This window comes from Pelobates fuscus, chromosome 6, assembly GCF_036172605.1.
Source record: "Pelobates fuscus isolate aPelFus1 chromosome 6, aPelFus1.pri, whole genome shotgun sequence".
NCBI lineage: Eukaryota > Metazoa > Chordata > Amphibia > Anura > Pelobatidae > Pelobates > Pelobates fuscus.
The window spans coordinates 153,725,300-153,869,478 of record NC_086322.1 but is presented as its reverse complement, the minus strand read 5'-3'; the positions used below and the strand labels follow the sequence as shown (position 1 = coordinate 153,869,478).

Genomic DNA, 144,179 nt, shown 5'->3' with positions numbered 1-144,179 from the left:
ATCGCAGGTCGTATCGTTCATTTAGTCTTTCAGGTTGTAAGTGTCTCTCAGTCTGTAATGTCATTCGTCAGTAATAGGTCTAGGATGGGGATAAAGGGAGGGGTGGGGGGGGAGGTCGGTAAGCGTATCGTGTCCGTTAGTGACCCTCTTCCCATCTGTACATTCAGTGGCCCCTTCTCAAGATGCCAATTGGCATGTGTTTGGGGCTGCGGGAGGGCGACCCTGTTCTTTTGTGTGTTCCAGTGTTGGGTTTGATCTCTAGGGTCAGTGCGTCTGTTAGTTCGTTCTATGGGTTCCCCTCCCAGTCTCCTTCATCGTCTATATGCATAAATGTTATAATGTTGTAGTGTCGCTGAGGTAGGTGCTGAGTGTTATCGCCTTCCAGCGTGGTTCCTCCTGCCCCTGGTTCTTGTTAAATCTGCCCCTGACAGTGCAGATTTCATTTGTTACTGATGTGATTCTGCATCTCAGGGGGTGCTAGATAGATTCCCCGGGCTCTGGTCTCATCCGCAGGGGCTCTGAGGCAAGGTAGGGATGTAGGAGGGTCGGGAGGGGGCGTTTTGCTTGAGTTTTGGGATGTCGTGCGTGTCTCGATTCCCTATGTGTCTTGTCTCCTTTCTCCCTGTGTCGGTGTATGTGCTAGGTACATGTACCAGGACCCCCACATTTCCGTATGTTTGTTGCTTCTTCCCAGTAGATCTTGAAGCACAATTTTGCAACAAGCTAGGAAAAAAATTCCTTCTTGACCCCAGAATGGCAGTCAGACTTATCCTTGGATCAAGCAGTTATTACCCTACATTGAAAGATTATATCCTTGAATATTCTGTTTTTGCAAGTATGCATCTAGTAGTTGTTTGAACATCTGTATGGACTCTGATAAAACCACTTCTTCAGGCAGAGAATTCCACATCCTGATTGTTCTTACAGTAAAAAAACCTTTCCTTTGCCTTAGACGAAATCTTCTTTCTTCCAGTCTAAACACATGGCCTCGTGTCCTATGTAAAGTCCGGTTTGTGAATAGATTTCCACACAATGGTTTGTATTGGCCCCGAATATATATTTGTATAATGTTATCATATCCCCTCTCAGGCGACGTTTTTCTAAACTAAATAGGTTTAAATTTGTTAACCTTTCTTCATAGCTGATATGTTCCATTCCTTTTATTAATTTTGTAGCCCGCCTCTGCACTTTTTCTAGTGCCATAATATCCTTCTTTAGAACAGGTGCCCAAAATTGCACAGCATATTCAATGTGTGGTCTTACCAGTGATTTATAAAGAGGCAAAAGTATATTCTCGTCCCGAGAAGGAATGCCCTTTTTCATGCATGACAATACCCTACTGGCCTTGATCACTGCTGATTGACATTGCACATTGTTGCATAGTTTGTTGTCTATAACAATTCCCAAGTCCTTTTCGTGTGTTGTTATCCCTAATTCGCTTCCATTAAGGGTATACGTTGCTTGTGTATTCTTTACGCCGAAGTGCATAACTTTGCATTTTTCAACATTAAATGTCATCTGCCATTTGAGTGCCCAGTCCTCCAGTCTATCTAAATCCCTCTGCAGCAAAGTAATATCTTGCTCACATTGTATTATTTTACAAAGTTTTGTGTCATCTGCAAACACTGAAACATGACTTTCAATGCTGTCTTCAAGATCATTTATAAACATGTTAAATAGAAGGGGTCCCAGAGCAGACTCCTGAGGGACACCACTTGCCACCTCTGTCCAGCTTGAAAATGTACCATTAACGACAACTCTTTGTACTCTGTTTTTAAGCCAATGTTCTACCCAAGAACAAGCATTTTCATCTAGACCGATTTCCTTGAGTTTGAACACTAATCTTCTGTTGAGGCTACTTAATAAACAAGGGGACCTAATTTCCACCACTCATTGTGGTAGATGGGGACTATAATTGAAAAAATAGGAGGGTGACCTAATGTCTCTTGTCATGACACGGCAGGTGCGGGCATAAAGGATGATAGCAATTTCAATGTTGTAATATGGAGTCACATTGCCGCCATAGGCCTATTTAATTGTTTTACATGTTAATGTGGTAGTTGGCTAGAAAGCATTGACCAATCTCCACATGGTTAACCCTAGCTCCCCAATGTTTGTTTTTTTACTATTTGCAAATATTTGGGATTTTTAGAATTTGCATCTGGTTTTCATGCATCCGAACTTGGATTGTAACAATCCAGATCCAGATTTTAGCTGTCCAGCAGCATTTAATCCAGCTGAAATCTAGACCATATATTCACCAGATAGTTTTGCCCATTTTGACTTTATTGAATAAAACGGATTTCAGGGATGGTTTTAATGAATGGTAATTTCCTCTGTATATTTTTTCATGATCTATCTATCATTTTTAAAAGTAAAATCAGCTCCATCTATATTACAATGTATAGAAGAATACAGCAGATTTTCTAATTATAAGATCAATATGCAAAAAACACAAATTCTACATTGTAATCGTTCAAGCTTACAAATAGGCAATTTGAATAATAACCATAAACTTAACTGGTCTAATTCTCTACGTTATCTGGGAATAAATATAAATTTTAATATTGAAGAGTGGACTACTGATAATTACAACCTACTCCTTAAAGAATTTAGAAATATGATCTTAAATTTATTCCAAACTACAAATGTCATGGCTTGGAAGAATAAATATTATTAGAGCATACTTACTTCCAAAAGTCTTCTCACTTAAACATATTTGGGGGGATTGTATTGGTTTGGACATTCTCAAATCAGGAATATCTAAACTATTTGTTGATTTAAAATGGAATATTATTTTGCCCCCAGAAAGAATTTAATTCCATTTAGACTTGACAAAAAATGATAAATCATCTCAGTACTTGACTATACATGTCTTGATAGTCGTTAAACTATGTATTGCCAGAAAGTGGAAACAGAACGTTCCCTCCAGATCAGAGATTAAAGCCCAGATCCAATATCAAGGTCTAATGAAAAAGTCGGTTTCTTTTAAAGATAACAATATTGATTTATAATAAGATATGGACAAAATGGTTTGACTATTATAAAGAATAGAATGTCCACTCTCTAGTAAAATAAACCCTTGCATAGCTACTTTTATATGGTAAACCCTAATAATATCTTCTCGAAAATGTCTCTAGACCGAATTAACAAATTCAAATATTAAAGAAGCGATATTGCTACCGACCATTCCCTCTGTTCTCGATAGTTGCCTTTTTGTTTTTATGTTGTATGTTTTATTTATGTTTTATAGAGTGTGTACTATATATTCTTTGACAATTAAAATTTTGCTAAGGAGTTCAATTTAGGATTATAGTAATTCCAGATACTAATATTTAAAGACTATTTCACCGAGAAACAAACTATATGGAAATAAGCTGTAATATTTTAATATACTATTTTGGTCTGTTGTGACCTGAAAGATGATGTTGAACTCAAATGTTTAATACTTGTTTGATGTATGCTTGAATTTGTAAAATTACAATTAACTTAGCTTGTCTCAACATATATAAGAAAAATTGTGCAACTCTCTTTCATGTCACTGTGACAAAAACAATGATCAACTCATGTGTGCTGCTGTGGCACTTGACGCTTGTTTGTAACTATCTAAGCACAGAAAATAAAGAATTTAAAATGACAATAAAAAACGAACTTAAAAAAAAAGTAAAATCAGCTTATGTGGATATATTAAAATGTAGACAGACAAATAAAGCTATGGGTGTGAACAGGTCTTCTCATACTCAGCAACTAGGACACAATTTAGTACATTGTCAGGTTTATTCACGAAAGTAGCAATAATCAAAAACTTTAAGTGAATCTCACATTTTAGGCCAGAAAACTTTCAAATAGGAAAATTATCCAAGTCAGGTATGTTTGTGTCTTATTATTTTGGCCTAAATTTGAAAATTTCGTTTAAATTCACTTTAAGATCTTGACCATCACACTTTATTGAATAACCCTTTCACTCCCTTTGTGATTCCAGTAACTGTAGACTAAATTGCCTTTATCTTTATTAGCATAATAAGAGTTCTGTTAGCTCGCTGTTACAGTGTCAAAGCATATAAATATCCTAATATAACCATTTTATTTATAAAGCTTCAGTATATTCTGACGCTCTTCATAATGGGTAAACAAACGAGATGACGAGGAGCTTTCTCATATGAGCTTATATAAATGCTGTCTGATCATTAAACAAACTAATGGGATTTCTTGACAGTAAACTCAGTGAATACCGTGACTGGGATGACATTTGTTTTACATGAAATTCTTTATTTACAGTCAAGGCTGAAAACATCTTGGCTTTGTCGTGTGTCTGTCTCTTTTTGGGTTGTGATGGCTTTTGTTTGAACAGACGAGCAGATTGCAGCTTGGAAGCTTTTGATCCTGCAGTGTTCTGCTCATCAGATTACAGTAAAAGAAAGTGCTTTTTTTTTTTTCTTACACAGTGCTATAGAGTGATCTGTCAAATGATTTAAGTTCTTGGATGCGCCACAAAACACTACTAAGCATTGTACAATTCAGCTCCCAGTTATCTGTTCACTTCTGCATCTTGTCGGTGCCTTTTATTTCCCTGTCTATGACTCCCCTCGCGATTAAACTGTCGGACTTCTCACACGTTTCCTTTATATATGAGCTACATAGCAGGACATAAAGCAGAGTAAACTTAAAGCAAGGCAGGCCATCCCACTACACTGCTTGGTGTATACAGGTTACTTCTAACAAACCTGTGTAGATCAATGGAGAGCTGCAGCATTCTGGGACTATGTTCACTCTTTGTATGTTCCCTTTTTATTTATTTTTAAAATAACTGCCATATTTTATAAATAATTACTCGAGCAGGTACTGCATTTCAGAGAGAGTGGGTTTATTTAACAAATGGTCTCCGGATCTTAAATATGAACTTCACTTCCCATGATTCTTTATATTATGTTAACTTATCCCTACATTTAACAAATATTTTTTAGAGGTTTAAATGTAGAAATGCACACCTATTTATCCTGCAATTAGACCTCTCTATCTCAGCTCCCTGTCAATCATTATTATAATCTCAGTCCTTCATACCCGGCAGTCAGCAAAGAGAAAGCAAACAGGGAAAAGGAGAGATGAAACAACGATTCTATTTCTCTTCCTCTCTTTGCAATGTTTGCCCTGGGTTTGCCTGCCTTGCCTGAACTAGATTATCATGTAATTTGCTAAATATTTAATATAACTTTTAAATCAAATGGAGAATTCTATGAAAAAAATGATTAACACAAGTTATAGTATATGTGCTTTTCAATAATTTTATTCAATGGTATAAATTTCAGAGAATTGACAATTCCCCTTTTAAGAAAATGTATTTTATAGTTACATCTGACATATTGAAATTGAAAAGACTTGCCTTAATGTATTACTTTCTTCCCAAACATATTTTGGAGGCTTTTTTGTTTTTTTCCTTCCTCCCCCCATTACCCCCCAACAATCAGGTCCTTTCCACTGTAGTATGCATTTTTGAAATTAAATTCTCCTTGTGTGCAGGATCATTTATAATAACTAACACAATTATGGTATAAAATGCATAAAGCAATGAAATTCCATGGAGAATAACCAATTATGTTCTATGATGACATCACAAGATCCATGGTTGAATAAACAGATGAGAGTAGCATTGTGCCTCAGGCATCTTGTGTTTTGAGTTATGCTATCGTAAGACAGTTCATTTTCCTGCTCCAGATATCTCTGTCCTTTATCCCAACGTATATTAGATTATATATAGAAAACTTAATTCAAACAAGAATTCATGACATTTACATCTCTCACCTCTAAAACATGCATGCAGTGAACTGGAAATGTATATTTTTAAATTGAATGAGGAAAAAAGAGATTCATTCATCTCGTAGTTGACAGCGTCAACGCCCCCCATTGCTGAGCAGTCCACACACTCTACTGATACTTAAAGCTATTATTTAAAAATTCTGCTCTAATATTCCTAGAGATACTCTGTACAGCAAATTAACATGAACAGTCACTTACCATGAAGCATGTTATGCCAAATTAGAGGCATTAGCATGTAAAGCATTCAGGCCCCTCTGAACCTTAGAAAAACTATCACAGCTAGATAGTGGGGAGGATGTACATACTTAGATCCCACTCCTACGTTCAATTCCTTCATTGACCTGAGTGCTGTAGGATGATCTGCCGTAGGGGTTTATTCACTAAGTGACAAGATGACATAAGCAATGTTTTAATTATTGATTAATAAACCAATCATTAGCAAATATGCTCCCCAGAACAAATGTGTACGAATCTCCAGGCAGGGCCGGATTAACATAGGGGCTGATGGAGCTGCAGCTCCAGGCCCAGGCCCATGGAATAGGCCCATTGATTTAAAAAAAAAAAAAAAAAAAATTTTTTTTCCATTTTTTTTTACACACTACTCTTAGGGTTGCCAGGTATTTCTCATGTATTTATTAGGGTTGCCAGGTATATCTCAGAAGTATTTCTCAGGTATTTGAGGCTGCCTAGCCGGTGCCGGTATTGCAGTAATACCGGCAATACAAATGTCTGTCTCAGTATAAACATAGATTATTCTGCAATACCAGCGCCGGCCAGTAGGGGTCGCTGTTTGTGTGGAGAGAGGCAGTGATAAGAAGTTACGGCATCTCCCTCCCTGCCTCTCTCTACTCACTGATCCGCGGGGGAGCAGCTCTGCACAGAGAGTCCAGACAGCAGCTCCGAGACATGGGGACGCCTGAGACATTGGGACACTGGGGAACATGGGGACCCTGAGCATGGACGTCCGCAGGAATTTTTCTGGGGGGGGGGGGGTGCATAATTGTAATGACATCCATGCTTGGCCCCCTTTTGACAGTGTCATGAAAGGGAAGGAGCATAGTCATTTTAACATTAAGCAAGGATGAATAGCGTTTTCACAACTATGGTGTCAGGAATATATGTTTGTATTCCTGACACTATAGTATTCCTTTCATCAAATTACAGGAACATTCTGGTCACCATAACAACTTTATCTAAATGAAAATGCTGTGATGCAAGGAGGCCCCTGGGTGCTCTTTCTTTGAAGGGGTGAAACCGCTCTCAAATGGTTTACCCCCAAAGGCTTCCTTCAGCTCCAGATCTCCAGGTCGCTCAGTGGTATTCGACTTCTGAAACAGAGTGTCAGGAAGTGCAGATTGACGTTGGGCATGGGTACCGCTGATTGGCTAGAGTGGTCAGCTGACACTCTAAGCCAATCGCTAGTTCCCGATTCATAAAAATGTTTTACGTTTTTATGAATGAGGAGCTACTGATTGGCTTAGAGGGCTAGCTGACCCATCTAGCCAATCAGCGGCACCCCTACCCAGTGGCCCTCTGTGTTTCCTGACACTCAGTAAATAAAAGTGAACACATTAGGGGGGCGTGGCTTCAACGCTGAGGAGAGTGGACGCATGTCGGCTAAGCTCCCGCGGCGCGCATAACTAACGGCAAGTACTGGGGCACCTACCTACCCTAAACCAGCACGGGACCGGGTCCAACCATACAGGTCACAATGGGGAAGAAGGCGAAAAAGCTAAAAACCCTTACCGGGAGCGGCTCCCGCGATATCGCCGACCTCCTACAGCCGCGGCCTAGGCCCAAAATGGCGCCGCAACTAGACGTATTCTATTCATCCTCTGAGGAAGAACTCCTAGACGCACCCGATGAAATACCTTGTTCAAGGAGCGTGAACAGCCCTCAAAGAGAGGAAGACCTGACAGCCCCAGCCACAAAAGGGGATATCAAAGCCCTATTAACAAATATAAGAGCCTTCTTCAATGCAGACTTGAATATTATACGTGAGGACATCACAGTAGTGACAGCAAGACTGCAGGCTAACGAGGATGCCATCACCTCCCTAACCCAAAAGCAAGTAAGCACCACCGAGCACTTGCTACAGCTCCAAGCATCACACAAAAGTATGCAAGTCAGACTGGATACCCAGGACGACGCAAGGAGACGTAATAATCTTAAAATCAGGGGCATAGCCGAATCAGTTACCGAACAGGAACTGCCCCATTTCTTACGCCGGCTATGGACTACCCTACTGCCACAGCGCTCTACGAAGGGCATTCAGGTAGACGGCTGCTACAGACTAGCCAAGTCAAATAGGGCCCCGGAGGGGGTTCCCCGAGACGTCCTGATACGTTTCCCGCTACTCCGTGACAAGCTGGCCCTGCAGGACGCTGCAAAATCCAGAACTCCTCTTAAGTTCGAAGAAATGCAACTCCAGTTCTTACAGGACTTATGCCGCTCTACTCTGGAATGGAGACGGTCTTTCCAACAAGTGACAAAGATCCTACGCTCTGCAGACATCGGCTACAAATGGGGACCTTCTCGAGCACTAATAGTCCATAAAGATGGGAACATACATCAGCTTTCCACCGCAGAGGACTCAGCGACATTCCTTCAAGGACTGGGCCTTACCATGTCTTCTGACAATACGGCACGTCCAAGTCACAGATGGGACATACGCAGGATTGTCCCTTTTACCCCACGCTCTGCAGAGGACACAGGCTGACTGATAAAGCACCAGCAGTCACAAGGAACTGGACTGATCCCCACACCAGTACCAGATACCGGTCAACCTCTGATGTTTATATGTTATAGTTTTAATGTTTCATTAGTATGCAGCACTGTTAGAGTTTCCGGGTCATAGTTAACACAGGTGATCCTAAGCGACCGCACACTCCTTACGACATGTCCCGCTAAGAGGACACAGTCACCGGAGATTCCCCTCCGCTCTTCACCCCCCCCCCCCAACACTCTGGGGTAACTGAGTGTAAATAGCTAATCAACACACCCGATAGACCACAACATCGCCTAAGTATAAGACAGGACCACTGCTTCCATACATAAGACCCAAAGGGCTGGGTCACACTCCTAGGCCCACGGTCTCGGCACCATTATCACGCCCTACATTACGTAACACAACGTGTAAATATGAGACATACATCATTTATATACTGCTTGAGCACTGTACCACTTTATCAGTACACTCCTACCTGACACAGACGCTTAGTGTTGTATAATGTCGACTAGCAAAGTGTTTACTACCTTAATTCAAAATCACATTACTGCTCTCTACTGTGCTAAGGCTACTAAAATGTGGCAGACGAGGGCTGTCGTGACGCAGTACCTGTTTTTGCTTATGTTGTCTTTATTTTGCTTTGTGTTTTTTTTTTCTTTCTTTTTGTTTGTTTATTATGCCCTTTGGGCAAATCGGAGCTATCTCCACCTAAGAAAATTACTACCGGTACCCAGTGGCACCATTACAATATTGTTCAGCATAACAACTCAGCATGTCTATATTAGCTAACAGCTCTACGCATCTCCTCAACTATACTTACCATACTACTATACAATGTTTAGTTACATGCCCAAGTTTATGCAAAGGTCAGCCACTCTCCTGTAACAATAGCTCCATCTACTAGTCAGCCTGCAATCTAAGCATACCATAAAAACTTTAAAAATGTGCGATATATACAATTGCCATAACTCGGTTTTATATGTCTTGTTGTCAATCTGTGTGCAGAGGCTGTTGTGGCTTACTGAACACTATGTTATTTCTTTGCACGCTATAAATAAAGAATTAAAAAAAAAAAAAGTGAACACATTAACACTGATATTGTTTGTTTTTACCTGGGGAGATGAGAAGGTCCAAAGTTTCCCTGCCAGGCCCAGGTACCAACGCCTTATGATGTGGTGTCCAGAATGAAGTGCTCCAATCTCATTATCTTCTCCTTCATTTGACACAGTCTTCTTTGTCTTCTGAGGCTCCTTCTGCTCCTTTACCTTTCTGCTACTTTCTGCTTATTTTGCGCCCTTCTGCTCCTTTCTCTTTCTGATCCCTTTCTGCTTCTTGATGGCTCTTCCTGCTCCTTGATGGCCCTCCCTGCTTCTTGCAGACCATTCCTGCTTCTTACTGCCCTTCCTGCTTCTTTCTGCCCCTTCCAGCTTCTTGCAGCCCCTTGCTGATCCTTTCTGTTCCTTCTGATTCTTCCTGCCCCTTCCTGCTCCTTGCTGCCCCTTCCTGCTGTTTGCTGCCCCTTCCTGCTCCTTGCAAACCCTTCCTGCTCCTTGCAGACTCTTCCTGCTTTTTGCAGACCCTTCCTACTCCTCTCTGCCCCTTCTTTCTCCTTGCTGCCCCTTCCTACTCCTAGCAGACCCTTACTACTCCTTGCTGACCCCTCCTGCCCCTTGCAGACCCTTTCTACTCCTTGCTGACCCCGCCTGCTCCTTGCTGCCTCTTCCTACTCCTTGATGCCTCTTCCTACTACTTGCTTCCCCTTCCTACTCCTTGCTGCCCCTTCCTGCTCTTTGCTGCCTCTTCCTGCTCCTTGCTGCCTCTTCCTACTCCTTGCTGCCTCTTCCTACTCCTTGCTGCCTCTTCCTACTCCTTGCTGACCCCTCTTGCTCCTTGCAGACCCTTCCTACTCCTTGGTGACCCCTCCTGCTCCTTGCAGACCGTCCCTACCCCTTCATTCTGCCCCTTCCTATTCCTTGCTGACCCCTCCTGCCTCTTGCAGACCCTTTCTACTCCTTGCTGACCCCTCCTGCTCCTTGCTGACCCCTCCTGCTCCTTCTACTTTACCCTCCTGCTCCTTGAAAACCTTTCGACCCCTTCCTGCTTCTTGCTGCCCCTTTCTATTCCTTGCTGACCCCTCCTGCCCCTTTCAGAACCTTTCTGCTCCTTCTACTTTACCTTACTCTATGCGGTCTCCCCCACCCACCATCCCTCACTTACCTGCTCTGTAGGCTGCCTCTGTGCTGCTCCCCTGCGGTTTCAGTCATGAGAGAGAGGCAGGGATAAGCTGTAGCTTCCTGCCTTTCTCCATTCACAGCGCCACCTACTGGCCAGCGCTGGTATTGCACTGTATTCTCACACCAAAACGAAAAATAGCAGCACAAGCTGAAAAATCCGGGGGGGGGGGCAAGTACCCCCCTTAACCCCCCATTCGGACGCCCATGACCCTGAGACACTAGGGACACAGTGGCCCCATGTCTCCCAGTGGCCCCTAGTCTGTGTCCCCATGTCTCCCAGCCACTGTCCCTAGTGGCTCAGTGGCCCCATGTCTCCCAGTGTCCCCATGTCTCTAAGTGTCCCCTAGTGTCCTAGTGACATCAGGCCACTGGGATACATGAGTACACAGACTCTAAGGGACACTGGGAGACATGGGGATACAAACACTAGGGGACACTGGGCGACATGGGGACACTGAGAGGCATGGAGACACAGGGAGACATGGGGACACTGGGCGACTTTGAGACATAGGAGACATGGCAGTGTCCCCATGTCTCCCAGGCAGTGTCCCTAGTATCTCAGTATTCCCGTGTGTCCCTGGTGTTTCTCAGTGTCTGTAGTGTGCCAGTGTCCCTAGTGTCTCAGTGTTCCCTAGACTCCCAAAGTCCCTGTAATGCTCAATTATTGACAAGATGGAAACAACTGCAGATTTCTGAAACTGAGATTGTTTTATTTCTTTAAATAAAAAGATATCAATTTGAACTGTCTCTTTAATTCCTGGCAGGTAAGAAGCTGCAGCAGTGAGGAGGTGTTTAAAGTATAAGGCAGAATTATTTCAACCAGAGAGAAGTTCCAATTTAAATAGCAGATGATTAATCCGAAGTGATAGTAAACAAAGTTATTATATTAGGTGGAGCAGAGTAACAGAGAAGTTGGATGGTTATTTATCCAGCTTGAGCCAATCTGGTTTACTTAGCTTTTGAAGGAGTGATAATCCACATTGGTGATAGAGATTCCACAGTGAATCGAGATTGCAGCAGGCAAGAGAATATCCAAAAACAGTCCGTGGTCGTAGGAGAGGAGAAGGAGGGTAAACGATTAAACAGTCCGGGTCCGATATACAGTAGACGTAGTAATATTCAGTTTTGAAGTTCGCGGGAGCTTTCGAGTTGATCCAGCACTGTGGTGTTGACGCGGTCTCCCTAAGTATCCTGGGAACGACCGCGTCAGAGGAGGGGGAGTGGCCGCGCTCCGAGAACCCGGAAGTCCACGGTTAGCGAGTGCCGGAAGGTCTGACAGAACCCCCCCCATAAGAAGCAGCCACCGGATGCTGTCAACGAGGTCTGGACGGGTAGCGAGCATGGTACGCGGTGACAAGTCGACGAGCATGCACCGCGGAGGACGACACCCATGAATCTTCGTCAACTCCATAGCCTTTCCATCGGACAAGATACTGCAATGAACCACGATGTATTCGTGAATCAAGAATCCTCTGGACCTCGTATTCCTCTTCTCCTTGCACCAGAATGGGGTCAGGAGTGGTAGGAACATCCCTCAGGAAAGGGTCGGATTGGTGTGGTTTAAGCAAGGACACATGGAAGACTGGATGTAGCCTCATGGTAGGTGGAAGTTTCAATCTTACCACGTTTTCGTTGATAAGCGATAATATACGAAAAGGGCCAAGGAAGAGAGAACTCAGTTTCTTTGAGGGACGGTTGGTGACAATGTTCTTTGAAGAGAGCCATACGAGATCACCAACGTTGTAAGTAGGGGAAGGTCGTCTACCAGTATCGAAAAACTTTTTCTGAGCAGATGATGCATTTTTGAGGTTATCACGTAACTTGAGGAAGAGGGCAGACATGAAAGCGTTGTGGTTGGAGACGTATGGATTAGAAGAAGGAAGTCCTTGATCAGGAAATGAAGAGGGATGGAATCCGAAATTTGAAAAGAACGGAGTCATTTTGCTACTAGCGTGTACTGAGTTATTGTATGAGAACTCTGCCATTGGTAACCATGTGATCCAATCATCCTGTAAGTGAGAGCAGTAACACCGCAAGTATTGTTCAACACATTGGTTAACTCTCTCTGTTTGTCCGTTGGTTTGAGGATGATAGGCTGAAGACAATTTACGTTGAATTTTGAGGGAGGAGCACATCTCATTCCAGAATTTGGAGGTGAACTGTGTTCCTCTGTCGGATATGATTTCTTCAGGAAGACCATGAAGTTTCACGATATTGTCGATGAATATTTTTGCAAGTTCAGAGGAAGAGGGTAACTTCCTCAAAGGAATAAAATGGGACATTTTGGTGAAACGGTCTACCACTACTAGAATGGTGTTATGATGTTGCGAAGGAGGGAGTTCTACCAAGAAGTCCATGGAGATGGACTGCCAAGGTCTTTCCGGAACAGGTAAGCTTAATAATTGACCGAATGGTGGATGATGGTCAGATTTTGATCTCAGACAAGTTGGGCAATTTTTTACATATGATTCTATGGTTCTGTCCTGGCGAGGCCACCAGTAATATCTTTTAGACAGCTCCAGCGTTTTCCTTGTACCAGGATGACCAGCCAGAGGGGAATCATGAATCAAGGAGAGGATTTGATTCCTAAGCAAGGGAGGAATGTATAATCTGTCCTTGAAGTAGTAGATTCCGTCTTTTTTTGTTAGATTGTTTTGTTTGGGAAGTTCAAGATCTTCTTCCTTAAGATGTTTAATATCATCTATTAATGATGAAATGATACCTATGATTTTAGGTGGGGGAGTTCCAGTTACAGGAAGATCTTGGTGAGGATCTTGGTGAATTCTGGACAGGGCATCTGCCTTTTTGTTTCTGGATCCAGGTCTGTAGATAATTTGGAAATTGAACCGGGCAAAGAAAAGATTCCATCTTACTTGTCTGGCAGAGAGAGTTTTGTTGGAATGAAGATATTCAAGGTTCCTGTGGTCGGTATAAACAATTACAGGAGTGTGTGTGTCTTCAAGTATGTGACGCCAGTTTTCGAATGCTGCTTTAATACTTAATAATTCTTTTTCTCCTACAGGATAATTTCGTTCAGCAGGAGACATAGATCGCGAAAAAAAAGCTACTGGATGGAGAGGATCTTGAGGCGTTTGGTGTTGAGAAAGGACAGCCCCGATAGCTGTGTCAGAAGCATCTGTTTCCATGACGTAGAGAAAAGCAGGATTAGGGAGTTGGAGAATGGGAGCACTTGTGAATCGCCGTTTTAATTCATCAAAGGCTGCTTGAGCCTTATCGTTCCAATCAAAGGAACGTTTACTGCTATTGAGCAGGTTAAGCGGATGAGCAACATTGGAGTAATTTTTAATGAACTTCCTGTAGAAGTTGGCAAATCCCAGAAAACTTTGTAAGTCTTTAGTATTAGTAGGAGTAGACCAATTGACAATGCAATCTATTTTGGAGGTATCCATACTTATTGAATGAGGGGAGATAACGTATCCCAGAAAGGTGATTTCATTGACTTCAAATATACATTTCTCTGGTTTTGCGTATAATTTGTGTGTTCTTAATCTAGATAATACCCATCTCACGTGTTTTCTGTGTTCCTCAAGGTTGTTGGAGTAGATGAGTATATCATCTAAATAAATGATGACACAAACGTCTAGGAGATCTCTGAAGATGTCGTTTATGAAATGCTGGAAGGTTGCAGGGGCATTACAGAGCCCGAAGGGCATGACAAGATATTCGTAAAGGCCATATCGGGTCCTGAACGCCGTTTTCCATTCATCATTGGCCTTGATTCTAACAAGGTTATATGCCCCACGAAGGTCAAGTTTAGTGTAGATGGTAGCTGTTCTTAATCTTTCGATCAACTCATTGATCAGGGGAAGAGGGTAACGATTTTTGATAGTTATTTTGTTTAAAGACCTGTAATCGATGATTGGCCGTATAGTCTGGTCCTTGTTTCTTACAAAAAACATGCTGGAAGCGGCTGGTGAACAGGAAGGTCTAATGAACCCCTTACGTAGGTTTTCATCCAGGTATTCCTTGAGGGTTTTTAACTCTGATTCAGAGAGAGGATAAATGTGTCCAAAAGGGATAGGAGCACCAGGAACAAGGTCAATCGGACAATCATAGGGTCGATGAGGAGGAAGTGTCTCTGCTTCCTTTTTACTGAATACATCGGCGAACTCAGAATAGACGGAAGGTATAGCGGATACTTCAGTAACTTGTAAAATGGGGATGTGTTGTAGACATGTTCCCTTACAATATGCAGAGTTAAAGGTGAGAGAGAAAGGAGCCCATGTAATATGGGGGTTGTGAGTCCGTAACCAGTCTATTCCTAATATTATTGGGTAAAGGGGAGAATTTATAACATCAAAAACAAGGAATTCAGAATGGATATAATTAGTAGTAGTTCTTAAAGGGACAGTTTCAAGGCGAATGGGCCCCGAGGAAATTAAGGAGCCATCAATAACTCTGACTGAGACGGAATTACGTTTTTGAACACAAGGAATTTTATTTTTTGTAACAAAGGATGAGTCCAGGAACACCCCATTAGCACCGGAATCAATAATGGCCTCAGTCGTAATTCTTTCTTTGTCCCACTGTAATATGAGAGAAACAGAGGAGAAATGAGAGGTTGGTTTAGAGGGAAGTGCACTCATTACAATTGTGGTGGAACCATGCTTACCGCCTCTGGAACGTTTCAATAGGGGACATTCTGGGACCACATGTTCTTGTGAAGCACAGTACATGCAAAGGTTCATTTGTCTTCTTCTGGTTCTCTCTTCTGGAGTAAGAGGACTTCTCACAACTCCTATTTCCATAGGTTCAGTGGGAGTTATAGGTTTCTCCGGTGCCTTTGAAGAGGTGAAGGGTTTTTTCCATAGGGAGCTAGTGAGTGATTTCTCAGCTTTTCTTTCCCTAAGTCTTCTGTCAATGCTGATTGACAGTTGGATAAGAGTATTCAGTGTAGTAGGTAGTTCAGTTCTGGAGAGCTCATCCTTGACAGCTTCAGATAACCCAATACGGAACTGGTTACGTAGAGTTATGTCATTCCACTGAGTTTCTGGTGCCCATCGTTTGAATTCAGCAATGTAATCTTCGACAGGCCTGTTTCTTTGCTGCAGTGTTCTAATGGTTAAATCTGCAGTCGCTTGTTTGTTTGGGTCTTCGTAAAGAAGAGACATGGCTTCAAAGAATTCATCCAGAGAATCCAATATGGGATCATCATTCTCAAGAAAGGAATGAGCCCAGGCCATGGGTTCACCTCTCAAGAATGAAGTAACAGAACAAACTTTAGATCTTTCAGTGGGATATGATCTAGGTTTTAATGCAATCAACAACTTGCAAGAATTAATAAACTCTCGGTATTGGGACCTGTCTCCAGAGAATTTTTCGGGGTTGGAGACAGCAGGGTCACTAGCCGAGTGTGTAACTGTATGAGGAGTATGTGTTTGCAAGTCCCTTACATAAGTAAGGATTCTTTCATTGGTGATCTGTAGATCTTGCATGCCTTGAGTAAGCGTATCCACTCTTTGGTTTAATCTAGTGATTTCAGAAGTGAGATCTGCTGTATCCATTAATTAGGCTGGATCAATCTGTAATGCTCAATTATTGACAAGATGGAAACAACTGCAGATTTCTGAAACTGAGATTGTTTTATTTCTTTAAATAAAAAGATATCAATTTGAACTGTCTCTTTAATTCCTGGCAGGTAAGAAGCTGCAGCAGTGAGGAGGTGTTTAAAGTATAAGGCAGAATTATTTCAACCAGAGAGAAGTTCCAATTTAAATAGCAGATGATTAATCCGAAGTGATAGTAAACAAAGTTATTATATTAGGTGGAGCAGAGTAACAGAGAAGTTGGATGGTTATTTATCCAGCTTGAGCCAATCTGGTTTACTTAGCTTTTGAAGGAGTGATAATCCACATTGGTGATAGAGATTCCACAGTGAATCGAGATTGCAGCAGGCAAGAGAATATCCAAAAACAGTCCGTGGTCGTAGGAGAGGAGAAGGAGGGTAAACGATTAAACAGTCCGGGTCCGATATACAGTAGACGTAGTAATATTCAGTTTTGAAGTTCGCGGGAGCTTTCGAGTTGATCCAGCACTGTGGTGTTGACGCGGTCTCCCTAAGTATCCTGGGAACGACCGCGTCAGAGGAGGGGGAGTGGCCGCGCTCCGAGAACCCGGAAGTCCACGGTTAGCGAGTGCCGGAAGGTCTGACAGTCCCCTAGTCTCCCAATGTCTCTGTGTCCCCATGTCTCCTAGTGTCTCAGTGTCCCCTAGTATAAGAGAAAAAATCTCAGGCACTCACTGTGATAGATTTAGGCAGGTTTATTGGACACCGCAACGTTTCAACCTGTACCCAGGTCTTTATCAAGTCTCCAATGTCCCCTATGTATCAGTGTCCCCTATGTATAAGTGTCTCTCAGTTCCCCATGTCTCTCTGTGCCCATAGTGTCTCTGTGCCCGTAGTGTCTGTGTCCCCTAGTATAAAAGAAAAAAATCTCAGGCACTCACTGTGATAGCTTTAAGCAGGTTTATTGGACACCGCAACATTTTGACCTGTACCCAGGTTTTTATCAAGTCTCCAGTGTCCCCTATATATCACAGTGTCTCAGTGCCCCATGTCTCCCTGTGTCCCCTCGTGTCTGTCACCCAGTATCCCCAAGAGTCTCAGATTTCCCAGGTCTCCCAGTGTTCCCTAGTATCTGTGTCCCCATGTCTCCCAGTGTCCCAATGTCTCTCAATGTCCCCTAGTGACATGGGGACACTGGGAGACATAGGGACACATACATTCCCCCTTTTTGTGTATGTTCACCCTTTCGGCCGTTCTGGTTATGTGATTTGTGTCAGTAGCCCACCCTTTTACCGCATCCATAGAATTCCTGCTTTACTGGACACTGCTGTTAGGGGGTATGGGTTTACTTGAAAGATGAAAGCATGAGATTAGCAAAGGGTATGTGTTTTCTCATAGTTGCATCCTATGAGTTTCCCTACAGCATCATCTCCATCAGATACATGACGCTTAGGAGGTAGGACTGTTTTAGTGGTTTGGTCAATAAGATTTTGTAATTAGGCCCATCATAATTATCAGCACCAGGCCCACTGGGCTCTTAATCCGGCCCTGTCTCCAGGTCAAGAAAGCAATGTCTCACAGTACATAGGACAATGTCTATTGTTCCCCTAAGAAACTCAATTGATAATTTCTCCTTTAAATACAGTGTAACTTTAACAAACTTAAAAGGACACTAGAGTCACCAGGACAACTACAGCTTAATGCAGTTGTTCTTGTCAGTATAATCATTCATTACAGGTACCTTTTCAGAGAAAATGCAGTGTTTACATTGCCCCATAGGGATACCTCCAGTGGCCACTCCTCAGATGGCTACTAGAGGTGCTTCCTGGGGCAGTGTTGCACAGTGTGCAGGACTGCCATGCAGTGTCTAGGACTGCCTTGCAGTGTCTCCACCTCCTGCATGAAGACACTGAACTTTTCTCATAATGATGCAATGATTTAAGCTATACATTGAGATTTAAGGGCACTGCAGGTACTGCAACTGCTTCATCTCATTGAAGTAGTTATAATGTGGTGGAATCTCAGTAAAAATAAATTTACTAGGACAAGATTGCCATGTGGCATATGTGTAAATGTTGTATCAGTTAGTTAGTTACACGTAGCTAAGATACAATCAACACCGTATTGAGCAAATGCAGGAATGCAGAAACTGAAAACACTTCCCCTCCTCCATTGTTCTGGGTGAGCCATGTGGTCTAACAAGTAAGGGAAGTTAGGCTTTGTTCAGCTGATTGTGTAAAGAATATATGTGGGTAGAGTTAACTATAGGAGGAGCTATATGTCTATATCATGCATTTACACAGTCAGTTCTGGGCTCAGATCTTGTTGTATTTTGGTGACATAAGTCCCTCTGAGCCCCGGTCGGTGAATCGAATAAAGAATCTCTTCCTTCCTGAAGAAACCTGTGTCCATCTCTCTGTGCTTGGCTTCCGTCAGTTTCTCCGGTATCATTTGGTGCATTGGGCCGGGAAGCTCATCGTTCAACGGTAGCTGAGAAGCAGAGGCGTGAGACGGTCTATCTTTGCCCACGTTCTCTACGGCTGCACCCCTGAACTTCTGCGTGGACCTCCCTTCGTCTCGGCGCCACTGGTCTTTTGTCCAGGAGATCATCGGCCTCTACGTAGTAAGTGCTGGGGTGTCCCCGTCGATGAGTGTGAACCCAGGTTCAGGAACGAGGAGGTAAGACAACTGCTGTTTTAGACGGCAGACCCACTAGGGGTATACCGATTGTGCGGTAGGCCCAAAAGGGGTTTAAATCTGTGTATGGAATCTGCCCCCTCTGTCGGAGGGAAGGAGCGAAGGCGCACCGCTCAATCGAACGCTCTTTAGTAAGACCGTTTGATTTGGTTAGTCAGGCGGGGTTCTGGTGTAAATAGCCCTAGCCGGACACCGGTGTCTTGTCTAGACTAGCGTTCTAGGGTGTATATTACGTTCGCTAGGTCGGAGGGACCGGGAGACTAAGCGGCGTCTGTGTAAATTCGGTTCGCTAGCTCTCAACCTATCTTGGCTAAGTGGGAAGGCGTGTAAATTTGGAACCCACTAGATTTTTGATAGAGTAATAGACTAAGAGGCGTCTGTGTAAATTCGGTCCTCTAGTTCGCTATATGTGGTGCTTGGGCAGTGTGGCTAACCAAAACGGGTGTATATAGTTTTAGGTAGTCCATTCAAGGTACTGGCCAATAGTTTAGTTGGGATTGTAAATGTGTTAAAGATTGTTTAGTAAAGTGTATATCTTGTTAGATAGCGCGAGCTCAGCCGTCTAGCGAGAGTGTTAATAGTGTGTTGCTGTATCATAGTGCACGGTACCATAACCCTGTATATTTACTGACACTGTATATAAGTACTAATCATTGTCGTCTAATGCATGTTTAACACCATAACCACTAATAATTGTATTGTGACCTTTAAATTGTGCTTTGACTTATGCTAACCGTACTGTAACCGCTATTTGTAAAAGACGATGTTACTGGGGTGTGTTATAGACGGGTAATTCATATATAGAGAATTATAGCGTGGGTGACTGTATAGTTTCGCCAAAGGGCATAATATTAGTTACTTAGTGACTGGTGTAACAGCTGTGTGTGTACGGGAATTCCCTGTATGTTTTGTTGTATGAGTTTGACCTAGTAACTGTGCCACATGGCGCTGTTGCCAGGGAAACGAGTGTGACTGTTGGAGGTGTGTTTGTTGTGTTTCTTTGAATTAGACGCTCCGTTGCTAAGTATGGCAGCGCCGGAATTTAAAGATTGTTGATCCCTTAGAATGTATGCTAAATAACTTTAAAAAGGGATATAATGTGTGTGATTTTGGGGACTACCTTATGTAGTAGAGAATGACCAGTTTTTGACTGTTAACACAGTTTGTGTTACTAGATGGTTATCAAAACTGGTCTGTCCATCCCCAATGGAATCTGACCCATCTGACCATCCCTCAACTAAATTCTTTAGCAAAAACTGGTGCAGCTGGTATGTCCCCCTGTGCTCTAATTGTCTCTGGCTCTCAGATGCCTGTCCCCTCCTTTTTCTGTGCCTACCTACCCCCCCAACTGGTTCTTTGTATTCAGTTTTATTATTAGCAGTCAAAATTGTGAGGAGAATTCTTAATAACAGTAACTGAATCCACTGAAATCAGATAATTCTCAGCAATTACAAAACACCATAACCACTGAAAATACCATAACCACTGATAATACCATAACCACTGAAAACACCATAACCACTGATAATACCATAACCACTGATAATACCATAATCACTGAAAACACCATAACCACTGATAATACCATAACCACTGATAATACCATAACCACTGAAAACACCATAACTACTGAAAACACCATAACCACTGAAAACACCATAACCACTGAAAATACCATAACCACTGAAAATACCATAACCACTGATAATACCATAATCACTGAAAACACCATAACCACTGATAATACCATAACCACTGATAATACCATAACCACTGATAATACCATAACCACTGAAAACACCATAACTACTGAAAACACCATAACCACTGATAATACCATAACCACTGATAATACCATAACCACTGAAAACACCATAACCACTGATAATACCATAATCACTGAAAACACCATAACCACTGACATAACACTATAATTACTGAGCCTTGTGTGCCTTTAGTAACAGTAAATTAGTTTTGAAATACAACTGGATGAAATGGTCAATGGTATAGGACGCTGGAATACACTTTTACCATTTTTGGTTACTGGTCAGGCTCCTCCTAGCCCTGTCCGAAACATTTTGTTAACCAAGTTACTGACCAGTAAAATAAATTTATCCATTTCCACCTACCTCACCACTCCCCGACCGGAACCTATGACTAAACAACCCTATCTAAGTCCCACCCTAACCTGACAAATGACCGGTGCCCTCCAACTTTGACATTTACAAATGCCACTGCAGCTTACCCCTGGTCCACCACACATTGATATTAATGGTCAATTACAGTTGGCAGACCCTGTATTTGTTTATGTCCCGTTCACCATGACTGATCTGTTTAATTGGAAGACCCATAATTCCTTTACGAAAGCAGACGAGTAACCTAATGCTTTCTATGAGAGATTGCTGGAGTCATATAGTTTATATACTCCTTTTAATCCAGAGGCCCCTGAGAACTCTCGAATGAACAACTCAGCATTTGTCAGCCAGACCCAAGGTGATATCAAAAGAAAATTGCTAAAGTTAAAGGGATTTGTAGGAATGTCCATATCACAGTTCAGGTGTATATGAACAGGGAGATTGAAACAAAGCAGGAGGAAGAACGTAAAATGAGGATGAAGGCAGATATGCTAGCTGTAGCTATCATAAGTGTAGAGAGACAGGGAAGGGAGGTGAATAGAGGAGTTGAGAATAGCCTGAGTAAGGGAGGAAGTAGGAATCACTGTGCGTATTGTAAGGGATAGAGAAGATAGAGATTTTGTCAGTCTGGCTGACACTGTCATGGAAGACTATTGATACCGACTGGGCTCCATCCCCCTTTAGCCAAGTGCAGCCTATGGTCGATGTATCAATAGAGGGAAAGAGGAGCTTTTTCATGATTGACACTGGTGCTGAGTACTCTGTGGTAACTAACCTAGTTGCTCCTCCTTCAGGAAGACTATAATTATGATAGGAGCTACTGGGAAAAGCGCTGCTAGACCAATTCTCAGGAGTCATACTTGTATTCTAGGAGGCCATTTGGTTAAGCACCAGTTCCTATATATGCTGGAGTGTCCAGTTCAGCTTCTAGGACGAGATCTATTATTAAAGCTTCAAGCCCAGATAACTTTTAAACCCAACGGATCAACGTCTCTGAAGTTTAATAGATCACCAGGCATAATATCAGTATCGGTGCAAAGGGAAGAAGAATGGCACTTCTACTCTATAATAACAAATACAGACCCTAAGAGTGATGAATCCTTATTTGACATTTCAAGAATATGGACAGAGAATAATCCTCCAGGACTTGCTCGCAATATTCCACCAATACACATTGAATCAAAGCTTGGAGCATATCCTGTTAGCCTTAGTTAGTACCATATATTATAGAGGGCTAAGGAAAATATACAAACCTATGTGGATAAGTGTGCAAAGTATGACATCCTAAAATTCTGTACCTCCCCTTGGAACACTCCATTATTACCTGTTCAGAAGCCGGGATCAGATGAGTATCATCCTGTACAAGATCTAAACGCAGTTAATAATGCAGTAGTCAATATACACCCAGTGGTACCCATCCCCTATAATCTGCTTGCTTTAATACCAGGTGGGGCAACCTACTATACCTTCCTAGACCTCAAAGATGCTTTCTTTTGTTTCTGGGGTACTGCTGAAAAATTATGTATGGGCATCCACCTTCCATACTTGGTAACTTAACGGGGGATTTGAGTCAGTTGGGAGAAGGAATTACCCGGCAGCAGGTTGTAGAGTTGGGTAAAACTATGGAGGAGGTACAGAAATGGGTACAAGATAGATTACCTGTGAATATTTATCCACCTGTTCATTCTTACCATCCAGGGGATCAAGTGTGGATAAAAAAATGGAACACTGTTCCATTAGGTTCCAAGTGGAGAGGTCCCTATGTTGTTCTTTTATCTACCCCAACAGTTGTAAAGGTTGTAGAAGTGACTCCGTGGATTCATCACTCTAGGGTAAAAAAAACAGTGGCAGATTCCTGACAAGCTACCATAGATCCAGAGAATCCTTGCAAGATCCAGTTGAAGCGTGTGACCGAGTTGGATTAAAAGTGTTTTTTTTTGCGAAGATAATATTGTTAAAAGGGAACATCAACAAAGATCTACAAGTGAGTGTTTTTGATGGCCATAATAATGCCTGTCCGCTCACCAACGTGTTATTAAAAGCCAGGAAAGTCTCGAAGGGACCCCTGTGAAGACGAGCAGAACTCCATTCCCTGCAGCCCTTACACCTGGAAGCTGAGGTGCCATCGCACGGACGAAGACTGAGGATGAAGACGTCGAAAGAAGTGCTTTTGATAATGTATATTTTTGTGTCTTTTTATATTCAGGAAGGTAGAGGTACCGACACTCCTAGCTGTGAGGTTTGCATTAAGACTACTAAGACAGGTAATCATATTTCCCAGACCCTAATTTGGCATTCACAATATGAGTGTAAAGGTGATGTGTCTAGGTGTATATATCTAGGTATAGAATATAGTGTATGCCATTTAGGAGTAGGAGAACCTAGGTGCTTCAATCCGGAGTATCAACCCCGTACAATTTGGTTGACCCTCAGGAATGGAGATCCTCAGGGGATCCTAATAAATAAAACTGAGTTAGAAACCGTACATTCTTCGGGTGTTCTGCTATTTGATGCATGTAAAGCAATATCAAGTGGTAGAAAGCCGTGGAATGTATGTGGGGATCTTAAGTGGGAGAGAACGTATGGGTCTAATGATAAATATATTTGTCCCAGTAGTAAAAACAAGTATGTAAGTCCGAGATGCCCAGATAGGGAATATAACTTTTGCCCATATTAGTCTTGTGTGGGGTGGGCAACTTGGGGACCGACAGTAGATAAGGATATGATTGTTACTAAGTTGCCTACAAAGCCATATTGTAAGTCTAGGGAATGTAACCCAGTCCATATACTCATAAATAATCCTGAACGATTCATAGATAGGTTCGGTAACTTATTTGGGTTCCAAATATATGGGACGGGTTTAGATCCTGGGACAATATTATTTATAGGGATAGAGACCGATACGGTAACCTCCCAAACTCATCAAGTATACCATTCTTTTTATGAAGAGATGAGTATAGATAATAAGATCCCCCATAATGCTAAAAACCTGTTCATAGATTTAGCCGAAAGTATTGCCGGTAGTCTTAATGTTACCAACTGCTATGTGTGTGGAGGTACTAACATGGGAGACCAATGGCCTTGGGAAGCAAAGGAGGTAATGTCCGGTTCTGAGGCAGTTGACCAATTAATATCTACACAAGCCGATTATCATATGAGTGTTAGAGGTAAATCTGAGTGGAGATTAAAGACCTCCATCATAGGTTATGTTTGCATAGCGAGGAAAGGAATGATGTATAATACTTCTGTAGGAGAATTAACTTGTCTAGGGCAAAAAGCTTATGATGATGATACGAAGAATACAACTTGGTGGTCGGCTTCAAATGTCTCAGAACCATCTAACCCGTTTGCTAGATACGCCAATTTAAAGGATGTGTGGTTTGACCTATCCATCACATCTACCTGGAGAGCCCCAGCAAATTTGTACTGGATCTGTGGTAAGAAAGTATATTCGGAGTTACCACAGGACTGGGAAGGGGCATGTGTATTAGGTATGCTCAAACCATCCTTCTTCTTGTTGCCAATTGAAACAGCAGAGACCTTGAGAGTTAAAGTTTATGATGTGAATCATAAAAAGAAGCTAGCATCCTTGAATGTAGGTATCTGGGAAGAGAATGAGTGGCACTGGCTACCTTAGCGCGCTTCATTGCCAATAGGAGGGATGTAATATGTGAGGGAACTGGTTAACAGCCAAACTGTATGCCCATGAAGTGTTATTGTATTCTAATACAGGGATTCAAGCCTCATTCTACCATTAGGCAATTATGGATTCCTCTGTAAAGCACATAGCCTTCTTACCAGGTAAACCAGTTGGGCTGTTGATAAAGTCCTCCATTCACTTCCAGTGCAAATAGAAGGAGGTGTATGTGGAAAGTTCAATCTCAGCAACTGTTGTCTGCACATAGATGATGAAGGGCAGGCAGTGGCTGATCTCACAAGCCACATGGCTAAACTGACGCATGTACCGACTTAAGCCTGGAACGGGTACAATTCTAGTAGTTGGTTTGGAAGTAGGTACGAGCAGCTTGGAGGGATCAAGACATTGGTAGGAGGAGTCATGTTGATTATAGTGTGTCTCTTTCTACCATGTTTGGTTCCATTGGTAATTAGGTCCATACAGAGTGTCATAGAGAGCACGACAGAAAGGAAACCAGCTGCGCATGTAATGGCTGTTTGCAAGTATGAACCCTTAGCCCAGAGAGAATATATTCAGAATGAGGAGTGCTGAAGGAATTTGTAAGGATGCTAAGATGCTTACGAGGTCTGTTCTGATTCATGGCAACCTGAGGTGTAAGCAAACTATGGTTAAGTGATGCATCTGGAATTGTGAAATATCAGAAGCATCAAAGGGGGGAATGTGGTGGAATCTCAGTAAAAATAAATTTACTAGGACAAGATTGCCATGTGGCATATGTGTAAATGTTGTATCAGTTAGTTAGTTACACGTAGCTAAGATACAATCAACACTGTATTGAGCAAATGCAGGAATGCAGAAACTGAAAACACTTCCCCTCCTCCATTGTTCTGGGTGAGCCATGTGGTCTAACAAGTAAGGGAAGTTAGGCTTTGTTCAGCTGATTGTGTAAAGAATATATGTGGGTAGAGTTAACTATAGGAGGAGCTATATGTCTATATCATGCATTTACACAGTCAGTTCTGGGCTCAGATCTTGTTGTATTTTGGTGACATAAGTCCCTCTGAGCCCCGGTCGGTGAATCGAATAAAGAATCTCTTCCTTCCTGAAGAAACCTGTGTCCATCTCTCTGTGCTTGGCTTCCGTCAGTTTCTCCGGTATCAATAATTTCTGGAGTCCTCTGGTCGTAACCCTTCCATTCAGCTTTAAACCATTGTTTTATGTTTGAATGTGAGAATCCACTGCTGCTCATCCTCTCTTTGCTGCTCAGGATCAGGGCCCGTGCAAGGATTTCTGCCGCCCTAGGCAAAGATCCATTTTGCTGCCCCCCTCATGTCACTCACTCACTGACAGAGACACTCTGGCAGACACACACACACACAGACACTCACTGACACACGCACACACACACACAGACACTTATTGACAGACAGACATAGACTCACTGACAGACACACACTCACTGACAGGCATTCACTCACTAACAGACAGGCAGACACACACACACACACACAGACACTGACATACATACACTCACTCACTGACAGAAACATACACACTCATTGACATACAGACACTCACTCACTCAATGACAGACACACACACTCACTGACAGTCAAACACACAAACACTCCAGTGTGGGGCAGCTCCTCACTCCTCCATCGCGCTGTTTAGTATGCCGGGGCCAGAATGACGTCATATTACAGCTCCCGGCATCACAGAGGGCGCACGAGGGAGGAATAAGAGACTGCAAGAACAGCCTCCCTCGCTGCCTTCCTTCTCCGTCCCCCTCTCCTCCCTCTCGACCCTTTCACATTTAACCCTTTATAGGGCTTCTACACATACAATAAACTTTGCTGGTACCAGACAAAGGTAAACATCTCTAATGAGACATGAAGGGGTATTTTAAAAGATGGTAAATAAGCATGTAGGGGTTTATAAAACACTTCTTCACCCCTTCATGTCTCATTAGAGACGTTTACCTTTGTCTGATACCAGCAAAGTTTATTGTTTGTGTAGAAGCCCTATAAAGGGTTAAATGTGAAAGGGTTTATAAAATACCCCTTCCTGTCTCATTGGAGATTCTTGGCTGATATCAGCAAATCTAATGGCTAGTGTAGGAACTCACCTATTGAGGCTTGCCTTGAGGTGGCAGGTGAGCTTATATTCAAATGGACATTGGAATAAAACTAAAGAGCCTCCATTTAAATGTACATAGGGATTTGGGCCAGAGCGAGGTAACGTTCACTTTGGTTCTTTGGGTGGTGTTGACGTATATAAATATATAAGAGAATGAACATGGGTATATGATCAAACCAAGAGATTCTGTTTCATAGTTAGTTCAAATACTGATGATTTTTAACTCATTTTGCATATTAGCAAGCAGAGTGATCAGCAATAACATAGCACAGAAACAGTACCATTTACATCACAGTTCTAAAACAAAACCACAAGAACTGTGTGTTAAATAAAATTTACTTTTGTCCCAGTAGTGTTTTATATAGATTTCCCTAAGCAGCAGGTAAACACAATGTATATCTGTACTCTGTGGCAGGAAACATCTCACAATGTGTAGCTTTTATAGTTTGTTCAGTACAGTAAAAACTGTTATCGCTATAGAATCCACATAACACATTACATAAGCAATCTACGTGCGGAAATAAGTAAAACAATCGGTATGTTAAACAATTACATATAGCTGAGCACTGAAAATAGATGTATCAAACTGAGCCATGGTTGAAAGCTCATTTTATTAATTTGCATAATCACATACAATTCAGTCTTGGGCAAGAATAAGAGGCTTGTTAAGTATTGAATGCCAATAAGGATAATATATTATTTTTAAAACTCCAATGATATAACAGAGGGGATGGGGAGAGAAAGAGATGGAATATTTCAAGGGTCTGATTCCCAGAGGTTGGATGACGGCTGTTCCCAATCTGCTCCCATAATCCACTGCAGGCTGAACTCTTTAAAATATTCTAAGCGATGGCTGCAATTGAATGTTAACAATATATAAACACACACACGTTTGCAGTTAAAGGCACATATGAAATATACAAGTGTACATAAAGATTTGGCAGGCTTAATTTAATTGTTTTGACAAATGAAGTTGCATTTGTAGCAATGTGGAAAGCAAATATTTCCGATAGCTAAGTTTGACAGGATTTGTAGTTTTTAAAAAACAACGACAACACATTGAATAGATGGATAAACAGATTAAACCACTGTGATGTGCAAATACAAAAGCTACATCTTAGACCATTTTTGCAGTCTACACATGTAAGCTTTGCTTTTCAGTGTATGCCATTTGTTTGTTTGTTTATTGTGAATTCATGTCACAGTTTATTTTTACAGACCTAGAGCTATAGAATGTACAAGACAGATGATGAGGAACTATAGACTTGCAATAGCACATTCTGTTTGCTTATTGTGATTATGTTTTTAAATTCCGCTGAGCAATTGACTCAGAGAAACAATATTGTGGCAGGTTTCATACAAACCACATTTACACAGCATTTGACATTTCATTTTTGCTAATTCATAAAACAAAGGAGACCATGTTAGGCAGTTGTTTGTTACTTACAAGTTGGGGCCCTGTCCTTCACCTATTTCATGTGGCGGTATTGGATACAAGGCCTCGTAGACTCTGCCGATACCAGAACCATGTATAGCATATGAATTCATCATGTCGACACCAGGTGGGAAATAGCTCCAAGGAATAAGAGCACTGCCATGCCAATTGCCCCAGTTTGTTGTGATATCTGTTTTAAATTCCAAAGGTAGCTCTTTCTAATGGATAAAATAGTGACAGTTTACTTTTATTATTTACACACAAGCCTTTGCTTTAATCTTTAAAAAGTTACTCCAACCCTTTAGAGAGGGGGTATTCTGTGTAATGTGCGCTATTGGGCACTATGACTTAGGTGACCCCTCTCTCCATTTGCAGAATAACCTACGAAGAATGATATTTTACTTACATGGAATCCAGCGCTGGGTGATTTTCACACACTCACCGACATCATAGGGGCTGTGCGCGGCCATAGAATTCTCATAGAGGAGCCCCTTGTTGGACCAATTTTATAGCATGACAGGAGGCTTCATATTTGCTTAAGTCTCTCTTTACTAGAACTCCACAGCAGCACATTAACATAGAGATAAAAACACCAAAGACAAAAAAATCAGGAATCTATAAAAGGCTTCTCCCAACTAACTATTTCCTCTTTCTTTGCTGCTCCGCAGACAGTACAGGTCAGAGTACCACTACCTCCTGTTATATATGGGTGGCTGTGGATATTTTACTGTATTTAAAGGTTTATTACTGTATTGATTTATTTGTTTAGAGGGTATTTTTACATCTACCTTCTTAGTGCTCTAGTGAATGATTTATTTAGCTATACTGTATTTTCTGCATCTACCTTCTTAGTGCTGTAGGGATTGATTTATTTATCTATACTGTATTTTCTGCATCTACCTGCTTAGTGCTGTAGTGATTTATTTATTTAGCTATACTGTATTTTCTGCATCTACCTGCTTAGTGCTGTAGTGATTTATTTATTTAGCTATACTGTATTTTTGCATCTACCTGCTTAGTGCTGTAGTGATTTATTTATTTAGCTATACTGTATTTTTGCATCTACCTGCTTAGTGCTGTAGGGATTTATTTATTTATCTATGCTGTATTTTCTGCATCTACCTTCTTAGTGCTCTAGTGATTGATTGATTTATTTAGCTATCTGTATTTTCTTCACCTACCTGCTTAGTGCTGTAGTGATTGCTTGATTGCTTGATTTATTTACTCTGTTTTGCTGCATCTACCTTCTCATGGCTGCAGGGATTTATTTGTTTAGAATGTGTTTACCTCCCTACTGCCATTTTGATTTATTTATTTAGATTGTATTTTTCTGTCCCTACTTTTTTGCTGTAGGGATGTATTTTCTCTTATTACTTTTCTGCATTTTCCTGTTTTGGGCCCCCCTGTCTGGAGATAATTTTTTTTCTTGGGTTTGGGGGGTTTCCTTTTTTCCCTCCCTCCCTCTACCTTTTCCGGGTGGCTTTGCCCCCTTCACTTTTCGTCCATTTTGCGGCCGCTGGAAAGCGGTCCTCCGACCGCCGGGACCCCGGAGTAAAACTCAGTCCTCCGAGCGAGATCCTCTGCTTCCCATGCAGTGCGGCGGCCTCGAGCATCCACTTCCCCGCGACCGCGTGGTCGGGTGGGGGCGGGGACGGCCAGATACCAGACGTACCGCATTAGTTCCATCGATGGCAGGCACATGTGCTGTAGCTTTGACTGGGACTCAGCTATGACTTGGGTGCATTGCACCCTCAGGCTGTCCTGGCTTTGTGCCCCATGTGGCTGGCAGGTTAGGCTACTGGGGACAATAGTGGATGATATAGATCACAGGCATGCTATATAGAGCTGTGCACAACCCCTCAAGGGTTACAGGCACAACTGGCAGTGTTACCTCTTATACTCACCCCCCCTTTTTTGTTTGTTCAGATGATTGCTTGCAGTGCTCTGTTTTATCATATTGACCAATGGAGCACCTCTTGTGAGGTAACTCAGTTGGTGAGATCCCTGACTACAGGTGTACTCATTATGCAAGTTCACTATTTACGGAGTGTCCGGCACTATTTAACTGAAGTGCGTTATCTACAGTTACACAATGGAATGCTAGGTACAGTCACACAGAAGAATGCTATCTACAGTTACACAGTAGAAGGCTATGTACAGTTACACAGAAGAACGCTATGTACAGTTACACAGGAGAACGCTATGTACAGTTACATAGAAGAATGCTATGTACAGTTACATAGAAGAATGCTATGTACAGTTACATAGAAGAATGCTATGTACAGTTACACAGAAGAAGGCAATGTACAGTTACATAGTAATATACTATGTACAGTTACACAGAAAAATGTTATGTACAGTTACACAGAAGAATGTTATGTACAAATACACAGAAGAGTGTTATGTACAAATACACAGAAGAATGTACGTACTGTTACACGAAAGAGTTGTACGTACAATTACACGGAAGAGTGTTATGTACAGTTACACGGAAGACTGCTATGTACAGTTACACAGAAGAATGTTATGTTCTGTTACACAGAAGAATGTTATGTGCGGTTACACAGAAGAACGTATTGTATGTTTACACAGAAGGATGTTATGTACGGCTGCACAGAAGAGTGTTATGTACAGTTCCACAGAAGAAGGTTACGTACAGTTACACAGAAGAGTGTTAATTACAGTTACACAGAAGTGTGTTATGTGCTATTAATCTGAAGAAGTGTTATGTACATCTTATCTGAAGAGCGAAAGGTAAATTTTATCGGAAAAATGGAATGCGCATTTCCTCACCTGTACATCTCTGAAGGTCCTGACTTGTCTGTGCCCCAGGACTTGGCCGGCTTTGTCCGTGCCTTACTGATTGGCCTGCTCTGCCTGTGCCCCATTGATTGGCCTGCTTTGTCTGTGCCCCATTGATTGGCCTGCTTTGTCTGTGCCCCATTGATCTGGCCTGTGCTGTCTGTGCCAGAATGTCTGCATGCCAAGCCTACTGCCACATACTCACGCTTGTGCATTGCATGCGCTGCCCAACTTGCCTCGGTCACTATATGGGGTGCTGCCCCTATCTCCCTGCCGGAGACGCTTGTCCTCTATACTCCTTGAGGTCGCTTTGCCTGGGACCGCTACACAGGAGAACCCTTATCCGGGTTAACAGCGCAGACAATGACTACAATGACCGCCTCCGTAGAATTAGGCTTCAGCCAGGGTCTTCCCTTAAGCTTATCAGAAGAATAACGCTAGAGGGCCCACCTTTAAAACGGCAGACGACTTGAATGAGTCAGACTCTCCTAGAGGAGAGCAGGCAAGGGCACATAAGCGCTAGTGGAAGGGTGAAGGCCTTAAACCAGTGCCTTGAATGAGTCAGACTCTCCTTGAGGAGAGCAGGCAAGTGCGCATGAGCGCTACTGGAAGGGTGAATGCCCTGAACCAGGCTCCCGGAAAGATAAGACTCCGAGGAGTGGCTAACCCCTCTGCAATCGGCCAGACAGCACTGCCTATATGGCGCGGGGGAGGCGATGACCACCGGACGCGGCAGTGACCACCTTCTTAAAAAGGCAGCCGACTTGGAGGAGTCAGACTCTCCGAGTGGAGAGCAGGCAAGGGCGCTTAAGCACTATGGGTAGGGTGAAAGCTCAGAACCAGACGCCCAGAAAGATTAGACTCCGGAGAAGTGTCTAGCCCTGATATGATCGACCTTGCTTGCCAGACGACACTGCCTATGTGGCGCAGGGGTAAAGGTCCCCGTATCCCCCCACTATGGCCACCCTAGCTGAATGGTGGGCGGGCCGGTTACCCTCGGAGGGAGAGGACGATGGGGTGTGGATTATGATGACGGCCCCTAGTGGCACCATGAGATGTAGAACAAAGTCCACTACAGGGGCCCTGACGACCTTGTCGTCTCGTGGATCGCCCCTGTTCAACTCTCGATCCATTGATCACCTAGCACCATCGATGCAGTTCTGGGCCCGTAGACCGCTGGCTTGAGAAGCCCGCAGGATAATTCGAGCAGTATTCCCAGCCAGGCTCCCGAACAAAGTAGCCACAAACCCAGACTTAGACCCCGATGGGGGACTGCGGTTTTGCTGGTTAAGCACCTGTCTAGTATTCAGGAGATCCTGAGTGCGGCCCACTGCAGTGCCTATACTATTAAGTCCTCACTGGCAAGCCGATTGTTCTCCAATACACGAGTGAGTTGTGCTAGCGGAACTTACGAGGAAGTGTAAGAGGTGTCCTTTTTTACATGGAAATACTTCACGGAGGCTTATCTTAGCTCCAACCCGTACCTTTTATAGGAGATTGGACCCTTGACCCGGAGTTTCACACTTGCCTCCACTTTCGGATGACATCCCAGACGTGGCCCCTAGTCTGGGGTGGCAGACGACCCTAAACTAAACGCAGTTTGGACCGCTGGAGGTGCTTGGGATAAAGGGATCTGAGCTCCTCGGAGTCCCGGCACGAGTCTACGATTGAACGTATATTCATTAGTTACTGTAAATTAGACGCGGCCCTCAAGAAACTTCTAGGGACCGCAGGGACCAGTTATGGTAAGGTGGCCTCTATTTTCTCCCTGGTGAGATAGGTATCTTGTGCATCAGTCATTTGGGCGACAATACAACCTGGTTGGCAGGTTGGGAGGAATTGAGGACATTCAGGAATACCAGAACTATCTGAAGAGATCTTTCTCGTTTTCCACGCGTTGGGACCCGGACGCGACTCTTCATCGATATAGGACATCTTGCTGTACGGTCTACCTGGACAGGCTTGCCGGACCCTCTGTGAGGTACCTCCCAGACCGAAAGGTCAGACGCTCCCTGTGTTTTCTCTTGTTAGAGTCCCTGGAATTCGTTTTTTTCAACCAGGGAAATATCGACCTCCTCTACATCTCAAGGAGTGGAGTCCTGGAGGGCGGGTTGGACGCAAGGGGGTGACCCCTACGCTCTCCTCCGCCCGAGTTCTCGTACATATGGAATCGTTTTCTCTGGGAGGACCCGGCGTCAAGACTTTAGTCCAGGGAGGAGGACCCATCAGGCCCCAACCAGTTCGGCTGGATGACGGACCCGTTTGCTCAGCGATGGACGCTTCCCTCCAGGAGTGTTCAACACGGAGACGCGGACGAGTCTCCACAGTTTGTTTGGTCTCAGGACCTTTCTACAGGTGCCTCAGTCTGCTGGTACTTTGGAATTATGATCTCTGTTTCGGCAGAGTCGAACTTAGTTCCTGGATTCCCTGGACCCTTGCTCATTTGATCTCGGGGATTGTGAGACTTTGGTCTGCATGGCGACCCTGACGTAGTTGGGTCTGGTATGGATCTCCTAATTTTGCTACCGCTTTTACAGGGTTCGAGTATTGTTCGGTCACTTTATGTCATGCCTTAACTATGGTATCCTCTTACTTCCTGGTTCCACGGAGCCTAGCCACACCCCTTTATGACACGGTCTGCCTATTTAATCTGACTGCACCAGCTGATCAGGGCTGGATTATTGAACTACGTTCCTTACTCACAACCCGGCTACAACTTCGTTGTGAAAGCCTCTGCTACCAGACCGGACTGAAAGACTCTGCAAAGTTCCCTTCACCTCTCCTCATCCACGACTAAAGATTAAACACTCTTCATACGCCTCTGAGGAGATCTCGGGAAACCAGTGTTCTATGTGCCGGAAGCTAAGTAAAACCAATGTGATAAGAGTTGCATCTAAAAGCTGTTATTACCTGTCTCCAAAAGTCCTTCGGTAAAAACAATTCCGTTACAGCTAACTTCAACTCATACTTCATATCAGTTATCTGCATCTGTCTTGCTTCAGTTAAAGTATGGAACAGCTATTGTAATTACTTATCACCTAAACCGTTAACTCTACTAAGAGACTCCTTATTGATTCAGTGTCTGCAATTTACTATCGTTTACTCCTTAAAGCTACAGTGCCTGTAATTGTGGACTTCAGTTATCGTTTACTACTTAAAGCTACAGTGCCTGTAACTGTGGACTTCAGTTATCATTTACTACTTAAAGCTACAGTGCCTGTAATTGTGGACTTCAGTTATCGTTTACTACTTAAAGCTACAGTGCCTGTAACTGTGGACTTCAGTTATCATTTACTACTTAAAGCTACAGTGCCTGTAACTGTGGACTTCAGTTATCGTTTACTACTTAAAGCTACAGTACCTGTAAATTGGAATTAAAGTCTTTACCTTTTACTTTCTTTAATAAATATTCAAACTATACGAAATCTGCAGTTGTGTTCCTTCATAACAAATGTTTAGACGTGACAGAATAATCGAGCCATTGTAATGGATCCAGCAGATTTCGATTCTACTATAACTACGCTGAATCAAAGAGTTAATGCACTAGCCCAAAGTGTTCAAGACCTGCAAGTTACTAACGAAAGACTTCTCACTTATATCAGAGATTTACAAACTCATACTCCTCATACTACTCTGCACTCGGCTAGTGATCCTGCTGTGTGTAACCCTGAAAAGTTCTATGGAGATCGTTCAAAATACAGGGAGTTCCTCAACTCTTGCAAACTTTTAATTGCTTTGAAACCTAGATCCTATCCTACAGAAAGAACTAAAGTTTGTTCGGTTATTTCCTTTCTAAGAGGTGAACCTATGTCATGGGCTCATTCCTTTCTGGAAAACGATGACCCCATTTTAAATTCACTAGATGAATTTTTTTAAGCCATGTCTCTTCTCTATGAAGATCCTAACAAACAAGCTACAGCTGATTTAACAATCAGAACACTACAGCAAAGAAATAGACCCGTTGAAGATTACATTGCTGAATTCAAAAGATGGGCTATAGAAACGCAATGGAATGACATCACATTGCGCAACCAGTTTCGAATTGGTTTATCGGAAGCTGTAAAAGATGAATTATCTAGAACAGAACTCCCTACTAATTTGAACGCTCTAATTCGCCTATCAATCAGCATTGACAGAAGATTAAGAGAAAGAAAGGCCGAAAAAGCCCTTTCACATTCAAAAGACCGCAAACCTTTCACTCCCTCAAAAGCTCCAGATAAGAATTCCATACCAAGTGAACCTATGGAAATAGGGGCTCCAAAGCCTCCTGACAACCCATCTGAACCAATCGAACCTATGGAAATAGGGATAATAAGAAGTCCCCTCACTCCTGAAGAGAAAAATCGAAGACGTATGTTAAACCTCTGCATGTATTGTGCCTCTCAAGTTCATTTAGTCTCTGATTGTCCTTCATTAAAACGGATAAAAGGCAGAAGGCAGTCTCATGCCTCTTCCATCCTAAGTGTACTTCCCTCTACAGCAAATACTCAAATGTCCCCTATCGTTCTTGTATTACAGTGGGACAATAAAAGAATCATAACCAAGGCTGTTATCGATTCCGGAGCAAATGGAGTATTCATCGACTCAGCCTTTGTAACAAAGAATAAAATTCCTTGTGTTCGTAAAAGAACTTCTGTACCTGTTAAAGTGATTGACGGGTCCCTCATCTCATCGGGACCAATACTTCATGAATCCGTCCCTCTAAAAGTAACCATCAATCATACTCATACGGAAAGTCTTATATTTGATGTTATCTCATCACCATTTTTTCCTATTATATTAGGGATCAACTGGTTAAGGAACCACAACCCTCAAATCTCATGGTTTCCTTTCTCTCTCACCTTTAACTCACATTATTGTAAAGAAACATGTTTACAGCAAATTCCAATTCTTCAGTCTACGAAAGAACCAGCTAAAACCTCATGTTGTTCTGACACCGAACTGGAGTCTCCTCCTCCTACAGTCATTGGTGAATTAAAGAGAAAGTTTACAACAGCTCCTATCCTTCAACTTCCAAATCCTTCATATCCTTATGTCCTTGAAACGGATGCTTCGGAATTTGCAATTGGAGCTGTCCTTTCTCAACACAAAACTCCTCAAGAACCTCCTTTGCCTAAAGTCATTGGAATCTTATCTTCTCTTATTGACGACATTAAAGGTCTCAGTGAAGATGCTCTTGAACTTCCTAAATCAATGAAATTATCCAAGAAAAACGGTCTCTACTATTTTAAAGACCGGATTTATGTACCTCCCTCTTTCAGAATTAAAGTACTTGAATTTATTCATGATTCTCCTCTGGCAGGTCATCCAGGTATGAAAAGGACCCTTGAATTGTCTAAAAGATACTGTTGGTGGCCTCGTCAAGACCAAACTATCGAATCTTATGTCAAATCTTGTTCTGTATGCCAAAGATCCAATCAATTGTCCTTGTTGAAGCCTCATCATCCTGACCCTTTCCAAAGAAATGTCACTACTTCTCCTGATCCCATATTGGTCCAGGGTGAAGAAGAATACGAAATTCAAAGTATACTGGATTCAAGGATCCATCGTGGCTCCTTACAATACCTCATCAGATGGAAGAGATATGGAATTGATGAAGATACATGGGAAAACTCCTCTGTCGTTCATGCTGACAAATTGGTTTCCAAATTTCACAAGCGTTACCCTTCTAAACCAAGTCAATAGCACCCAGAGGTTGCTCATTAAAGAGGGGGTACTGTCATGCCTTAACTATGGTATCCTCTTACTTCCTGGTTCCACGGAGCCTAGCCACACCCCTTTATGACACGGTCTGCCTATTTAATCTGACTGCACCAGCTGATCAGGGCTGGATTATTGAACTACGTTCCTTACTCACAACCCGGCTACAACTTCGTTGTGAAAGCCTCTGCTACCAGACCGGACTGAAAGACTCTGCAAAGTTCCCTTCACCTCTCCTCATCCACGACTAAAGATTAAACACTCTTCATACGCCTCTGAGGAGATCTCGGGAAACCAGTGTTCTATGTGCCGGAAGCTAAGTAAAACCAATGTGATAAGAGTTGCATCTAAAAGCTGTTATTACCTGTCTCCAAAAGTCCTTCGGTAAAAACAATTCCGTTACAGCTAACTTCAACTCATACTTCATATCAGTTATCTGCATCAGTCTTGCTTCAGTTAAAGTATGGAACAGCTATTGTAATTACTTATCACCTAAACCGTTAACTCTACTAAGAGACTCCTTATTGATTCAGTGTCTGCAATTTACTATCGTTTACTCCTTAAAGCTACAGTGCCTGTAATTGTGGACTTCAGTTATCGTTTACTACTTAAAGCTACAGTGCCTGTAACTGTGGACTTCAGTTATCATTTACTACTTAAAGCTACAGTGCCTGTAATTGTGGACTTCAGTTATCGTTTACTACTTAAAGCTACAGTGCCTGTAACTGTGGACTTCAGTTATCATTTACTACTTAAAGCTACAGTGCCTGTAACTGTGGACTTCAGTTATCGTTTACTACTTAAAGCTACAGTACCTGTAAATTGGAATTAAAGTCTTTACCTTTTACTTTCTTTAATAAATATTCAAACTATACGAAATCTGCAGTTGTGTTCCTTCATAACAAATGTTTAGACGTGACACTTTATTACCGGAGACTGCCATATTAATTAGATTAGGTAGCGCGTACGACTGTTGTCGGCGGGCCTCGCTCTGCTTAGAATTCCCTTTACGATTCTTGAGGACGGGTATTGATCTCCCCAGGGGGTACACGCATTTTTGTCATGCTCCTATGGTGGGTTCTGTCGGGTTTTGCCCATTCACTGATTCTGGATTTATTTCAGTTATTATACCTTGTTTTTCTTTCAGATGGGTTCGGCGGTACGGACCTTAGTTGGACCCAAGGGTCATATTCTTACTTTTGTAGCGCTCCCACCTTTAGGCGGTGTTCGACGTCACCGTTTGTTTAAATGGTTCTTCCCTTTTTCTCGCCCTTCGGCATATAGGTTTTTTCGGTTCACTTCAGTCCGTAACACGGCGACTTCAGGTACCGGGCGTTTTTCTCCGAGACATTGTTTGCTTTCCTGACGGTTACGAGGAGCTATCTTCATAGAGTTTAGGTTGGTACGGCCGGTCGTGTTTCTTTGATCTTTGCTGTCCGTGTTTTCGACTCTGCTGTCAGTGTTTTCGACTCTGTTTATCTCGTTTCAGTTTAATGGTTTGGCTACAGTTCTTAGATCCGACTACTCTACAGGATAAAGGTCAAGACTTCACCCACTGGTTCCACGGTTTCAAGTTCGCATGGCATTCATTGTTATGTTATGTTTGTTTCACCTGTTATTGTATTTGTGGTGTATTGTTCATGTACTTTCTTTGTCGCAGCGTGAAAGAGGAAATAGTTAGTTGGGAGAAGCCTTTTATAGATTCCTGATTTTTGGTGTTTTTATCTCTATGTTAATGTGCTGCTGTGGAGTTCTAGTAAAGAGAGACTTAAGCAAATATTCGCCTCCTGTCATTAATAAAATGAAGATTATAGTTGCACTAAAGCTAGTATAATCTACAATTTGATGGCTCATAGAGCATGCACATGCTCCAGGCCGGTGGGAGGTGGGAGAAGGGAAGAAGGGAGAATTACTCTTAGTTTTAGAACAAAGGAAGGTGGGAGGAAATTCCAACAGGAAGGGAGATTGGAAGGATAGGGCTCTCTGGTTTGTTTTCTAAGAAAAAAATTTTTAGGGCAAAATAATCAAGTTGGAAGAAACCACTCCTGGTGAAATGCACTAAAAGAGCAAAGAACTCTAGAAGATACCAAAACTGCTTGAACAATAATAAGATGACCGATAGCAGAACAAACTGAAGGAGTTTCTCACTAAGTTAACAAACTAGGCTGCCTTCGAGGGATTAACAAATATACTCTTTATCTTATGCTTGTATTTTGTATGTTTGTTTTATTTTGATTTTCCCATCGTATACAATTGTTTTTACTGCATGGTCGTTAACCCCAACCAGACAGCTAAGCCTCACTTTATCCTTTGTTACCACATTGCTTGTTTGAGATGCCTCTATAGCTGCTAGAAATGCACATGACTCTTACTACATTTGATCCTTCCCATGATGCTATTGTGTGCTGGTATTATTTGCTTTCTGTATCTATCTCAATGTGCAATGATTTTTCTTGTTACCATTATAATAAAAATGAGGTTTAATTATCTTATGCAATATCATTCTGTCATGCCGTAACTTGCATTTCATGAATACCTATGTATCTTATGTCTTACCAAAACCTCATTTAAAAAAGGACTGACTAAAATACCTGTTTTATTCATACCTTGCAACGAGTTCATTTAAACTGACTCATTTGTTAAATGGCCCAAACTTGTTTACTTATGCAGCAATCTCAAAACATTAAAACTACGCAAAACAAACAGGTAGGCAAATGTATCATGCCAAATCTATTATAAAAGATTATTCCGAAGTAAAATGCTATTAGTGTATAGGTTCTCATTTAAATAAACTGGAAACTTAACAAAAAAAAGTGTAGAAAATAATTCAAATTGATCAGTTGTCATTCCCCATGTGCATTTTGCTGAAATAGGTGTATGCTTTAAATTAGACTTGGAGTATAGAATTTTAGGAGAGCCTCTGACTGCAGTTCAGCTGGGAACATAACAAAAGATACAACAGTTGGACACTGTATTTCAAATGCAGATTGTTTTGTAAATGATTTCTGCATTCTGAACCTCAAAGGAATGTTCAAATCTGCTCAAGAACAAAAAAGTGATAAAGCATTTCTGCACCAGATGATAGGAGCTTAAGAAAGTGATTGGATTTCTGAGAAATTGAGGGAGCGAGCACTACTCTTGAAAGCTCATATTTAAAGTATATTCTGTTAGACCAAAAAAGTTATCCTCTATTATCAGAGTTTAGCATTTATATCCAATTGTTACTGGGCTCAAATGCTATCAGGACATGTTTTTATGACACATGATCTAGAAAGGATGCATATATTATTTTTTACTGTACTTGTCTGGAATATTGGGTGACAAGTTTTTTGTTCATTTCTAGCAGTCTTATCGTTAGACTTTTGCTTAGCCAAAGTGCAAAGCAACAGCTTTAAAAGAGTATATAATTAGAACTACACTACACAACACAGTGGGAATCTGATCTCAGAGATGTCCTAGGAGGGCATAGACATGAGGGAAATATGGGATGCAAATAGGGCTACCTCAGTATGTGTCACACAGCAGGAACAAGCATACAAAACCATACCCAGGTGGTACACTACCCCGGTGAAGTTATACTATATGCGCAAGACTCCAGATGACCTCTGTTGGAGGGGTTGTGGACACAGGGGGAGGGGGACATTTAAACACATGTGGTGGGACTGCCCTAAAGCACAGTCCTTCTGGGAAGAGGTGAGAGGCCTTTTGGAGAAGGAATTGATTTGTGAATAATTTTCCAGTGGTGTTGCCCTGTTCCTGCTCGTTTTGAGTATGTGTTCTTTAATATGGAAGTAGTACATTCGCAGTACCACATCGCGCGGAGCAGTCTCTGGTAGGAACCATGGTCTGGGCAGACGGTGCACCCAATCCAGAAGTAACATGTCTGGGACATATGCTTGGAACACACCTTTGACATATGTCTGTAAGTTCTCCGGCAGTATTTCCTCCGGAATCCCTCTAATACGCAGGTTGTTCCTGCGTGCCCGATCTTCTAGGTCTGTAATTTTATTTTCTGTTGCGGTGAGTTTTTGCTCAATTTGCTCGACATGGGAGGCTGGGACATTGTGTGCTGTAGCAAATTCTGCCATCTTGTTCTCCATGTGGGACGTGCGCTTGCCGAGTTCTTGCATGTCTTTTCTCAGCGAGTCCGCCGTGTGTTGCCATGAAGCAATTAGTTTGTTTGACAGAGTGTCTAGGGCTTGTTGTAAGTAGATCCTCGTAAGTTTATCAGAGTCCAGTTCATTTACCGCCATGGTGTGCTCAGGACCATCAGAACTGGAACCGCCAGTATCCTCCGGCTCCTGGTGCGTCTTATTGCCAAAGAAATTGAGTTTATCCGATTAGGGTGCAGCTTTTTTGCCCCTCTGTTGTGCCATCTCAAGGGTGTCAGTAGTTAAACTGCCCTGTAATGAAGTGTCCTGGAGAGGTCTGCTTGCCTGTCTCCTCCCCTGCGACTATGGCCCTGGGGAGATTGTACCCTCTTAAATCAGCATTTGGGCATATTGTATTTTATTATGCTGTGTATGGCCCTTTAAGAACCGTTGGTGGGCACATTGTGACTTTGGAGAACAATGCCCCTTTAAGACTATGGCCCCTGGAAGAGATTGCCTGTTAAAGACTGTTTTAGCAGATTGGATTTTAAAAGACTCTTGCTGCCCCTTTATATTGTATTGGAGCAGTTCTGCAGCTTTAAATTGGCACTTCAGATGCAACCGAAGTGCCGAAGTAGTCGAAGTGGCCTCCATTCGACAAACGAACACGTGGCAGCGGCCATCTTGGTTCATTCGAACGAGGTCAGCGATATGTGTAGCCAAATCCATGGAACTGAAATCGGCTACACATTTCAACGAACACCGCTGACCCTTACCTTCTCCTGCACTGAGTTTTCAGCCGCAGAGACTAAATCCCGTTCGAAGATTCGAACGCACGTTCGAATGGGACTTAGTCATTTTTTCAGTGTGAAATTGACCGACCGCACAGCCCAAATCTATGGAACTGTTTTGGGCAGGAAAAGGTGCCGGCGGTCGGTCACAAAGGACTTCCGACTAACTTTTGAACTAATGGAAGGATCTGCATGATTTTTGAGTATGTTCATATTTCAAGTATGCTGATTAATAATATGTGTTTTTTATGAAGATTGGATGTATGGTTTTAAAAGTTACATTACATTTATAAAACCTGTATTTTTCCTGCTTGTGATAATTATGTTAACCTATTGTGTACCATAATTATATCACAGGCAGAGGGGAGGATTTTGTGTATAATTGCTGGGAGTGTTTTCTGTAATGTACATGTGTCATTGGTTGTTCTGTAAAACCCTGTGGGTGGTCCTATGTAGGGAAAACCTGCATAAAAGAAGGCCCTTTGGTGCCAAGTAAATGAGATCCTGTTTGACCCTCAATACGTAGCCTTGTCTCATTATTGGAGGGAGCTGCTATAATCACACTGGGGATTGCTATGCTCTGCATACTCTGCATGCTCTGCATACCTCCCTGAGCTTGAATCCTTTTAAGAGCTTGTTCCTGATACGCTCTCCTAGAGGACAGAAACTGATCCAGGGTGGACGGAAGACGGCGAGGCTCCAGTTAAGCTACGGCCGTTGTGGAGTCTGCGGTGGTTGTGGTGTCCAGTGCGGTGCTTGTGGTCCTCGGCGCAGGCTAGGAAGCGTCCATTAATGGAAGGGTCCGTTACATGCCCTATTATGCAAGATGAAGTCGGATTGTCGACCCGTGGAGCCAGAGCAAAGGGATTACACGTCCATTCCTCACGGCGGTTAGCCACGCCCCATCGGATTGATGATGTTAAATCATTTTTAATATTTTATTGCTAAGCAAGAGTCCTACGCAAAACATCCCCTCTGTGCTGCTTGCACTAATGAGGAAGAATTAGCCTGAGCAGCAATGTGCAGTTATATTTGGCTCAGCGTGTCACATGACCACTTTTAGCCTATTACAGAACCCATTCCTGGTATACATTGGTACAGCTAAAAGGACATTTCTATATATGCCTTAGCCAGATATAGCTCCTTTTACCTGTACCAATTTGTCATAGCTGTCTTAGCCAGGACTGGATTGTGCTGTGGGTAGCCAGGGACCCTTATTTAGTGTTAAACTGCTTGAAATGGTTTAACATTGAAGGGAGGGACAGAGCGAGGGAACTCTAGGCACTATAGCAAGTTCAATGATGTGAAATAATTATAGTGTCTACAGCAAGCATGTCAAACTTGCGGCCCAAGGGCCGCATGTGGCCCACAATGTATATATTTGCGGCCCGCCTGCCCTGGGGCAACTTTGTGTTGTGGCTGCGACCAGCTGCAAGACAGGAAAGATATTTCCTGTCTGATTCTTGTCTTCCCTCCCACCGCCAATCGTGTGCTCCCACGGCTCAAGAGCGCAGAGTGGCTGACTGTTTGCAGAGCAGGACAGCCACTCCCTCTTGCCTCCTGCTTGTAGTGCCATAGGAGCATCTGACCTGTTTAAGTAGAGAAGAGCAGGGCTGGAAATGGAGGACGGGCGGCTCATCTTAAGGTAGAGGAAGGGGAGCTTGGGAAACCTTCCTGTGTAGTGTGTTCCATTGGGGAGTGGGGGCAGTGTATTAATTTGTGGGAGGGAGGGGTCCAGTGTATTAAATTGGGGGGTGGGGGGCAGTGTATTAATTTGAGGGATGGAGGGGGCCGTGTATAAAATTGAGGGAGGAAGTGGGGCAGTGTATTAGAGTGGTGGGAGGGGGGGGGCAGTTTTTAAATTGGGGAGGGAGGGGGCAGTGTATTCTATTAGAGTGGAATTAATTTTATTAGATTAAGGGGTAGTGTATTGAATTTGTGGGCAGTGTGTTAGATTGGGTCTGCATGGAAGTTTGATGATCTCAGACAAAGTGAAGAACACACTCATAGACTTCAAAATCAATAAGAAAACGTCATTTAAGCATACATTCACCATTTCAGTCCCATTACCAAACTTTTCTTCATATGTCAAGGTAGTTGGACTGAAACATTGGTTATATGCAAAGGCACGGCTACTTAAAATAAATTAGCTTTTTTATTTACTTTGAAGCCCTACCAGCGTGAGGACTTCCAGTGTCAGTCAGGCAACTTTTTTGTATACTGTACTTTTCTAAAAAAAAAAAACTGCGTTTCTATGAAACTGAAGTTTTAGTTTTTTTCAGCCCACATAAACTTAAACCTTGTTTATTTGGCACGTGTTGGACTTTAACTTTGAAATGCTTGGTCTACAGTGTCCCTGTAACATCTTTCATTCCCCTACTTTCTGTTTTGCATTGGATCTGATATTTTTTACTGGCATCAGTGCCTACTATGTATCTTTCCTGATAAAGTATTTTATAAATAAAATTAATAAATGAATAAATACTGCTATGGTGCATTCCGCTGTTCATGATAGCAATTGATCTTATAATATGCAACTAAAGGATAGTGTCCACAATGTCCCAGATGTTGCTGACACTATTGAAAACTACATCTGTCAATCACTGCTCAGAATTATGGTAACGCATAATGAGACATATGAAAATGTTGATTGACAAGTCTTGTATCCATGATGTTAAAAAGATCAGGTATTTTTTTTTATCTCTACCATACACTTCTGATTTTATGGATTAGCACATTTTCAAGTATTATTTACATACACGGTACAAGTTGTAGAGGTGCAAATATTTGAACCAGGTGAGAATACACAGTTGTCAGCTACATTCTGCCCATAATTTATCATGTTTTCCATATTCTCATCTTAACCGAAATTTAATTACAGTTTGTGTTTGATAATTTATTATTCAAACAGTGAAAGCAGGGGATTTGTAGAAAAATATTTGTAATTAACAGATTACTAATACAAGATAAATATATTTCCATGTGTAGCATTAATTCTAGTGATTGTTTACCTATCAATCTGATGGCAATAAATCATTGAGGGTCAAACTGTGGATGCCAAGATCAACTTATTGCGTTGTTTAAATCACTCTGATTGGAGGTAAAGGTTGTGTTCTGGTCCCTCCTCTTCTGCAATAAATCCTACTGGACAAAATGCTCAAATATAAAACAGCCATAAAGGTCAGGTTTCTGTAAGACCTGTGTGTGAAGAACCCACTCAGATGTACAAAAACAGCATTTACCTTGGAGGAACTTAATGCATACAATCCACTAAATTGATTTTTGTATTCCGCAATGGATGACTGAAAATGCATGAGAAATAAATGGAATATTTGGGAATACATTTTATCCAATGTTTTATAAATGTATCATTTACAATTATTTTGTTTCTAGAACACAAATCCTCAATGCTGAATGCTTGTTTCTGCCCGAATGTCAAACTAACAAATGTAAATAGAAGGAAAACATCTTTTAAAATATTCTTTGGGATATAAGGTGAGAAGCAACATGAATCCCTTACTCAGGGGTCAAGTTTTGGGGGAAAAAGTGTGGGAACTCACCCAGGGTTCACCCCCCCCCCCCCCCCCAAAAAAAAAACAATTATATGCTCATATGCATATATATTTCTCAGAAAATACAGTGCAACATTTATTGTGAAGTGGCAGTTTACAAAGACATCTCCAAAATTCACATGCAATAAACAAATGAATATAGAACAGTTTTAGCAATCACTCAGACACACACACATATTCCTTGACAAACACACTCACTCACAGACACACACTGACAGTTACACAGGCTCCCTCACAGACACACACTGACAGGCACACACAATCACTCACACACTGACAGACATACACTCATTCACAGACACACACTGACAGACATACACACATTCACTCACAGACTCACTGACACCCACACAGACTCACAGACAGACAGACACTCCCTCCCCCCCACCCCCCGAAACTCACGGATTATTATTTTTATTACATTGCTACATTAAAGCTTACAGTGGCTCTAGCAAACATTTTGTCTGCACCATGACACACTTTTGTAACTACCAACAGCATGTGTGTGTGTGTGTATATATATATATATATAAATGCAAAATTAACATGTAAGCTGGAGTTCCTAACCCTCTCCTTTGTGCAAATTAAAGGGACACTGAAGCATTATGAATACATATTTCTCTCCCTGTATTCCTAATGCTACAGTCTTACTGTCCCTAAGTCTGTTTTAGCACCTCCCTGTCTGCACCTATAAAATAAATAAAAACATTAAAAAAACAAACAAAAAAAAAAACAATTCTCTTCAGCACATCTTGATGAGAAGCCTCTGATAGATTCTTCCTAGGAACAAGGGGAGTGGTGGCCGAGGCTGCAGTTCATGAACTCAAGAACTGAAGATTTTGCAAGCTCTTTTAAAATATACCTCCAACTATTGCATGTATTAAACGGGGGTATATCAACTAAACAATGAATTTAATTGTTTTCAAGAGTTTAAGTGCAGAGTGGTCATTTAAACACGACATTTCTGTTAAGTAGAATGCTGGAAACTTAGGAGAGAATTTAGAAAAAAAAATATTTGCAAGTAGCTCAGAGGGATTAAAAATTGTGATAGTGTTTCATCAGGTGGAATTTCCCAACCTGAAGCTGCTACTGGCAATCATGTGATATCTGGGCTCCAACATGGCTAATCCGTCACTAGTCAAGTAGCTATTAATACCTATTATTGATTTACTTCCTCCTCTGCCATCCATGCACATGGTGAGATCGTGGAAAAGAGGGAAGAAAGGTAAGTAAATACTTAACTACTAAAAGCTACTGAAGAATGAAGCTAATGTCTCACTTGCAACCAAATCAAGTACAAAGAAATATAAATATTTGTCATAACAGGTTCACCCTAACGTTTCATAAAAATACCCCATTAGAGCAGACCCTGCTCAACTGTTTCAACAAAATTATGTACCCATGATCCACCCATTGATAGAAGACATGGAGAGGTGGGTGGATAAGTCGATCTCATGGATCGGCAGAATACATTCAGTAAAAATTAACATTCTCCCTAGAATTCTGTTCCTATTTCAAGCACTCCCGGTCAAGCTAAATAAACAAACAATGCAATGTCCCAGTGTGTGCCACAAAAAGATACCACCACACTCTAAAACACCTGTGTGATTACCTCTCTATTCACTCAAAGAGCAGAATATATACATACAAATTAGGTGGAGTGTAAGGTGGACCTTGGTTGGAGGTATCACAGACAACTGTAAAAATATAAAAGGACAAAACCTAGTGCAATATGTTCTGATACATATACATATATAGTAATCAGTAAGATATTGCAGAGTACAGAGTCAACAACGTTAGGCTCAATGTGCAGGCTGATGGGAATATTAGAAGGGATCCCACTCCCTAGCAAAGTAGAATGGAATTATTTGCAGAAAATCGTCCACTCAATGATGTCCCAGGACATAAAATTATGTAAGAAAAGCTGATTTATTGAAAAATGGACATAAATTAAAAAGCAGTGAATACTGCAAAGTCTTATGGTAAAATAAAATACTTGCAAATACTCCCAGTCAAGCTGACTAAGTCTAACTTGGGAGCACTTCAACAGGCTATATGAAAATTCATAGGGCAGAATAGGAAGCATAGAGTTTCACGCAATGTTCTTATTGGGGTGAAAACGAGGGGTGGCTTGGGCTTACCTAACCTCTACTTTTACTATCTAGCAGCCCAGCTAACCCAGATAGCACTATGGCACTCCCCTCCAGAGGAAAGGCAGTGAGTGGACTTGGAATCTTCTCTTATGGGCTCTGACATCCCTCAATTCTCTATGTGGGTCCCTAAGGACCACAGACCATCTATACATATCGAATGCCCAGCTATTGTAAATTCCTTGAAAATCTGGGATGCCACAGCGTCAAAATATGGCTTGTCCCCCCACTTATCTCCGTTAACCCCTTACCTGAGGAATACAACGTTTCTCCGGGGATGGAAGCAAGAGACTTTAGAAGCATAGAACACACAGGGGTACAGCGTCTATACCATCTATATGAGGGTGGCTCGCTTATATCATTTGACGAATTAAAGACCAGGGCCCCTTTACGTCCTTCTGACTTTTTTCGATACCTCCAGCTTCGGGACTATGCCCAAAACCCTGCGGTTACAAAAAACAGCATTGACCCCACTCACGTTCTTCGAAAGGATGTGCATGAAAGAACAATTCCCGAATGGCCTAATTACTAATCTGTATGATTACCTAAGTACGAACACGTCAGAATGGGGGGAGCTCACTTACATAGCCCAATGGGAGGCAGACCTGAATGAGGAATTAGAGAGCGTTGAATGGCAGGAGATCTGGGAGGCTGCTGCGACTTCATCTATATGTGTCTCCATGCAGGAACAGGCTTATAAAACTATTTTCAGGTGGTACGCTACCCCGACGAAGCTCTGTAGAATGAATACAATTTCTACAGATTTGTGTTGGAGAGGGTGTGGCCAAAAAGGAACTTATATTTACATGTGGTGGGAATGCCCAGAAGCACAAAAAAATGGAAACAGATGGCGGAACTGCTGCAGGATGTCTTTAATAGAGAGGTCCAGCCAGACCCCTGGGTATTCCTTCTGGCTAGATCTATAGACAGCAGGTCCAGGGGTAATTTACAGAAATTTGAAAAGGTCTGGGGCCCGTGGATAGATAGCGGAGTGGGTAATTAGGAGATAGGTGGGATGGGCTCATTCCCCCACATACCCCTATCTCTTTAAATGACTTATGATAACATTGAAATCCCCCAACTTAATCTCCTACAGTGGGACATTTCGGATCCCGCTGGGAGACCCACATGGTATGGCCCGCCTCATAGATGTTATGACACTTCTAAACAATATGCAGCTACACTGTAACTAGGCCGCCAAGACTTACGATCGCCACCAACGGAAATTCCCCGTAACACTCCCTCCCGCGGTCACCCTTTTTCCCCTTCACCCTCCTCTCCCTCTTCCTCCCTTCTTTTTCTCTTTCCTCTTAAAGGTTTCATCTGCTTTTTTCTTATCTATCACTATACTCTCCTTTATTCTGACTGACACTTAAACCTCGACCACAACTCTTGCTAGAGCTTTACCTCTACTGGGATGAGACACGAGATGCAATAAGTTTCAAGATTGCTAAAATGGCAATGCAACTCTGGTGATACTGAAAGCCGGGTTAGATGTCACTATTAATACGATCCTAGTAGCGCATTGTATAGGTCGACCAATCTATGCACTGGTTTTAAGAGATGTACTCATAATGGTTGGTCAGATTTCACTGTTTTAATCTTTTTGTATTATTTTTTTTTTTAAACCTGGTGGGGCACCACCACTTCGGCAGCTGACACGCAACCTTCTGCTGCACATGCTTATTGTTGTTTTTTTATGAGCTTACACATATGTCTTCCTCGTACTAATGTTGACGTATTTTTTGTAATGATGTTTATAAACGTGTTGTAATGTATGTTTTATTACGGTGTCTTACCTTGGAAAAATACCCATTAGAGATAAATATTTTTTTTTTCTTTTAGCTAAAAGCAGTAAGATGAACTGTTCGCACAGGACTCACCTAAGAGGGTTGCCTTGCCATTGACAGGTGAGCTTACACTTTAATGGTCAATGCAGTGAAAATTAAAGTCTCCTATTTAAAATGAGCATAAGGATAACAGCTCCTAAAGCAATGACTGCATATCTATATAAAGAGATATCAAATATTTCTGTTCCAAATTATTATGCAAATTATATTTTTCTCATTTACCTAAATAATTGATGTAAATAACAGTCAGCATAATTCTCATGTTATTAAATATTAAAAGTACAATTCAAATTTTATTGAACAAACCTCCTAATGATAACAGTATTTCTTTAAACATAAAAAAAACTTACAATGCACTGTTCCAAATTATTACGCACAGTAAGTTTCAAAACACTTTATAGGTTGTAAAGAACTGAAAATTTTAATTTGTTGTGTTTGCAGCATATTTACTGAAATCAAAAGCCATTTCAATCAAACTTATAACAACATTTTAACTTTTTAAAAATTTTAACAAGTCACGTTACATTTTAACATAGGACCCCTTATTTGATAGCAGCTTCACAAGTCTTGCATCCATTGAACTTATGAGTTTTTTTGACAGTTTCTGCTTGAATTTGTTTGTAATATGTCAGAATAGCCTCCCAGAGCTGCTGTTTGGATGCAAACTGCCTCCCACCCTCATAGATCTTTTGCTTGAGGATGCTCCAAAGGTTCTGAATCGGATTGAGGTCAAGGGAGGATGGATACCACACCATGACTTTCTCTCCTTTTATCCCTATAGCAGCCATTGATGCAGAGGTATTCTTTGCAGCATGAGATGGTGCATTGTCATGCATGAAGATGATTTTATTACGGAAAGCATAGTTCTTCCTTCTGTACCAGGGAAGAAAGTGGTCAGTCAGAAACTCCACATACTTTGCAGTGGTCATCTTTACACCTTCGGGGATCCTAAAGGGGCTGACCAGCTCTCTTCCCATGATTCTGGCCCAAAACATGACTCCGCCACCGCCTTGCTGACGTCGCAGCCTTGTTGGAACAGGGTGGCAGTCCACCAACCATCCACTACTCCATCCATCTGGACCACCCAGGGCTGCACGGCACTCATCAGTGAACAGGACCATTTGAAAATTAGTCTTCATATATTTTTCTGCCCAATGCAGGCGTTTCTGCTTGTGAGCATTGGTCAGTGGTGGCCGAATAGAAGGTTTATGCACAGTTGCAAGACTCTGGAGGACTCTACACCTTGATGTCCGTGGGACTCCAGAGGCACCAGCAGCTTCAAATATCTGTTTGCTGCTATGTAATGGTATTTTAGCAGCTGCCCTCTTGATCCGATGCATGGATCTGGCAGAAATCTTCCTCAATGTGCATTTATCTGCACGAACCCGTCTGTGCTCTGAATCAGCCACAAATCTCTTAATAGTGCGATGATCACGCTTAAGTTTTCCTTAAATATCTAATGTTTTCATACCTCATCCAAGGCATTGAACTATTTCACTCTTTTCGGCAGCAGAGAGATCCTTTTTCTTCCCCATATTGCATGAAAATGGTGCTCTGCTTAATAATGTGGAACACCCTCCTTTAGTAGTTTTTCCTTAAATTGGGCTCACCTGGCTAATTATCACAGGTGTCCGAGATTGTTTTCAGTGATCAAAAGGGCCCTGAGACACAATGCCATCCATGAGTTAAACTGAAAAACAAAATATTAAATCTTTGTCACACTTAAATAGAATTTGCATAATAATTTGGAACAGGGTGTAATTGCTCTAGAACCTGTCAACACCTGCCCTCCTTTCCAGAGAATTTCATGTACTAAAGTTGTGTCTACTAAGACAAGTGATTTTTTTTTTCATTTTAATTTAAATCCACCCAGCCTCCCTACCATTGGGAGAGCTGGGTGGATTTTTTACCTGGGGTCCTGTGGGGCTGCTGGCCGGGCTGTCTGAGCAGGAAGACAAGCGTGCAGGCAGTCAGGCAGCTAGTTGAGGTCCAGGTGGGCAGCGAGGGAGCTCTGATTTGTGAACTTTCCCTGCTCGGCTCTTCGTGCGCCACAGAGTAATACTGGGAGAAGGAATGTGAGGTTATATTCCAGGTCCCGGCATCACTCTGTGTCGCGCAAGGGAGCTGAGCAGAGAGAGTTCACAAATCAGCGCTTCCTCGCCGCCTGCCTGGACCTCAATTGGCCGGCTTCCCTGAGGTTTACAAGGCATTTGACTAGGCATTTGGAGGCAGCGTTTTTTTGCTGCCCCCTGGAAAGTGCCGCCCAATGCAAATGCATTGTTTGCCTCTCGGCAATAACAGGACTGGCAGGGAACTAACGGGAGCGGCGTTCCTGCTGTTGAAAAAGTGCAGGAACGCTGTTCCCACGTGTTCCTGCAGGACTCGAGCCCTGCCCTTATGGCTACATAGTGGGAATTATAGACATACTTTGACCTGGATTTCACCTGCACCAAAAGCTACCCAAAGGCTGAAAACCAAACTACAGATGCCTACACAAAACAAAATACAGTTTAAAATTTTACAAAGCTACTTAAATCACCTATCTCAGCAAACAAATACAGTTGCAAGAAAAAGTATGTGAACCCTTTGGAATGATATGGATTTCTGCACAAATTGGTCATAAAATGTGATCTGATCATCATCTAAGCCACAACAATAGACAATCACAGTCTGCTTAAACTAATAACACACAAAGAATGAAATGTTGCCATGTTTTTATTGAACACACCATGTAAACAACGGTCAAGAGTAATTCTTGACCATTCCTCTTTACAGAACTGTTTCAGTTCAGCAATATTCTTGGGATGTCTGGTGTGAATCACTTTCTTGAGGTCATGCCACAGCATCTCACTTGGGTTGAGGTCAGGACTCTGACTGGGCCACTTCAGAAGGCGTATTTTTTTCTGTTTAAGCCATTCTGTTGTTGTATGCTTTGGGTCATTGTCCTGTTGCAACACCCATCTTCTGTTGAGCTTCAGCTGGTAGACAGATGGCCTTAAGTTCTCTTAAAAATGTCTTGATAAACTTGGGAATTCATTTTTCCTTCGAAGATATCAATCCATCCAGGCCCTGACGCAGCAAAGCAGCCCCAAACCATGATGCCCCCACCACCATACTTCACAGTTGGAATGAGGTTTTGATGTTGGTGTGCTGTGCCTCTTTTTCACCACACATAGTGTTGTGTGTTTCTTCCAAACAACTCAACTTTGGTTTAATCTGTCTACAGAATATTTTGCCAGTACTGCTGTGGAACATCCAGGTGCTCTTGTGCAAACTGTAAACGTGCAGCAATGTTTTGTTTGGACAGCAGTGGCTTCCTCTGTGGTATCCTCCCATGAAATACATTCTTGTTTAGTGTTTTACGTATTGTAGATTCGCTAACAGGGATGTTAGCATTTGCCAGTGACTTTTGTAAGTCGTTAGCTGACACTCTGGGATTCTTCTTCACGTCATTGAGCAGTCTGCACTGTGCTCTTGCAGTCTTGCAGTCATCTTTACTGGACGGCCACTCCTAGGGAGAGTAGCAGCATTGCTGAACTTTCTCCATTTATAGACAATTTGTCTTACCGTGGACTGATGAACAGCAAGGCTTTTGGAGATACTTTTATAACCCTTTCCAGCTTTATGCAAGTCAACAATTCTTAATCGTAGGTCTTCTGAGAGCTCTTTTGTGCGAGGCATCATTCACATTAGGCAATGCTTCTTGTGAAAAGCAAACCCAGAACTGGTGTGTGTTTTTTATAGGGCAGGGCAGCTATAACCAACGCCTCCAATCTCATCTCATTGATTGGACTCCAGTTGGCTGACAGCTCACTCCAATTAGCTCTTGGATATGTCATTAGTCTAGGGGTTCACATACTTTTTCCACCTGCACTGTGAATGTTTACATGGTGTATTCAATAAAAACATGGCAACATTTCATTATTTGTGTGTTATTAGTTTAAGCAGACTGTGATTGTCTATTGTTGTGACTTAGATGATGATCAGATTACATTTTATGACCAATTTGTGCAGAAATCGATATAATTCCAAATGGTTCACATACTTTTTCTTGCAACTGTATGTGTAATGTATACTTGTATTGCACTGTCTTTTTAATTATTTAGTTAAGGAACTTTATTTACTTTATGTATTTTTTGCTCACATTTTGAGCAATATATATTAACAATGCACTGACAATTGATTAATTTAATGCACTTTAATTTCATTTATATTCTTTTAGAATTGTCACTATTTAGATAGTTATTTGTCTCCCATGTTAAAATTTGTGTAGGGCCCTCTGATATTGGGGTACTGTGACATAGTGGTGGGCTTAACACAATAAGGTCATATGGTGGAATTGAATCCCCATATTTGTTTGCTGAGATGATGGTGATTTTAAACAGCCTTATAAAATGCAAAACTGTACTATTGTGTATAAACTGCTCCTTAATCTGTATTTTATATAAATGTTGGTCTTTATGGCAGCACCATTGCTGAGAAATGCATGTTCCGTGTATACTCCATATCCCCCTTTTTTCTAAGAGATGATGAAAACTGGACCAAGAAGGTTAACATTTCTGTTGGCAGTGGCTGCTTACTGTTAAAAGGGAATGGGGCCTGTAAAATACCAAGTAAAGACCTGTCAACGATTCCCCTCCTGTGCCCCAAATGTGGGTATCAGGTGGGTTCTCTAATTTATTAATGGCATTGACCTGCCACCCATGATCCACCCTTGGCCAGCTCTATAGCAAAACATGGGGAGATATTCTAAAACCCCTCTCCCCGCACCCATGGGTGACGGTTGCGGGCTACAATATACACATATGGGGTACATGCCTGAATTTCCGCCCAACCCCCACCAATGGGTAGTGGGGCACTTGAATAAACAAGGGGGTATTGACATGCCATTTTACAGGTGCATAAACATAATATTAAATTTCCTGGGAAGTGACAGTTTCTTTTTAACGTGTGTGTGTGTGTCATCAAATAGATCAGGAAAAAGTTAATTGATCCCTACGTTTAATCTATCTAGCCCACTAATACATAAAGCAAATGACATATTACATTTTTAAAGCAATACAATGGGAGACCTATTCTATATTCCTTACGGTAATACGACACAAACTAAAAAACGTGCTAATGCATTTTTATGGGAGACATTCTACATCTTACACTATAAATTAATTTCCAGAAAATAGTATTTTCACATCTCATCCTGGCACAAATGTAAGATATTCAAAGGCTATGGAATATTCTTGTACCATCATACATTTGACAGAATATATCATACATAATAATACTATTTTCTAAGATATTCTATAGGGTATTCTATAAAATAGCTCTTTCAATGTAGTATTATTATGTCTAATAGGTTTTTTTGAAAACATGTTTTACAGAAGCTGGGGATTGCCATAGAACCATATAATCCTGCATTGGCTAAAAAAAAAATGACATTTGATAAAGCTTTTCACAGGGGCATTATATATGATAAAGGCTAGTTTTTATAAAATCTCATTAACACATTTCACATTTTCTGCTATGATTATGTGTGAATCCTACACATGAAATTTAGGTATACAAAGCTCTAGGCAATTACATTTTATTTTAATATCTGGAGTCTGATCGCTCACATAATTCGCAAACTGGTGCTTGGGTAGTACACAGATCATAATCAGCAGAGGCAGCAAAGGTTTAAATCATGTGAAATATACACGACCTAACAGACTTTTGCGCTGACATCATGGTGGGCAAACATAGGCCGATGTTACCCCTATAAAAAAAATCAGTTACTCAGCAGTAATTGTCTAGGATCATTGCCACTCATAAATATTGGACTAAATAAAACATCATTGTGTTCAAGCACAATGAAAGGCATGAATGTCCCAATGATAATGTAAACATTTAGGCAGTGCACCCTACCGGGATACGTGAGTGATCCTTTGAAAGTAGACGAGTCTTAGGCTCCATACAACACAATAGTTTGGGGTGTTTGCCTTTAAAAGGCTTACATGCTTGGGATAACATGAAAAGCGTCTGGCGTGTACCTATTTTTATATTTTTGCATCTTCAATAAAGTGGATTTCCCTGTTTGAGCATGCCACCATGTGGATACATTATTGCAAATTCGTTACTAAATCTCTCTCTGTCCAGCTGGTTTATTTCATAAATAAAACATCAGCCTTAAAATGACACAATATGCAGAACATTTTAATTCGTTATACATAAATTAAAATAATGCAAGGAAAGAATGTATTCATCTTCAAACCTCCTGAAATGGCAGCACTTGCACAGACAATGGCTGCAGAATCAAACCCCTACAAGACTAGAAAGCTGCTCCATCAGTCAGGAACCTGCTGTATGTTTTCCTTATTCCATAAATCCCTGTTTATCAGGAGTTTAACATGTAAGTAGTTCGGATAAAACACAAAAATACAATCCAGCTTTTAGTAAAAAAAGATTACAGTTCAATAGCAGCACAAACACCAAGTGCAGAGTCTCTCTCTTCCGATCAAAAATTGGAAAAAACAGGGAGTAGTCGTAGCGCCTGAATAGTCATTCTTAGGGTATATGTAATGACAAGAAGAAAAATAGAAAAAAACAGCAGTGCCGTATATAAAAACTGTAAAAGGTATAAATAAAAATGAAAAAAAGTGCACACACACTTTTTGGAGCTTCAATGCAGCTCCAACTTATGCCCTTGGGCGGAATGATCCCCCGCCTAAGGATAAAGTACAGAGTTGGTTCTTCGTATTGTCCTGGTTGTAGGAGGCATCCTAATAGAAATAAAAAATGTAAAAAAATGTATATGGTGTAGTATATTGAGCTAAGGAGCAGGGGTAGGTACAAATATAAAATATACAGTCACATGTGATGGAGCCGTAGATATGGCTCCAAGAACAGCACGTGAAGTGGTATGATCCCCACTCAAGGATATAGGTGTAGACAGTCTTACTCTGTGGGTATATATAAAGAGAAACAAATAAAACCACAATAGTGTACACCGTAATATGGAGCGTATAACAGAATAAAAAGACACATGCTTCAGACAAAGTACGGTTTATTCAGTCCAATACGCTTAGGTGGTATTATCCCCACCAAGGATGTAGCCCAAGGATCCAGTAGCAGGAATACAGGTCCAATAAAAAACGTACTTTAATGTTGAAAAACAAATAAAAAACTGTAGCAAGGTAAAAAAAAAAGTTCCGAGAAGGGCTACTAAACTGGTTAATGGATTGCAGGATAAAACTTACCAGGAAAGGTTAAAGGCAGTGGCGTACACACAATCCATGGGACCCCGGTGCAAAACTGATCCGTGGGTCCCCCCACCCTAACCCTCTCCCCCCTCCCAATGCCACCTCACCCGACACATACATACAAACACATACACACAGACACACCCGACAGACACATACATACATACACACTCACAGATACATACATACATAGACACATACATTGAGAGACACACACAGACAGAGACACAGACACACATACATACACACATACAGAGACACACACACACACATACAGAGACACAGACACACACATGCATACACACATGCAGAGACACAGACACACATACATACAGACACGCATACAGAGACACACACACACAGAGACACAGACACACACACAGAGACACACACATACAGAGATACAGACACACACACACACACATACAGAGGTACAGACACACACACACACAGACACACACACATACACAAAATGTTTCCTACTTTGTGTGACTTTCCCTGGGGGGTGGCTCAGCCTGATGGGAGTCAGAGTTCCCACTCTGACTCCCTCTTCCTTCCTCCCGCGCAGGCTCTAATTGCTGGGAGGAGTGACCGGGGAGTCACTTCCCCCCCAGCTTGTGATGTAATCACAGGGGCCCGGTCTGCCCTGGGCACTTTAACAGCGTGACCGGGCCCCTGTGATTACATCACAAGCTGGGAGGAAGTGACAATCCATATCCATCGGGTGGCCCTGACAGCATGGGCCACCCGATGGACCTCTTAACATGCAGCCCCGGCGGTTTGCTGCACAGGCCGGGCCGCAAAACGTGGAAGGTGGTACTCGGTCGCGGGGGTTCGCAGGACGGCCGGGCCCCCTGGAGTGCCGGGCCCGGTCGCAGCTGCGACCCCTGCGACCGCAGTACGTACGCCGCTGGTTAAAGGATCTTAACATGTATAGCTTGGAGGAAAGACGAGACAGGGGGGATATGATAGAAACATTTAAATACATAAAGGGAGTCAACACAGTAAAGGAGGAGACTATATTTAAACGAAGAAAAACTACCACAACAAGAGGACATAGTCTTAAATTAGAGGGACAAAGGTTTAAAAATAATACCAGGAAGTATTACTTTACTGAGAGGGTAGTGGATGCATGGAATAGCCTTCCAGCTGAAGTGGTAGAGGTTAACACAGTGAAGGAGTTTGAGCATGCATGGGATAGGCATAAGGCTATCCTAGATATAACATAAGGCCAGGGACTAATGCAAGTATTTAGAAAATTGGGCAGACTAGATGGGCCGAATGGTTCTTACCTGCCATCACATTCTATTTTTCGATGTGTCTATGTGTAACTATCTGATTAGATACGGAGTAAAAGCACATCTTGTTAAGGAACACAATGTGGCAAACCTAGCCACTTTAGGTCATATTGCAGAACATTTAAAGGTTGTCTGAAATAGCTGTTGTAACCTTGTGTAAAAATGTATTCGTGGGTTTTAGAATAGAGAGCATGCATAGGCTAACAGCCGTGAATAAAATTGTCAGTTAACTCCTGGAGCCGTGAATAAAGTTGACAGTTGTCTCCCTGAACTGTGTTTCGTCCGGTTACTGGGGGATTTGGGATATTGCCTTCTTTTCCAGCGCTTTACTTTGGATTACCTTCTATACCAGCGGAGATCGTGGGATTTAATATTGCAGCTCCGCTACACACAATATAACTGTCAGGATCGGGACAGGGATCCAACACGCAGAATACAAACAGGATATAGGTACGTATACCGGACCTTAGAATGGCCGGACTAACGTAAGGAGAAAGCAAAGAATGGTCAGAGACAAGCCGAGGTCGAGGGAACGAGAGAACAGGTAAGCGAGAGACGAGCCGAGGTCAAAGGACACGAGAGATAAACAGGAACGAAAGTACAAGCCGAGTCAAAACCAAATAGACAATAGTAATAAGAGCACTGAGGGACCAGACAAGCTAGAACCACGACAGGGCAATGAACCATTACACACATCCCTCTTTTATACATTGATTCTTTAATTGATGACTCCGCCCTTGCCGAGCCCTGATTCGTTGTTCAGAACTAGATTGACAGGTCGGGATGTGATTGCCGTCATGACGTCGGCTCCTGAGCGCCGTGTCATAAAAGGAAGCGGGGCTATCGCGGCCGGCGTGTGAACGGCTATGAGAGTGGGGAGGATTGGGTGAATCAGCCCCCCTGAGAGGACGGTCGTTGGGAAGTCTAACCTCCTCCGAGGTAGAGACTTCAGGTACCCTGACAGTACCCCCCTCTCAGAAACGCCCACCGGGCGGAAGGAACCGGGGCGAGACGGAAAACGAGTATGAAAAGCCCTGAGGAGGCGAGGAGCATGCACATCTTCCTGGACCACCCAAGACCTTTCCTCAGGACCATAACCTTTCCAGTCAACAAGGTATTGCACCCTCCCCCGAGAAATTCGAGAATCGAGAATGGACTTGATCTCATACTCCTCCTGACCCTCAACCTGGACAGAACGAGGGGAGGACTGTCAGGATCGGGACAGGGATCCAACACGCAGAGTACAAACAGTAGCCAGATACATATACCGGACCTTAGAATGGCCGGACTAACGTAAGTAGAACAGTAGAGAATGGTCAAAGACAAGCCGAGGTCGAGGGTAACAGAAGACAGGTAAGCGAGAGACAAGCCGAATCAAGGGTAACAGAGATAAGCAGAGTAGAGCAAACAAGCCGGGTCAAAACCAAAAGGGATAACTAGAATACACGAGCACTGAGTGACTAGAACAAGCTAGAACCACGACAGGGCAATGAGCTAATGAAAGAAGCACTGTTAAATGCCCTGTTCAGATAAGTAAACACGCCTCCGAGGCGTCCTGATTGGTCCTGAAGCAATTGAGTGACAGGTCGTTCCGGGTTGGCGTCCTGACGTCGACTTCCGGACGTCATGCTATAAAAGGGAGTCACTCCCTCGCGGCCGGCTTTGCATGACCGGATAGACCGCGAGGAAGGGGGAAATCAGACCGTCCGGATGGATGAACGGCTAAGTCTCTACCTCTTTCGGAGGTAGAGACCTCAGGTACCCTGACAGTACCCCCCCTCTCAGATACGCCCACCGGGCGGAAGGCACCAGGACGAGAAGGGAAGCGAGAGTGAAATGCCCTGCGGAGACGGGGAGCATGAACCTCCTCCTGAGGTACCCAACTTCTCTCCTCAGGACCATATCCTTTCCAATCGACCAGATATTGTACTCTCCCCCGGGAGATTCGAGAATCGACGATGGAATTGACTTCATACTCCTCCTGACCCTCCACCTGAAGAGAGCGAGGAGGGGCGATCGTGGAGGAGAATCTGTTACAACTTCTCTCCTCAGGACCATATCCTTTCCAATCGACCAGATATTGTACTCTCCCCCAGGAGATTCGAGAATCGACGATGGAATTGACTTCATACTCCTCCTGACCCTCCACCTGAACAGAGCGAGGAGGGGCGATCGTGGAGGAGAATCTGTGGTTTTAGCAAGGAAACATGAAATGAGTTAGGAATGCGTAAGGCATTAGGCAAAGCTAGACGATACGCAACTGGGTTAATTTGAGTCAGTACCCTGTAAGGTCCAATATACCGAGGAGCGAACTTCATGGAAGGCACTTTTAACCGAATGTTTCTAGTACTTAACCATACTCTATCGCCTGGAACAAACACCGGTGCTGCCCTTCTACGTTTGTCAGCGTGTTTTTTAACCAGCATAGAATTGTGCAGAAGAATTTGTCGAGTCTGGTCCCATAACTTCCTTAAATTGGCAACATGGACATCCACCGACGGTACCCCTTGGGAAGAGGGCTCCGAAGGAAGAATGGAAGGATGAAAGCCATAATTCATGAAGAAGGGGCTAGAATGCGTAGAATCACAGACGAGATTGTTGTGTGCAAACTCCGCCCAAGGAATCAAACCGACCCAATCGTCCTGGTGTTCAGAAACGAAACAACGTAAATATTGTTCAACCTTTTGGTTGGTGCGTTCAGCAGCTCCATTGGACTGAGGATGGTAGGCAGAAGAGAAATTCAATTTGATGCCTAGTTGAGAGCAGAAGGATTTCCAAAAACGGGAAACAAATTGGGAACCTCTGTCAGATACAATTTGGGAAGGTATCCCATGTAAACGGAAAATCTCCCTAGCGAATATCTCCGCTAATTCGGGCGCAGATGGGAGTTTAGGTAGGGGAATGAAGTGAGCCATCTTAGTAAATCTGTCCACCACAGTGAGGATAACAGTCTGCTTTTTAGAGATAGGCAAATCAACAATGAAGTCCATAGCCAAACAGGACCATGGCTTTTCAGGAACCTCTAAAGGGTGCAGAAATCCGCATGGAAGCGAATGGGGTTGCTTGGTCTTGGTACAAACCTCACATGCCCCGATGAATTCTTTAATATCTTTACGTAACTCAGGCCACCAGAAATCTTTAGAGATCAGAGCATACGTCTTGCGAATGCCAGGATGTCCAGCCACCTTGCTGTTGTGGAAACAGCGTAACACTTCTAGTTGGAGAGTGGCAGGAACGAAGTGTCGATCCCCAGGAGTCTGTTTGGGCGCAAGATGCTGAAATTTCATGATCTCGGCAAGCAACGGAGAGTGAATCCTGAGATTCGTGTTAGCGATGATATTACCCTTAGGAACTATGGAGGAAAGGACTGGCTCAGTTATAGTGAATGGTTCATATTGACGAGACAAAGCATCGGCTTTAGAGTTCTTAGAACCAGGTCTATAAGTAAGTACATAATTAAAGTGAGTGAGGAACAAGGACCAACGAGCCTGCCTGGCGGATAAGCGCTTAGCCTCCCCAATATAAGACAAGTTCTTATGATCCGTTAAAATAGTAACACGGTGTAATGTCCCTTCTAGTAAATGTCTCCACTCCTTTAAAGCCTTAATGACCGCTAACAGTTCCCTGTCGCCGATGTCATATCTGCTTTCAGGCCAAGATAATTTCTTAGAGAAGAACCCACAAGGGTGTAACGGTTTGTCCACCCCTAACCTTTGAGACAGAACAGCCCCAACTCCCGTCTCAGAAGCATCGACCTCGAGTAAGAACGGCAGAGTCGTATCAGGGTGGACTAGAATGGGGGCAGAAGCAAAAAGTTATTTGAGAGTCTTGAAAGCAACAAGAGCCTCCGTAGACCAGGTCCTAGTATCAGCCCCTTGTTTGGTCATATTGGTAATAGGCGCAATGATAGAAGAGTATCCCTTAATGAAGCGCCTATAGTAGTTGGAAAAACCAATAAACCTCTGAATAGCCTTGAGTCCTTTGGGCAAAGGCCAATCTAAAATAGATTGGAGTTTGTCAGGATCCATTTTAAAACCTTCCCCAGAAATCACGTAACCAAGAAAGTCTATCTGAGACTGGTCAAAGCTGCATTTCTCCAATTTACAGTATAGGCCATGTTGCAGAAGTTTGTGTAATACCTTTCTGACCTGTCTATGGTGAGTCTCAATCTCCCTAGAGTGTATCAGTATGTCGTCCAGGTAGACAATAACACAATCATGTTGAAACTCCCTAAGTACCTCATTAATCAAATCTTGAAATACTGCAGGAGCATTGCAAAGTCCAAACGGCATAACTGTGTATTCATAGTGGCCATACCGGGTATTGAACGCCGTCATCCACTCGTGTCCATGCTGGATTCTCACCAAATTATATGCCCCTCTGAGATCTAACTTGGTGAAGATTTTAGAGCCCTTAAGACGATCAAACAACTCGGTAATCAATGGGATAGGATAAGCATTTCTGATAGTTATTTTATTCAAGCCTCGGTAATCAATACAAGGTCTCAGCGTGCCATCCTTTTTCTTAACGAAAAAGAACCCAGCCCCGGCAGGAGAAGAAGACCTCCTAATGAATCCTTTCTCTAAATTCTCACGAATATATTCCTCTAGAACAGAGTTCTCCTGAACAGATAAAGGATATACATTACCCCTCGGGGGCATAGTCCCAGGTAGAAGCTTAATTTTACAATCAAATGACCTGTGTGGAGGTAAAGAATCGGCATTCTTCTTGTCGAATACTGCCTTTAAGTCTTGGTACAGGAACGGTATCTGTTTTTCTGTGGACTGAGTAGGACTACCAGTGAAAAATATTATTATGTACTTTAAATGTATTTAATGTGTTGATATAAATATTATAAGTTTTATTCAGATTGCTTCCAGAACACTGAAATTGAGAAGCCATACCTTGGCCTATAGAGTATTACAGACTTTCATTGTATAGGAATGGAGACCACATCTGGTTCACTTTAAGAGTGATGTTGAAGGGCTGTTTATAATAACCTTTGACCTAAGCTTTGCTAGCCAGTCTCCCTCTGTATTACCATGGCTCATATTTCTAAAGGCATCTATTCATTTACTATGCATATATAACTCCTTTGTATAGCTTGCCGCCAAATATAACGTATGACTTTAATCATAGATTTCAAATGATGCTAACTCACACCCCTTTTTCTAAGATAGCCACTTATTTTAAAGTAAGGCAATCTTATGTATACTCCCCTCTGTAACTGAATTTTAAACCCATAAAACTAATTGTAGTTTAGAATTCGTGGCCAATACCTTTAACATCAAAAATGGATAACACCTAGAACATTGCTCTCTGTATTGGACAAAGACTGTTAAAGACATTTGTTATTACCAGATGGATGATAATTGTTATGTTTGAATAAACATAAGTTAAACTGCAAGATACTTGATTCGATTGTTAAGAAAACTGATATGTGACAAACAAAGATTTCACGGAATGCCAATTTCCTACATTTAATGGTGGAGAATGCGGGCACCACCAACAGCAAACTTTTGATTTAAGCCTGAATTATGACTGCTACAAGCTACAAGAAGATTACAAGAAGAAGATAAGAAAATCACTGAAGAAAAGTTGAAATTGTTCCCTGAAGAAAAAAGCTTTAGTACCCGGCTTGAAACAGGAGAAACACAATTGACTGATACAGCAGGATGGCATCCCAAAAATCCTTTATTTAAACATTCAGCTTTACTATGCGAAAATAGAGTTGCGCAGGGTGAAAAATCGTTCGAACGTGGAAATATGCTCAGTACTGACGGAAGAATATGACGATAATATATTGATAATATATTATAATTTTGACGATAATAATTGAGATGACAATCTGGATCCTTTTATCCATACTTTATTTATGAAGAAATAAATGTTATGACGAATTGCAGATCGAAGATGGCATTTCGGAGGATTCTCAAGAAATAACTACATATTCCAAAAAGTATTCTTCCATCAGATGATGCGCACACCTGTGGAAATCAAATACTTCAAGGGTATGTGTCTTTAACATGTCTGTAGAAGTTGCTCATATGTATATTGAAACAAATTGTATTAACTGTTTAGTTAATTATGGATTGGCAGCAAAAGACTGCTGTCAAATGTAACAGGATCTGTCTGTAAAAGAGTTAATCCTGAAAACGCTATTGTGTATTGAAATGGTTAGACAGATTAACTGGTAATGAGCAAAGCAATGTGGTTAAAAGGGAAAGAAAAAGTTGCATTACTGGCAAAAGGCTTTCTGGAAACTAAAGATTCTATAAAGGAATGGTGTCAACTTAAAAAGACCAGTAATTGTTATGTTTGTAATACATCGAAACAAAAAAGAAATGTGTTGTTAAAAACAATTGAAAAATATATGTGTTGTTGCAAGGTCTAGTAATTTACCTAGCCCCTAACTAAACTGTAAATTTCCTTAAAAGTGTTAAAAGAAGGAAATCGCCCCCCATGGCTCTCTTTTGAGAGTGCATTGGATGCAACATTAGTTGAAACAAAAACTCAGACTCTCGGCAGTTGTTGAAAGGATTAAGTAATGTCAAGGAAATTAAGATTTTAATATAATGAAAGAAATGCTTAAGAATCAGACTGATCTGTTAGACAGAACCCTTAAACAATTTCTCACATGTCCAAGATTAGACTTTGTTACTAATCTTGACAATTTGCAAAAATTGCTAGTCTGGGGAATGTTACAGATATTTTGTGGAAAAATCTGAAAGATTTGGATGGAAGTAGAAGTTATGTGAAAAGGGCAGGAGAGAAGAAAAGATATAGAAAAATTGGGAAATTGTGCAAGAAAAAGGGTCAGATGGATACTCTCAGATTAGCCAGATTGATTAAAAAATGTGTCTAAATATGATGAGCAGAGAGGACCTTTTTACAATATGAGGGTTTTTGAAGGTGAAATGAATAAACAAAAATTTAGTGATGTGGTAGCCACCAGATGTCGTTTGATCTGGCTGCCAGCCTCATTAAGTAAAGGGGTTAAAAATTAACTCATTGATGTGTTGGAGGATAAAGAATGTGAAAAGCCCAGAGTTTAGTTGCAGGGATTGTTTCCAAATATATTGCTAATGGTTGTACAGTGTGAAACTGGTTTGAATAGTTTAGAATTTTCTATTTTTGATTAATTTAAATGGAGAAAATTATAATATAGATGTTTGTGCTAATTTAAGGAAAAGGCATGGAATTTGATTACTGACACAAAACCGTCTACTATGTCTAAAGAGTAACATAGGCAGAGTGTTAGTGAATGTCTCTAGAATATCAGGGTAACCAAATGAGCTAGATTAAGAGATTTTGCTGCTATGGAAATTATGAAATCCTTGCAATTGTTAAAACGGAAAAACACAGGAATAACTAAAATGTTGCACAGACACACTTTTGTCTAGGGATACTTCAGCAGGACTGGCCCCTATTAAAAATGTGTCTAGTGAAGAAGGTAGAATGAGAAATGAGGTTATTAATTGAATATGGTAATTTTAGAGTGAGGTTTAAGGAAAGACCACAAAATTAACAAAATTACCAGGGTACTAAAAACTATTCGGCCACACCCCAAGATAGATATTATAGGGTTTTATTAGAGTAATTCTATGGTATGCTATAATTGCAACCAATAAGGTCATGTTAGGAGATATTGTCCTAAATATGAAGAAAAAACTTACCCAGTGAAAGGGAAAGAAAATTGAATTTCCCAGACCATAAGAATCTACAGAGTGGCAGCTGTAAAAACAGAGCATACATCTTCAACCAACCCCCCCTCACATATCAAATTCATGTGAAGAGTGTATACTGATGTTAAGTGCCATTGAAAGAAAGGTGTCACAAATCGACAAGTAAAATCTGCCTAAACTCACCAATAAATAGGGATGTGAAACCCCTAGCTATTATCAGATCTATCTTGCTGATAACGAAGTGAAGATGGGCGACCATATATATATGGAAGACTAGAGGAAAAATAACAGAGTTTTATTAGAAACAGGAGCAGGAATGACTCTAATAAAACACGCTTGCCTTTAAAAATTTAAGCATATCAACAAATCCCTTCTAAGTTTTTAATGGAAAACATGCACATGCAATTCTATCCACTGATAATGACGTTGAGTTTGAAGGAGGTAAAATAAATTGTGACTTATGGGTCGACCTCTCCTCACACTGTACTATTATGGGAATGGATGTTGTCAATGAAAAAAAAAATTGTATGTGGATTTATTAAATTTGGTTTTATGGCAAGCTTTAGGTGAGAGCAAAACAGGTTGAGTGCTTAAACCTAATAATTTAAGATAGTTTAGTCATGATATAACTGTAAAACAGAGTGAAGTGTCACCTTCTATACAACAAGATGATGAGGTTGTACCATATCTTAAAACTAAATACCCCACAGTGTGCTCTAAGTCTAAACAAGATTGTGGGATAGGGAATTTGCAAGTTGTAATTGTAGTTCTAGACCCCCTGCAGTTAAACAATATAAGATCCCAAAGAATAAGAAGAAGGTGTGAATCAGGTGATAAAAGCATTAGTATCTCAAGGAGTGTTGAGAGTGGGTAATTCCAAATGTAAGTCACCATTTGGCTAATAATCAAGCCAATGGCACTTATGGTTTAATTGTAGACACGTATGTGGTGAATAAGTAAATCTCATCAGATATCATGGCGCAAATAGATGCTAATGTTAAGTACTTTCTGTATTGGATATAGTCAATGTGTTCTTTTCTATACCATTCAATCCAGATAGCTAGTATCGCTATGCTTTTACCTTTAAAAATCATCCATATCTGTTCCAGGTGTTGCTACAGGGCTTCCAATCCTCACCAGCTTACTTTCATAAAGCAATGGCTCAAGTATTGGAACCCCTGGGGTATGGGAATAAGATTTTGCAATATATTGATTATCTGTTAAGTTCAAACAGTAACAAGGGAAGAGCATGAGCAGATACTGTGTGATATTTGTCAAACACTGGCAGATAATGGGTTAAAACTGAACACATTCAAAGTGCAGATCTTGAAGGAAAGATTTACTTTCCTAGGAGTTAATATAGATCCAGAATGTAAAACGCCATGTACAGCAAGGGTTAAAGCATTGCAGCAATTGCCAAGGCCAATGACAGTGTATCATCTACAGAAATGTTTAAGCTTGATAAATGTTAGCAGAGAATTTATATATGATATGGAAGGGATAGCAAAACCCTTATGCAATATGCTAACATATAAAAGATAAGATCATCTGGACAGGGGAAGCTGAAAAGAGTTAAATCTGTTAAAAGATGCTCTCACACAAGCGCCTGTGCTAGCTGCTCCCATTGAAACAGTACCATATATTGTTCAATGTTATGCAGGTGTCTCTTCATTAATAGCAGTTTAATGCAAAGGTAGCATGAATCTTTACGAATGCTGGGATATTTTGCTAAAATTATGTATCCAGTGGAAAGAGGAATGTTTTCCTGTGTAAAACAGCTCATGGCTGTATGATGGGCTTTAGAAGCAACACAACACAAGGCAGGATTTGGACAGATAAATTTACAAACCCCCCAAATATCTAAAACTGTTACAAAATTGTTCTGAGTTAGGAGTATATAGCCAGTTACAAAATAAACCACCCAGGGTAGAAACCAGTAAAAGCTATGTTATTCCTGATTTGATGTCAGAAGGAAATGGAAATATAATCCAGATCTCCTTTTGAGAAGCAAATAATACAAGGGATTTCTAGTTTGTATGTGGAGGAACAAGATTGTATGTTGATGGATCACATCACACAGGTTATGTCATATATGACGATTAAACAAAAGAATTGCAAAGATAGACTGCCAGGCCATATGTCTGCTCAGAAAGCGGAGTTAGAGTCTGTAAAGGAAGTTCTAGAAATATATGACCCAGTGAATATAATCAGTGACAGCAGTTATGTAGTTAAAGCTTTAACACTTCACCTCCCAATATGGAGAAAAGAGGAATGGTAGATTCTCAGGATAAAGCTTTAAAACATGCAGGTATTCTGGCAGAACTGTTTAATTAAGCAGAAAATAAAGGTTTAACTTGTTGTTGTGAAACAGACTTGTAGATCAGGAATCAAAGGAAACGTTGTCTGAGGAGTTGTAATACTTGGAAAATGTAATGAGTGTAACTGTTAGTAAAAGACAAATAACAAATACCCTATAAGATCAGATAGAGAATGGAAGGATGTAGCTTTCAGTATAGAAAGAATGGGTCTAGATACTGAAACTGGCATGTACAGGGTTAAACACAATGAAACACAAACATTTGTACCTAGTGGCTTATTACAAGAGCTGATTGTATTCAATCATCGTACACAGGGCATTTGGGTACAGGACAACTATTTAAGGTCCTGCAAAATAAATTGTATCATCCTAATTTAAAACAAAAAGTGTATAAATATATTGCAGAAGTGTCTCATATGTGCTCAATTTAATCCAAGACCTAAATACTAGAAACCAAAATTGCAGAGAGTTCTTTGGCAAAAAGACCATGGGACTCTATATAAATTAATTTCTAAATTAAAATTAATAAAATAAAATAGAAATAAAAATGCTTTAAGATAAGAGTAATTGGTTAACATATTTACCAGGAGTATTAATGTCTATTCCTGCAAATCCAAACTCAAGTGTCACCTCATGAGTTAGTGACATGTAGAACTATGTAATCACTTTCCCTAATGAACCTTTTGTTCCAAGTTACAGCAGAACATGCTGAATAGTTGAAAGTATTACAGGAACATCTATTGTTAGACTTGAAGTTTGCTACTTCAAATGTCGTCCCTTATGGTAAACTATGTGTTAAAGTTGTACAGCGCTACGGAATCTGATGGCGCTATATAAATAAAAAAATATATAAAGAAGTAACACAGGGAAATTATGCAGATATGCTTAAGCCAGGTTACAAGGCAATGGTAAATCATTTAAAACACCAGGTCTATGAAAAGCAAGTTGGGAAGGTCCTTATGGTCCTTATGTTAGTCTAAGAATAAAAATTAGAACAAACTGTGCTATAGGTTTAAAAAGCAAACATTGGTACAAAGTGTAATAAATCAATTCTTGTGTCTAGTGATCAATGTAAAAGAAATGTACTAAGGTATAAGAAATGTACTAATGTATAAGAATAGTAAACTGCCATCTGTTTTTCATTACAGAACTAATACTGTTTTACATGGACAAAAACCTGTATGATTTTAAATAAAAGGACAAATTGTTTGGACTTTCAAAGGACATTATGGACTTTCAAAGAGACTGTGCTTGTGGATTCGATTGGAGAGGACAATATTTCATGGACTAAATCAAACCGATTGTGATTTATGGTTAATGTAAACTGTATACAATTGCACAGCATAATAACTATGATACTGTTATTATTAATGTTAGGTAAAATCAATGCCCAAGGTAAATTAATGAATTAGTGAAAAATGTAAAGGTAATCGTAACAAGAATTTTGTTCTTAGGAGTTCAGAAATGAAAGGGTTAAAATGTCTTGCTTCTCCCTCTTGGAGTGTAAAAAGCAATACAGACAACTGGAAATGGCTGTGTTAAAAGGCCTTTCCTTGTAAACTAATACTTAGATCAATATCAGAGAACAAAATTAAAATCCCATAAGTAATTGGTATAAGTTATTATGATGCAATATTTTAAAATTCATTAAAATAAAGCATCAAAGAGGGGCTTGAAAAATATTATTATGTACTTTAAATGTATTTAATGTGTTGATATAAATATTATAAGTTTTATTCAGATTGCTTCCAGAACACTGAAATTGAGAAGCCATACCTTGGCCTATAGAGTATTACAGACTTTCATTGTATAGGAATGGAGACCACATCTGGTTCACTTTAAGAGTGATGTTGACATTCTTTTCATCGGTCCATCATACCTACTCCAGGATCGATTACATACTAGTGAGTGGAGACCTAATACCGTATGCCACAAATAGCCATATAGGAAACATAACATGGTCAGACCACGCGGCGATCTGGCTAACACTTAAAGATAACTTTGCATTCCGAGGGGCGACACCCTGGCGTCTGAATGAGACCCTATTGCACAATCCAGAATTCAACAAACATTTAGAGACAGAACTAGCAACATATTTTACCCACAACACCCAACCAGATATATCACCAACTAACATATGGCTGGCGCACAAAGCGGTAATCCGGGGACATCTTATCAGCAGAGCGTCTCATTTAAAACGTACATCCACCCAAGAATATGTTCACCTTCTCAGGTCCCTTAGAGATGAAACACAAGCCCATATCTTACAACCGTCACCAGGAAAGTTACAACAGATACAACAAATACAAAACCAAATTAACAAATTACACACGCTCAAAACAGTAAATATTATGAACAAACTGAGACTTACCACATATACACAGGCAAATAGAGCAGGGAAAGCACTAGCATCGATACTTAGGCAGAAACACGCAAATAACAAAATCCCCTTCCTTATAAACGCAAAAGGCAATAAACTATTTAACCCACAAGATATCAATAATATGATGGCGGATTACTATGATGCTTTGTATAACTTAAAAACAGATAGCAACACACATCAGCCACTCCCATCTGATATTAATGATTTTTTATCGGAAGTGAAGCTGCCTGAACTAACCTTAGATGATCAAAAATCGCTGGAACAACCCATCACCCTTACTGAAATATACCAAGTGATTAACAAACTTCCCAAGGGGAAATCTCCGGGCCCAGATGGGTTCACAAACCTATACTATAAGACCTTTTCGCAAGTGCTGGCACCTCACTTAGAAAAACTATATAACCACATCCTACTTACAGGAGTTATACCCCGAGAGATGATAATGGCCCACATATCAACATTGCCCAAACCTGGTAAACCACCGCATAAATGTCAGAACTTGCGCCCAATTTCACTGCTAAACACAGACTTAAAAATGCTGGCAAAAATATACGCAATGCGACTGGGCAACATCTTGCCATCCCTTATTAATGAAGATCAAGTAGGATTTGTCAAAGGGAGGCAAGGCGCCGACGGAACTAGAAAATTAATGAATCTCATCCATAGAATACAACAAACACACGAACCCAGTGTAGCCTTGTCACTAGACGCGGAAAAGGCGTTTGACAGGCTGCACTGGGGATATCTGGAAGCAATTACAATTTTCCAAAACAATTCTTGACGCTAGTCGCAGCATTATACGATAGGCCAACGGCAAAAGTGATCAATGGAGGCTTCGCTTCCAAAGAATTCCACATATCAAACGGGTCTAGGCAAGGTTGCCCACTGTCACCCCTATTGTATATACTAGCCCTGGAACCGCTGGCACAACATATCCGGGAAAACCGTAACATCTCTGGGGTACTTATAGGTAACACAATGCACAAAATCACGCTATTTGCTGATGACGTGATGCTCACTATAACTAATCCCGAAACATCCCTACTCACACTGCAAAAGACTATACAAAGGTTTAGCAGTTGCTCATATTACAAACTTAATGTCACTAAAACCCAAGCCATGTGCTTTAACATTAGCAACACCAGGCTCCAACACCTCAAAGCCAATTTCACATATGACTGGAGACGAGACCATCTTACTTTTCTTGGGATAGCGTTTACACCACACACACATAACCTATACCGAGCCAATTATGAGAAACTTCTTCGGGATATAAACAACCAAATGCTAGGTTGGAAGGGAAAATATGTATCGTGGATGGGCAGAATCGCAGCAGCAAAAATGATGATATTGCCACGTCTACAATACCTCTTTAGGACCTTACAAATCACTATCCCGCAACACTTCTTAAAACGCACCCAAAGCTCTATAAACGCATTCATATGGGGGGGGAAAAAAGCCAGAACGGCGGCAACCATCCTTTATAGACCTTTTAAAAGTGGAGGAATGGGGGTGCCGAACATATCACAATATTATAAGGCGGCCATTATTAGCACACTGGTGCAGATGCACCACCACACACACCCTCTAACAGGGACTCGAATAGAGGCGGAGAACGCTGACGGACTACCACCTCATGTATTAGCCTGGATACCAGCAGCGTTAAGGCCACGATATAAAAACATGTGCCCTACTACGGTAACCACATTGAAAGTGTGGGATAGCCTAGTAAAAAACCAACACGCACAGACTCAAATATTTTCAGCCTTCCAAATCCAAGCTCTACACAAACTAATTCCAGGATTTGAATATAAAATATGGAACACATATGGGATATTTAACCTTTCACAGGTGATGGCCAAAGGTCATATGATTGAATATGACATTTTACGGGATAAATATAAACTCCCTCCAGCTGCCCTGCTATCGTACCTACAAATGAAATCATGGGTATCTAAGTACTACGATCACAAGTACACCCAAGAACACATATTAACTGAAATAGATAACCTATGTCTAGCAAAGAAACCTCCACAACGACTACTGTCTACCCTATATAACTTGCTGGGAACAATTGAAAGCAGGGAAAAGTTTACCTATAGGCAGCTTGGGAAAAGGAAATCAAACAAACACTTCTACCTGAAGAATGGTTGCAAACACAAAAAGCGCATAAAAATCTTACCCTAAACACAGCACACATTGAACTCAGTAGGAAAATACTATACAGATGGTATATGGTACCGTCCAAACTCCATAGAATAGACCGCACAAAATCAGAGATATGCTGGAGATGTGGCTTAGAACCGGGCACTATGACACATATCTGGTGGGGATGTCCCAGTCTGCAAGCCTTTTGGTCTGCAGTATCACGTACAATACAAGACACTACAGGAGTGAAACTACCGCACACACCCACAACATACTTGCTACTTATATGGCCCGAATCGCTACAGAAACAAGCTGCGTACCTTGTTTACCATATCACAATTGCTGCTTTAACTACCATAAGTAGAAATTGGCTAAAAAACACTAGTCCTGGTATACAACAATGTATAGATGAGGTTAACTTAACCAAAACGTTTGAAAAAATAGCGAGAGGGACACGATTATCATACCGATTCTGGGCCCCAGCATGGGACAGGTGGGAGACATGGATCCAACAGTGCAGAAACGCCGGGAACCCGGTGATCTCCTCTCACAATGAAGCTACTCCAACACAAATAGAGTAGTGAGTCCCTCCAGTATCATGTGCCATAATACAACATTTCACATGTTGAGCTTGACTAGGATGAAATGACAGGACCGAATAACTTCCCACCCCCTTCCATCTTACCTTCCCAGTTGTTTGTTTTGACTCTACACACCTTTCCTAACTGTTTACTCCTAATTTCTGGTTCTAACCTGACAACACCAAGTATAGAGAGAAAGATACCCACATACCACAATCTTGTTAATATGGAATCTGATACAAGCATCAATGTCTTACAAAGTTTTGATTCTATGAAAAGGCATGTAAAATGATAATTTTATGTATCCAACATTGTGCACTTAAAATCTGTATATGTGAATTCCCTATCCCTCCCCCTTTTCTTCTGTACCCCCATACGTAACATGATTATACTTATGTTTATTAATGACAAATAAAAACGAATAAAAATTGTCAAATTCAAAAAAAAAAAAGAGTGATGTTGAAGGGCTGTTTATAATAACCTTTGACCTAAGCTTTGCTAGCCAGTCTCCCTCTGTATTACCATGGCTCATATTTCTAAAGGCATCTATTCATTTACTATGCATATATAACTCCTTTGTATAGCTTGCCGCCAAATATAACGTATGACTTTAATCATAGATTTCAAATGATGCTAACTCACACCCCTTTTTCTAAGATAGCCACTTATTTTAAAGTAAGGCAATCTTATGTATACTCCCCTCTGTAACTGAATTTTAAACCCATAAAACTAATTGTAGTTTAGAATTCGTGGCCAATACCTTTAACATCAAAAATGGATAACACCTAGAACATTGCTCTCTGTATTGGACAAAGACTGTTAAAGACATTTGTTATTACCAGATGGATGATAATTGTTATGTTTGAATAAACATAAGTTAAACTGCAAGATACTTGATTCGATTGTTAAGAAAACTGATATGTGACAAACAAAGATTTCACGGAATGCCAATTTCCTACAACCAGGTGTGTTAATATTAGCCAATGGAGAAACCTTGCGTAAACACCTCTCCTGGCAACTCTGACCCCACGAGAGTATCTCCCCTAATTCCCAATCGATAATAGGGTTATGTCTCTTCAACCATGGATACCCCAGAACTATGGGAACAGAAGGGGACGAAATGAGCATAAGAGATAAATTCTCCACATGTAGGATACCAACATTTAAGTTAATGGGTATGGTCTCACGAAAGATAACAGGGCCCCGGCTGGAGAAGAGGATCTCCTAATGAATCCTTTGTCTAGATTCTCCTGTATGTATTCCTCTAAGACCAAGTTCTCCTTAGTGGATAGAGGATATACATTACCCCTCGGAGGCATAGTACCAGGTAGGAGTCTAATCTTACAGTCAAAGGACCTGTGTGGGGGTAAAGTATCAGCCCTCCTTTTATCAAAGACTGCCTTTAAATCCAGGTACTGAGATGGTATCCGTAAATCTGTGGGCTGGTTAGAGTTACTAGGTGTGTCTACTACGCAAACCGGTGAGATTTTCTGTACACAACCTTTCTGGCAACCCTGACCCCAGGAGACTATCTCACCTTGTTCCCAATCAATAATAGGGTTATGCTTTTTAAGCCAGGGGTACCCCAAGACTATAGGAACTGAAGGAGATGAGATAAGCATGAGAGAAATATCCTCCTCGTGTAAAATACCAATGGTCAACTTAACTGGTATAGTCTCACGAGAAATAACAGGATCTGATAATGGTCTACCATCTATGGCCTCAACGGCCAGGGGTGTCTCCCTTAGCTGAGATGGGATAGAGTGGTTCTTGACAAAGGCCTGGTCAATAAAGCTTTCAGCTGCTCCGGAATCTATTAATGCCATAGCATTAAGTACTCCCTTTTCCCAAGTTAAAGAAACAGGTAACAGTAGCCTATGATCCTTGTAATCATATGTAGAGGACAAAATAGAAACACCCAAGGCCTGTCCTCTTGAGAAACTTAGGTGCGAGCGTTTCCCGGACGGTTAGGGCAATTTAGGCGTAGGTGACCTCCTACTCCACAATACATACACAGACCCTCCCTTCTCCTATATTGTCTTTCATTTTCTGAGAGACGAGTGTTACCAATCTGCATAGGTTCTGGGAGAGCTAGAGTAGTAGATTCAGAATTCTGAAATGCGGGGGCTAGTCTTAAGGAAGGTCTATAACTTCTATCACGAGTGTTCTGCCTCTGTCTCATGCGTTCATCTATTCTTCCAAATTTTCAGGAAGCTCTCTTGTGGCAACCTCGTCTAAGATCACATCTGATAATCCGTTCAGAAATACGTCCATACAGGCTTGTTCATTCCACTTGACCTCTGCCGCCAAGGATCTGAACTCTAACGCATAATCCACAAGGGTTAGGCTATGCTGTCTAAGACGTAATAGTAATCTAGCTGCACTGGCCTTTCTTCCTGGAGGATCAAAAGTCCTCCTAAAAGTAGTAACAAATGCATTATAATTATAGACTACTGGATTATCATTTTCCCACAGAGGGTTAGCCCATCTAAGAGCTTTGTCAATGAGGAGCGAGATTATGAATCCAACCTTCGCCCTATCTGTAGGGTAGGCGCGGGGTTGTAATTCAAAATGAATCCCTATCTGGTTTAGGAAACCTTGACAGGTATCCGGAGAACCGCCATACCGTAAAGGGGAAGTAACACGGGAAGAGGCTCCCACTGTGGCTACCTCTAGGCCTGTGTTAGCAAGAGAGATGGGTGGTGTACGCATCTCCTCTGCTTGATTACTCGGATGGGATAGCAATGCTTGCAACGCTAGAGCCATTTGGTCCATTCTATGGTCCATGGCTTCAAACCTCGAGTCAGGAGAACCAATCTGAGCGTTTGTACCTGCAGGATCCAAGGCCCTGTCGTAATGTCAGGATCGGGACAGGGATCCAACACGCAGAATACAAACAGGATATAGGTACGTATACCGGACCTTAGAATGGCCGGACTAACGTAAGGAGAAAGCAAAGAATGATCAGAGACAAGCCGAGGTCGAGGGAACGAGAGAACAGGTAAGCGAGAGACGAGCCGAGGTCAAAGGACACGAGAGATAAACAGGAACGAAAGTACAAGCCGAGTCAAAACCAAATAGACAATAGTAATAAGAGCACTGAGGGACCAGACAAGCTAGAACCATGACAGGGCAATGAACCATTACACACATCCCTCTTTTATACCTTGGTTCTTTAATTGATGACTCCGCCCTTGCCGAGCCCTGATTCATTGTTCAGAACTAGATTGACAGGTCGGGATGTGATTGCCGTCATGACGTCGGCTCCTGAGCGCCGTGTCATAAAAGGAAGCGGGGCTATCGCGGCCGGCGTGTGAACGGCTATAAGAGCTGTGAGGATTGGGTGAATCAGCCCCCCTGAGAGGACGGTCGTTGGGAAGTCTAACCTCCTCCGAGGTAGAGACTTCAGGTACCCTGACAATAACCTGTGATATGCAATAACATTTTGGAGATGTTTACTGTGAGCAATATGAGTCTGTGTCTGTATCATGGTGGCTTCTTCCCATCGCTGCAAAGAGACTGGTAAATTACATAGAAGTTTATGGCAAAGAAGTGTTTAATTAAAGAGGTCTTCATTTTATTCTTACACCTTGCTACTGTTTTTTTTATTTTTAACATTAAAGTACTTTTTTTATTGGACCTGTTTTTGCTGCTAATAGATCCTTGGGCTTCATCCTCGGTGGGTATAAAACCACCTGAGCGTATGGATTGAGCAAACCATACTTTGCTATTAAGCATGTGAGTAGGTTTTTATCTTTATATTCTGTTTTACACTTCATATTACGGTGTACTCTACTGTGGTCTTATTTGTTTATCTCTATATATACCCACAGAGTAAGACTGTCTACACCTATATCCTTGAGTGGGGATCATACCACTTCACGTGCTGTTCTTGGAGCCATATCTACGGCTCCATCACATGTGACTGTGCATTTTATATTTGTACCTACCCCTGCTCCTTAGCTCAATATACTACACCATATACATTTTTTTTTAATTTATATGAGGATACCTCCTATAACCAGGACAATACAAAAAAACAACTCTGCTCTTCATCCTTAGGCGGGAATCATTCTGCCAGGCGCATACGTTGCAGCTGCATTGAAGCTCCAAAAAAGTGTTCGTACACTGTTTTTTATTATTATTTATACCATTTACGGTTTTTACATACTGCACTATTGATTTTTGCTGTTGTTCTTCTTGTCATTACACATACCTTATTAAGGACTATTCAGGAGCTACACCTACTTCCTGTTTTATGTAAGTAGTTCAGCCCATAATCTCCATTTTTATCAACATGACCTGAACTGCAGTTGCTCCTCAGCCTTTGCTAAAATATGTTGGGTAACAGTATTCCTTAAAGGTACACTCCAAGCACTACTTACAACCTACATACCCAGCCAAAGCCGAGGGACAAGGAAAGCTCCACTAGAAAATTAGTTTGCCCTAGTACCGGCGTGGCGCTAAAGTACACCTAACAGCATAACCACTAGAGTGGGCTGTAGTGGTTACAATGCTTGGAATAACATGTTTATATAACACTAAGAAAGGAAGTAGTATGATGCAGGACGTGTAGGTTTTGTCTCATACTAGGCTGTTCATTTGTAGTTGTGCCCCAGACTAAAGTAGTTATTCTTCCCTTACCCCACTTACCTTCCATATTGTAAACACTTATAATTTTCAGAAAACAGGCTAATCAATTATTATTTAATGAGCCATACACTGCCCTGCCAGGTGATGGCATGCACACAATTCAATTGATTCACTAGCAACTATAATTTTTATTTTCCAAAATATATTTTCTAAACAAAATGTGGCAGAACTTGTATTTTCCTTAATTTGTGTTGTTTTTCCCCCATGTGTATGTATTTGTCTGCATTTTTCCCTTTATTACTAATGCAGTTCACTAGTTGTGCACAGCAAAGCTAAATAACACTGATTAGTGATTTAACCTTTTCTCTGTCAGAGGATATATATAGCTGTGATTATGTGAAATAGAAAACAAACCTGCAAGAGTCACATAAAATGACATTGATTACTTTAGGATGGGTCGTCTGCTTTCCTTCCTCAAGCCATAATATCAACGAGACACTTGGGATGAATTCTGTGCCTCTGATAGGGAAATCTAATTCCTCTGATCTAATCCTTTAACACTGCAATCAATCCTCAAGCATAGTGGCCCTTGTGTCTTGAAGGATGAAGACAGCTTCAAATGAAAGTTTATTCATATTTTAATATCAAAGAAGACTCCCGTGATGGCTGCAATATGTCACTAAACTTTCAATGTAAACCTCATCATTGCATAAAATATTTGACATAAAAAATAGATGCTAAGAGGACAAGCTACCAGGGAGTGGAATGTGTGAGGATATATGTTGTTCATTTTGTAATTCACTTTCTGCTTTTAAGGGTAGACATTACTAATTCATGCATAAATATGCAGATAAAATAGGTAATGTTTCTATTAGTTAGTGATGTCTAGACACGAGAATCTAAGAGTTGCATCATAAGGCTTAGAAATAAATGTGATTTAAAAAAAATTGATTTTGATTGATTACTATGTTTACAACAATGTATCTGCCTTTGACATCCCTGCAGGGCTATGAATGACCTTCAAATGTCCTTCTTAAAAAATGTTTTTAAATAAAACAACAAAAAAATAAACAAACTAAATAGCTTGTCCTATTTGACAACAGTTATTAAAAAGGCCGATAGCTTAGTTACTGCACCAGTTGTAGAATCTGTTAACTAATGCAGGATCAATTCATCCATATATGCTTGTAAGATATTACGTGTACCAGTGTTTTGGACACCAATATATCTATACCCAAAGCATGATAATCTTATAATGATAATACATTCAATAATAAAAGACTTCACTCTTTAAGTCTGAAATCTATTTGGATTTGTAACCGTAATACTTGGTCTACTTTGGAAACAAATTAGCAATATGATTTTTTTTTTTTTCAAAATTAAGATTTTTATTTATTTTTTTATTTGAATATGTACTGGTAATTTTTTTTTCTTCCATTATACACTCACCCTCATATCGTGACAAGGTTTGTAAAGGTTGCTTGGAGATCCCATAGGTGAAAATGCATTTATTTAATTGTGGCAAGTTTTTAATTTATTTCCGGCATTTATTTATTTTTTGCGAATCAGGGCTTTTTTAATTTTCATCAGTTGCTTTTGCAATGATAGATTTTTGTTTGCCCCTTTTTTAGGGCTGAAGAAAATAAGAATTGGAAGATAGATGATTTCTAAAAGAAAGTATCATTTATTTTTAACAGGCATTATATTTAATAGCCAATACTTCACTAATATTAGACTGAGGGGAGTTAGGCAGGCACATTGTTTTTGTTTTTTTATGGGGGAGTGGACAATAACATGTCCACGCATCTTGTTTAATTAATTAGAGCAGCCGCCAAAGGGACTGTGGGTGTCCTGATCCCTAAATATTTTATATATATTTGTACCCCCACCTTCCACCTATGAGTGGAGGGCTGGAGGACACTAGGTCTTCCTCCTTGAATATTATAATCCCCGATTTTTAAATGTGTGCCCCCACCTTCCACCTATGAGTAGGAGATCGGGGGGGGGGGGGGAGTAGTTAGGTCCTCCTCCCTAAATAGTATAATAGCCTACACATGCTGAAGCAAGGAAGAATACAGAAGGAAGAGGATAGGAAGGAAACCATGACCCAATATGCAAGATCCCAGCCACAAGATAGAACCTAGGGAAAAAGCATGACATTCCACTAGTCTCTTCTCAACAAGCATAAAAATCATTAAGGATTGGCATCTAAGGGCGACCAAGCATAGCCTCTGAAGATTTAATCTCTTCCACTCTGGAAAGGCAAAGTTGACTAGATGGTGTCTCTGATGATTTCCAAAAAAAGGAATGAGAGGGGGTAGCATTTCGAAAAAAAAATCAATTATGCATTTTTTATATCTGGATATGGAAAAGTGATTACCATGCAGGAGGACATTCTAGGGTCTGAAATGTGATAGTATATCTAACATTAGAGTGCTCATTTAATGAATGTGTCCATACATTAAGTGTGTAAATATAAAAACTAAAAACACCTAGGGATCTTACAAACCATTTCCAAATTCACTTTCAAAATCTAGATAAAATATTTTATAAATATGGTATATTTTAAATTCAGTCATTAAACTACACCATGGGCAGGCAGCCTTCAGCACTACATCTCCCATAATGCTTTTACAGCCATAATGCCAGCAAATCTTTAAGGGAAATATAATCCAAAACACCTGGTGTGCCAAAGGTTTCCTACCCCTGAACTGCACTAATGTTTTCATGACTGATTGATTACCTATAAACTAAATGCACTGCTCCAGAACCATGGACAGCTCACTGTCTGACAAGGAGCGATCGTCTGTTAGTAAGTTGATATAGACTACCACTTTAAAACTTCACAGACATTTAACTTTTTATTGATTATTGAGACTCTTGTGCACATCCCAAGTACATGCACCTACTACTCTTAGGTTAAATCAACAGTGTAACACAGGAACCTAAAACAAATGCTACAAACCTTCTGAATTCAATTGTAAAGGAACCCTTCAAACACCATAACCACTACAACTCTGCTCTAGTGGTTATGCTGCCACACGTGCCTTGGAGCCTGAAGAAAAATCCAGATGTCTTAACTGAGCTAAAGCTAAAGGGACACAAGTCCCCATTAACTGGCTGAGAGAGCTCAGCTGACACTCCCAGTCAAAGAGAGTGTCCCTGCATGTCCCTGCTTAGCTTAGTAGGCATCCATTCTAAAAGGTTTTGACGGATTACTCCAGGAGGGCACTAGGGCACATAGTGTTTATTGTGCATAGAGTGTTCCTTTAAGTCATTTGTCAGATGCTCAGAAGTAATGCTATCAACATAAAGTGTTTTTGAAATTATTATTATTTTCAGGCAAACAGATGCCAACCCGATTTCTAACTGTGATTGCTTGACTGCATGCAACTTGCTGGATTCCTTTCCCTAGCAGCACTAAACAATCACAGCTAAACTAATGCTTAGCATTGGATGTTTGTCAGCATCTGCAGTGCATATTGATCAGATATTTGCCCTAAACCTTCTGTCTAATCAAAAAATGAAGTATTAATATTCTTCTAGGCAAAGGGAAATATTATTGCCATATATTAAAGGAATACTTTAGTTTGAGACAAGCTCCATTACATATCCTATAATATCTTATGCGGAATAAATTACTCCATTATTCAAAAGACGATGTGGCCCGGGGGGAAGGGGAGGTTCAGATGATCAAAATAGGTCCTTGGCTCTATGTAAGAAAAATCTATATGACGTGCTTTGATTCCATATTCAGGTGGCTTTATGATTAATTTGATTGAAGAAAATCTGTGAAACCAATTTACAAGGGATTTGAAGATTTTCTGGCATTATTCTAACAAATGGTTCACTATTAAGAAGATATATGTTGCCAGCACTAGCATAAATGATCAAAGAAATTTACCATTCTCAATTACAGCAGCACAAAAAAAAAATGAGAATAAAGTACTGATTTGCAATAAGCTAACTGCCAGTAGAACACAAACGACAGAAAGTGATAATGAAAATTACTCTGAATAATGTTATCAATGCAATTAAGATTGTGACCTTGAAAAATTTCACATCAATGATATCACCATCCCTGTTGGTTTTACAATTCACAGTGTGTTTTCCTAACAGATATCAGTCCATTTACGAATGTCCTTCTTCCATTCAAACTCCTGTGTATATCCTTGAATGGATGTATGTTTACCCTGACAATGGAATATAAGTAGCAGATTCAAGGCTGCAGCCAAAAGGAAAAAAATTCCAGATAACAGAATGTAATGTTACTTAACGCTAACCACAAACAGACATTAGCACTGTCACAACATACTGTCATCTGCCAGTTTATTTCACAACAGACAACAATGCAATAGAACATCTAACAAAGATCAAAAATGCTGCACTAATGTATAGCGTACAGTCATCTAAAACCCAACAAAAACATATCGATAAGTAAGCACATAATGTCCAAGTCTGATCAAGCTCAATACATATAAATATACAGATAGAGTAGTACAGATTTACTTAAAATGCTGCTCTCGGCAAACCTCCTGGAGGTTCCCATGAGGTCTGCTAAGTAAGTTTGTTCCCACCATTGACCCCAATGCATTTGGTTTTTCCTTTGGAGTCAGTAGTGGAAACTAACTCAGCAAATCATGAGCAGGGCCGGACTAGCCCACCGGGATACCGGGAAATTTCCCGGTGGGCCGTCGGCACCTGGGGCCGGGGAGACATGTGGATGTCCTGCGGCCACATGGAGAGCTTGGATGGCCGCAGGGGAAGCTCTCCTTGCGGCCGCAGGGGAAGCTCTTCTTGCGGCCGCAGGGGAAGCTCTTCTGGCGGCCGCTGGGGGAGCAGGCTGTTCTGTCTCTGCTCCCCCTCCCTCGCGTGCTAGAAAGAGACCGGCGCCGGAGTATGACGTCATATTCCGGCCCCGGTCTCATTAAGCTGCACGCGAGGGAGGGGGAGCAGTGACAGAACAGCCTGCTCCCCCAGCGGCCGCCAGAAGAGCTTCCCCTGCGGCCGCAAGAAGAGCTTCAGGAAGGCTGGCTGGGCTGGAAGGTGAGCACAGGAGGGGAGGGGGTGGGGTGGGGGGGGAGTAACAAAGGTCACAGGAAGGGGAGGGTGGGGGGTAACAAAGGTCACAGGAAGGGGAGGCTGGGGGGTAACAAAGAGCACAGGAGGGGAGGGGGCTAAGAGGTCACAGGAAGGGGAGGGGGGGTAACAAAGGGCACAGGAGGGGAGGGGGCTAAGAGGTCACAGGAAGGGGAGGGGGGGTAACAAATGGCACAGGAGGGGAGGGGGCTAAGCGGTCACAGGAAGGGGGGGTAACAAAGGGCACAGGAGGGGAGAGGGCTAAGAGGTCACAGGAAGGGGAGGGGGGTAACAAAGTGCACAGGAGGGGAGGGGGCTAAGAGGTCACAGGAAGGGGAGAGGGGCCAAAATATGAGCACAAAAGGGGCTGAAGAGGGTACAAGTCGGAAGGGGGACTAAAGAGGGCACGGGATGGGGCTAAAGAGGGCACAGGAAGGGAGGTGGCTAAAGAGGGCACGGGAGGGGGCTAAAGAGGGCACAGGAAGGGAGGGTGCTACATAAGGGCACAGGAGGGGAAGGGGCTAAAAAGCACACAGGAGGACAGGGGGCAAAAGAGGGCACAGAAGGGGAGGGGCACCTATCAGTCTGCCCACCCACCCACACAGGTAGCAACAAGTATGTATGTCAGTGGGTGTGTGTGTCTGTGTCACGCTGTGTGTGTTTCTGTGTCATGGTGTGTGTGTGTGTGTGTGTGTCATGCTGTGTGTGTGTGTCTGTCTGTGTCATGGTGTGTGTGTGTGTCTGTGTCGTGTGTGTGTCTCTGTGTCACTGTGTGTCTGTATCATGGTGTGTGTGTGTCTGTCTGTGTCATGGTGTGTGTATGTCTGTCATGGTGTGTGTGTGTCAGTCGTAGTGTCTGTGTGTGTTTGTAAAAATAGTGTTTTACTCACTTTTTTTTTTTTTCCAACGTCATGCTGGTCTCTGCCTCTATGACTGAGATCATCAAGCTTGATGATCTCAGCCAATCCGCACTGACACAGGAAGCGCCTCTAGTGACCGTCTGAGTGTCTGTCACTAGAGGTGTCACTAGGAAGCAATGTAAACACTGCCTTTTCTCTGAAAAGTCAGTGTTTACATTCAAAAGCCTGCAGGGACAGGCTATAGACACCAGAACCACTACATTAAACTGTGTGTGTGTGTGCGCCTGCTAGTGAGTTTGCTTGCTTGCATTTGTGTGTGTGTCTGCTAGTGAGTGAGCTTGTGTTTTTATGTCAATGAGCTTATGTATATTAGTGAAATTGTTTGTCTATGAGGCTGTGTATCAATGAGCTTGTGTGTGTCAGTGAGATTGTCTGTGTCTGCATGTGAGTATGCTTACTGTATAATTAAATGTTTTACTCTGAAAGGACCAATATATTATATTAGAAAAAGCAATATATATATATATATATATATATATATATATATATATAGATATATAGATATATACACACACATATATATGTATATATATATATATATAATTACTCAATCATCTGGGGTGGCAAGACATAGCCTTACATATTACATGCGACAATATATGGCGCAATGACTTATGGGGCTGGCATAGATTTTTTTTCCCAGGGCTGCTTTGTATCCCCAGTCCGGCCCTGATCATGAATGAAGGCCCTCGAGAATAGCTGACAGCTAAGTCACTTGTAAAAAAAAAAATGTAGTTCCTCAGCAGTTGTAGATTAGCAGACTGCCAAAGTCAGAATAACCTTGAATAGGGGTACCCCTTAAATACAAATTACACACACACAAAAAAAAAAGTAAAAGAATGATGTGTTGCCGGCCTTTACTGTAGTCAGGTCCAGTCAAAAAATATACCAATTGTGGTAAGAGAAAAATAGGGCCATCTGTGAAAGGTGAATAATGTAAATAGTCTAAGGTCAAGGTTTTATAGTGTAGGATAATTATAAATAAGCCAGGGTTGGTAAGAATAGAAAGCAGAGAGGAAACAAAACCCAACTAAGTTCAGGACATTAAAAGAAAAAGAATCAAAAAAGTTAAAGTGGACTTGTAGTTTGCTTAAATCCACCCAAATATTTTGAAAGCATCATATCACAAAGATAAATGTGATGGTGGGTGTTACTCTTCATGTCCACCCGCTCCCCTATTTTATGTCCATGTCCCCAAGAAGAACAGTCTCCTGTGTGACGCTGACACACTGGCTTTGCTGCCAGCATCTGAATGGGTTGATGTCAGTCACTCCATTCCTGTTATCCTTAGTCAGCGCTAGTAACGTCAACTAGGGAGTTTCCATAGCAACTGCAGCACTGCTCTGTGGTTGCTAAGCTTGGTCGAAGAGAAGGACTTCCTATAAGCGGTCTTTACTGCTGCTGTCCTTTGTCAGTCAAAACCGTCAGTGTAGCGTTTATGCCAAACATTTGACTGACATAGGTGAAAGACCTATTTTTAAAAAGGTTTTTCTCCCAAATGTATACATTTGTTGGCAAAACTGCTAGCACAACATTATTATTATTATTTTATTTATATAGCTCCAGCAAAATTCCGTAGCTCTGTACAATGGGCGTAGCGCAGTACAATATGTAAATTAATACATTTTCAATTAGCATAGTTTATAGGGCAGGCAAGGGGGGGTTACAGGTACCCTTTCAGCTAGGCTCTGGATCAGAAGATCAACAGAAAAGCTAAAACAAGCAAAATCATATATAAAACTGTTTTTAAAGGTGATCACTAGCTGTTTCTTGTTTACAAAAAAAAAAACAAGAATCACATTTATGTCTGCCACTTTGCCCCACACAGTGTCGTAGTTGTGCCAGTTTAATGACGTGCTGGTCCATATGGAAATCTTAATGAACTCCTCAATTGAACATGAATACATATTTGATGCAAAAAGATACCTAGTGCTTAAAATTGCAACTAAAATTGTAAAGCATTTATAAATAACTTGTTTTAATCAAAACCGAAAACCTTAGCATTTTATACATGAAATCTGATTATTCTATTTGTATGCAGAAACTAGTTTAAAGACAGAAAAAAAACAAAAAAAATAATAAGAGCAAGAGGAGCAGCACACAACCTATTAAATGTCATTTTAATAAAGCAACCTAATTCTACTAGAACACTATTAATTCAAAAAAGAATCAATCAATTAGCACCCCACAATGTGCTTCCGCCATCTCTGAAAACAGCAGAATTAATACGCATAATACCCATTTTCTATCTTACTAAATATTGATTGTATCATGAATTGCACATTATGTCTTACAGTGTACCAATACGTGAGACCTGAATTTATCTGCAGGCTGGTTTTTGCCCATGGTTAGATGTTTAAAAGGAATGGTTTATCACTTCTAACTAGCTAATGTATTGCAATGCTCGTGTCCCTTTGAATCACCTCTCTCTTAGTAACTCTTACCCAGAAATGGCATAATCCAGTTATAGAAACAGGTAATTTGTGAGCGAGTAAAAATCATTCTTCCCTATGACATTAATAGTGTGATAATGCCAGGTTGAGGTGTCAGTTCATCTCCACTTGTTTGTATAATAAACATGATTCCTTTTGAGGTGTTTTTTTAAAAAAAAAATAAATCTGTGATCATTGCAAGCAGTTTTGTGTTTCAGTACTCACTTTAAAGGCATTTCCAACTCCACAGAGTAACAACACCAGATGCTGCCCATGCCTAGAATGAAGGGAAAGGTACAAGTGTGATTTTCCAAACAGATTGAAATACGTTTGTAGATGCTATAAAAATAGATCAACTTGCAAGAATGCTGATACCTTATTATAACACAAAAGGATTACAGAGCGATTGAACTTGCCGTGATTATAGAAAAGTTCCCATTTAAATATTCCTCTGGTACCGTCACACATAATCAGCGAGGTGAGGAGGAGGTTAGAGAGTCCATAAATAAAAAAAAAATAATAAAAAAAATACTGAGCACTGTTTATTGTATTAATACTAATTGTTCAGCTGACCAGAGGTCTCATAAAATTAGGATTCTTTTAGAAAAAATTGCACTACAAGATAGCAATGATTACAATGCAGCCTCCAGAGTAAATTTTCCAAAAACAATGACAAATCTATATATCTCATCAATGTGCACAAGTCCATTACAAAGCACAATAAAGACTTCATAATTTTAAACTCTGAACCTATGCATGCAATTTGTAGTTATGGTGGCCCCAAAAAGAATACCCAAGCTCAGACCACTTGTTGAAGTATGCATTGGCTCATGCACAGCCACAGCACATCACTTTCTGGACAGATAGAGATCTCATCAAGTTCTATGTGCACCAAACCCCACACACAACTAAAGTGATATGAGCAGGGCAGAATTCCAGCTGATTGACAGCTGATTGACAGCTGATTGACAGCTTGGGGCACTGTCTTATAGCTCCATTTATTCTAACAAATAACTGCAATTATACGCTGACTGTATCACAGATTTTGCTAAATGCAATGTTGTTGCCATGCTTACAGTGATCATTTAACTAGTATATTATATAAGATGGTGAAAGCAAGTCATAATTTAACATTTTACACAAAATATTGGCAGCTAAACCTTTAGAAGTGAGTGAGAATAATTTATAAATTAATGAAAACATATGAAAAAATTAAATTCCCTCCTCAAAATACCCTGGTTGTCATTGTCAAAAACATGATAAGCATTAAGGGATTATTCCAAGTACCATAACCACTGCAGCACACTGTAGTGAAATGCTGCACATACAGAGATATTCAGGTAAGTTGCAAGAGGTGTTAACTCCACCACCGGCATTGTTAGTAGTTTGTCATTAGCTGGACTGACTAATTTCAATTCTGTGTATATCCCTTTCTCTCACCTCGTCCTCCAATCTCTCCCAACCATCTCTACCACCACTTCCAGCCATCCCTCCCTTTTTCCCATACTTGTATCACTTCAACACATATCGCCCTTTTCCCCCATCCTTGGATGACTCCAACCATCCCTCCCTCCTCACCCTATCACTCCAACTCATCCCTTCTTGTCTGTAACCTCCATTGACTCCCAACCAACCCTTCCATACCCCTCCTACCACTTCTGCGCATCCCTTCTTTCCTCATATTGCTCACTGCCTTCCCAGCATCCCCTCTCACAACACACTCATCTGCAGCATAGCTCTCACAGCTACAATACACTTTACACACTACCACACACATCACTCATAGCTACCCAAACATGTCACTTACATATACTCACACAGCCTCACAGATTACTCATAAAAACGCACACATGGTCTCATACATCACATGCAGACAAATCCAACACTTACAACTACCCACACTTACACAAAACACAGTCACTACTCACACACAGTCTTTTAATAAATAGTCACCATAAATAATATTAGAAAAATAGCATATGGAAAAATTGTCTAGGTGCTGGTACCCCTTCTATTTCACATGTTTAGAAATTATCCTGAAAAAAGCCTTGAAAGTTGTGTTTTGGTGTTTGCAGATGACACAAAACTCTGTAAAGTAATACAATGTGAGCAGAGGGATTTGGATAGACTGGGGGTCTGGGCACTCAAATGGCAGATTAAATTTAATGTAGAAAAATGCAAAGTAATGCACTTCGGCATAAAGAATGAACAAGCAACGTATACCCCTAATGGAAGTGAATTAGGGATAACAACACAAGAAAAAGACTTGGGGATTATTATAGAGAACAAACTAGGCAACCATGTGCAATGTCAATCAGCAGTGGCTAAGGCTAGTAATGTATTGTCATGCATAAAAAACACCATTAATTACTAATTTTCCTCTTTATAAATTGATGGTAAGACCACAGCTTGAATATGCTGTGGATTTTGGGCACCTGTTCCAAAAAAAGGATATTATGGCACTGAAAAGAATGCAGAGGCTGGCTACAAGATTAATAAAATGAATGGAACATTTTTAGTCATGAAGACAGGTTAAAGGGACACTATAGACACCAGAACAACTACAGCTTATTGCATTTGAATCATTACATTCAGGCTTTTTGCTGTAAACACTGCTTGATTCAGAGAAAATGCAGTGTCTACATTACAGCCCAGTGATAACTTCACTGGTCACTCCTTGGATGTCTGTTAGAGATCCTTCCTGGGTCATGGCTGCCTAAAATGCATCCAAACATTCAGTGTCTCATCCCTCTGCATGCAGACACTGAACTTTCCTCATAGAGATTTATTGATTCAATTCATCTCTATAAAGAGATGCTGATAGGCCAGGGCTGTGTCCTATGGGGAAGCATTGTGATTGGATCAGGCTACCACTTCTGACGATGTCCGCAGGCAGTGGGCAGGTCTAAAGGAAACAGGGACAAAGCAAGCAGCTTCAGGCTTGAATACAAGTAAGATTTTACTATATTTAGGGAGGCATGAGGGGACCAGGTTGGCTACATGGTGGTTTTAACCATATAGGGTCAGGAATACATGTTTAACAAATTTAAACCTCTTTAGTTTAGATACACTTTGCCTCAGAGGACATATGATAACATTATCCAAACATCCGGGGTGAATAAAAACCATTGTGTGTAAATCTATTCACAAACAAGTCTATACATAGGACACAAGGTAATGCGTTTAGACTGGAAGAAAGAAGATTTAGTCTAAATCAAAGGAAAGACTTTCCTTACCGTAAGAATAATAAGGATGTGAAATTCCCTACCTGAAGAAGTTGTTTTATCAGAGTCTGTACAGATGTTTAAACAGCAACTAGATGTATACTTGCAAAAACATAATATTCAAGAATATAATTTTTAAACTGTAGGCTGATAGCTTCTTGATCCATAGATAAATCTGACTTCCATTCTGGGGTCAAGAAGGATTTTTCTTCCTTAGTTTGTTGCAAAATTGGAAGTGCTTTAAACAGTTTGTTTGTTTGTTTGTTTTTTGTCTTCTTTTGGATCAACAGCAAAAAACAGATTTGAGGAAGGCTGAGCTTGATGGATGCATGTCTCTTTTCAGCCCGTGTAACTATGTAACTATGAATTCAAAGCAAATTTCCAATTTAAGGACATATTCACTGGACTGGCAGAATATTTGGCTATTTTGGCATTGCATTAGACATTCGCATTGAATTTCCAACATATTTAGTAAATTACCCTGACAGAGGAACATAAATGTAGAGAAACACATGTAAATTGCCCTGCACATCTTCCTCTCTTGCCACCTATACCGGTCCTTTTAAAAAAATAACTTTGACGGAGGACAGGAGTAGCCTATTTCAGAGTGAAAAGTTCAAACATATCCAGTTCTCCCAGAAAGAGATAAAACTGTTAGTGGTGAGAACCCTGAAAGGAGGGAGGATCTTTACACTTCCTTTGATGCATATGACTATACTGTATTTGTATTTTTGGTGCTAACTGGTCAGTGACAGATTGCCAAACACATTTAGCTAATGCTCCAGAGAGCATATTTTTTATGCTTTGATTTTTCTTATGCATATCAGCCGGAAGATTTGCCAGCGGCTGCTTCTAAATAAATGAACATAAGCTAGCCTTTTAACACTTCATATTGTGACATACGTGCACTAGAAAACTGATGTAAAGACAGTGCTAGGAAATGACAGCAAGCAACCGGTTATTCAGATGAAATCTGTTAAAAAATGGGAAATTTTGAATATATATATATATATATATATATATATATATAATTGTTTCAACAATGGTGGATGAGTATATTAAAAACCACTGATATTTTATGCCATCTTCATAGTCTGAACACTAAAGAAACAATTCCACGGAATGCCCTGTGTATGATCTAAAAAGACTAGAGGCTTATGATAGAATACTATTAAAACTGGCACTTAGAGAGATAAACATGAACCCTTTGTAACCCACGGTCTTGACAAGTGTGCTGAAAAGCTAAATCTGAAAGCAAAGATATGGTGTGATGCAATGTCTCACATACAAACAATTTATATATATGTGTGTGAATTGTTTGTATGTGATGAGACATTGGATCACACATATCCTTACTTTAAAGGTTTTCTGCACACTTGTCAAGACCATGTTTTATAAAGAATTCATGCTTATCTTCTTAATAGTATTCTATCATAAGACTAATAGTATACACACACACACATATAGATATATATTTACATATATATATATATATATATTTTTTTTTTTTTAATTTTTTAATGATGGCTTAACGACTGGGTAAGAGCATCTTCAAATGGCAAGTGTGGTGCTCCCAGTAAGCAGTGGTTAGAACCCACCAAAAGTGGTGCAAGGAAGCATAATCGGTGAACCGGTGTTATAGTCATGGGCGCCCAATGCTCATTGATGCACAGGCTGTAGACAATGCGAGAGCTCATGATGACCCATGTCAATGGAGATATAAGCATCAGACCTGGACCATGGAGCAATGGAAGAGGTTGCTTCGTCTGATTAATCATGTTTCTTTTAAATAATGGGGCTGTCCAGATGTGTGCTCATCATTTACCTGTGGAAGAGATGGCAGCAGGATGCACTATGGGAAGAAGGCAAGCAGGCAGAAGCAGTGTTATGATCTGGGCAAGGTTCTACTGGGAAACCTTGGATCCTGACATTCATGTGGATGTTACTTTTACATATACCACCTACCTAGAGATTGTTTCAGACTGTAACAGACTCTATTCCCTTGTGTTCGTTATCTGTACCCCCTTGTTTGTCTCCCAAATGACTTTGTGATCCAGTGGAGGAAAGTCCTAGGCAGGACCAGGTCTCTGCTACACAGACCACTTACACACCTTCATTGTAATCATGTTCCTTGATGGCAGTGGCCTCTTTCAGAATGTTAATGCACCCTGCCACACTGCAAAAAAAATTTAGGAATTGTTTGAGGAACATAACAAAGAGTTACATTTTCTTGAACTTGGCCTCAAAGTTCCCCAGATCTCAATTCGATTGAGCATCTGGGGAATGTGCTAGAACAGCGATGGTGAACCAATGGCATGCGTGCCATAGCTGGCACGCCGAGACCTCTCTGGGCACACAGCCATAGGTTGCGGGGGGGGGTAGGTGCCGCTGTCGTCGGTCGGCAACCATAAGCAACCCGGTGGCAGGTGCCTACTCTGCTTTCATATCGTTGGTGGGTGGGATGCAGTAGCGGATCCAAGTGGGGCGACGTGGCAATATGCCGCCAAACGATTTCACTTGTAAGGGGCCCATCGAGCTCAGGCCCCTTACATACCCACAGACCCGGTGAGGGTCTCTGCAGAGCTGTGCAGCAGGATGGGGGAAGGAGGCTCTCAGCTGAGTTGCGGCTTTCAGAGTGTTGCCGTTGTTACCACGGCAGTGCTCGATTCCATGTGGTGCTGGGACTCGCGGGAAGTGCATTCACCTGACAGAGCTGCAGAGGTGAAGATTGAGACCCCCTACCTAGAGTGCCACTGGACCACCAGGGAATACAGTGCCACCAGATCACCAGGGAAAAAGCTGCCCACCTCCCCGGAAGCAGGTAAGAAACAGGGAAGGGTAAAACACTAAAAAAAAATATTAAATTTAAATATAAAAATATATATATATATAATAAAAAAATTAAAAAGATGCTCCCCTCTCAGACCCTGCAACACTCAGCCCCAATCCTAAACTTCAAAGTCTCTCTCACACTACACACACTGCACCCCTTACAAACACACACACACACTGCCCCCCCTCACAATCATACACACTGCACCCCCATCACAGCCACAGACACACTGCACATCTCACAATCACATACACTGCACCCCTCACAATCACAGTGCCGTGTTTGTACTTTGAGGAGAAAAAGTTAGTTTGTATTGCGGTTTGGGCACTTGGACTCAAAATTGTTTGCCATCACCGTGCTAGAACAACAAATCTAATCCATGGAGGTAATGCCTCGCAACTTGCAAGACTTAAAGAATCTGCTGTTAATGTCTTGGTGCCAGATGCCACAGAACATGTTCATAGTTCTTGTGACATGTCTTAATGCATCAGAGCTGTTTTGGCAGCACAAGGGGGGCCTATACAATGTTAGGCAAATGGTTTTAATGTTGTGGCTGATCAGTGTCCCTATATAAGCATGAATGTACCTGTGTAACATGCAAGATCCAACGCACTCCCTCAAAACCAACTTCTAAGCTCACAAAATGTAATTCTGTTTTAAAAAGCACCTTACTTGGGCAAAAAATTAGGATTTAGTTACAGTATATGATCAAACATTGAATAAGCCTACACCTATGCCAATGTATATCATTTTGGTAGATCCTATCCTAACAACCTAATGTCTGCTCTTATGAGATTATAAGTAGAGTTGAGCGAACCCGAACTGTAAAGTTCGTGTTCGTAACCGAACATTACGATTTTTTGACCCCGAACCCAGACATTTAAGTAACAGTTCGGGTTCGAGTTTGGTGTTTGGCGATTTAATGGCGCGTTTTGAAAAGCTGCAGGGCAGCCAATCAACAAGCGTTTGACCCGTGTGCAGGCCTGTCGCGACAAGGCAAGCAAACCAAGCAATTGCTTGGGGTCCCGAGCTGGCCTGCGGCCCCAAGACAACAACTGGTTAGGAATAAAATGCAATGACAAATTGTGTGAGCGCCCCTTTGATAGTCAATGCAGTAAAGTGCAAATAGCTTTCCTCCTTGTTCCCACGATGCCTCCTGTCAGTATTGCCGATCGTCCTGTCACTTAGTCAGAACGCCGGCAAAACTGCCGAATTGTGTCCTAACAGAATGAGAACAGTTTCTCCATTCGTGTTAGAACGCAATTCGGGACTTTGTTCGTATCGCAATTTCATTCGAATGAATGAAACTCCAATCCTATTAATTGCGGCGGCTGCATCTTGCAGCCGCTTAGTAGATAACTCCCTAATTCCCACTGTATTATAGAGCTATCTACCAAATGGCTGAAAGACCTAAATTGGTCTTTCAGCCACATTTACTAATACTAAGTAATACTGAAAAATGAAGATTTTAGAAGAAAGAAGACATCAAATGGTAAGTTTTTTTTTATTTACAGTTTTAGTTATTTTATTCCCCCCTCACTATTTTTAGGGTGAGGAGGGTAGGTAGGGGATAACTTTTATTTGGGCGGGGGGGGGGGGGTGACTAGGAGCTTGGGGACCCCTAGTCACCTTGGAAGGGGGGGGGATTTTCATTTAGGGCCCCCACCCGCTGCTCAGGAGTGGGGGCCGGGGAGGACAGTAGGTCCCCCTCATTCTTATTTAGGGCCCCCACCCACCGCTCAGGGGTGGCGGCCGGGGGGAGGACAGTAGGTCCCCCTCATTGTTATGTAGGGCCCCACCCGCCACGCAGGGGTGGGGGCCGGGGGGGAGGACAATAGCCCCCCCATTCTTATTTAGGCCCCCCAACTACCGCTCAGGGGCGGGGGCCGGGGGCAGGACAGTAGGTCCCCCCTCATTGTTATGTAGGGCCCCCACCCGCCGCGCAGGGGTGGGGGCCAGGGGAGGACAGTAGGCCCCCCTCATTCTTATTTAGGGCCCACACCCACCGCTCAGGGGTGGCGGCCAGGTAGGAGAACCGTAGGTCCCCCCCTCATTGTTATGTAGGGCCCCCACCCGCCACGCAGGGTTGGGAGCCGGGGGGAGGACAGTAGATCCCCCCCCTCATTGTTATTTAGGGCCCCCACCCACCGCTCAGGGGTGGGGGCCGCCCGGGGGCCTCCATGTCCATTTTGCTTGGGGCCCCCAAATTCCTTCAAACTTCCCTGCTTGTGTGCCCTTAGAAGCCATCACAGCCATGCCTACTAATGTTATACTCAAGTGCACTTATTCTTTGTTTTCTTTTTTTATATGTCCCAATATTTTGGGGGCTACCCCAATTAAAAAAATAAAAATAAAAAACAGTGTTGGCTACCTCCTCCTCCTCCACCGCCGCTTCCACCTACACCGCCACAGTCACCGCCTCCTCAACCTCCTACTCCACATCCACCTCCTCCTCCTAGTTAAAGATATTATTTTTATGTATGTTATGTTATTTTAAGTTATTTCTCTATTCACATTTGTTTGCAGGGCACTTGTCCTACTCTTACCCCCATTTTACTTCCTTTTGCAGCCCTCTAGCCCTTTCCAGGACTTTTTTAGAGCCATTTTAGTGCCCAAAAGTTCGGGTCCTCATTGACTTCAATGGGGTTCAGGTTTGGGGTCAAATTCGGGTCCCGAACTCAAACATTTTGCCGAAGTTCAGCCGAACCCGGCGAACCCGAACATCCAGGTGTCCACTCAACTCTAATTATAAGGGTGCTTCTGGGGGAGATTTATACAACATACATGTGTTGCAAAGGCCCCAGGAGGATGGATTTCCCAAGTAAGTGGGTTATTCTCATAAAATCAGGCATTAGGTTGCTAGATAAAAATTACAAAAGTAAGTGCTCTCTATCTGTAAATGAAGCTGCAGTTCACCAACAAGGTGTTCCCTCAACCTTGTGCAAAACAAGACAAATATATAGAAAAAGGTGAACAGCGCCAGCGGTATACACAGATATATATATATTACATACGTAATTGGAGATACTTCTCGGTGGTATAGCTTAAAAGAAAAAACAAAATACAATAATAGTGCAATATATTTTGATGGTATAGTGGATGATGGAGGAATATATAATTCTCACTCACACTTTGAAGAGCTTTATAAGCTCAATGTCAAGGGCCTGGACGGAATAATCCCCGTCTGTGGATTTCTTGGTGTGCAGTCTTCTAGGTGAACTTACAGGTATGAATTTTCGTGGTATATAGAACGAAAAAAAACAAAACAAAAAAAACAATGGTATAGATAGTAGGTATATGTACAACGCAAATAAAAGAGAACCTACTTACATAGACTAGAGCAATGGACTTGCTCTAGTTTAAACAGCTTCAGGTGGAACAATTCCCACCTAAGGATGTACTGGACCCAAATGTAGCAGCAGCAAGATGAAGTAGGAAGTAGGACTAAAGATAGACTGGGTAATATAAAAATCTAAAAATGTATATACTTTATTACATATATTATAAATATTTAAAAGTGAATAACAAATATATAAAATACCAGTCAGAATAAAAAATAAGAGTCCGTGGTTCTTCCTCACTTAACGCGTTTCGCCGTGGCTTTTTCAAAAGTGCATAGGAATAGGACCTGCCAATAATGGGGTACATTGATGTTGTTGCAGGTTTACTCTCATTTTTTTTCTATAATACTGTTTTAAACTGATATATTGTTGCTCCCTAACACAATGAGATTAGTTTTCGTAAGGTACCTTTCATTTAGGGTGAAGATCTGGAATATTCCCTGTTATAAAAAAACAATGTCTATGAGGTATAATACAGGTAATAACTTACTTTCTGTCACTCCATGTGAAATCTGTAAGAAAGTCAATACTTTATAGTCTGGCACTCCATAAAACAGAGATATGTGATGGTTCATCTAGCAGATGCGTGACCTAAAACACACTTGGCTCAGACCTAGCATTTATTGCAGCAATTTGTTTTCTTCATGAAAACTAACCCGTACTGAGAGATTTTGCATCTTTTAGAAATGCTTTTCCGACTGTGCTTGTGTAGTTTGTACAGGCAAAATTTGACCCAATAACCCATGTTATGAGACTCCACAGGATCCTGACCAAATAACTATATCAATCCACATGAAATAATCTGACTGACCAAGGACAATCAACATTTCTGTGAGGAGGTTCTTAAAGGTTATCTTGTTTCCCAATTTCATTCTTGATGGGCTCATATGTTGCTGATGATTATCAAATTCACCTAAAACGACAATGACCCCCAACAAATTCTGAAATACTAATGTACGAGAAGATGAGTGATTGAGCAACCTAAAATATCACTTCTAATAGACTGTTAGTGCTGATGCTCAGATATAACCAATCTAAACCAACAATGACTTGAGGTTCTGAAAACCCAATACAACTTTTAAATTCAATAAAATTACCATAATACATAAGTCTGATTTGGTGCCCTGGTTGTTACGAGACTTGTGTACAAATCCCTTTCAGCTTCACTACTCAAATATCTATCAATCTATGGAAAAACAAATTGATTAGAGAGGCAACCCCAAACAAATCTATTTGCTCGCCCATAGATTGACAGCCATTTGGCAACTGAAAGGGATTTGTGCGTAAGTCTTGTTAACACTATTATTATTATTGTTTATATTGCAAATGAAGGAAAGGACATAGAATTTGTTGCCTTCAAATACATTTATTCTGCTGCCCTCAGTGAATATAAATTTTAAAAAAAGCAAAGAACAAGGCATTGATATCAAAAAGAAGAGGAAGCAGGAAGATAATGCACAGTCACCAAAAGCATTACATTAGAAGAGGTATTAAAAGGAAAATTGTAAAATGGGAATCACACACTGGGGATTGTATGTCTTCATCTTACTCAAAACCACTATCTCGTTCCCTAAAACATCAAAATTTACAACGGTTGGTTGGCAAAGACATTGCAGCGCTCGGATAAAGAAGTGTGTATATGTCATTCAGAGTCTTTCACAGTTGCAAGATTTAAAGACTTCACGCACGCTTGTACATCAGCCAACTAAAACATGTCTTAATCCGAAATGCTTCCCTCTTGGCTGAGTTTCACTGACAGTGTAAAATAGAGCCATTTTTTTTTCTGTCTTACATTGACAAAGGGTCAGGGCTGTCAAAGCTTAACAGTTTATAGAAACTCTGTACATTTACAGTCAATGTTGTACCTGTCCCATTGCTAAATGTCTATAGCATTCACAGTTCAGTGCTGCCGGGCGCAAGTCACTATTTTCATCACTTAAAAATGATTTCACACAAAGGCAGGAATGTACTTACGGGCAAAGCTCAACTTCCAGATATTGAGTGGTCTTGCTGTTCAGAAAAAAAGATTCAACCACTGCAAGCAATAAAATAAAATAACGTTACAGCAACGAACAGTTAGAGTTTATTGGTCTGCTCAAAAACACACAATGTAGAAAGGTGGAAGTTAAAATCCTTTTTGGGAGAATGAATGAACTTAAACGAGATACTTGTTTCCAGTGTAGTGTTGAACAAAGAAAAACTTATTTTATGAAATGTTATCCAAATTAGACTAATACATAATGTATTGTCACGTCGACATGTTTTTTCCAGTTAACTCATTTTTTGAAAATGTCGTTTTTTGATATACTGCTATTCAGCGTTTAGCGAATAGAACCTAGGTCTAGAATTGTTGCAATCTCCTCTCCATTGAACTTAAAAAGATATTGTTCAAGTTTGTGAAGAAAATGCTGCCCTTTGTCTCCGAGCAGCTGTGTGCTTGTGATCCGCGCAGCGATAGTGACACGTTAGGTCATGCGTATTATTAACAATCTCTTCTTTCACTGTCAGAACTTTCCATCAGTAATATTTGAGAGATCTTTATATGCCCTAGTGATGGTCTTAAATCAGTATATACTCAGCATGCCTAATAGATATAAAATAATGCATTGAAATGTAAGCCTGCTTTAAATAACCCTAAGTCAGCTTATTCCTGAACACAGCATGCGTTATTTCCTAATGTAGAATTCATACCATCTACAAAACCAGATCAAAGATTATACTGCATTAAGAAAGATCAATCTAAACCAGAAATGATACTTTTTATCCAATACAGAGCTGGGAGTGCGTGTACTGACTACCAACAGGTTCATTTGCCAGTGTATGCAGAACTAATGGTGATCTAACACGAAGCACTATAATGCACACAGTGATTTTTCTATTTATTTTTTTATGGGACTATGCATTAATGAAAAGGTAGTGACAAAACAAAAGAGAAATTTCTCGGTATTTATTAAATTCCAATAATGATAATGAAAATACACACTTCTCATATTGATCTCAATAAATTATTATTTTCTTTTTTAATAAGGGTATCCCTATGTTCTTCATTTTACTCTTTCAGGACAACCACTGGCTAAGCAGGAAATGATGAATATTTATAAAACAACGATGCTGCAGTGGGTCAAAATAAACATCTAATAACATTGTCGACTCGTCAAGAGAAGACACAGGTACTCAGCAGGAATACGGCAGAAACAACTGCAGTTCAAATCTAATGAGCTGGATGTTTAAGTCTACTCTCCACAGGGTTTTTTTGAAATTTGCTGAATTTGGCAGGCATATGGAAATCTGGCAGATATTTTTCAATTTGCATAAATAAAGTATTGCTTAAGAGTCGAGTAATAAGGACCCTTCCAAAGCAACTTTAGTAAATACATGAAATGTAAAAACATTAGAAAAAGAAAATGTTATGATGCCTACGATTGTTTTGATCTTTGCACTAGACTACAGTTAACATATTTTTTTTGTGTAAGGAAAGTTGATATATAGAAGGCGTATGCCTGAAATTGTGGGAGGGATTTTATGGCTATTTAAACCCAGCAAATCCCCTTACTCACCTGTCTGCGACGATTTCGGAAATTCCCTTGCGCTTCCGGGGCACGCAGACCTCTGACGTCAGATTTTCCGCGACGCGCCTAAACCGACGGACGGCAACTCCACGCGGGAATTCGTGAGTTTAAACAAACGACCGGGCTAGTCGGCAGTTTCCGCGCACATTGTATGTCAAACGGTTTTGTTTATTCAGTCAAATTCATTCGATTGCACTTACGTTGAATTTAGTTTATTTTCAGTCATTTCTCTCACACTTCGTCCCGACCGTTTCGCCTAGACTGCCCGTTCCGCTGCTCTTATTTGTCACGGTCCGTGAGGGTACAAGGTACAATGTATATATTCCCCCCGCAGCTGGGGGACAGAGTCTAATTCTCAGCCCTGGCTGAGGCTACTTGCCGTTGCACTCTCCGTTTTCTGGTAAAAGCCCGCTGCATACTCCAATTCCCATTATGCTCAGCCAGCCAGCATTGTGGAATGGTTGGTATGAAGAGCTACAGTGCCAATTCCTATTTCTCTCTGCTCTCATTGGTGTGTCTGAAAGCCCGCGTAGTTTCAATCCTATCGGGCTCATTGGATACACTTGTTATCACTGCAGTATTATGGGTATAGTGATTTTAGGCTAGGTCTCAGTCATTACCGCTGTTCACGTACCTGGTCTTATGCGTTCCATGACGGGTACGACAAGCGCTCGTACAAGGTTTCGTCTAGTACACTTTTTCATTGTTTCTTAAAGCTTCATTTACCGGTTCACGTTCTGTCTATTTCATTGTGTGTTCCTTTACGATGTTGCCGTCCGAGAGAATTCAACTGCTAGTATATAGGTATACCTGCATGAAATTATCAATGGCTGCATGGCCAGGGATTTCACTCGTTATAGTGTATCCATTTATCTCTCTCTAGTTATAACCTATTATACAATGTTTCACTTCCTCCGAAATGCATGGCTTTTTATATTTTTGTTAAGCGTTTCCTCTCCCTAAGCCGTATCACAGTAACGTCAGGCCATTACTATTCTAATACAAAAAAAAAAAAAACAATTCAGCTAGGTCCCCAGCATTTGTATATTTCAGGTTTCTCAATCCTGGGTGCCTGGTAATCATGTCATCACGGCAGTTTGACAAATCATCGTTTATCCTGTTCGTTTGAGGCTCTTACTATGGTCAGTTTGCAAGTTAAACTGCCCATATACTCTCTTGCCGATGTCTTTCGGCCGGAGTAGTACGCAAATAGCTTGCGTTTCATGATTACTTTAATACTGCTCACGCCAGGTTCTTGCGGTAGCGAGGGAATGTTCCGTTGGTATAATTCAATTTCTCTCCTTTCATTTTAGGAATCAAGTTCGTTTATCTCGCTATACTGAATGTCAACATATATAGATAGCCTTATTATGTCTATTTAAACACACTTGCTTTCAAGATGCTTTTACAAAGGTGTTTTATTCGTGGTTATTTTGTTTTGAGGTCCTTTTGTTTGTTTCACGTGTAGATGTGCATTTTAGGTCCAAATACGTTGATGTTTAGTGTGTTTGAAAGTTAGACGTCTTATAATGAAAGGGTAGGGCACACAAGGTCGTCGTCATTATTGGTCATCTTCAGTATAAACGCAGATGCTCTGACTGTTATGCGCATCTTACATTCATCAACTCACGCTTGCAGATACGCAGCCATGCATACTTAGCGATTATGCCGCACATTGCATTGCTAAACCTGTTTGACGATCCTAACATATTCAGCGTTACATTGAGTCCTATCATTGCCTGTTTACCTTCCCTTGTACACCTGCGCAGACAAGCACATATGCTACTAGACGCGTGCATTTGAGTTCACACTGCGGTTCTGGAGAACTAGCCTAGGCTAAGGCAAGTACGCGTTTTTGACAGGACTATGAACGAGATCCGCATATAAAAAAAAAAAAAAAAAAAACTACAAAACTCATTTTACTTTACAAACCGGGGCCACGATACGGCACCACGGGCCCCGAGGGCCATACATACGATCGTACACGCATTCTAGCTCATACGTCCCGACCATCCGGACCCCACATGCTCACTGGGCACTCCAGTTTCGGTCAAACCATACGATCCTAACTCTTTGCTACCCACGTTTCGTTCTGTAGTATGTCCTCTCTCACTAACTACCCTTCCATCTTAGTTAGCAACTGCTGGCTGTTAGGTTCCTAGGTGTCCACTAGTTGTTATTCCCCCTGGCTTCTTCGCCATAGGTTAGTGGTCCCGCGAGGCCAACACCCATCCTCATACTTGGAGGTACTATGCCCCTCGGGCCAAATCATAGTTAGTCGCCTCGCATTGTGGCATAGAGAGGGCCTCATCCGTCACTCCCATTCTATCTTATGTTTAACTGTCACCGAGAGGCCGACACCCCGCCACCTCATTCAGTGGCCACGCTACCCCCTCACGCCAACGCATAGATAGAGCCTCTCAAGCCGCTTGGCAACTAGCAGGGCCTCACCTGTCACCAACCTAGTGTAATCGTTTCGCCGCATCGCGGCACTAGCTAGTCGGCCAGCACACACGCACTCACGCTCGCGCTCCTAGTAAGCTGGGGGGGGGGGGCGGCACACCCCAGACCCGTCAAGCATAATCACTATGTTTTGGTTCCCATAACCGCTTCAGGTATCCTAGCGCTTTATTTCCCGCCTTAGTTTCGGTCGTGCGTTACATACTCTTACATTGATGCAAAACAGTATTTCAGTACTATCGTACTCGGCTACTCCGGTGCTTTCGATACGTTATCTCTTACGGGCAATGGGTCTGCTAGATGCTTAGTTCTAGCAGTACGAGGATACCTATATATATCTATTTATACATATATATATATATATATTACCCCAACCTGTCGCTCGCTGGCGATCCTTAGGTACCACGTACACTACGTGCCCAGACCAAGCTAGTAGACACCAGGACCTGCGGTTCCTCCTACAACTTGTTTCAGGCATTTCTTACTTATATTCAGTCATATTGGTTTGTTGGGTCTCACGTTGCCCTCCACATTGCACGTTGTACAGTTTTGGCCTCGTTTTGGACCATCGTCGGGTCCTCCAGGCGCTGCAGTGACGCACAGTGACTGCTTCCGGTCTCATGTATTACGGATTTACCGTTTATTTCTTCGCGACGTTTTGGGGGCACTTTGGTACATTGAGTTCTAAATTACCGTTTATCGATTCATACTATCACTCAATTTTCACGTCGGCGTCGCTTATACAAGCAATGCAGGATAAGCTTTAGCGATCTGATGGGACCGGGTGAGCAGTATTCCCACTTGTTTCATATCGAACATCGAGGCATCACTCCGCCTCCATTTTGGCCAAACAAATACCATTCGAATCCTTAATCTACTAATTAGGGACTTGTCTGCACGCCTGACATTCACAGGGTCCTCCATGCGCAGTCAATTCATTTGTCACGCATTTGTCGTTGTTCACGCTTCTCTTTATGTAAGCTTAAGTAGTCCATCGGGAGTTACTTTCGGTCATGCTGGATGTTTTAATTTAAGGCGTAACACCTTATGCATCCTGTTGTACAATCTTTCACGATCTCATGCCTACCAAGTAACCGCTATAGGTTACTTGCTATACGAACACATATCGTCTTCAAATTTTGTCAAAGCTCCTCTTCAGGTTCCTCTCTCGTGCAAACATTTCCCTACGGTGGGTCACGGCTTTGCATTCTATTCTTCGATTCACGTCACGGCAGTTTCATCAGGCGCCTGTTACAGTCCTTTTTCGCTATGGTTTAATGCAGGTAATCGCACGTGTACGGTCAGGTTAACGCTTTTCCACAAGAGGTTAATACCCTGCCGCGCTTAGATGGTACAAGTCCACATGGCCTAAATCGTAGGTAGGGCTTCTCTCAAACACAGGGCTACTGGCACGGCCTCAACTCTTACGGGATAGTCCTTATCTTCACCTATTGGTTCCCATTAGCTAGCAGCTCAGCTACACGAGAAAGCTCAATGAGCTTCTGAGTTTTGCATAATTTAAACTTATTACGTTTCCTTCCTCCTCACAGCATGCTACAAGAACTAGCTCCAGGTATCGTATTATCTTTAATAAACGCTAACCCTGACGTCTCAAGTTCCCCTGCAGTTTCCTCCGCTTTAGCCACTTCCGAAGTCCTGCAGTCGGACCTTCCTTAAACGTAACGGTTGAGATAAAAGAACACGCAGTCCAGATTTCCTCTGCAGGTCAAAAAAGGTAGCAATCATGCCTGAAGTTAGAGTCTATGCAGGTAAGATTTGTCCACTAATACTAAGCAAACGTACTCTACGGCTTACGATATGTGTAAGTATTGTATGTGGTTCAAGATACTAAATGCGTTCCGATTATAATGGTTGCTCGTACAATTTTTGCCACATCTCTCAAACAGTTCATGCTATACATTCGCTCCTTGTTTGTTAGTCTTGGCCTCAATCCGAAGTTCCTTCTCGGTACATTCATTCCGTGTTAGGGCCGCCACAGCAGCCTCAAGTCATCCAGTTCCAACTCATCTTGTAGAGAAGATGGGTCGCTGGAAGTCCTCGGCATACAACCGGTTCATTCCAAATCCAGAAAGAAATCAGGCTCGCTTTCTATAATATGTCTAAATGTTTTGTTATGTTTAATAAATGTCACACACTTTTTGGCCCTCTTTTGCAGGCCTAACCTCACGTCGGTTTCGGCACACCTCAACCGACTCTCATATATTAAAATTACACACAGTTTAATGTGCGCCCCTTCCATAATCCCGTACACAAATAGAAGGCGTATGCCTGAAATTGTGGGAGGGATTTTATGGCTATTTAAACCCAGCAAATCCCCTTACTCACTTGTCTGCGACGATTTCGGAAATTCCCTCCCACCACACCCTCTTCATATATCATTATACCTGGGTGGGCCCTCTTTTGCAGGCCTAACCTCACGTCGGTTTCGGCACACCTCAACCGACTCTCATATATTAAAATTACACACAGTTTAATGTGCGCCCCTTCCATAATCCCGTACACAACTGAAATTATTTGTCTGCTAATTAGAATGGTGGGAGATGTTTTAGGATGTCTGTTTGCAAAGTTCTGGCATGAATTGGGCAGAGCCTTTGTTGTTTCTGCTTGACCTGTGTTCCTAATGCCGTCCATTGGCCAAAAGCAAAACAAAAAAAAGAGGGCAGAGCTATCAATTGCAAATGTGCACCCCAACTGCTACATACAAGTTTATTGAAGGACAATAAGTACAAACCTTTACAGGTTCTCCCCTTTCTCAATGCAAGTCCTTCTGGCTGTCCATTGGCCAACTTGGATATTAAGGGTGGACTGAGCGATCTGAAGTTGACCAGGCTACTATTCTACAATCAGTATGTAAGATGTGTCTGGAGGTGCTTGCCAATGACAGCAGGATGATATGACATTCGAGGCAAACACTGTTTCTCAACGTTAACAATGTAGTCTGTGGGAAACAGTTTATGTCTCTTAGGAGTTTGCAGGGATACATGACTGCACATTTTGCAACCAGCTTCCACCTGTCAAACCCATATGCTTGATGCCCCCCTCCTGTATGACCATCCACATTGAAACCTGTGAGTTTCATGTGCAATAAAGACCATCAATTGTACTTGCTCCATAGGCCAAACATTACCAGCCCTCCCCAGTGTATGTATGTTCAAGAGAATGAAACCCCATAAATTACTTTCATATAACATATTGCATACCAACATTCAACGCCAAACCGTGGATAGATAAGGGGGGTCACACGTCTCTCCCAAATGACCACATGCCACAAGTTAAGATCATTCCAAGACGTGCAAGAGAAACGCCACATACCAAAAGCCTCACAATTATCATACATACAGCTGAGCTCCTTCATGACTAAACTGGATTACCTGCCCTCCCCTCCTCCACCCTTGAGGGGACCGACTTTGATTTCGGGATGACAGAATGGGAACAGATGGCGGTTAGAGGCTCGTTGCAAAAGGGATGCAGACCATTATCCTGGATTTATCGAATCCTAAAGTCCTCCACACACTTTGCAAATTCTAGACAGGCGGCACAGTGGGACCAGGATACACAGTGCACTATCACAAGAGAGCAATGTGAAGCCATAGTAGCGGCACCCAAAAGAGTAATTAAATCAGAAACATTGCTAGAGCAACATAGAAAAACAGTGTATAGATGGTATATGGTTCCCATGCGAGTCCATAAGATATATCCGGACTAATCTCCATGTTGGAGATGTGGGCAGAAGGCGGGCACAGTACTGCATGTGTGGTGGAACTGCACTCTCATATATGGGTTCTGGGAAGCAATAAATAAATTAATACAGGACATTACCCACACACAGTTGGCCCTGACACCACTGACATGCCTCCTGCTGCACACGCCTTCTGGCATACCAGCAGCGACACAGAAGGTAGTCTTCCACATCCTTCTGACAGCAAAGAGGGCAATAGCACGCCTCTGGAAAACAACGAGGCCCCCACAGATCACAGAAGTAGATACCCAACAAATATACGAAACGTGTTATCGTAGCATCTTCCCCATGACAAAAACAGCAACAGAGGCTTGGGGGCACTGGGGCTCTTGGAGAGCGGGCACTACAGGTCCACAGAACACCACCTAACAGGGACCAATGCTAATTACCACAGGCCAGTCAGGAGTCAACTATGAGTCTGTTGTGTACACCAGACTAGAATAAGCCAATGTGTAAGAGACAACCGTATTCCTATGCATAGATTGTGATGTAATGAAATGTATTGTACCTGCCGGCTACAAACCGTCTTGCCCTTACTGTACTGGAATGGCAATGCAAAGGCTGTATGTTTCCTAACCCACTCCCCCCTTTTTTCCTTTCTGTACCCTATCCCCTCCCCACCTGAAATGTTGACGAAAATACTCAATTAAAACCTTAAATGGGGGGGGGGGGGGGGGGATTACTTTTATATGATTATTTGTTAGAAGTTTACCCTTGTTGAATTTTGCCACCCATAAATGCAAGTTCATGGGTGAAATCCACCACCCATTTTAACATTAATTTACTTCTCCAGATAATTATGTTGTTTTTGTATTGTTTTGTTTTTAACAAACATACTCCAAACCACATATTACAAGCCAAAGGACATATTTCACATAAAATTTGAAAAACATACCCGAAGCATACATGGAGGTAATGAATACAAAACAATCTAAATAAAACATAAACAATGGATGGAGTAACGATATTTGAAAATAAATTGGTTATTACACCCTCTCACCTTCATAGTCCCAGAGTCCATCAAAGGGTTGCCCAGGCTCACCAGGTGGAGCTGAAGGGTCATTGAAGAAAAGAGAAGTAACTTCCATTATCAGCCCCTCTGCATGTGGTACGAATGCAATTGTCACTGGATAATGCATCACTGGCTTACTGTCCCATGTTGTAGTCATTTTGTAAACATGCTATGTAAAAATTATTGAACATTGGTCAAGCAAAAAATGTGTTAGTTTCTACTATACAAATGTAATCTAGATATGTTTTTTCTGTCAATTGGTTAAGCCTAAAACATTCCCCAAAGACAATTAAGCAAGTTGTGATTTATCTTTTGACCCTTAAAGGAACACTTCAAGCACCATAACCACTATGCTGTAGTGCTTATGATGCCAGGAGTGCCCTGGTTTTAAAATGGTTTTACTGTTTATCTTCACTTATGGCCAATGAGCTAAGACCTGTACTGCAGAGCTTAGCTCAGACAAAGAATTTTAACGGCATTGTTGGAAGTAGTGAAGGCAAAGGGCAGCACAAGTCAAACCGGCCAATGCTAGTCAGGGGAAATGTGGGTTGGGCTATATGCACAAAGTTTTTAAACTCCTAAATGGCAAAGAATTAATCAGTGCAACTGCAGGGGCATGATCTATACACCAATACTTCTTCATTAAACTAAAGCTATTATGGTACTTAGATTATCCCTACTTAGAGAGGCTGCTTCATTTCTACCTGTATACGTCTGCGTGGTTGGATGTATGCTCTCTCAAAAGAGAGGAACAGGATTTTCTCCTCCAGGGATTATAAGGGTTCCTATGCTGATATTGTCACCTGCATTTTGTTTGTTTTTTACATTCTTAAACACTCCAAACTCCTTAAGCACTTTAGCTTGTTGAAATGCCTTATCTGTTAAGAATGTGTCCTTTTGCAAACATATTCGGAAAAAAAGACATTAGTCACGTGGGACCGCAGCTTGTGAGAGAGGGAGCAGGACGAACAAATGGACCCTCAGTGGATGAGTGTATCCAACTGCTTTGCCAGACACTGCAAACTGTAAGCCTGTGGCAACGTTCCTAGATGCTTATTTTAGCTTCATAAAGTATTGCATATATTGGTGGTTTGTTATGAGTGCTTTTTATCTTGGGATAGGTGGTCCCTGATTGAGGTGAGATTCAGCATTTAGAGTGTTGGTGCTGGCTCTATTCGTTTAACTGTATCTCTGTTCAATCCAGGTAACAGGAGCTGATATTGAAGAGTCAGGACACTGCAATATCTCACAGAAATCTGATTTATAATAGGGGCTAGATTATATGCCTCAATAAAAGGTGATTACATATTGTGGTGTGTGGTGGAGGTTACATGAAAAGTGTTGCTAAGCAATCGGAAGCTTCTCTGTCTCTTTTAGAATCTAGCTCAGTGTGCGTTTAACCCTATCAAAGCTGGAACATTGGGAGGAATATCCTTGGGTGTTTTATTTCTGCTGTATTGGACATTTAATATTGGACTATACTCAGTAAGATGGTCACCAATTCTATAAGGACATTCTTCCAGTCTTATAAGTATTATATTTTTATTTTTATGTCTTATCTAATTGTGGAACCAACTCTATAATTGTACAAATTATTAGCATTAAGTAATCCTTCAGGTTTTTATTTTCTTTTATAAAATGATCCCTACTTAGATACTGTGGCTTTGATGCTGTATTGATGTGACGCTTGCTCACAGCAAGATAACTTTAAAAAGAGGATAACATCCAAAGAGCAAATGGCATGGTTCCTAAAGTGGACCATTCATCACGGAGACCAAATACAAACTCTGATTATTTGTTGGCTAATTATTAATAATCCCCTTATTTTTTTCTTGGAATCTGTATCACTTGCTTGTACACTTGAGAAACTGGAGCGTTCTATAGATTATTGAATGGCATAATTAATAACATCACTGCTTTCTCCACAGAAGAAAGAGAGATCAGATCCTTAATCAGATCAATCTTATATCAGTCCAGAGACCTAGTGGTGAATGCAATGCTCATTATTCCAAAATAATACAATTAACTGAGAAACATATGCGCCACATACTAAAAAAACGTGTTTTTGGTATGATATAACTTTGCTTAGGCTGTATATTATAACCCTTTTATCTTGAGAGAGCTGGACCTTTAAAAAGAATGTGCTTTAGTACATCAGATCACGTATTGCTAAAACAATCATGTTTCAGGCACAGATGCTTATTGCTGCATTTGTCAATTATCTCTGCCCCGTTCTTAAGCTTTTCCTATAGATTTCAACAATAAAAGCTTTTATTTCTATCCAATGGCTTGCAAACAAGGTAAACAAGACCCTCAAATGTAATTACCTTGCGTCTGTCCTTCGTGTTGTAAAGAAAATGAACACAACATGGCTGTGGTTCTGGCATTTAATAAATTAGGTTCTCACCTCAAGTAAATTGTTACTACATGTCTTACAAAGACGTGATGCACTAATCGTCACACTAGAAGAAACCTTTCTCCTGATATCCATGCAGAAATACTGCTTCGATGTATGTTTTTTGCTGATATTTTTATAAAGCACAGTGAAGAGTTACTACTTTAAAAAAGTCACATAATATCAAGCAGGGGTAGTTAAAAAATTCATATTTAATGTAACTTTTAGTTCCAGGAAGCAGAATTATATTCTTCATTGTGCTCTCCGGGGAGCAAGCGATGCCAAGCAAAGTGGAGTCTGTTTAGTGTCTGGTGCAAGGATCAGCACAATTATACCCTTGTCGATGCCAAGTAGCTCTGCTATATTGCTTAGAACTCTCTGCTAAAGACTCATATCTGACATCTATCGAACAAGTAGTTTTAGATCAAGCAACCATAAAAGTACTTTTTGTAGCTTGATACAAAAGGTAGCTAATGAGCTATTACCTAAGCAGTGTTTTTTGGTGACAAGAAAACCTGACCAGCAAGATTTAAGCTCAAAAGGAAACACTGAGGGGAAAAAGGCTAACTTGGATGAATTGTAAGTGTTATCCAAATCAAATATATCAGTTTAAAAGTTGATTCACATATTATCACAGCTGGCTGCGTATTGTGTAGACTCCAACAATAACTTTTTTTGAATGGAGTTGTAGGTGATGAGCTAGGATCTTGGCTAGATGCTTTGATCTTGCTTTGATAATCTGTTGACCAGATTCATTTATATACTTGATTGCTTTTATTTTTTCATCTCTGATCTAAATTAATCTGGTCACTGATGTTACACAAACAAGTAGACATTCCAGTTTTGAGGGGAAAAAATGTATAGAATTGTTTCGGCAAATTGTTCACACCATATAAGAATATGAGTTTATGTACTCCATTTCTGCCACAACCAGGACGTGGCTCCCCAACTGCCAAAAATATATTTTCAGAAGCCGTTGGTGCATCAAATGCATAAGAGTTGGGGAAGAGAGAGAACTGACCCAAGGCTTATGTCATGCTACTCCACTCCTCTAAGCTGACATCATGGGAGAAAGTACACCATCTTACATGGGGGGAGTACATTTACACAAGTTTTTGGATGTCCTGCTCACCATATTAATTGCATTGGCTGTAGAAAGACCAATTCAAGGCCTGGCATGTAGTAGCCATATTATAATTCAATGAGGCAATGAAGAAACAAAGTGGCCTTTTTGGCCCCCACCACTCCTCCATTTCAGTGGGGTTATACAAAAACTATGAAGAAACATTACATTACTTCACCCAAAAGATGGACGTTTGACAGTCATAGCTACACAAGGCTGTACATTTAAAGTGGTAGAGCAGGCACCTACTACTCCTCTCCTAGAGATCTGTCAATAGGCTGCTGCCTGCAGGTAAATCTGTCTCAGACTATTTTATAAGCTTTATAGGCACTTTATTTTAGATTTGTGTATAAAAACATAACCAGTGTTATGTCTGTCTATTATTATCATTTCTATCAGGGTTGTCGAACTGTACCGCCATGATGCTGTTAGACTACAACCCACCCCATGTCTCTGAAGGGGTTAAAACCCCTTCACTTACTTAACTGAATCTTGCACCAATGTCCTTCGGCGCTGGGTAAGGCTCTGCCCAAGCTCCTCCCCCCGCTGATGTCAGCCGGCGGGGGAGACCTAATGCGCATGCGTGGAAATGGCCGCTCATGCGCATTAGACCTCCCCATAGGAAAGTGTCAGATAATGGACCAAAAGTCTGTTATGAATCCGGAAGCGCCCCCAGTGGCTGTCTGATAGACATCCACAGAGGGCAGACTTAGAGCTGTAATGTAAACATTGCAGTTCTCTGGAACTGCAATGTTTTACATTGCAGCACTAAGTGCAATAGGGGCACAGCACCCAGACCATTTCAATTAGCTGAAGTGGTCTGGGTGCCTGGAGTGTCCCTTTAACAACAGTTTTAAAATTAGGCTAAAAAAAATAGCACAAAAATTTTAACTGGAGTGATGTCTTTACAACAGACAATTCACTGTTTAATGCTAGTATACTGCCACTATTATTAAAGGCCATACAATAAATGCATGCTACAGCTCTTTGTAAAAAATATTTAACTTATTTAATAGCTCAAACTGTGTTCTTAGAATCTCCCTACAGATTTCCATTGACTTAATAATGTTGCTGTCATTTATGGAGCCGAAATGAATAATCACCCATGAACAAACCACAAGGCATCTGTAAAGTAAGCATGTTTAAATATTTACATATTATATATACAAGTATATACACACATACATAGGATAAAAAGTTGTTAATACTTACCTGTCCTAAAGGGTTCTCCTTTGCTTTTGTTTCTGACAAGATTCTAAAAATATAATAATTCAAAGATTCAATTTTAAAAAAATGGTGTACATTTTTGTTTCACATTAAACTGTAGCTCTTATTTTTGGGCTTCATTCAATAAGGATTATACATTGTGCAAATTTGCCAAATGTCACAAATTCAGCAGCACAGTCTAAAATGTAGAAACCATCCCAGGTTTCCTCTGCTCTCTCGGTTTTAGGAACACCACAGAAAAGTGTACTGGGAATAAATGTTTGTACCTGGTCTCATTGGACTAAGCATGGATTACATGGGGATTTTAGCCAATATGGTAGCACTTTAGTATTCCTCTGTGCACAATGAGCCTGACTTGGTTGTATTCCTGGCAATCTATTATCCAGACTAGCATGCACTGGCGTACTTACCGCGGTCGCAGGGGTCGCAGTTGTTACCAGGCCCGTCACTCCAGGGGGCCCGGCCGCCCTGCAGACCCCTGCGACCGGGTGCTGCCATCATCATTTGCGGCCCCGGCCTGCGCGGCAAACCGCCAGAGCCGCATCAGGTGGCCATCGGGTGGCCCATGCTGTCTGGGCCACCCGATGGAGATGGATTGTCAGGGGGCCCGCTCAGCGCTGGGCGCTTTAACAGCGCGACTGGGTTCCTGTGATGAGATCATCACTGCTGGGAGGAAGTGACTGCTCATCACTCCTCCCAGCTAACACACAGAACCCGCGCGGGAGGAAGAGCAAGGAGTCAGAGTGGGAACTCTGACTCCCATCAACCTGAGCCACCACTGGACCACAGGGAAAGTCACCCTCCTGCACCTAAAAGGTGGGAAACAGGTGACTTAAATATTAGGTGTGTGTGTGTGTTTGTTTTTTATGTGACTGTGTCTATCTGTCTGTATGTATGTGTGCCTGTCTGTTTGTATGTATGTGTCTGTCTGTGTCTTTGGATGTGTGTGTGTATTGTGTGTGTCTGTATGTGTGTGTGTGTCTGTGTCTATCTGTCTGTCTGTATGTATGGATGTATGTGTGCCTGTCTGTTTTATGTATGTGTGTGTCTTTGTATGTATGTGTTGTGTGTGTGTGTGTTTGTCTGTATGTGTCTATGTGTGTGTGTGTGCGCCTCTCTGTCTGTATGTATGCCTGTCTGTCTGTTTGTATGTATGTATGTGTGCCTGTCTGTTTGTATGTGTATTTGTATGTTTGTCGTGTGTGTGTGTGTGTGTTGTATGTATGTCTGTCTGTATGTATGTGTGTGTGCCTGTCTGTTTTTATGTACATATGTGTCTTTGTATGTATGTCGTATGTGTCTGTATGTATCTGTCTGTGTGTGTGTGTCTCTCTGTATGTATGTGTGTGTGTCTGTCTGTATGTGTGTATGTGTCTGTGTGTATGTGCCTGTCTGTCTGTCTGTATGTGTGTGTAACGAAAATATACCCCAACACGCAGGATTCAACTCAACAAAAGACAACACAGAGGGGAGATACGTCTACCCTGGGAATATAAATTAGAGTGGCCGGACTCAACGTATATGAGAGGAGTACAGAGTCAGGAGCGATCCGAGGTCTAGGGCACAAAGAGACAGCATAAACTAGGACTAGCCAGGGTCTGGTACACAGTAAGCAGCAAGCCGGCAAACAGAACAGGTTAGGATAAAGAGATAACGCAGTCAGAAACAAAGCCAAGGTCAATACGAAGGAACACAACTGAACACAACAAGCGCTAAAGGGAACTGAAACAGAAACCACGATAGGGCAAGGAACTAAGGGAAAAAGGTGAGTATAAATACCTAAACATCTATTTTGATTGGTCCCTGTCACATCCACGCCCCCAAAAGGTAAGTGTCTGGGGAGTGTGGCATGACAGAGACCAATGGGAGGCCTTTTCCAATTTAGGCTCCCACTGTCCCTTTAAGAGCGTGCCCGAGACCCGCGGCACGCTCTTAGAGTCAGGCGGGACACGTGACCGCTTCTCGCGGTCATTGCCCGCCTTCCTGTTCCAGCCGTCGGATGAGCCGCGCGTGGCTCGTGCAGCAGCAGGACCGCACGCGGCTCGAACAGAGGACCCCGGCCGGCCCCTGGAAAGGGTAAGTACCGCTACAGTGTGCCTGTCTGTCTGTTTGTATGTATGTATGTTTGTCTTGTCTGTATGTATGTGTGTTTGTCTGTCTGTTTGTATGTATGTGTTGTATGTATCTGTCTGTCTGTGTGTGTGTGTGTGTCTCTGTATGTGTGTGTGTCTCTGTATGTATGTGTGTGTGTGTGTGTGTGTCTGTCAGGGGAGAATTTAAAGGGGGGAGTGTTAGGGGGGCGGGCCCATGGATCAGTTTCGCACCGGGGCCCCATGGGTTATGTGTACGCCACTGCTAGCATGAGTACATGTCCAATTTACGGCCTCACCAGAATTGACAAAGTTGTCAGGTATGAATGTGATGAAGTTAAAACCAAATTTGCTAAACTTAACACAATTGTTTACATCCCACCTAGTTCACTATTTATTTTACTAGCTTGGTTTTCAATACACAGTGTACTGTTTATAGAGTGAATCTTCTACATAAGAAATACCAGCTGTAGTTACCCTTTGCTCTAAATTAAATGATTGTACTGCAGAAATGAATTCTGGGTAAACATTTGCAAATAAGCCTGCTGAGAGTGTCACGTTTTAGTTTTATATCAGTGTTAAAGATGGATGTATCCCCAGGAGCTTTACTTGTCACATTGCACTGATTCGACGGCAAAGGCTGGATTAAGAAAGCTTAGAATCGGAAAATCAATTTAAAGAATCTCTTAAAGGATTTTAATTACTTGGCATGCACAGAGAGACATTATGCTTCCTAAAATATGTATTTCACAGCGCTTTAATATACTGAAACATGCCCGCTTGGGAATATAAATTATTGCCTCATAATCTCTATTGGCCAATAATTTGAAACAATATTACAAATTTCACCTAGTACCTCATTTTAGGGGTTTAATCAGAAATGGGTCAGTTTACTGCATTTGTTGAATATGGCTGATAAATAAATAAATATCCAACCTTTATTAAAAAAAAACAAAAAACAATAGCCTGGTTGGCTTGACAGTTCTGTGACATATACAAGTGATTTCTGTATTACTTCAGAAATTGCATTAATATGCAGCTGTTATAGGAAGTAATTTTAAAAGCAAAAATAAGAGAAAACATTTTGTTGAGCTGCTTCTCCCATCTAGTGGTAAGAAGAAGTATTAAGCAACACAGTATGGTTAAAGAAAATATAATTTATACATGAAAAAAAAATTATGTTCTCAATACAAGTAAAGATCTGAACAGCATTCAGTCAGGTAGAGTTAACCCTCCTCTCTTGAGAGAGAATACATGTAAAAAAAATAGAATAAAGGAATACACTTGTTACAATATCATCCTATTGCTTAAAGCGGCACTGTTACTCCTCCCCTCCCCTCCCCCTCCCCCCCCCAAAAAAATTGTATTTTATAAAGATAGAATCTTTTAGAATTTCTCATATTGACTGTGTTGGAATTTCAGGGAAATTCCAACCCAGCCAAGAGATATACCGAGACAAAGTAGGGACTACTTTGTCTCTGTATGTTCCCTACACCTTGCACATCTAGACACTGGGAGAAATCAATCACCCCAGCCATCACCAATGATGGCTGAAGGGAATTGGCTTGCGCGAGAGTACAGCATTGAAGAGCTACCTGAAGAGGACCCGCTAGAGGAAGAGGGACGCCAGGGGCTGGTTCAGGTAAGTAGAACTTACATTTACCTTGCCCCCCGCCATATGACGACCGGACCCCAAACGGCGATGTCACCATGGGAGGTCATTGCAAATTCTGCAGAGTCCCCAGACCAGGGCTGTATTTACCACAAAGCATACAAGGCATTTGCCTAGTGCTGCACTTTCAAAGGGGTGGCAAAAAAATGCCACCCCAGGCGCCCAGGCAAATGTTTTGTTTGCCTCGTGTCCTGGGTGACCCAAGAGCTGGCCACCGTAGGGCACCCTGTGGTGTTCCACTCCTAATATTCTAGAAGGGTGGCGAGGGAGCGCTGTCCTCAGCTCTTCTTGCTCCCTCTTGCGCCCTTCTGTGATCCCGGGAGCCAGAATATGACTTTTCTCCGACTCCGGGATCACTAAGCGGTGCACAAGGGAGCTGAGCAAGAAGAGCTCAGTTCTCAGTTCCCTTGCCATTGGGCGCCTGCAAAGCCAACCCAGCCAGCAGAGCTAGCAGCCCCAGCAAGGAGCCGAGCCAGCCCAGCAGCAGTCAGGATCCACTCCAACTCTCCCAAAGGTAGGGAGACTGGGTGGATTTAAATAAAATAAAGAAGTTGGTGAGTGTATGAGAAAATGTGTGTGTGTGTGTGTGCCTGTCAATGAGTGTATATGTATTGCTTGAACAAGGAGCACAACCACAAAAGTATATAGAAAAAGATGTTTATTACATGGGTCAAAATAATAGGCTCTCATAAACAGTATCAATGCATAAAAAAGACAATGAATGTCCAATAAAGAATACAATGCAATATCTATAAGTTCTTAAGTTGCATACAAGAAAACTACATAATGCATACAAAATTATATATGAGTATACAAGACAGCTATATGAGCAGGGCGGGCTTAGGCCGTTGGGCGCCGTGTGCGAGAAATCTTCACAGCGCCCCCCTTCCCGTCGCCCCCCTCCCCCACTCCTTTCCCCCCTCCTTCCCCCTTCCCACACACCCTGTCACACACACACACAGGCAGACAGCCATACACACGCACACAAACAAACACACGCAGGCAGTCACATACAGACAGCCACACACAAACACACACACAGACATAGAATGTGACGGCAGATAAGAACCATTCGGCCCATCTAGTCTGCCCAGTCAGTCACACATAGGCAGTCACACACACACACACAGGCAGACAGCCACACACACACACAGGCAGACAGCCACACACAGACAGTCACACACACACAGACAGAAAGTCACACACACAGACAGTCACACACACACACACACACACAGGCAGACAGTCACACACACACAGCCACACAAACACAGGCAGACAGTCACACACACAGGCAGACAGTCACACACACACACAGCCACACACACCGGCAGACAGTCACACATACACAGCCACACACACACAGGCAGACAGTCACACACACAGGCAGACAGTCACACACACAGCCTCACCCACACACAGGCAGACAGTCACACAGGCAGACAGTCACACACACACACAGCCACACACAGGCAGACAGTCACACACACACACACACACACAGGCAGACAGTCACACACACATACAGTCACACACAAACACACACACACAGACAGTCACACACACACACACACACAGAAGCAGACAATCACATAGTTACCTCTGCTCCTTGTGGAGGCAGACAGGCAGTGCAGCTCCTGGATTCTGGTTGTTGGGGGAAGCAGGGACTCCTTCCTGCTTCCCCTGCAGCAGTTAGACAGCATTTAGCTCTGCCCACACCGCACGCTAAGCCCCGCCCTTGCCGCGCGCTAAGCCCCACCCCCGCCGCACACTAAGCCCCGCCCCCGCCGCTAATTTATTTTTTCATCCCGGCCATGTGTGAGCTGTGCGGCCGCAGGACGGCCCCTGCTCCATGGCGCCCTGTGCGGTCGCACAGCTCGCACACCCCTAAGGCTGGCCCTGTATATGAGATGCCAAATTCAATAACCCCCAAAAAATGATAAATTACACAAAAATAAAGACAACATACCAGACCTAGTGAGAAGAATGACAAGAGTCAACCAATACACCCCCAACTTTTCGGCAGAATGCCTTTATCAAGGGAGCCACCCTCGATAAAGGCATTCTGCCGAAATGTTGGGGGTATATTGGTTGACTCTTGTCCTTCTTCTCACTAGGTCTGATATGTTGTCTTTATTTTTGTGTAATTTATCATTTTTTTGTGGGGTTATTGAATTTTTTTATGCATTATGTAGTTTGCTTGTATGCAACTTAAGAACTTATAGATATTGCATTGTATTCTTTATTGGACATGTATTGTCTTTTTTATGCATTGATACTGTTTATGAGAGCCTATTATTTTGACCCATGTAATAAACATCTTTTTCCATATACTCTTGTGGTTGTGCTCCTTGTTCAAGCAATAAATGTAACTCTTTTGGCCTGTTTGGAATACGGCCTTATACGAGTGAGCACCCGAGTTTAGTTGTTATTTTCTGTTCTTTATTAGCATATTAAGTGTGCCTACCTGTTTTAATTGTGACTATTAATGAGTGTATATGTGTCTGTCAGTGAGTGTGTGTGTGTGTGTGTCTGTCAATGAATGTGAATGTGTGTGTGTGTGTGTGTCTGTTTGTCTGTCAGTGAGTGTGTGTGTATGTCTGTGAGTGAGTGAGTGAGTGAGTGAGTGAGTGCATGTAACTGTCAGTCTGTGTGTAGCTGTCAGTGAGTGTGTATTTGTGTCTGTCATTGTGAGTGTGTGTATGTCTGTGAGTGAGTGTGTGTAGCTGTCAGTATGTGTCTATGATTGAGTGAGTAAGTGAATATGTGTTTCTGTCTGTGTCAAATCGCTGAGGGTGTGTGTCTGTCAGTGAGTGTGAGTGTGTGTTTGTGTCTGTCAGTGAGTGTGTGTCTGTCAGTGAGTGTGTGTTTGTGTCCATCAGTGAGTGTGTGTCTGTCAGTTTGTGTGTGTGTGTGTATGTGTGTAGCTGTCAGTGTATTTCTGTGAGTGAGTGTGTGAGTGAATATGTGTGTGTCTGTCAGTGTGTCAGATCAGTGAGGATGTGTGTGTCTGTCAGTGTGTCTGTCAGTGAGTGGGTGTGTCAGTGTGTGTCTGTCAGTGACTGGTTAAACAGTGTGTGTGTGTGTGCCAATGACTGTGTATCTGTCAGTGAGTCTATGTCAGAGCATGTATCAATGAGGGTGTGTGTCTCTCAGTCCAAAAAGTGGCCTTGACACTAATTGGTGGGCAAATTTAGATTAAGAGGGTGCCCTAATTTAGTTTACAGCACTGCCCCAGACAGTGACAATGCCACTTTAAAGTACATTTCATTGAACCTCATTTGATCTCTTTTGGATGGGATCTCTTACTGTTTTGTTTCCAGTGAATTAGTTTATCGGTGTGTATGGGTGTAGCAAAACTTAATTTGCATAGATTCCACAGCAAATATATTCACACTAGTTTGTGTAGATTATATGGCATTAGGGAAGTTGACATACTAAGCATGTTATAACCACTTATTGCTTTAATGACAGTACATATACAATCTACATCAATCTACATCAGCTGTTTGCAATTGGTTTTCAATTCACTACAATCTGGAGTTCAGCAAATAAAGCCCTGTTTGTGAAAAACACAAAATAATATAGCTAACAAAAATGTTATGATGAAACAATATCTAAAGTGAAGTAGCCGCCGTTGTCTACTAATATTTGTATTTGAGGAGTCTGCTATAATGATCAACATGTCACATGAGTCCTTTAAATCAATCTGTCAGTACCGCAAGTCAGTTTCTAAAACAGGTCTAATCATTAGACACTACAACGTTTACTAACTCCATAAAATGACCCACCTGATTACATTCCTTACAGAACAATTCTGCCATGTATGTTAATCCTGCATTGTTTACACATATCAATATACATCTGTACTGTGCATTCATTTCAGCATAATAAACAGTCTATATTTTTCCTAAGTGTCTGCTTTTAAATGAGAAATGTTCTCGGTAAATATATTAAATTATTATTTATTACCAATATAGGTGTTGCACTTCACACTTCGGCATGTTAATTTTAATATTTTAGCACTTGATTTACTAAATAACTGAGTTTTTTTAAATGGCCTGGTTTACAATGGAAATTTCCGAAGAATGTTATAGAGCGTCCACTGATATAATTTAAATTCCCCTTTATTGGTGTGGCCAGTAGTGAGAACAGACTGTGATGTGTGTTTCCAATAACTAATGAACAAAACCAAGGAATGTAAGATACATGTTTTTTATACCACAAGGGGTCTTTTGGGTCTTTTGGCTGCTCAGCCAAAAGACCCAAGAGATCTGCTTTGAATTTGAGGGGTATGATGTTTGTAAATTAAAAAAAAAATATTTACCAAATTCCCAGCTTTAGAGCTAAGACTTTTCTTTAAGGAAAATAACCAGAAAATATATCCAGAAATATTGTCTCTGAAAACTACCACAGTACATATAGATAAATAAAAGTCTGTTTGGGTATATGTGGACTTCATAGGCAATATCACATATTGTGAATTCGTTGTATCTTAAATCCTGACATAACATTAAATCCAAGGAGTTGGAAAGGAGCTGAGGTGTGATTTTATGCCAGCATATCACTATAGGGAAATGGACCACATTAATGGTGCTATAATAAAAGCTACACCTACAGCCCATGACGGTAATCCCCGCAATTCGTGGGCAGACTATATGCCTTAGGATTAAAAATCCTATCATATTAGAGATTTATAACTCAACATCAGGCACGCTTTATAGGATGTCTCAGAAACCTTGATGGCATTATTTTCAATAATACCCAATTGTTTTGTTTCTTCTATATACTAATACATAGAGTAATTGTTACTACTATTTTTGCTATTTAATACTTTTCATCCTGCAGTTATATAAGATTGTGTGTGTTAACAACGTCACAGAGGTGCATAATGTAATTCTTTACAGAGAAGCAGGTTTGTGGTTCTCAGCTTAGCTGATTATGGCTCTTATGATGGATATGTATACTGTGAGATATACGAGTTCTAGAAAAGATATATTTGGCACCAAATGCTCTTGTTCTAAACAAACAGATTTTTATGGTGGACATTGTCCAATAAATGAGTTTGTGTTTATAGCAGGTATCCACTCCAGGGATCGGTATAGTTCGTAAGCACCATCAGAATAAAGCTCTTGACATTACACTGACAGTCTAATTCCACAAAGGAACATCGATTGTACTTTCAGCTCTCCACATACCCAGAGATTGGAACAAAATCCCTGACAGTCATGATCAAACTGGGGATTATCTTGAAAAGTGAACTTATGTGTTCTACTATACTGGAAGCAATAAAGCTGCTATAACAAAGGTGGATTTCAGGTTTGACTGACCATTCTATTTATTCGGCTTTCTAAAATGGAAGCACTAGCTAAACTGCAAATTTCCACAAACTAAGTAGAATTTTCAATTTATTTTTGGTTTCTTACCTAATAAAAATTAAGATTAACACAGCTTTATTTACACAATTTATACAACAGTTCAAATGAAAACTGCTTTTTGTTTTTTTAAATTTAAAACAGTGATGAATGTGTGGGATCCTATTCTGGTCTAGTTCTCCACTGGATTAATTATTCGGTGATGGTGAAAGATGTATACATAAAATTGATCGTTAACTTTTCTTAACCTTTTATTGAGTGCCCTAACCTTGAAATATATACACCATAAAGGGACACACTAAACACTAAAAAAATTCAGCTTAATGAAGTGGATTTGGTGTATAGACCATGGTCCTGAAGTCTCACTGTTCCATTATCTGCCATGTAGGTGTTAAGTCACTTTGCTTATGCAGCAATAGCCACACCGCCAGTGGTTAGGACTTGCATTGCCTCCCCCACATATCCTGTAAAAGAGTCTTTTTTTCAACGTCTCTTGTTGCACAGTGTTTTTCATTTGTAAAACATGCTCAGTTAATTGCCCGGTAGAGCTTGTGTGTGTTTGAAGTTCAACTAACAGAACAGGAGATAACTTTTAAAGTAAACACAGTGTGCTGTAAAATCTGAAATGCTGTTGCTAGGGCTGCATAAACAGAAGCAAAATATATTTAACTCCTAAATGGCAGTTTATCAAATAGTGAGACTGAAGGAGCATGGTCTATACACCACAACTGCTCTTTTAAGATACAGTTATTTTGGTTATTTTGGCGTTCTGGACCACTCACAGCATTCAAATTAGTCTCTCTCATTTGCAGGAGCTTAGCATGAAGCTGTATAGACAGTACATAGACAGTGCTATGTACTTGTACACTCACAGTACAGCTCATACAAGCGCTAGCAAATGACTTAAATGGTGTAAGCTGCCAATGTGTGTGCATGCTGTACAACACTTGCATGACTCAATGCAGGACTAACCTGTAGTTGTTAAAATCATACTTGGGGCAGTAGTCTGTATGGTGCTTTGATACGTTTTTCTTCCAAACACTGTTTATCAATCCGTACTCTTGGCTGGTTTAAAGAGAACCTTGCCATACAGTGAATTAGAAACTAGTAACCACATTAAATTAGTCTACCAAAACACAATGCCTGTATGTGGCCTAGGAGTCTGAGGGTTCTAGCAATTCCTAGAACTTCATTCTTTTGGACAGTGATCTCAAATGTCCCACCTGGAATCAGTTGAAGCCACTCTTCCAACTTGAAGGTCACAGCCCGAGTGTTCCTATCACACCTGGAACTACTACTGCCTTCACTTTCCACATCCTACATGCTTGTCTTCTGCATTTGAAAGTCCCACAGGATTATTGCACTGTCATCCTCAATTACCCTTTGTGGCATCTCCCATCTGAACTTAGGCAGGTCCAACCCATATTCTGTGCAGATATTTTGGTACACAATCCACGCATCTTGGTTGTGCATCTCAGTGTATGCTGTTCCTGCTAACATCTTGCATCTGGCTACAGGATTGTCTAAGAGGCTGGATTGTCTAAGAGGCTTCTTTGCACAGTCTGCATCTTTGGTACTATCTGGTATGGTAGACCTCCACTTCTTTTGATATGGTACTAGGATTAGTGTCTCAGTGCTGTCTTTCAGTCCAGCATTTTCCAATCCCTGGTATGATTTCATAATGTGAGCCACATCCACTAAATGCCAGTAGTACATTGGAGAGTAGAAAGGTTTGTTTTGCCATGGAATGTCCTCCTTTTCTGCATCCTCTATCTGTTGGAATTATACTGGATATACAAGACTGTGGATCTACACACATCCTAAGACAGGGATTGTATCGTCCAAGTGCTATACAGCTGAGCTTTAATTTTTTTTTTTTTTTGAGGAGGTATTTGTTGTGGCATATTTCATAGACATCAAAATAAATCAGCAATATCAAATACCAAATCATCATTTAGTTAGTCTTGTTTTTACTTTTCTTTTCTTTTCTTCCTCCTTTTCTTTTCCTTTATTTCTGTTTTAATTTTCTTTCTCTAAATTTTTTTTTTTTTTTACTATTACATACAAACAAAAGACATACATAGACAAACAGTTGTTTGGTCTTAGTGTTTGAAAAACATAACTATAGAAAAAGAAGTCCAAGATTAAGGGAGGACACGAGGCAAGGGGAAACCCGATAATCAAGTGTTGTAAAAGGGATATGATCGGTCTTTTATAAATGCTCAAAGTCAATTACCTCGGCTCTAATGTTTTAATCCATTTGTCCCAGAAACTATATTGATGACCCTTCAATGGGAAGCACCTAGCAAAAGCATGCTCCATTTTGCATTGTATAATACTTTGAGTGAGTATCTTAGACCAGCTATCCACCGTGGGGGACTTCCAATTTCTGGCTATAGATGTTTTGACAGCCATTAATATATGTAGGATAACGGGTCTAAGATTCTTATTAATCACCCCCATTTCCTTGTCTAACATGGCCATATTCAGGGTTAGGTTGAACCTCCTTTATAATAAGGTTGACAAATATAAGTTTGTAGTCTTTCAAAGATGTCTGATAGTTTAAAATCTGCTATTGACACGGAACATCTCCAACAATTGGAGGAGGCTCTGGAATACATTTTTGCTATTTTTGTTTGGAGTTCTATACCATCTGTTTAATATCTTATAATGAACTTCATGTATATTCAAACAATGGCACGTTTTATACAATGTCATAAAATAGTTATTCCATTCTTTCATATTTATGTGTTCAAATCAAGATTCCATTTTGTTATTTTTTATTTTTATCTGAGCTTTATAGACTACTTCTTGGCATTTGTTAACTAAATGCGTATAATCTGCTTGTTCAAGCATTTCTGTCAAGATAACTGGGGGTTCCAGAGAATTGAATCTCAAGTTAGTTTTCAAAAAACATATTCTTATATAATTAAACCATTCAATAAATGGTAAACTGTATTCAAATTGTAGTTGTTCAAAAGATTTAAAGTTGTTTCCCCTCAAAAAGTTGGATATCTTTTCCATACCCATATGGGTCCAGAGTTCCAGGTTTGTATCTATCATTAGATTATTGTAACGGATCACCTGGCACCCCGACTGGGTACCTCCGTTAATGGATGCTCCTAGCGCTTCCAGAGGACTCCAAGCACTCCACCAGACACCATAAGCCCCGCAGGCTGCAGCTATCTCCCTTCAGAACGAAGCAGGAACAAGCTCTTACAAGAGCTCAGTGATTATAGCAAGGGAATATGCCTAGCATAGCAATCCCTTGTAGCAGATTCCCCCAATAAGAGACAGGACTCAAGTTGAGGGTTAAAATAGAACTCTCTGGCTGCTAGCTTGCAGCCCTTTTTATTAGGTGCTCCCATGAAGGGGAGGGACACACACAGTAACGTACATTAACCAATCACACAATAGTTACATCCCACACATAGCCCTCCCCTCTACCTGTAAACTAATTATCTGTACACACAGGAAAATACAATTATCATAGGTAGGTAGGGAAAATACAGTTTTTACACAACATTCATAACTCCCAAAATATACATCACATTCGCATAAAAATACATATTCACAATCAATCCATTCAGGGGAACAACATACTCAAAAATCATACGAATTGGACCAGGGGTTCAAAAGTTAGTACAAATGTGCATTTGACCTTCTGGAAGCATGGTTTTACAGGGCCCTCTATCCTGGAGACAATGGGGGGAAGTAATCCAATTATCCAGGACTAGAGGAAGACTCCATTAACCACATGGTTGCAAAACGACATAAAACACTTTAAAATACATAAAGTCACATTTTACACATAACACACAGACATTTCACATATCCCCAGATAGCTCAGGTCTGAGTGCACATTATTAGGTGAATGGCACTCAGACCAACCGAATAAAGTTTAATCGCCATGGAGCCAAAGTCTTTAATCACACGAATAGGCTCCATGGCATAGCTATCTGGGTTACCACAGCTCACACAGGGCAAGTACCAAATGACCCCACTGTATTTAAAGGGCCAGAATGAGTGACATACACTCTGGTATGGCCGAATACTGTTTTTAAAGGGCCCAATCTCCCAGGGCCATAGTCCAAAGGCAGCAGGCGGGCAGCCAGGCTTCTCCAATGCAATGTGGCGAGATTGCTCTCATCACAATTATATTTAGACTTGTACCTGGGATTATTTTCTTTTTAATACCAGTTTTTTTTTTTTAAATAGAAGCCAAACTGGAAAAAAATTTGATTTATTAATGATTTTGACATTTTAATATAATGGTGTCAGGATTATATTGATCCAGCACACAGAATAGTTTCACAATCTAGAACTGGCCGGACTTAACATACCCAAGAATAGTTAGAAAACTAGCAGAGGTCAGGGACACAGAACGAGACACAGCAATAAGGAAAAGCCAAAAGTCAAGGGTACCAGAAATCAGGGAAGTTAAAATGAAGCCAAAGTCAAAAACCAGAAAAACACGATAAGGAACACCCTCTTGGATAACCATCTGAGGGAAACCACAACAGGGCATGGAATTAAGGAATAAGTGAGTTTAAATAACCCTCTTTCAGATCCGATTGGCTGTACCTAGCCCTTGACCCCAAAATGTGCATGTGCGTCTTTTGCAGGGCGTCACCCACACGTCGACGTTGTCTTTACCATGGACGGACGTGGGGCTATATAATTGCGTGGGTCCGCTTTTTTCCTTGACATTATTTCTCTTTTTATTCTGAATTTTTTACCTGACCAGATAAATGTAGTAAATGATAATTGTATTAAATCCAGCCAACTATCTGGGATCTTTAAAGTAATCATTCTCATAATATATGAAAATTTCGGTACAACATATGCTTTCAGGGTATTTATTTTCTCCGACCATGACATTTCCAAGGATTTCCATTTTGTTAAAATGTATTTCTTTAATTTTCTTTAATTAGCGGTAATATATTGAGTTCCAACCATTTCCTTGGGTTTTTTGAAATGTTTATGCCTAAGTAGTTAAAATAACTTTTGACTTGTTTGAATCCATATTTAAATTCTATTTTGTCAATATTAGTTTGGGATATATTTAGATATAATGCCATGGATTTTTCCGTATTTATTTTATACTTAGAGAATTGGCTATATTCATGAATAATATTCATAACATATTCAAAGAGACTCCCCAGGCTTCTGAATGGTTATCAATACATCATCGGCATATAACTTAATTTTTTGGGTGTAGTAATTTCCAAAGCCTATTATGGCCTGGTTAGATCTAATATCTGCTGCCAGAGATTCAATCGAAAAAATAATCTATAATATCGGTGATAACAGGCAGCCCTGGCGAGTGCCGTTTGTGATCCCAAACCAATTGGATTTAATAGCAGGACCCACAGTTCTACCTCGTAGGTCTCTGTATAGTGCCATAATAGCTCCAAGTATCCCTCTGGAGAATCCAAAAGATGTCCAGGATTCCCTCAGAAAGGCCCAGTTGACCCTGTCAAAGGCCTTCTCTGCACATGGGTATGCACTCATCTCTAGCCTGTTCCAATATCCCAATCATATTTCTTGCATGGTTAGTCGAAAGTCGTTCTGGGATAAACCCCACCTGGTCTTTATGTACTAGATGGCCAATAACCCCCTTCACTCTATCTGACGGTATTCCTGCATAAAGCTTAATATCTTCATTTAATAGAGAGATTGGGCGATAGCTGACTACTCTCTCTGTGTTCTTTCCAGATTTTAATATTGGGACGATATTGCCCTTAAGCAACTCCTCTGGGATTTTAGCTTTAGATATAAATTCATTAAAAGTAGACCTCAAACAAGGTGATATTTCAGTTTTAAATAGTTTATAGAAAATCCCCGTAAAACCAGTCTGGCCCTGGTGCTTTGTTAGGATTCAGTAATTCTATCCGTGTATGTATTTCTTGTAAAGTATTTGGGGCATTTAGTTCATTTAGTTGTTTCTTCGAGATCTTTAGGATGTTCTTATTTCTAAAGAAGTCCCTAGGGTCTGTTTGGTTACAAGGCAAATTATATAACTGATGATAATAATCATTAAAGGCCATCCCAATCTTCTCTGGTGATAGACATGTCTCATCTTTATATATAATTTTAGAAATACAGCAGAGCTTTAGGTACTTCATGAGGGTGTGAGTTAGTTGTCTATATATCTGACTATATGTACAGTTGATAAGACATACTATACCATTGTCGGTCTATTTTTGTTCCCTTTTTGAGGATTTCTGTTCAAAATGTTTCTTGCCCCAAGGAGAGTACGTATACATATATACATATATATATATATATATATATATATATATATATGTATATATATATATATATATATATATATATATATATACTATACCACTGGGTCATTGCAAATATTAACTTCACCAGTGGGATTTTTAGTTTTATTTGGCACGGTTTATCACTTGTTGTTTTGTCACAATTTTGGTAAGCCACACAAGGTTTGGGAATCCTTGTAGATTTACTGCTGCCTATTAATTTATATCATAGTGCCTATATCTGTTTTTCCTCTATCTTTTATTGTCTCAGGCATTCCCTTAGCAGTTCATCTTTCTATCATGGCCAGCATGACAAGTTTTCAAACAATTTGACCTACACAGGACCGGTGCTAGGATTTTTAGTTACACAGGCGAAGATGCATTTTGGTGCCCCCCACCCTCGTTTAAAATAAGGTTCATACAAACACAGAAATAATCATACAGAGACATACAGACACAGACAGAGACATACATGCAGGCATATAGACATACATACAGAGGCATACCGTCATACAGAAACATACATACAGAGACATCCAGGCATACAGACACATACATACATACAGGCATACAAAGACATACACGCATACAGAGACATACCGTCATACAGACACATACATATATACAGGTATACAGAGACATACAGGCATACAGACACATACGTACAAAGACATACAGGCATACAGACACATACATTTGTACATACAGAGACATACAGGCATACGGACACATACATTTGTACATACAGAGACATACAGGCATACAGAAACATACAGACACATACATGCATACAGAAACATGCATACAAAGACATACATGCATACAGAGACCTACATACATACATACATACATACATACATACAGAGACATACACAATTACATACTAGTTCAATCTTGTCCCCTGGATGCATGCTGTCTGGCTCCTTGGAGTCCTGTCCTGCAGCCCAGCCCCATCACAGGGCGCCAGCCGCGCTGTGTGGTACACAGGGAGCAGGGATATGATGTCATTCATATCCTCGCCCCCTCCAACACATGGCGGCGGGCACCTGGTCGCAGGGGTTGCAGGGCTGTGACCCCTGCGACCGCGGTATGTACGCCAGTGCATGCAGAGGCACACACAATTAAAGGACCACTACAGACACCCAGATCACATCAGCTCAATGAAGTGGTCTGGGTGTCAGGTCCCTCTAGTTTTAACCCTGCAGCTGAAAACATAACAGTTTCAGAGAAACTGCTATGTTTCACCGAGGGTTAATCCAGCCTCTAGTGGATGTCTCACTGACAGCCGCTAGAGGAGCTTCCGCTATTCTAAAACACTGAACGTCCATAGGAAAGCATTGAGTAATGCTTTCCTATGGGCGGTTTGAATGCGTGCGCGGCAAGAGCATTCGGAGCTGAGAGGCGGAGGGATCCCCAGCGCCAAGGGAGTCCGGCGCTAGAGAAAGGTAAGTGCTGAAGACACACACACACTCTCACGAACAGATGCATACACACCAGCTAACAGACACACACATTTACTGACAGACACACTCAGCGACAGACATACATACACACTCACTTACAAAACATACACTCTCACTGACAAACACACACTCACTAACAGACATCAAACAGACTCACTAATACACAAACAAACACACTCAGTAAGAGACACACAGTAACACACTTACTGACACTCACTAGCAGACACACTCACTGACACTCACTAGCAGACACACTCACTGACACTCACTAGCAAACACACACACTGACACTCACTAGCAAACACACACACTGACACTAGCAGACACACTCACTGACACTAGCAGACACACACACTGACACTAGCAGACACACTCACTGACACTAGCAGACACACTCACCGACACTAGCAGACACACTCACTGACACTCACTAGCAAACACACACACTGACACTCACTAGCAGACACACACACTGACACTCACTAGCAGACACACACACTGACACTCACTAGCAGACACACACACTGACACTAACACATGTTTTTTTTTTATTTAATCCCTCAGCCTCCTTACCTTTTTGGAGTGCTGAAGGGATTCCCTGGGGTCCAGTGGTGCTGCTGGGCTCCTGGGCTCCTTGGCTGGCTGGCTCCCTCCCTGGCTGGCTGGCTGGCTCCCTCCCTCCCTGGCTGGCTGGCTGGCTCCCGGGCGGGCGCGAGGGAGCACTCTCCCATGTGTGCTTCCTCTTCAGCTCCCTCGCGCACCGCGTAGGGATGCCGGCACCGGAAGATGACGTCATCTTCCGGCTCCGGTATCAGTATGCGGCGCGCGAGGGAGCTGAAGAGGAAGCACACATGGGAGAGTGCTCCCTCGCGCGCCCGCAGAACCGGGCGCTCGGCCACGCTACAACAGGTCGTCGGTTGGAGGGGAGCGCAGTGCGCTTCCCTCCTTCCGGTCAGCCCGATTTTGCGCCCCCAGGGCCGGTGCGCCCTAAGGCGGCCGCCTGGGCCGCCTTATGGTAGCGCCGGCCCTGGACCTACAGTAGCTCTTCCGTGTAATCGGACCAGACTGGCTAGTCTTCATTCCCCTTGAGCGCCCATGACCTTGATGCCAGATCACGAGTTGTCATTCCTTGCACCACTTTTAGTAGGTACTAACTACTGCATACTGGGAACACCACAAAATACTTGCTGTTTTGGAAATGTTCTGACCCAATCATCTAGCCATCACTATTTGGCCCTTGTCAAAGTCACTTCACCTGTCTGAAGTTTTAATGTTGTGGCTGATCAGTATATACAAAAATCCAATTGCACTCACAGTTCCTTCTATATTCAGAAAATCCTTTATTGTTCCATGTTCCAATAAATCACACAAACTAGTTATGTAGTCCTGAGGTAAGTCCCCAAGTGGGACTGAAATGTTGACCTGTTCCATTTTACTTCTTACCACACAGTAATGTGAATTATTGGAACATGGAACAATAATTAATTTTCTGGATATATATAAAAAAATAAATAAACGTGAGTGCAGTCAGTTTCTTGTATATTTTATGTATTGGATGTCAAAAACTAGTACCTGGGAAAATATATGGCATTTTAAGCAGGAGTGCAAGGACCTAAAAGTTACTCAACACTGCAAGCCACTGCATATTCACCAGGAGTGGATTTGTAGTCACCATCGACAAATTTTCACTAGACAATCGCTAGTGGTGAGTAAAAGGTTTGATATATATATATATATAGTGTGTGTGTGTGTGTATGTATGTGTAAGTGCAGTGTTGGAATATCCTTTAAAACAGCTAGCTAATTATAACAACTGGCAAAGCAGTGTTTAATGGATATTAAAATGTCACGGCTGGTATTTAGATAATGCAGATATGAAATCATAAGCCATGTGTGTTAATATGAATTCTGATTCATCTTAGATCAGTTATTAGCAGGAGAGAGTGTATCATGTGGATACAACGCATAAATTAGCCATGGATGAGCTGCAGGCAAACTCTTTGCAGGACAATACAGTGAATCTACTTTACTTAGAGACATCAGTTCAAAGCAAAGTGTTTAAACAGAGATTTGAGACCACTGCATACAGTAATATTTAAAAAGCATAAATCATGTGATCACAATTGTATTCTGTTGGATACTTACTACAGAGATATCATTAATAAAACATTCACACTCTGAATGTACTGAGGGACCCTACTGTTGGGTCCCTACAACGGTTACAGTGCATTCTAACATATGAATGTATTTCATCTTAATAAATAGACACGTGCATTCGTTTTTGTACGAATACGATTTCATCCAAACATTCAAGTTTTTTCGTAAATGTTTACTAAAATTTAAACGAAAGCCCTACAAACTAAATATAAACGAAACGAAAGGGCAAATGTGATTGCATTACCTTTTCGTTTCGTTCGTTTAATAGACTCCATGCTGCAGGGGAATTAACCCCCCACAGCACAGAGAAATAACAGTGCATATGCTCGACAAAAAAAACAAATTAAAGAGGGAGCCGGAAGCGCTACCAGCTCCCTCCTTGTAATAAATAACTGCTGCTCGCTGTTTAGGTGACATGCCCCTACTACATGGGAGACCTGGCACAGGCAGGGGCATGCGGCAGGATTTAACCCTCGCAAAATGTCCCTTGCAGGGGAGGCAAAGAATACAGAACTTTGATAACAAGAAGGTAGAAACCGCATAATTGTAATGGACAAAGAGGGAATTGGGGTACACCCAGATATTGCTTTTCACAGGAATGGTGCTGCCATAGTCAACAAAACTGATTTAGCACCCCACCCAGCCCCCCAGATTCAGAGGTCCCTTTGAAGGTGACCATAGGAAAATATATATTTGAAGAGGCTTTGGATAGTAATGTCCTGTTAATTATAATTTTCATAGAGCAGATATAGGATATGCATTGTGAGTATATACATAAAAGCACTATCACTTTAATTGTTTAGTTTTGACACTGGTTTTATTTGAATTGCATTTATCACATTCATTTTGAATTATATGTATTCAAAATGCTATTACAACAGATTATTTAAATCCACTTTAGCTTATGCAGCACTAGCACTACTTAATTTGTCTCCCATGTTGTAGGAGCTACCCATATTGGGTTACTGTGTAGTAGTGGTGGGCTTAACACAATATGTCCATATGATGGAACCAATGTGTTTGCTAACATAGGTGATTTTAAGTAGCTTTTTAAATTTGAAACCTGTATTTTCATGTGTACGCTGCTCCTTAATCTAAAAATGAAACAGAGGCATCCCAAAAACAGCTCAAGGTAACAACAAACAAACAGTGCACATCAATCCATATTTTCAAATTACAGGATAATGTAACTCGGGTAGAGCAAAGAAAGTCCAGGACAATATCCAGAGGCTGATGTGTTTTGTTAGAGGACTATGGGTAATGTACAAAAGAGAGCAAAGTAGTAAAGGGCAGGCTCCCAAACCTGGGAGAGAACAGGGAAGAGATGGGAAACGCAGGGGAAAGAGACAGGAAAGGCAGATACCAAAGATTAAGAGGGATCAAGACAGGCAAAGGACTACCTACACTCTCCACAGCTCCAGAACCTGTCTCCCCACTTTCCAGGTGACCCCTATCTAAGAATTCCAGCAAAGGGGCCCAAGTGACACATACCCTTTTAATACATGCTTACATTTAGGTTTATTTGCCAATTTGTAGCTGCTTGCTAGATAAAATATAATCTATGCTCCATTTTCATGTAGTGCATACTCGACTAGAGATGTATCCAAATTAAATTGTTAGCCCTTGTCTGTATTCACTAATTTTATAATTATAGCGAAGAAGATAAATTGAGCCTCTGATGTTCTCCAAATCATGGTTGGCAGGTTATTTATTTATTTAGGTTTAGTGATTTGTTATTGTAAATATTATTTAGTAAGGTTAAAGGTTAACCATGACTGATGATAGTACATGCTTATAACAAGGTAAACATACGTATCCCAAAAGAGTCAGTTGTGCCCTGAAAGAGGGTTAAGTTCCCTTTCTGCGTGACCCCAAGAGGAATTACAAAAATATTTTCTCCTCGTAAAACCTTACAAACAACACTGAAGAAAAGGGAAAGGCAGCATCATAGTTAATTAGTTTAATTGGTGGGCCTTTGATGTGTGAAAAGAGCAACATTAGAGAAATGGTTTTGAAAGTAAATAAGAAACTGAAATAAGAAGTTCAGTTTTGGAAAGACCCAGTAGCATGGAATATGCTTTTAGACACAAAATAATGGCATTTAGTGACTCATGTGAGGGGTGCTTTGGGTAAATAAGAGGTAGCTGTATCTGAGTCATCAGCCTACAGATGATACTGAAATCAAACGAAACAAAGGTTTCCAAGAGAGGTGGTATAAACAGATAATAGAAGAGAAACATAAAATGTGACGGCAGATAAGAACCATTCAACCCATCTAGTCTGTCCAATTTTCTAAATACTTTCATTAGTCCCTGGCCTTATCTTAAAGCTAGGATCGCCTTATACCTATCCCACGCATGCTTAAATTCCTGCATTATGTTAACCTCTACCACCTAATGGTAGGCTGTTCCATGCATCCACTGCCCTCTCTGTAAAGTAATACTTCCTGATATTATATTTAAACCTTTGCCCCTTTAATTTAAGACTATGTCCTCTTGTTGTGGTAGTTTTTCTTCTTTTAAATATAGTCTCTTCCTTTACTGTGTTGATTCCCTTTATGTATTTAAATGTTTCTATCATATGCCACCGTCTCGTCTTTCCTCCAAGCTACATATCTTAAGATCCTTTAACCTTTCCTTGTAAGTTTAATCCTGGATTCCATGAACCAGTTTAGTAACCCTTCTCTAAACTCTCTCCAAAGTATCAATATCCTTCAGGAGATATGGTCTCCAGTATTGCGTACAATAGGGATGTGCATGGGCAACAAATTTGGTTTGGCACTTACAAAATTTGGGACTTTGGCACTTCCGAAATGCAAGACTTCGGCACTTTGTGACTTTGGCAATTCCCTAACCCTAGCCCTACCCCTAACCCTGCTAGGGTTAGGGTTGGCTTTAGAGGTTAGGTTAGAGTTAAGGGAAGGGTTAGGGTTAGATTCCTGTCATCATTCCCTTAATTTTTCCTCCCATTTAGCTGTAAAGGAACATACATTTACATTATGTCTACCATATTGTATAATCTTCTTAGGACATTGCCAAGTTGATCATCCTGTCCCTGGATTTTAACCCCTTTATTTCATTCCCCTATGGGTTCGGGACATTGCCTTCTCCTTCGTTTTATTTTTCTTTCATTCTCAAACCGAACAAACTACCAAATGACCAGACCACCCGTATGTGGAGTGTGCCATTCATTAACATCTATCACCTCCTTAGCACTTCTAAAACCGCAGGCGTTCTAAGCAGTCGGCTGGGTGATCGTCATTCGGTAAACGAACACGTGGCGGCAGCCATCTTTAGTCGCGAACACATACAGCGGTGTTTGGTCGTCGAGTGCATGGAACTATAATCGGACACCCGACGGCGCGAACACCGCTGGGACTTTCATATCTACCTATGTTCATCTGGATTCATATGGGAAGAGCAGCGTTCGGAGGGAGCACGCTCCCGATCAAGGAACATAGACTGAGCCTACCCACGAGCCCCTACGTTCAGTATTTTGACTGTATTGTGTCTTCCCGAAAGAGACCGACCGTACAGCCTTATTTCACGGAACTCTTTTGGCCAGGAACTTCGTGTGCAGTCGGTCAAAATGTAACCTCCATGGAAATATCGAACCCCTGAACCGATCTGGGTGATCTTTGCATATGTTGGTCCCCCAGATCGGGGCTATCATGGGATGTAACCTTTGTGGGATTTCCATGGGTTTTGAGGGTACTTTTGGGGTATTGCTAAAATGGATGTTATCTGGGTCTGGAGATAATTGAGTCAATACAGTTCATGACTCAATTATCTCCCGGGCACAGGGGAGGGATTATCTTATTCTGTATGGGAGTGTCCTGGACCTGAGAGCCAATGTAACTGTGTGTTTGTTTTTACTGTAGTCTACTCACAGGTCCAGAGGGGAGTGCCCCTTGCATGGGGATTGACATAAAAGGCTGTGTGGCGCCATTAAAACCAGTTGTCTCACAGCATAGAGCCTCGTCTATCTTTTGCTTGGAGTGCTAAATCACTAGCCCTTGTAAGAGCTGTTCCTGCTTTGCATCACAGCATCCCTCCCACTAGAGGGAAAATAACATCTCTGGCGGCGGACCTCTTGATCTCAATAGGGAACAGTGGGAAGGGGAAAAGGAACACGAAGGGACCTCCATCATGCCACATGTCCTGGAGCTTAGGGACCGCATGGAGCAGTTGGCTATGCTGGTAAAGGACAATCTTCAGAAGCGACAGAAGGTTTGGTACGATAAGGGTGCATGACAGCGTACATTCCAGGTGGGGCAGAAAGTCCTGGTGCTAAACCCTACCAGACAAGACAAACTTCAGGCAGGAAGACAAAGCCGCCGTATGTGCCCCAGTTACAGAGGACCCAGACAGTCTCCCCCTCCCCGATCTACTAGAAAGGGATGCTCAAACTGATCTTATCAGTCAGGTGAAGCTAGGAGATAGGTTAACGGAGGCAGAGAGGGGCCAGGCTCGTCAGTTATTAGAAGGTAAGCAACAGGCCTTCTCCCAACACCACTCTAACAACCCACAAAGAAAAGAGCCCCGGGCAAGCCCCACCTAGACAGTCCGTATCCCTGAAGCAGTCCGAGAGGGAATGCGGAAGGAGATACAGGAAATGTTACAGCTAGGTGTCATCAAACCCTCTGAAGTCCGTGGGCCTCCCCGGTAGTCGTTGTACCTAAGAAAGATAAGACCACCCGGTTCTGTGTGGACTACTGGCGATTAAATGACCGGACTGTTACAGACATCTACCGGATGCTCAGAATAGATGAACTGTTAGTTTGCATAGCCAGGGGGCGTTATCTGACTACCATAGACCTGTGCAAAGGCTATTGGCAGATACCCCTGGCCGAGGAGGCTATACCCAAGTCAGCTTTTGTCACCCCATTTGGCTTGCACCAGTTTAGAGTCATGCCATTCCGGATGAAGAATGCCCCAGCCACCTTCCAGCGCATGGTGGATAGACTCCTCGATGGCTTCCAGTAATTCGCCTGTGCGGACCTGGATGACATTGCAATCTACAGTGAGTCATGGGAAGAACACTTATTACACATAGGGACAGTACTGGATCAGATTTGGGCTGCTGGCCTGACTCTGAAGCCAAACAAGTGCCATGTTGGCATGGCAGAAGTCCAGTATTTGGGCCACCAGGTGGGGTGTGGAAAGCAGCGACCAGAACCCGCTAAGATTGAAGCAGTCACTAACTGGCCAACACCCCGTACGAAGATCCAAGCATTGGCCTTTCTGGGTACTGCTGGGTATTACAGATTTTGTACCCGACTATAGCACCATCGCCAAACCCCTGACTGACCTGACAAAGAAAAGCTTACCTAGGCAGGTCCTGTGGTCTCCAACATGTAAAGCCGCTTTTCAGTCACTAAAACAAGCCTTAACCCCTTAAGGACACATGACATGTGTGACACGTTGTTATAAGCAAATGCCCATATTCCCTTTTATTCCAGAAGTTTGGTCCTTAAGGGGTTAAAGGACCACTATAGTGCCAGGAAAATGTACTCGTTTTCCTGGCTCTATAGGGTCCTTGGGTCCCCCTCACCCTCAGGGCCCCCCTCCCGCCGGGCTCTAGGGGGAGGAAGGGGATAATCCCTTACCTTTTTCCAGGGCAGGGCTCCCTCGGTGCTGGGGACTCTCCTCCTCCTTTCTCGCATTCAGCCAGTCTCATAGGAAAGCATTCTTAATGCTTTCCTATGGATGCTGGTGTCTTCTCATTGTGAAAATCACAGTGAGAAGCGTGGAAGCGCATCTAGTGGCTGTCAATGAGACAGCCACTAGAGGCTGGATTAACCCATTTGTAAACATAGCAGTTTCTCTGAAACCGCTATATTTACAGCAGAAAGGGTTAATTCTAGATGGACCTGGCACCCAGACCACTTCATTAAGCTGAAGTGATCTGGGTGCCTATATTGATCCTTTAAGTAATGCTCCTGTCTTGGCTGCCCTAGTTCCTAACAAGCATTTAGGTCCAGAGGGGAATGCCCCTTGCATGGGGAGTGACATAAAAGACCGTGTGTGGCCCCATTAAAAGCAGTTGTCTCACCGCATAGAGTCTTGTCTCATGTTTGTGGGAAAAAGCAACAACAGCTGTCTCTCTTTTGTTTGGAGTGCTAAATTACTAGCTCTTGTAAGAGCTGTTCCTGCTCTGCATCACAGCATCCCTCCCACTAGGGGGAAAAGAACATCTCTGGCGGCAGAACCCCTCTTCCCATTGGGGTGGTCGCCACACAAGTATTTACCGATATATCCAAAATGATCTAAACGGCACATACAATGCCAGATGGGAGTTGGCAATTAAATATTTCTCTTCTTTTACGTGATATATAGAGTATAAAACGAAAAGGGAAATAAGGAGTTTAAGTTGTATTAGCTGTCTAGTCAATAAGTCCCCTTATAGCCTTCTTGGAGATCTATGCAACAATGGAAATATGATGTTTCATGGCATACTTTTTGTTTTGCTTTACTGAAAATGACATTCACACTAAATTCATTAAGTAGAAAAAAGTCAATATTGCTGATAAACTCACAGCCTGAAATTTTACATCACCACTTCTCGGGAAAAATACTTCTTCTCCCACTTCTTCTCCCACTTAATGAGCGAGGTGAGATTTCTTATAGCTTTCTTGCCATTGAAATAAACATAAATTAGAAATTAAAGTAAATTAAAGTAACAGTGACTTACTTTAAATACCTAACTTCCTCTGATTAGATTCTCACTAGAACTGAGTAGCAAGTGTGCTAAAGGTATTTTAAAGAAAAAAGAAAAGGAAAAAAATTCACAAAACTTCAAAAGAATCACAAAAACATTTGTTTGGTTTGTTTGTTTTGTTTATAACTAGCAGTGCTGTATTGGAGCCAGAGAAGGGGGATATGATAAAGCATAATTTATCTGCCCCCACACCATTTTTTACCCCGCCCCCCCCCCCCCCCACGTTATGATATCACAATGTCCCACCAATTGCATTCGCCCAAGTCATGACATCACATATGTCCCATCCCTTTTTACAATATTTATATTAATCCAAAGATTCTTCACATTAATGTACACATTCATGCACACATACAGTTGCAAGATAAAGTATGTGAACCCTTTGGAATGATATGGATTTCTGCACAAATTGGTCATAAAATGTGATCTGATCATCATCTAAGTCACAACAATAGACAATCACAGTCTGCTTAAACTAATAACACACAAAGAATGAAATGTTGCCATGTTTTTATTGAACACACCATGTAAACATTCACAGTGCAGGTGGAAAACGTATGTGAATCCCTAGACTTATGACATCTCCAAGAGCTAATTGGAGTGAGATGTCAGCCAACTGGAGTCCAATCAATGAGATGAGTTTGGAGGTGTTGGTTACAGCTGCCCTGCCCTATAAAAAAAACACACACTAGTTCTGGGTTTGCTTTTCACAAGAAGCATTGCCTGATGTGAATGATGCCTCACACAAAAGAGCTCTCAGAAGACCTACGATTAAGAATTGTTGACTTGCATAAAGCTAAAAAGGGTTATAAAAGTATCTCCAAAAGCCTTGCTGTTCATCAGTCCTCGGTAAGACAAATTGTCAATAAATGGAGAAAGTTCAGAACTGTTGCTTCCTAGGAGTGGCCGTCCTGTAATGATGACTGCAAGTGCACAGCGCAGACTGCTCAATGAGGTGAAGAAGAATCCTAGAGTGTCAGCTAAAGACTTACAAAAGTCACTGGCAAACATCCCTGCTAGCGAACCTACAATACGTAAAACACTAAACAAGAATGGATTTCATGGGAGGATACCACATAGGAAGCCACTGCTGTCCAAACAAAACATTGCTGCATGTTTACAGTTTGCACAAGAGCACCTGGATGTTCCACAGCAGTACTGGCAAAATATTCTGTGGACAGATTAAACCAAAGCTGAGTTGTTTGGAAGAAACACACAACACTATGTGTGGCGAAAAAGAGGCACAGCACACCAACATCAAAACCTCATCCCAACTGTGAAGTATGGTGGTGGGGGCATCATGGTTTGGGACTGCTTTGCTACGTCAGGGCCTGGACGGATTGCTATCATCGAAGGAAAAATGAATTCCCAAGTTTATGAAGACATTTTGCAGAAGAACTTAAGGCCATCTGTCTACCAGCTGAAGCTCAACAGAAGATGAGTGGTGCAACAGGACAATGACCCAAAGCATAGAAGTAAATCAACAACAGAATGGCTTAAACAGAAGAAAATACGCCTTCTGAAGTGGCCCAGTGAGAGTCCTGACCTCAACCCGATTGAGATGCTGTGGCATGACCTCAAGAAAGCGATTCACACCAGACATCCCAAGAATATTGCTGAACTGAAACAGTTCTGTAAAGAATTACTCCTGACCGTTGTGCACGTCTGATCTGCAACTACAGGAAACGTTTGGTTGAAGCTATTGCTGCCAAAGGAGGTTCAACCAGTTATTAAATCCAAGGGTTCACATACTTTTTCCACCTGCACTGTGAATGTTTACATGGTGTGTTCAATAAAAACATGGCAACATTTCATTCTTTGTGTGTTATTAGTTTAAGCAGACTGTGATTGTCTATTGTTGTGACTTAGATGATGATCAGATCACATTTTATGACCAATTTGTGCAGAAATCCATATCATTCCAAAGGGTTCACATACTTTTTCTTGCAACTGTATAGCCATATTCACACATTCACTTATTTGATTTGTATTGAAATCATGATTCCTGAGGTTCCATGATTTGCTGCTGTGATCACATTCTTCACTAACTGCACAACTCCCTGTAGCTCTATGCTGATGCACAAGGGCAGAGGGGACACACAGACGCTGCACCCTTGTAGTGTGCTACCTAGCATGATGGGCTGGATTTAGCAGCCTTCAGTGTGCACTCGGCATCGGCAACCAGCAGATGGAGTCTGTGAGTAATGGCTGTGCAGCGGCCATGGGCACCCGGCCTGGGAAAATCTGTTATTTTTTAATTTTATGTGAATGTTTATTAAAATGTTGAGTTGATGTGTGGTGCGTTGTGTAGGTGCGGGGTGGCCGTAAGAGTTTTAGCTATGTGTGAGGTGCGTGTTGTGGCTTTCTGTGCATTTTGTATAAGGCTGGCTGTGTGTAGTGGAATAGGGACTGCCATGATGGGATAGGGGTTGTAGTTAGGGATAGGGGCTGCAGTAGGGTATAGGGGCTGAAGTTGGGAGTTATATGCTGAAGTGAGGGGTCAGGACCTGTAATGAGGGTCAGGGGCAGTAGAGGGAAGTCAGGATATGTAGTTGGCTGTTAGGGGCTGTAGTGGAGGTTCAGAACTTGTAGGGGGTCAGGGGCAGTACTGGGTGGCTAGGACCTGTAGTAGGGGGTTAGAATCTGTAGTGGGGGTCAGGGGCAAAAGTGGATGATTAGGACCTGTAGTAGGAGATTAGGCGCTGTAGTGGGGAATAGGACCTGTAGAGTGGGTGATGGTCAGTAGTGGAGAGTTAGGACCTGTAGTAGAAGGTTAGGCGCTGTAGTGGGGGTCAGGGGCATTAGTGGATGATTAGGACCTGTAGTAGGAGATTAGGCGCTGTAGTGGGGAATAGGACCTGTAGAGTGGGTGATGGTCAGTAGTGGAGAGTTAGGACCTGTAGTAGAAGGTTAGGCGCTGTAGTGGGGGTTAAACCTGTAGTGTAAGTCAAGGTCAGTAGTGGAGAGTTAGGACCTGTAGTGGGGGGGTTAACGGCTGAAGTGGGAGGTTAGGGAATGTAGTGGGTTAATAAAGGCCTGGTGGGAATTGAACAGATAATTAAACAAAACGTTAAATAATGTTTCTTCCCCCTCCCCGAGGTTTGACTTGGGAAAGGGATGGGGATCTTTGTTTTCTGGTGGTCCAGTGGGAAATGCAGAATGTCTACATCTCCAACAGTTCCTTCCAGGTGGCAGCCAGCGTTAGGAACTGTATCAGAGCGTTGCTGTAGTAACCTCTCATACAGTAGAAAGAGCAGCGCTTAGCCTGGAAGTACAGACCAAGTTCTCCTTTCTCAGCGTCTTCCTGACAGTTCATTCAGCAGCCATCGCTCCATTGCTGCGCCCCCACTGAGCTGGCGCCTTAGGCACTGACAGAGGGACTCACACGTGCCTCACTTCTTGGTCAGGCCCTTACTAATGTATTGGCTGTGATGTTGGCCCTGCACCCATGTAGTCAGCTATTGGGTAACCTTGATCATCTGGCCAAATGGTCTGTAAAATATTCTGAAACTCAAGGTGTCAATCAGCCCCTGAGACTGGTGCCCATGTGAGGTGTGAACATACCTCACAACAATGTGTGGGGTGGATATGGGAAGTCACAGATAACCCAGGATGCTATAGAACTTGGATAATTCAACTACAGGTGAATCGTCTAAAATGATATAATTACAGTCCTGTTAAACCATTAGGCCAGGATATACAGTATGAGATAAAACATAACACATTTTCTTCAGATCTATAATTTGCTTGCAGTTCAGAAAGCACTTAGCATATCTTAAAGAACATACTGTATAGATAACAGTGTCCCTTTAAAGGAAGAAGTAAGAAGAAGTGCTGAAGAGATAAAAAGAATAGAATTAATACTGATTGCCAGATGAATGTTCAAAGCATCAAGCATCAACATACACAAAGGGTTCAAAGAAGACTTCTCTATGGCCGAATAACACATTAATTCCCAGATCTCACTTTACGCATTTCACCAAAAGCTGACAGGATCCTTGAGAATTCCTGGTGCCACAGTCTCCTCTGGCACCTCAATTTTTCACTGCCTAAAAAAATTAATCTGTTTATACTTGAGTCTATTCCTTAGTATAACAATGATGAATTAGCCAAGGAGCCTAGATGACTTTCAAAATGCTATTTATCTTGACAAAATAACAATAAATTCAATTAGATGCAGGTAGTGATACTGAATTCAACTAATTGCTTGGCAACTGATTAAAGATGCCACTGGCTCTTTTGACAATTCTAATGAAGAAATTTATAGCAACTGATTAATACCATGCTAAGAAGATGTTCGGGAACAATTTGCAGTCAGATAGTTTTGATTTAGGATGCACACTCGAGACAGAAGGTCCTTCAGAATAGTCCTTTCTTATTACAATAAATTTGGGAGACATTTAGGCTGCTGGTTAATATTTAATTTAGGTATTTCAGAAAAAAATAACCTTTTGAAGCAATGCATGCTCTGAAAAATACATGCAATATGATGTAAATCTTGTATTGCTGGTTGCAGAGATAGGTTTTTTAGGAGTTAAAGAAAAGATACACAAGCGCACAGAAAAAAAAAATATATATATATATACTTTTTTTCTATAAGACTAAATGTCCTCATACACTAAAACTAAAATACACAAAAAATATGATTTAGAAAATTACTCTGAATAACGGAAATAATAGCATGCATGATCATTAAAATTGTTACCTCTAGAATCCTTTTAAGTGTTGAAAAGAAATGACAAGGCCGTGAGCGCAGGTATAAATGAAATACTTAAGAATCCAGCATTATAAATAATGTGCTTGCTGTAACATCCATTTGTCATGCTGAAGTTATGGGTAACATTAAACATTGATCTCATTATCTATTCAGGTATGCTGACTTGAATGTATGAAACTTGTTAAATGATTTCTTTGCTGACACCAATTTATTAACCATTAACATGTCTTGTCCCGTGGGTATGTCAGCCGCCGTGACTCGTGACCTCTTTTGGAGGGACACTAATAAATTGATAGCCACTATTACTTGATTTTACATTAGCGGTTTAAAATGTGTGTTCAAAGTTTTATTAAAACCTTCCCTTGGCTATTTTCTAACTACCAAAGCATAGTAATTGTAACTGGACCACCCTCACATTCCCCAATTAATTTGGTGACAAACAGAAAATACTGGAGGGCTTTGGGGAAAGCCTAATCATCCTTCTATCAAGGTTTGCTGGGCTTTAATTAAAGCACCTATAAATCTGTATCCTGACAAATTTCTTAATAAAAAGGAAGAAGCGGTACTCATTGCTAATCATTTCCACTAAAAGCTGCTATTATGCTGGGTAGTTCTGACCCCTTCAGCAATCCTTCTATAAGAGATATTCCCTGATGACTCTCTCTGCCATTTTAAGTGGGTAAAGAGAACTTGATATCTGTTAGCTCGATCCTTTGGGTAGGTGAAGAACAGCATCGATGTTAAATGTAATCCTTGCTTAGTTCCTATCAGGTGGACTACTGAAGACGGCTGTTACCATAATATTGATATCATTACAGTAGAAGGTGGAGAGACAACGTTCCACTCAAGAGCTACGATTTCCATGTGGAATCAGAGATCATCCACACAGATGCCAGATTGTGAAAGGCCAGAATATGTAAAGATAGTGGCAGAGACCTCAAGAGTACTCCTGCAGATAACAGATAATATGCAAACAGACAAGATCATGGTTCTAGATGATTAATCTCTAGGACTTTCCATAGACTTTGTTGGTCTTCGGTTGATTAAATTGTAGATATTGACAGCCAATCCATCATATGTATTGAACTCTCTGCTAATCATTTGTTTGTGTTTATGTTTTTCTTTCACTTCCCCTATGTCTTATTGACTTTAAAAAAAAATGTAAAATTGATATTTTTTCTGTCAATGTTAGCTTAGCACATAGCCGATTGTTATAATGTTACTTTAGAGGGACACAATAGGCAGCAATTGTCCTCATAGTGACAGTGTAGTTTTAACCCTGCAATGTAAAACATTGCTATTTTGTAGAAACTGTAATGTTTACTTTGCAAGGTTAAACATACTTTTATTTGTTGCGCATGAGTCCCTTATACTCCTCTATGAGGAGCTTTGAATTGTACCTTCTGCGAGAGAGACAGAAGATGTCACATATAGCAGCACCAAGGGAGTCTTAGCACAGTAGAAAAGTTAATTGAAAAGCTTTTTTTTTTTTTTTTTAGTTTTTTATTGAAAAGTGTAACAATGTAACAATGACCACTGGTCATGATCAATTACATATAGAAGTCCGAGATAAAAGGCCAAATATGGTAACTGTAATGTAAAGAGACATATACATCATGCCACAATACTCTGTACCATATACATATTCATATACAAAACTCCAGCACTTAACAAAAAGTATAAAAAAAACTGCAATATGCATAGGTGCTAACCCACGCAAACATAAATAAACATAACTGTCTGCACTCTGAGGACCTGCAAAAGAGTCTTTACTAATACATGTCCAAAGATTGACGTTTCCCCCCTATAGGTCTTGATAATTACCCTATAAGGTGGAAACATAGATTTTTGGACATTTATTGGCAAGACTCTTTTTTGGAAGTCCTCTGAGTGCTGCCAATTACCGGTAGTATGTTTAAAAATAAATATATATATATATATATATATATATATATATATATATATAATTCCACGTCACAATTTGAAGCACTATTAAAGCTCCATATAGATAGTAGGATCAAGAAAATATAATATATAGGTGCTCACTAAAATAACAATATGTAAGGCAGCAGTGAACCAGCAGGAATTCCCAATACCTGCTATTAGTGACCAGAAATACAAAAACAGAGTGGTAAACTGTGCCAAAGAAGTATTGAAGATAAATAGAATATTACAATAATATATACATACATACAGGACATCCAATGGTATGGTGGTGTATATAACCCTCAAAAGAAATAAAATACAGAACTATAATAGTGCAATATGTTAATAATAAAATAACGTAAATGAAATGGATAAGAGTCAGTTGAAGGACTAACTCACACTTTCCAGAGCTACTTAGAGCTCTGCTGTCTAGCGCCTGGACGGTACAATTCCCGTCTTGGGATATGAGGAGCGTGGTATAATACAGTATCCAATTTTCCTCGATCGTATATGTAGAAAGAATAAAAAATAGAATGCAATGGTATAGTATGTACAGTACAGTGGTAATATATTGAGCCCCACTACTAGATATAAATGGAAGCTGCATTTTTTGTGTTTAGAAGACTTCAAGTGGTATTTAAGAGATGGAATGTTTGTGCGCCCAGGACATACTTGAAAACACGATAAATCTCAATGTATCATTCCTGGTAAAATATTTTATATATAAATAAATGTATCATCTAATATAAAAATCAGATTACACAATGCTTTTTATAATCGAGACCCTGGTGAATCTGATTGGGAGGATATATGGGAAGCTTCACTGAAAAGCTCTTATTATTCACTTGTATTATTTATTAAATGTCTGTTTTGC

At 41.3% G+C, this 144,179-nt stretch overlaps 1 protein-coding gene across 1 annotated transcript; it reads right to left on the bottom strand.

Moving 5' to 3' along the window:
• Positions 1 to 27,500: 27,500 nt before the first annotated feature.
• LOC134614521 (UPF0462 protein C4orf33 homolog) lies at positions 27,501 to 141,468 on the bottom strand. Its single transcript, XM_063458434.1, has 7 exons — positions 141,368 to 141,468; positions 110,900 to 110,942; positions 106,158 to 106,338; positions 97,343 to 97,403; positions 86,196 to 86,247; positions 28,356 to 28,561; positions 27,501 to 27,761 (listed from the first exon to the last, which is right to left on the bottom strand). The coding sequence occupies exons 3-7, from the start codon at positions 106,324 to 106,326 to the stop codon at positions 27,665 to 27,667; spliced, it is 585 nt and encodes a 194-aa protein (XP_063314504.1). The 5' UTR covers positions 106,327 to 106,338; positions 110,900 to 110,942; positions 141,368 to 141,468; the 3' UTR covers positions 27,501 to 27,664.
• Positions 141,469 to 144,179: the final 2,711 nt, after the last annotated feature.

What these genes read in the sequence shown, in the direction of transcription:
- LOC134614521 (XM_063458434.1), bottom strand. Translation starts at nt 106,326, where the DNA reads ATGACTACAACATGGGACAGTAAGCCAGTGATGCATTATCCAGTGACA. An exon ending in TGGACTCTGGGACTATGAAG is followed by an intron (nt 97,404 to 106,157) that starts GTGAGAGGGTGT and finishes TATTGCTTGCAG; the next exon opens with TGGTTGAATCTTTTTTTCTG. An exon ending in CTGGAAGTTGAGCTTTGCCC is followed by an intron (nt 86,248 to 97,342) that starts GTAAGTACATTC and finishes CCTTCATTCTAG; the next exon opens with GCATGGGCAGCATCTGGTGT.